The 144,179-nt window shown below is 45.7% G+C and overlaps 1 protein-coding gene across 1 annotated transcript; it reads right to left on the reverse strand.

The window, feature by feature from the left end:
- Positions 1–57,126: 57,126 nt before the first annotated feature.
- On the reverse strand, positions 57,127–121,004 carry LOC147693227 (TRPM8 channel-associated factor homolog). Its single transcript, XM_086933633.1, has 8 exons — positions 120,837–121,004; positions 98,660–99,295; positions 88,000–88,976; positions 83,107–83,201; positions 80,650–80,863; positions 78,505–78,744; positions 67,379–67,713; positions 57,127–57,525 (listed from the first exon to the last, which is right to left on the reverse strand). Exons 2-8 carry the CDS (start codon positions 99,274–99,276, stop codon positions 57,274–57,276), a joined length of 2,730 nt encoding a protein of 909 aa, XP_086789759.1. The 5' UTR covers positions 99,277–99,295; positions 120,837–121,004; the 3' UTR covers positions 57,127–57,273.
- Between the last annotated feature and the right edge of the window lie 23,175 nt (positions 121,005–144,179).

The following is a 144,179-nucleotide window of genomic DNA, read 5'->3' on the forward strand; positions in this document are numbered from 1 at the left end:
GCGACTCCCTAGCCTCTTTCTTCTACAACAAAATCGCCTACATACATAACAGCTTTGAAAACCAGTCCGGGAACCAGTCCACTCCACCCACCTCCGAACCAACACCCCCCTCTAACAACCTCTGCGCCTGGAACTCAATCACCACTGAACACACCATCCGCCTGATGAACTCCATCCACTCAGGATCGCCAACCACATTTTCAACAAAGCAGACTCCATCATGGTACCCCATCTCCGAGACGTCATCAACTGCTCCCTCAACTCCGCTACCTTCCCGGAAAGCTGGAAACATGCCGAAATCAGCGCCCTTCTGAAGAAACCCATGGCAGACCCCACTGAACTTAAGAACTACTGCCCCATATCGCTCCTCCCATTCCCTGCCAAAGTCATTGAGAAAGCCGTCAACAGTCAGCTTGCCGCCTTCCTCGAAGCCAACAAATCCCTCGACCCCTCACAGTCCAGCTTCCGAGCCAAACACAGCACCGAACCGCCCTCATCGCAACAGACGACATCCGAACTCTACTGGACAACGGAGAAACAGCTGCCCTCATCCTACTTGACCTCTCCACAGCCTTCGACACAGTCTGTCATAGCACCCTCATACAATGCCTCAGCAATGTCGGAATACAAGGTAAAGAAGAAGTTGAGTGCGCTACTGGGGTGTAGGCGCATCCCTGTGGTGGGCACACTTATGCGGGTTCTATGTGTGGGTGACACAATAGATTCCAAAAAAGTTCAATGAAAAGTTCCAATTGTGAAGTTGTAGAATTTATTTAAAGATTTTCATTTCATGGTATTTCGTTTATGTTTCAACATGGTCATCAAATGATCGATTCAATCAACATTAGGATGGCTCCAATGCATTTCGGACTAACCAAGTCCTTTCTCAAGGAGCACTACAACAGAAAATACAAAAAATGACCCAAATCAATGATGTAGCTTAACTAGCATTACAAATATACATAGGTGAATGGGTGGGTCAACCGCATGCTGCCCTCGGTGATTTATTTAAAAACATCAGGACTCCAGGGTGTGCTGAGGGTGATGAGTAGGAAGGTGTGGGAAAAAAACAGAAAAAGTAGAAAAAGAAAGGGAAAAGGAGAGCTGGCTAAGGTGGATAAAAAATGGAAGGTCGTGCTGAAGAAGATGGGAGCTGGTTGAAAGATGCGTACGGAGAAAAGCCGTGAGGTCAGAAAGGTTGGGGGGAGGGTATGCAAAGGTAACAAATGTCCTCAGAAAACGAGGCTTACGTGGTTATCTTCGCATGAGATGCGATAGCTGAAAGAGAAAAATTGACGAGAAGAGCATTAAGCCGAGGCGGGTTGAAGGAAACGGGAGTGAAGTGCAGGTTAAATCGGGAGGTAACTTACTAGAGCCGGTGTCAGCGCTTGCGTGTAGAGGAGAAGTTCAGAAAGCTGGAACTACGCGAAGCGAACGCGGAGTTCGGAAGTTCAAGGAAAGGGTGAGCGTGATAGAAAAAGGACTATGGGAGAAACGGTAGAATGGCGCGGCCATCTTAAAGGGGGGAAAAAGGAGAGATGAAACCTAAGGGGGTGTGAAGAAGGCAACTGTCAGCATACTGTAAATACAATCAGCAAAGCAAAAGTACATTGCATCAATACAGTGCCGCATGGGCATCATAAGTAGCAACTCAATTCAGTCCGGTCATTAAGACCAAACGGTTTCTGTGCTTGAAGTCTGTATATCCAGGCAGTTTCTTTTTGTAAGAGAACCTTATTGTTGTCCCTTCCTTCAGTTCTGGGGACAAGTTCTAAAACCATGTACTTTAATTGAGCCACATTGTGGTTCGTTTCATTGAAGTGCGTGGCTACGTTGGACTTGGTGTTCTTTGTGCGGATGTTTGACTTATGTTCGTTCAAACGAGTCTTTATTTTCCTGCTGGTCTTCCCCACATAAATTTTGCCACAGGGGCACTTGAGTAGGTAGATAAGGTTGGAAGAGTCACAAGTGGCGTCCACATTTAACCTGATGTTGTAACCTCTCATGGGATGATTGATATTGTTTCCTTTAATGATGTTAATGCAGTTGTTGCAATGATGACAAGGACGTGTCCCAGTGTGTTGAACGGCAATAGTGTTGGGGGTGGTTTTAGATAAGATTTCTTTGATATTCATGGGTCGAGTGTATGCGAAAATTGGAGGTTCCTTAAAAAGATTCCCAAAGTCTGGTTCAGATGCCAGAATACGCCAATGTTTCAGTATAATACTCTTGTAACTGTTACTAGCCGTGGAGTATCTAGATACGAGGACCATCCTCTGTTGGTCAGTTTTATGAGTGCTCCGAAGAGCTTCAATCCGGGGAGTAGCATTAGTCCTCTCAATGGCTTCCTTCAATATTTCATCAGGGTAACCTCTGTTCAGAAATCTTGATGCCATGGTTTGAATCTGGTTCAGTCTTGTGTCTGGATCGGATACTATCCGAGTAACTCTCAGCATCTGGCTGTAGGGTAAATGTTTTTTAAGGGAGTTCCGATGGAAGCTGCTGTAAAGTAGAGTATTATTTCGATCAGTGGGTTTTCAAAATAAGTCTGTCTGAATTCCCTGAGTGGTGATTTTGACGAGGACATCTAAAAATGCGATCTCTTGGTTGTTGATGTTCCACGTGAACTCTATGCGGTCATCCTTAGTATTGAGGTTTGTTAAAGCGAGTTCAAGGCTTTCCTGTGAGTTCTTCCAAATGAAAAACAGGTCATCTATGTAACGCACATAGAGTTTGAGGTTGTCAACCCAAGTTTTATCTCCATAGATGTGGTTAGATTCGAAGTTGCCCATATACAGATTAGCGTAGGTAGGAGCCGCGCAATTGCCCATGGCCATCCCGGACATTTGCAGGTACCATTTCTGTTCGTGTACAAAATAACTGTGATACAATGTATAAATCATGAGCTCAAGAATGAAGGCTTTCAGAGGGTCGTTAATGTCTGATTGTAGTAAGGCTTGTTCCACTGCAGCAATCCCTCCCTCGTGTGGGATGGAAGTGTACAAACTTTTAACATCTGCTGTGCACAGGATTACGTTTTCGTTCTCATTAATTTGTATGGAAGATAGTCTGTTTATGAACTCCGTAGTGTCCTTGATATAACTTTGTAGGCCTAAGACCATGGGTTGTAAATGTCGGTCTATGAATTTACCCGTTGGTTCATGTATCGAACCCCTGGTCGAGACGATTGGACGAAATGGTGGGTCCATTAAATTCTTGTGTATCTTCGGTAACATTGTGATAGTGGGGCTTCTGGGATGTTCTACTGCCAGGTATTTTCTAGTCCTATCATCGATAATGTCATCAGATACTGCTTTGTTGATGATTTTCAACAGTTCCGTTTTGAATTCACTGGTAGGATTACCTTCAAGGGGTAAGTAGACGTCGGGGTCCATGATGTGTTCAGTGATACGTTGGCCATATAATTGCGTGTTAAGAATGACAAGGGCTCCCCCTTGTCTGCTTTCAATGGATTTCTAGCGATGTTCCTTAAGGTATCCAAATCTTTGTTGGTGATGTTTCTGTGAGTTTTCTTACGATAGTTGATTTTGGTTATGTCTTGTTTTACCAAGGTCTCGAAGGCATCGATACTCTTGTGACTTGCAGGTGGCGTGAAGGTGCTGGAGGGTCATAGGCCCAAAAGTAAGTCTGGTTTGGGGTCTTTTGGAGGCTCTAGAACTATTTCAAAGAAATGTTTTAGCCGTAGTTTTCTCGTAAGTTTAAAAGTGCTAACTTCCAATTCAAGTAAGTTGGTATTGCTGGTAGGCACAAATGACACATTTTTTGAAGGATCTTAGTTTCGTAGTTAGTCAGGGTGGTGTCAGAGATATTAATTACTAACGATTCCTCTTCGTTTTCGGTTTGGTTTTCAATGGTTGTTGGGTACCTTCGGTGTCTTTTTCCTGCCCTTTTGCCCCGTCTGGGTCGTCGGTTATGTCTGGGCTTATCTCTAAAAAAGGCTCCGTGGTGGTTGGATCAATACAAGGTAAAGCATTGGACTGGATCATCTTGTTCCTCGCCGGAAGAACCCAGAGAGTCTGCCTCCCCCCTTTTAGATCAGAGGCCACCGAAGTCATCTGCGGCGTTCCACAAGGATCATCACTCAGTCCCACCCTCTTCAACATATACATGAGTCCCCTCGCATCCATTGCACGCCAACACAACCTCAACATCATCTCCTACGCAGACGACACCCAGCTGATCCTCTCTCTCACCAAAGACCCAAACACCGCCAAAACCAACTTACACGAAGGAATGAAAGAAGTAGCCGAGTGGATGAAGAACAGCCGTCTAAAACTGAACTCGGACAAAACGGAAGTCCTCATCTTAGGATCATCCCCCTCCGCCTGGGACAACTCATGGTGGCCACCGGCCCTGGGAACCGCACCCATACCTACGGACCACGCACGTAACCTGGGCTTCATCCTGGACTCCTCCCTCTCGATGACCAAACAAGTCAACGCCGTCTCATCCTCATGCTTCAACATCCTATGCATGCTCAAAAAATCTTCCGCTGGATCCCCACCGAAACAAGAAAGACGGACACTCACGCACTGGTCACAAGCCGACTGGATTACGGAAACACCCTCTACACCGGAACCACAGCAAAACTACAGAAAAAACTCCAACGCATCCAAAACGCCTCAGCTAGACTCATACTGGACATCCCCCGTCAAGCTCACATTTCCGGTCACCTGAAAGACCTCCACTGGCTCCCCATCAACAAGAGAATAACGTTCCGTCTCCTCACCCACGCACACAAAGCCCTGTACGACCTAGGACCCGAATGCCTCAATACGCGACTGTCCTTCTACACCCCCCCGCCAACTATGATCATCCAATCAAGCCCTCGCCGCAATTCCGCGCATCCATAGATCCACCATGGGGGGAAGAACCTTCTCCTACTTAGCGGCCAAAACCTGGAACTCTCTCCCCACCCACCTCCGCCTTGTACAGAACCACCTCCCCTTCAGAAAGAAACTCAAAACTTGGATATTCGATAGGTAAAATACCCCCCCTCCCCCAAGCGCCTTGAGACCCTCTGGGTGAGTAGTGCGCTATACAAATCTCTGATCTTGAACTTGAACTGGAAATAAAGTCCTTGAGGGTCTTTTCCCACCTTTCCAACTGACCCGTGGCCAGGGTTAGTCTTCATTCTGTCCTAGGTAAATATAACCTCTATGTGGGTGTTTGTCTATCTAAACCTTTTCTCTCCGTCTTAAATAAAGCATAATTGCCTATGTCATTTCCCCGTCTTTCTATATTGTTAGACTTTTCATGCAAAGTGTTTACTAGCATGTTCCACTTTTCTCCCTACCTTTAGTCAAAATACTGAACTGTTTACATATATAGTATGTTCCATCCTTACCCTCCCTATAGAAAATAAGCACATGTTGATATAGAAACTTTTCATGAGTTTCACTTTTTCTGCACCGTTAAAATACTTGAAAGCTTACTATAAATAGTAAGTTCCCTTTTTCCCCGCCTTTAGTGACGTTGTGAGAGTCTGATAGACTAAAATAGCGTGTTCCTTATTTTTCCCCTCCCTTTTATTCTTCGATTTATGGATGATTCTTACTTTGATTCATAGTTATACTATATTCCTAATCTTAGTCATTGATAGTCTGATCTGTGTAAATTTCATTCTCATGGCATATGATGACGAAGAATAATTAGATGAATGTGTTGAAAACTTCTTGCGTTTGTGGTTATTACAAAAGTATAAACATTATTCAAATGTACATGGTATTATTTTGGTGTTATCTGCCTATCCCCTGATAGCTCCTGATCCATTGTGATCTTAGGTACCTGTGACAAGGATTGGTAAGTCAGGTACACAGAAGTTATTTAGAAAGAACAAGGGTTGCTGATAGTGATGTGTAGGTTACCTGATTGATGAAATAGTACATAAAGTTATCATGGGCCCAAGTGTGCATATCTGGTAAAATAAGAGTCGGGTGACCTGCGCGCTCTATCAGTAATTTTCTGGTAAGCAGAGGGATGGTTAGGACTAGATAAGATAGGTTATTTGTTGATAACTGTATGAAATAAATTGCTGCTAAAATTTTATTGCTGCTAAAACCGATCGGAAATATTGCTTTGAAATGTTATAAAATGTTTTGAAATTAATTTTTTATGAAATGCTGCTATATTAAGTGTATGTTAACAAATTGTTAGTGATTGCTATATGTCGTCTGGAAATCCCCGGGGTAGAATAGCGGGTGGTGAGTAGAATCCACTCCGCGGAAAGGTCACTTACTGTGAGGAAAATTAGTGCATGGTTAGGTAAAACTGGAAGCGCTAATTAGGGTTTTTCTGTATGCATAGTTGAATAAATGATAGCAACGAGTTGGCTAATGAAACTTAAGTTGTGATATAACCTAGTAAGGGTCACACGAGGAAGGAGTAGTAGGTTCATCGGAGCTTGAGTTATAGCAAAGGAGTTCGCTAGTGAAACTTTAGACTTAGTATATATATCCCGAAAAGAGTGGATGAGTCAAAGAAGTAACAGGTTCTCTAATGCTTGTGTGAAGGGTAGGCAGAAGGGTCTATCCGTAGTGTATGAAAAGTAGACAGAAGAGGTTTACTTGCAGTGAATGAAATCTTTCTTTATAGACACTCGAGTACAGTGGCGAATGTTATACGTTGTAAACTAAACTGAGCACTTGCACTTTAGGAAATAAATCAAGTTTCCGTTACCTTGTGAAGGAGGGAGTCGGTCGCTGAGCTGCGCTGACGTCACTCCGAGCCGCGCTGGTATGGGTCAAAACAGCGGGTGTGTAACGAAGCTGGTATTGTAAAGGAGGGGTGAGTGCCGGAGCGTGAGACCGTGTCTCGTGAAAAAGCCGCGCACCCATTGGTCGAAAATACTTTCAATCACAGTGTTGATTGGTTGTTGAAAAGCTGAAAGACACGCTAGCATTGGAAAAGGATTGTAAACAAAAATACGTAGTTCCCACGCAAAACTAGGTTTATGAAGTATATGTGGTATCCAGAATTTTTACCTGATCTGAAAAACTTAGGGTTTAGTAAGGAGCAGATGCTAAGAGGCAGACCTTACAATATGTACGGAAGCAAGAGAAAAATGACTTTCGCAGACAAGGTCAAGAATTATTTCAAGAAAGATAAGCCCATAAAAACTAGAGAAGGTGTAATCATTCCACCACCTAATACTCCTGCATCATTTATGATGTTTGACAAAGGGTATCATACCTGTGTATGGTTGCACTGCTGTGTAATTTCATCGATTTGAAAAGCATTTTTGTCTTTGTGCCCCAGTTTCGCTTCCTGCCATTTGGTTGTTTGTTGTCTCGTGGCCCTTGTCTCCTCCCCGCTCCCGCCTCCCAGCTGACCCGCCCACCCACTGGTAGAGTAAGCTCTCTCCTCCTACTACCAATTTGTGACCTGCTGGACTCGCTCCATTGCGATCGCCCCCACACGCTCCCTGCCACAGCCCCTTCTCTGCCTGCACCCCTCCTCCAGCTAAATTGGATTGCCTGCCTCAGCAACATCGCCTGCAATCTCAGAGCGCTGCAATGCGGACATAGCGCCTGGTATCGTTATCTGCCTTCGCATTTTAGCCAAGTTGCCTGTATTAGTATTTAAATTAATTGCGCTGCACTGCTGTGTAATTTCACCGATTTGAAAAGCATTTTTGTCTTTGTGCCCCAGTTTCACTTCCTGCCATTTGGTTGTTTGTTGTCTCGTGGCCCTTGTCTCCTCCCCGCTCCCGCCTCCCAGCTGACCCGCCCACGCTCCGCCCCCCTCCACTCTACATTTAAGACAGATGGACCTACGCGCAGCGGTCGCGCCGAAGGTGCGCCAAAGGTAAGTCCGTCTACGCCCTTCCGCGCCTGGACTGCGCCCAGCGCCGGACCCCCTGGCCCCCGCAAAACCCAATCCTCCCGCATCTCTTACGACGCCTCTACCCTCACAGCCCTGAGCCCCGGTCGACGACCAACCTGCTACCAAGCCACACCTGGCCTCACCCATGGACCCTTCTCCTGCAATTCCTGCAAGTTTGCCTGCATTAGGACCCTCACCAAACCCACCAACATCAAACAGACTCCTGACACCAACCAACTGAAATGTATCCTTCTCAACACCCGCTCAGTCCAGTCACGCCACTCAACTTTGGGATTTACTCGACACTACTTCACCGGACGTCGCCTTCCTCACAGAAACCTGGATGAACGCCTCTTCAACACCCGACATCGCCATAGCCATCTCCAACGGCTACAAGATTATTCGTAAGGACCACACCAACCAAATAGGAGGAGGCATTGCCATTGTTCATAAGAACACCATTCGCATATTGACCAGTTCCGACGACAACCTCGCATCCGCCGAACACCTCCACTTCCAGATCCACATCGACCCCAAGACCACACTCAGAGGAACCCTCATCTACAGACCACCAGGTCCCCGCACACAATTCAGTGAAGACATCACAGACTTCATCAGCCCACACGCCCTCCCCTCCGAGGACTACATTCTACTTGGCGACCTCAACTTCCACCTGGAAAAGAACAACGACAACAACAGTACCACCCTATTGGACAACCTCGCAAATCTTGGACTCAAAAAACTTGTCAACACCCCCACCCACTGTGCAGGGCACACGCTCGACCCAATCTTTACATCCAGTAAATACATCTCCTTCAACCACGCCACAGCTCTCCATTGGACAGACCACAGCTGCGTGCACTTCAACTACAAAAAGACTATGTCCCACAACCACCCTCAACAAATCCCCCGCAGAAACTGGAACAAAATCACCGTTAACCAGCTTTTCACATCGCTCCAGCAATACCCTCTTACCTATTCTTCCGACCCAAACTAAGCAGCCACCAACCTTGCACAATGGATCACCCGCAGCGCTGACGAATTAGCACCACTGAAAAGCAACCCTACCAAATTAAACATCAACAAAGCCCCCTGGTTCAACGATGAACTAAACAAATCCAAGAAGACATGACGCACCCTCGAGAAAACCTGGAAAAGTAACCCATCCACTGAAAACCTAGCCACTTTCAAAAACGCCGCCCGTAAACACCATCAACTAATACGCTCCACTAAGAAAACAGCATTCAAAGATCGACTCGACAAAAACGGCCACAGCAGTAAGGAACTGTTCAACATATTAAAAGAATTCACCAACCCTTCAGCCGGCACCAATGACATCACTCCCTCCCAGTACCTCTGCGACTCCCTAGCTTCATTCTTCCACAAGAAAATCGCCGACATACACAACAGCTTCACAATACAGCCGAGTGACAAGTCCACCCCACCCACCTCAGAACCTAATCCCCCTCCTAACAACCTTTGTACCTGGAAACCAGTCACCACTGAAGACACCATCCGCCTGATGAACTCCATCCACTCAGGATCGCCAACCGACCCATGTCCCCACCACATCTTCAACAAAGCAGACTCCATCATCGCTCCCCACCGTCGCGACATCATTAATAGTTCCTTCAACTCCGCTACCTTCCCGGAAAGCTGGAAACACGCCAAACTCAGCGCCCTCTTGAAGAAACCCACAGCAGACCCCACTGAACTTAAAAACTACCGACATATCTCGCTCCTCCCATTCCCTGCCAAAGTCATCGAAAAAGCTGTCAACAGTCAACTCGCCACCTTCCTCGAATCCAACAAATCCCTCGACATATCACAATCAGGATTCCGTGCCAAACACAGCACCGAGACCGCCCTCATCGCAGCAACAGACGACATCCGCAAACTATTAGACAATGGAGAAACAGTCGCCCTCATCCTACTTGACCTCTCCGCAGCTTTCGACACAGTCTGTCATAGCACCCTTATACACCGCCTCAGAAACATCGGAATTCAAGGAAAAGCACTGGACTGGATCATCTCCTTCCTCGCCGGAAGAGCCCAGAGAATCCGCCTACCCCCTTTTAGATCAGAGGCCACGAAGTCATTTGCGGCGTACCACAAGGATCTTCACTCAGTCCCACACTCTTCAACGTATACATGAGCCCCCTCGCATCCATCGTTCGCAAACACAACCTCAACATCATCTCCTACGCAGACAACACCCAGCTGATCCTCTCCCTCACCAAAGACTCAAACACTGCCAACACCAATCTACAAGAAGGAATGAAAGAAGTGGCCGAATGGATGAGGAACAGTTGCCTTAAACTGAACTCGGACAAAACGGAAGTCCTAATATTAGGATCATTCCCCTCCGCTTGGGATGACTCATGGTGGCCACCGGCTCTGGGAAACGCCCCCAAACCTACGGACCACGCACTTAATCTGGGTTTCATCCTAGACTCCTTCCTATCGATGACCAGACAAGTCAACGCAGTCTCCTCCTCATGCTTCAACATCCTACGTATGCTCAGAAAGATCTTCTGATGGATTCCCACCGAAACAAGAAAAACAGTCACTCACGCACTGGTCACTAGCAGACTAGCTAACGGAAACACCCTTTATGCCGGAACCACCACCAAGCTACAGAAAAAGCTCCAACGTATCTAAAATGCCTCAGCCAGACTCATTCTAGACGTCCCCCGCAGAGCTCACATCTCCAATCATCTAAAAGACCTCCACTGGCTTCCCGTCAGCAAAAGAATAACGTTCCGTCTCCTCACCCACGCACACAAAGCACTATACGATCTAGGACCTGAATGCCTCAACACACCCCTCTCCTTCTTAACCCCCACCCGCAATCTTCGTTCGTCCAATCAAGCACTCGCCGCAATACCACGCATCCACATATCCTCCATGGGGGGAAGATCCTTCTCCTATCTTGCTGCCAAAACCTGGAACTCCCTCCCCACCCACCTCTGACTTACTCAAAACCACCTCTCCTTCAGAAAACAACTCAAAACCTGGCTATTTGATAAGTAACTCCCCACCTCCCTCAAGCGCCTTGAGACCCTATGGGTGTGTAGTGCGCTATATAAATGCCAAACTTGAACTTGAACTTGGAAAATTGGGTAGAGTATACCAAAGATGACGGAATTTTAGCATTTCCTCTAGATGGTAGAATTTTGTTTAATTTAAAGACTCGAATGAATGACTTGCACCCCAAACCAAGATTGACGCAATATGAGGCTTTAGAAGAATGGGAGATTGAGGCCTTGGATCGAGACAGACCCAGAATGGATAAGGGAATAAGTAAATGGTACCCGAAAATGCAGAGAGAGACCAAAGAGAAAAAGATGAAACAATGGAGACAGAATATGATGGTCGAGGGACTATTTCCAGTATTTGCAGTAGACAAACCCGTAGGAGGAAAAAGCACAGAGAAAACCCGACACCTAATGGCTGCATATACAGATATGAGAGGATGATTGATCTTGGTGTTGCAAGGCGCTTCACAGAGTGTGGGCTACTATCCTCACCTACACTAGTAGTTTATTTGGGTCGTTGGGTGCCTAGGTATGGGTTATCATCCTTACCCACTGATAATCAACAGATTAAAGTTTATATATACAGGCCTATCACACCAACATAAATTATCAAGCAAGACAATTATTCTGCATATATTGAGTTACAAAACAATACAAGTCTGTTAGAAATTGGAATTCATTTAATCTTTGAGGCTTTCCCCAAGTCCAGCCAACACGTGTTTCGTCGATTGGGCAGGAAACCACGACTTCATCAGGGCTGGGAAAAGATACAATACAAGGAATATTGTAAATATGAGCAACATTGTCCCATGCTCATCAAATGTACATTGAATTATTGTATTTACATGAGAGCGAGTAAGAAATACCATTTAGTCATGTATATCTTTAGAAGTACCAGAACATGCGTTTGGAGAGAGAAAGAAAGGTGGTTTGGAGATTATAATTGGTCTCCTCTCGAAAGGGTGAAAATCTCTCCTTTTTGAGAGATAATAGAAATACCCCACAGTTCGTGCAAAGCTATATTGTGTATACAGTGCTATACTATGATATCATGTTTGGTCTTGTGCTCACCACAATGTTCCTTAGTCCGTATTGTGCTACAATCCGTGAGTGCTGGTGCCGGGTCTAATAGAAACGTCAAATATGGTGTATGTAACTTGGTGATCTATAAGACTTATTAAGATGCTGAGTACATGTAACTCAGGCTTACCTGCTATTCGAAGCTTGTCAACATATTATACCTAGAATAGTCAAGTTATAATCGAATTTTAGATATTCTACTTTGGCGCAAATTGCATGACATTATTATCAAGTATGAGCCCACCAGCAAAGTAAACATACCTTCTGGCTGGTTATATTTCCGACCCAGCCTTAAGCGGCATGGGTAAAGATTTCTTGTTTGATCTTGGTCTTAGTCTCTCAGCGCATTCTAAAATTCAAGAAGGGAACTTATATGTAATGCACTGCTACTGGGAGAGGCATACATGTCTTAATATTGTCAAGTGTTACTATGTAACCGAGCTTACCTTCTTCATTACGAAATATCCACTTTCTTGTAGATCTGTATATATTATTTTTCAGGTCCCAAGATTAAATCTTGGGACCTGAAAAATAATATATACAGATCTACAGAAGAAACGCGCTGAGAGACTAAGACCAAGATCAAACAAGAAATCTTTACCCATGCCGCTTAAGGCTGGGTCGGAAATATAACCAGCCAGAAGGTATGTTTACTTTGCTGGTGGGCTCATACTTGATAATAATGTCATGCAATTTGCGCCAAAGTAGAATATCTAAAATTCTATTATAACTTGACTATTCTAGGTATAATATGTTGACAAGCTTCGAATAGCAGGTAAGCCTGAGTTACATGTACTCAGCATCTTAATAAGTCTTATAGATCACCAAGTTACATCCACCATATTTGACGTTTCTATTAGACCCGGCACCAGCACTCACGGATTGTAGCACAATACGGACTAAGGAACATTGTGGTGAGCACAAGACCAAACATGATATCATAGTATAGCACTGTATACACAATATAGCTTTGCACGAACTGTGGGGTATTTCTATTATCTCTCAAAAAGGAGAGATTTTCACCCTTTCGAGAGGAGACCAATTATAATCTCCAAACCTCCTTTCTTTCTCTCTCCAAACGCATGTTCTTGTACTTCTAAAGATATACATGACTAAATGGTATTTCTTACTCGCTCTCATGTAAATACAATAATTCAATGTACATTTGATGAGCATGGGACAATGTTGCTCATATTTACAATATTCCTTGTATTGTATCTTTTCCCAGCCCTGATGAAGTCGTGGGTTCCTGCCCAATCGACGAAACACGTGTTGGCTGGACTTGGGGAAAGCCTCAAAGATTAAATGAATTCCAATTTCTAACAGACTTGTATTGTTTTGTAACTCAATATATGCAGAAAAATTGTCTTGCTTGATAATTTATGTTGGTGTGATAGGCCTGTATATATAAACCTAATGGCTGCAGGTGATTCAGAAGATGAATATCTGGAGGATTTGTTAATGAAAAATCCACCACCATATGATGAGGAGTCTAGGTCCCTGAGTTCAAAAAATCAATTTTTCAGACATCCTAGGGATAGAAGGGCCAGTGCAACTGAAGCGACAGGACTAGGTTACAGACCTAGTGGTAATGAGGGATCAAGCATGTCTGATCCGACTATTCCCTGTTATAGACCGATTTGTGGTGAGGGACCAAGTAGGACAGTTCCAACTGCCCCGAGTCTTTACACTCCTTTAATTCCACACGTGATACCTGAAACCTCCATGAAAAAGATTTTACAGGAGCGAGGAAAAAGAAGCCTTAGTTAAACAGAGAATTGAACTCATTCAGAAAATATTCCAGCTAAATACAAGTCCTGAAGCTCTGACAATTCCAGTAACCATTGGCCCAGTTTTTCCCCTCTATGGGGATAGACAGGCTAGTCCAAAAACTCCAGTTATTGCTCCAGCTGTAGTACCACCCAGAAAAGAGCCTTTAATAGTTGATGACCAGGCAAGTGAATGCGAGTCTCTAATTTCCCTAATGGATTTGCCCATAAGAGAACCAGAAGGCAGTGCACAGAGAACGAGAACTCAGACTAGTGCAAGAGAAGTCCTGATAGAGTCATCTGCAGGTACTCGAAGTGCCACGGTAGGGACTCCGAAAGAATTAGATCGATGGACCCGAGAATTGGGAAAGGTAACTCCTCAGCCAAAACCATTAGATATTTACAAATTAACAATAGAACTGGAAGAACTGATAGCTGGGAATGTAGGACTGGACCGGTTAAATACACTTAGTGAGGATGAGCTACTGTTCATCTGTAAAAGTATTACCAGAAACACCAGAGTGTTCCATGAGAAATTAATGGACACAGCAGCTAATATGGGAATAGATGTTAGCAGATCCAAAGTATTGGAGAAGCCCTACAGAGCAGAATTTTCTGACAAAGATTTAGAAAACATGAACGTGTCAGGGAAAAAGGTGCAGATAAGAGACTTGCTGAGTCTGTTACAGAAATGGGGAGACTTAGAGAAATGGAAAGCCAGGTGGGCAAAGAAAAAGGAATACAGTAAGTCCAGACAAGTGACTTCTGAATATGTCCTAAAAGAAGTTGACAAGGCAGAGACTTTGTATCCTATGAGAGAAGTGCCAGGTGGGAAATATGGCCATGTTCCATGGTCCGGACAGGACATTGTGTCATTTACAAAATGATTTCCCGAAATTACGAGAGAAGCCTGTAGAGTGGTACAGACAGGTCGAGAGATTTATTAAGGTTCAAAAATGTCTCCTGAAAGATCTAGATGGGTTCTTCGACATTGTAGTTCCTGTAGATTTGTGGACAGAATGTAAAATTGCTGTTGATTGGCCAAGTGAGGAGTACTCTAGGGACCCAAGAACAGGAGCCCCCTCAGCGGAGGTAATGAGAAAGTATGACCAAGTTCTCCTGTACCTGAAAGGAAAAGTGCCTGCTAAAGAAACTGACTGGACCCGTATAGATAGAACTATCCAAAATCGTGAGGAAACTGTACATTCATATTATGAACGACTGTTACAGGTGTTCAAAACGTACAGTGGAATCGATAACATAGAGAGGAAGGACATGACCCATTTCATTTATCGATTCGTGGTAGGACTAAGACCTGAAATTTCACAGTGGATTAAAGACAATAAAACCTGTTGGCAGTCAAAACCTATGGATGAGGTCCTGAAATACGCCAAGTATTGTGAAGATGAAATGGAAAACAAACGGAAAGCATTAAAAGAAAAGGTAATGTGGGTACAAGTGAAATTAGCAGAGCAACAAGAAAAACATTTAAGTAAAATGAATAGTAATACTCAGAATCAAAGCCCTGAGGGTGGAGGGAACCCCCGAGTAAGAATGAGCCGGGAGGAAGCCCGGAAGAAATTCCCCTGTCACAGGTGCGGACAGATAGGGCACTGGAGAGATGAGTGTCCAGTGCTACAGAATGGTAATGTGCCCAATAATGATTTGAATCCACAGGTGCAGAAAGAGGGGCCACGAAAGACCCAGCAACAGGTAAAACAGAATCAGTTGCCTCGTGCACCTAGGCCAAATGATAGGAGCAAAACACAGCAGGGTGAGGAAATAGAGGTATGGGGAGGAAAGGAGGATAGAAATGCAGCAACTTCGCAATTCCTTTTGAATGACACATTCCTCTGTGATGAACCTTATTGACGGTGCCTGAGGGGGGAGGACGAGGAGTGTGTGCTTGGGGCCTCCTTGCCGGTGGACCAGTCAGGGCCATACATTGAAGGAAAGGTTGAAGGGAATGACGTCACCTTTCTATTGGACACTGGTGCTACCCGTTCTACTGTGAGAACAGCAGATGTTCCAAACCTACCCCTCTCGGGAGAAGCAATCCAAGTAGTGGGTGTTTCTAATCAACTAATTAGTACCCCAGTTACAGAGCCCATGGAGATCACAATAGGTAACTTCAGAGAAATGCACAGATTTGTCGTCTGTGATTCCAGTCCTGTGAACTTACTAGGACGTGATTTGCTGTGCAAAATGAATTGTACCATCTTTTGCACAACAAAAGGCGTTGAAATCCAAACCCCAGATGAAGACGGAATCTACAAATTAATGTTAATAAGACCTGACTCGGAGGTTAAAAGACTGACAATGCAAGACTTACCTGAAGAGCTCCAACATACAATGAAACCAGAGGTATGTGATGTCACTGGAAAATATGTAGGATTAATGGCAAATGTAGACCCAATCCAAATAGCCATAAAAGAAAATGCAGTTTACCCAAATACCAAGCAGTATAAAATGAGTGCAGAAGTGAAAGCTGGGGTTGCCATTGAAATAAAAAGACTATTGGAAGCAAACATCATACAAGAGGTGATGAGCAGTCCTTGTAGTTCGCCCATAATTGGAATTAAGAAACCGAGTGGAACGTACAGGGTAGTGCAGGACCTGCGCAAGGTCAACAAAATTGTCGTTCCTTGCTGTCCTATTGTGCCAAACCCTGCAGTGATTTTGTACCAAATCCCATGGAATGCTGGATGGTTTACCGTCATCCACTTATGTCACGCATTCTTTTCAATCCCATTGCATCCAGACAGCAAATTTCTTTTCTTATTTGAATTTGACAGTCATATCTACGTCTGGAATCGTGTTCCTCAGGGTTACACAGAGAGTCCTTCAATTTTCAATCAGATTTTGAAAAAATGCCTTGAATCATTGGTCTTACCTGGAGAATCAGTTTTGGTCCAATACATAGACAACCTTTTGGTGGCGTCTAAAAGTCGGAAAGACTGTGTTACTGATACCATTGCCTTATTGAATCATTTAGGTGAAGGAGGACTGTACCAATTCAGTGAAATATCTGGGGCAACAGATAGAAAAAGGTACCAGGAAAGTCACTTCAGAACGAATTAGGATAATTCGAAACATGCATCTGCCCAACACCCAGAAGGAAATAAGAATGTTTCTTGGAGTAGTAGGATACTGTAGGCAGTGGATTGTGGGATTTGCAGTCCTAGCGAGACCGTTAATAAAAATGACAAAGAAAGGAGCAAAAGATCCAGTTGAATGGGATGATGAACGCATGACATCTTTTGTGAAATTGCGAGACTGTCTATGCACAGCTCCCGCATTGGGAATGCCTGACTATTCAAAAGACTTTGCCCTGTTTTGTGACACACGAGACAATTGTGCACTTTCAGTCCTAACTCAAATTCATGGTCTGACTAGACGTCCGGTGGCATACTTTTCTGCTACCTTGGATCCAGTGGCTGATATAGAATGTCAGTCAATATCAAATTGGGGGGAATCGGAAACAGCTGCCAACTTATGGTGTTTGAGGATGTATCAACATGGGAGGAACTGAGAGATTTGCAAAAGGCAGCAGGACCAGAGGAAAAGGAAAGGTGGAGAAAGTTTGGTTGACGGCAAAGGAATGAGAATGGTGTCATTGTTTGTACTGATGGTATGCCTGTGTTGCCAGACAGCTTGCTTGCTCCTATGGCCCGGCTGATACATGGAGATACACACATAGGTAGAGACGCAATGGTCCGTGTTTTCAAACAGACATGGTACAATTCGAAGTTCAGGAACATTGCAGAGGCACTCTGCCAGAGGTGCTTAACTTGTCAGCAATTTAATCCTGGAAAGAAAACAGTAGTGTTGCCAAGTACAATTGGAAAAGCAGAGGGCCCTTTTGTCAGACTACAAATTGATTTTATACAGTTACCCATCTGAAAAGGAATGAAGTACGTCCTTGTCATAGTCTGCCTGTTTTCAAAATGGGTGGAAGCATACCCAGCTAAGAAAAACGATGCAATCACTGTAGCAAAATTGTTACTAAGGGAACTGATACCTAGGTTCGGTTTTCCAGTCACAATTGAATCAGACAGAGGTGGGCATTTTCAAAATGACGTAATAGGCCAGCTCTGTGAAGCATTTAAAATTACACAAAAACTGCACTGTGCATATCATCCAGAGGCTTCTGGAGTAGTAGAACAGCTGAATGGCACTATAAAGTCAAGATTGGGGAAAATGTGTGACACTACTGGAATGAATTGGATAGACGCTTTACCCCTTGTCCTTATGGGACTAAGAATTATTCCAGATCGAAAAACAGGCCTGAGTCCCCATGAGATACTGATGGGAAGAGTAATGCAGCAAGCATGGGTACCAGGACACAAACTGCTAAGTATTTCTGATGATTTGGTACTAGAGTACTGCAAGCAACTGGGTGACCAAGTGCGTTCTATCTCTCACCAGATTGGGGAAGACGCCGTCGCCAGGCCAACAACTCCAGTCCATAATCTGAACCCGGGTGATTGGGTTGTACTAAAGAAACACACCCGATCGAGTTGCCTTGCACCGAAGTGGGGAAAACCAAGACAAGTGATTCTTGTTAACACAACAGCGGTGAAGTGCGCAGGTGTGCCAAAGTGGATCCATGCCAGTCATACGAAAAGGGCGACAGAAGAAGAAGCAACTGAGGCTGAAGGTTGTGCAGCTGAAGGGTCTCCAGACGTTGGTCCTGAAATAGCTGATGATGAACAACCAAGCACCAGTCAAGACGAGTGGGTCCCAGTAATCGACCTGACACTCGATCCAATAAGAACCAGAAGATATACCTACGCAGATAGAGAGTGGGATAGTGAGGATGAGACAGGAATAGAAAGAGATAATCAGATCATTGAAATCCATGTCAAATCTAATGAGGAGGAAGGTCAGATAGGGACAGGACAGGTTATCGACACACCTCCAAGAACTCCAGAGGCTGAAAAGGGACAGTTAGAAATTAGGGCTAAAGTTCAAGCGGAAGAAAATCAAGGGTTCGAAGTGCTTGAACAGGACCAGATAGAAATAGACGAATGCGTTCAGGAAACAGAATTTGAAACGAACAAAAGTAAAAATCAGCATACACCTGAACAAGGCCAGCTTAGTAACCAGGCAGAGGAAACTGAAATAAAACCTGTAACTAGTCAGACAGGAAGGGAAGAAGACAGCGTTGAAATAAATGTGCCACAACTGAATGAAAATAAAAGACCATTAGAGGAAAGCAAAATAACAGTACCAGTTAAAAGATTTAAAAAGAAGAAAAGTGAACCAAGGTTCATAAAAAGACTGAGACTAAGACTGAAAACTGTAGAGGAAAAACTAGAAGACAAAAAACAGGCCTCCAGTGAAAAGGAGGAAGCTGGAGCCAAGCCTAAAAGAAGAAGTGTCCGAATAAAAAGACAACACGAGAAGTATCAGAATCCTGAGTGGACTTACCTAGTGTTAGAGGAATTTGAAAACCTTGAGATAAGTGACGAAAGTGACGAAGAACTAATTGCTGATCGGGTTTCCGAAGAAGAAGACCCAACCTGAAAGTTACCTTGTGTAAGCGGCTTGTGAAAAGTAACAAAGAGGGGTTGAAAGAAACTTCTTTTGAGCCAAAATGTCTGATTCCAATGTGAATGGAAGACCTAGACTCAACTGTTGTAAAACATGCTGCAAAGTATGTTTGTGGAGTGTAGCAATAGTACTGATATTATGGATAGGACTAACAATTAATATTCCTTTCATGATCAGTAAAGACACTAATCTGTACCCTACTAAACTAGTGACAAAAGACACAGAAGTTCTGCAAACAGAAGAGATACCACGAAGTGTAGAAAGACATGAGAAAACACTTAGCCTTAGACAGACTAAAATGGACTTAGATGCATCAGATGAGGGAGGACTACATTATCACAGAATCAAGAACAGAACTCATTTAAATGTATTTGCAAACCTTTTAGTACATTATGTTGAAGCCATGGAAATAGAGGACTGTTATGTATGCATGAAGCTACCTACTTCTCTAGCTGAAGGTGTGACCTATCACCATTTACCCCTAACCTATGGAATTTCCTGTAGTATATTAGCTAGTTTATTCTATAGAGGACTGTTACAGTACTATTACTCTAACTCTGACGTAATCTTTTCTGAACTTCCTATACGTGGAAATCTGAATATTGTACATACTAAGAGTGATGTGACACGTTATATGGGAGAATACTTTCTAACTATAGGTACTATAGATTTAGGTGAAGCACACAGAAATAACTTGACCTGTTCATTACACGAACAAGAAAAAATGTTTCTAAATATGGCAGAGAAAAGAAGGGAAAGTTTCCACAGAAAAGCGAACGATAAAAGACAGAAAACTCCTAAATGGGCTGAAACCATGGGAAGCACCTCAAATGGTGGAGCTAATCCTGCTTTGTTGCTGGATTTCGAAAGAAAAGGGAAACTCTGTCTTCATAGAGAAAAGACTAGTTATTATAATAACATATTCATCGGTTCCAGTGAATGTGAACACAATTACAAGGTAATTGGAGGTTGGGGTCAGAACCTGTGTTTCCCGGAATTTATTATATATGTGGAAACAAGGCTTATTTCAAATTGCCGGATCACTGGTATGGAAGCTGCTATTTTGGAATTGTCTTCCCGAAAATATACCATGTGGATGAAGTCGCTGGAAGCAATGAAAATACTAATGGATTAGTGCGTAGTAAAAGAGAAAGTGTAGGAGAAATTTTAGGTGATATATTTAGTGCATTGATACCTGGAGTGGGAGTGGTTCTGAATACACACAGAATTTGCAAATTTTCTACAGTGGTGGATCGGTTATCAACTGACACTGCTGCTGGATTCCTGCTGGTCAATACCGAAATGGTTGCGATCAGATCTATGGTTTTACAAAATCGACCTGCCCTTGACACCTTATTGGCAAAAGAGGGCGGAGTCTGTAGAATGTTGAAAGCGCAACATTGTTGCACTTTTATTCCTGACAAAAGTTTTGAAATTAAGAAATATGTGAAGAACATAACTAATTTGGAAAAAGAGCTCAAACCACTGGAGGTTGATAGTGCCTGGAAGAGACTAACTGATGTTCTCTCCTCTGTAGGTAATTGGTTTTCTAACATAGGTAAAAGTCTTGTGAGTAAAATACTGATGCCAATAGCAGGAATAAGTTTAATTGTGCTGATCATAATAATTTGCTGTAAATGTCAAAAATGCAAAAAGAAGAATGCTGTGAATAAGAGAGGAATGAAACGGAATGTTGATGAGCTTGAATTAGAAGAACTGAATAATCAAATTTATAAAAAGATGAAAAATTATCATCCTAATAAGGATGCAGAAAAAAGGCTGAACAAAAAGTTCGTAGAAATTGAATTGGGTGAAATGTGAGAAGTTGGCATCTGGTTCCATTAATAGTGATGATAGTAAATATCATCAAAGAGGGGATTGATGGAGCAAGTATTCGCACGTTACGCGACTTGCTTGTATTCATGAACCTCGAATAATGTTAACGTCATAACCAACATGTTTGTCTTATTAATATTTCACTTTTACACTATACGGGGGTGTCCCAGTGACGCTTGCCTATGTGTTTGCTAATCCTAACTATGCTTGCATATTAAATGGCCGCTGCTTTGCGGGATTCTAGTCTGCGCATGCGTCGGTCATACCCATGTGATGTGACGCACTCGCAGTTCTGGAGGGAACTTGTCGCTCATGTGCAGTACTGCTAAAGATGGCTGCTTTGTTTCTCACATGCTCTTCGCTTGCACTGCTGCTTTAGCACAGCTGTTCGTTCTGCTTAACTCCTAATGCTATAGTTATTATCAAGTAAGGGGAGTAGTATAGCCAATCATGGTATACAGTGTAATCATTTTTTCTATGTTTCTAAATTGTCTTCGCGTACTTTTCATGTAACATTCTCCGGGGGCCCGGGAGAGAGGTGCTACTCCATCTTGGAAGCCCGTGCGGTACCAATCACGTGATGGAGGAAAAGAGAGTCATACAGCAGTGGAACCTAGCCAGCTGGCTTCCGAAGCTAAGATGCTCCTGGGAATCTGACCTGCGCCTCAGCGAGAAGACGCAAACTTGTACCTGCACTTGTTACATTTGTAATATTTTACTGTGTACTCTATTGTTTTCTTAAACTCACATGCCATGGGAACTGGAATGTAAGGGGTGGGTTCAAATATTGAATATTAATCCTGAGAAAGTCTAAAATTCAGGAGATACAATGACCTAACCATCTCCCCTGTCCAATCAGAATTTAGGGAACCTTTCACTTGCAACATTTGTGGGTGGTACACTGACCCGAAAACCGTATAACTAGCCTAGGTTTAGCTAGAGAAATTGTCCAACTTGTCCGAATAGCTGACCTGTCACTGACCCAACGAACTCTATAGGTGATTGATACAGAGAGTTGCGGAGCACTCTGTCCGTAATTTCCACAAACTCAGTCGGAGTTTGGAAACCTTAAGTGCTGGCGAAGCACTTTGCTGGGAGATTCGAGAAACCCAATCGGGGTTATTGGCAGATTCCTTGCAGAGAGGGAGTGGCGCAGGCGTTGCATCCGAAGCTGCAGGTGTTGGTCGTACCCTTTGGCGAGCCCGGTCCTGATCCAAATCCTGGGGTTATCCTGTCCTGTCTGTCCATGAGCTGTACCTGCTCGCCTACTGGCATCCTAAAGTCCTTGAGGGTCCTTTCCCGCCTTTCCAACTGACCCGTTGCCAGGGTTAGTCTTCATTCAGTCCTAGGTAAATATAACCTCTATGTGGGTGTTTGTCCATCTAAACCTTTTCTCTCCGTCTTAAATAAAGCATAATTGCCTATGTCATTTCCCCGTCTTTCTATATAATTAGACTTTTCATACAAAGTGTTTACTAGCATGTTCCACTTTTCTCCCTACCTTTAGTCAAAATACTGAACTGTTTACATATATAGTATGTTCCATTCTTACCCTCCCTATAGAAAATAAGCACGTTGATATAGAAACTTTCATGAGTTTCACTTTTTCTGAACCGTTAGAATACTTGAAAGCTTACTATAAATAGTATGTTCCCTTTTTCCCCGCCTTTAGTGACGTTGTGGAAGTCTGATAGACTAAAATAGCGTGTTCCTTATTTTTCCCCTCCCTTTTATTCTTCGATTTATGGATGATTCTTACTTTGATTCATAGTTATACTATATTCCTAATCTTAGTCATTGATAGTCTGATCTGTGTAAATTTCATTCTCATGGCATATGATGACGAAGAATAATTAGATAAATGTGTTGAAAACTTCTTGCGTTTGTGGTTATTACAAAAGTATAAACATTATTCAAATGTACATGGTATTATTTTGGTGTTATCTGCCTATCCTCTGATAGCTCCTGATCCATTGTGATCTTAGGTACCTGTGAAAAGGATTGGTAAGTCAGGTACATGTTAGTTATTTAGAAAGAACAAGGGTTGCTGTTAGTGGTGTGTAGGTTACCTGATTGATGAAATAGTAAATAAAGTTATCATGGGCCCAAGTGTGCATATCTGGTAAAATAAGAGTCGGTGACCTGCGCGCTCCATCACAGTATCATCCCACTCAGAAAATTCCTCTCTGGCAGTGAACTGTGCTCCGCGTGGTGAGCCTAGTAGACCCAGTGTTGGGGCATAAGGGAGAGTTTGGCATGTGAGATAGAGGCTGTTGGAAGGTGGATACCTGACTATGGTTAGCCCAGATTTTTTGCCTTGTGTTTAGCTGGTTTTCGACTTAGTTGGCCTGGGACCCTGCTAATCAGGGCCACAGGCTATCTGCTCTCACTGTAAAATGGACTCCATGTACTTTAGGTACATACCTAATTGGATGTTGGGTCACCCTTGTGAGTCCCTGCATTGTGTACCATAGGTACCCAGGGCATAGGTGCACCCAAGGCCTACCAGGGGATGCAGCATATCTTATACCACCCCTGGCTGGCCTTCCAACCGACACAACTGGCTGATCACTCAGCTGGGGCAAGGTTGTGTAATCACCCCTTGCTTAGGTATAGTAGTCCTATACCTACCATTATATATAGACACATATGCACCTATAAGTCACTCCTATGGCAGGCCTTAACAATCCTGAAGGCAGAGTGCTTGGTTTTATGTGAGATGAGGCTCTAGTATGAGCTGAGCTGTCTGCAGCTTTCGGAACCATGTCCTTTTAGCTGTTCTATGATATAGCCATACCATATACTCTTAAATGCATTATAATCCTCGCGGTTGAATGCTAACTTTGGTTTGGGTTTATCAAAACATGTCTTGTAAGGTGTCATACGCTTTGGAATACTACCCCCTCGCCACTTCTGGCGACGGGGGTAGCAATCCACCCTTCAAGAAGGAGAAGACATGTTGTTCCTAATAATCCCGGTCAAAGTTAACCAGAGCCTCAGCATCACAAAATGGATGCTGCTGCCACAGACACCAGTCTGACCTCCTGCTGCTGGGAGTCCTTCCAGCGAGGGAGGCTTGGACAGTAGGTTTACTGTCTTGGGAGGTGCTAGCACCACGCCTGACAGGCCATAGTGTATTGGGGCAGGGAGGGCTGAATGAAATGAGACACTGCCTGGGGCACACAAGGTGTCCCATGCATAGTCCAGTTCAAACCGGTGCTGGGGCACTCCAGCACCAGCTCTGGCGCGAAACTGGACAAAGGGAAAGGGGTGTAACCACCCCCTTCCCTGGTCCCACCCATAGGAGGGACCTAGCAGGTAATCCAGCCCCTCAGATTAGTAAATAGGTAGGATCTGAGTCTAGAGACTTTAGATTTATCCTGACTGAAACTCGAAATGAAACTCTGGACCTTCGACGTTCTACCTGAAGATAGAAGACTGAAGAATCTCCCTTGTGGTCAAGGAGTGACCACCCTGTGTAAGCAGGCACCATCAAGTGATCAACATTTTGCTTTGTCAACGCTCTCGCCGGAGCCCGAGCAGAGAGCCTGACAAGACCCAGACTTCCAGACTTCCAACAGCCCGATCCATAGCCACAGGGAAGCTGAGACCCGTGCAACTTCTGAGGCACCCTTGAAGTTGTGCACTGGCTATTGAGAAGCCCCAGCCCCGAGCACCAACTGCACCGAAGATCAGCCCTCCACACTCCACGAGTTCTGCATGGGACCCTTCTGCATTTTCCTGCTTGACATGTCTGTCTGGACATTTGCCTGTTGACTAGTGGCCTCTGTGATGACGAACCTTTGAATCTACACTGCCTGCCTGGTTGCTTCAGGTGTTCCTGCTTCCCTGCAAAGGAAAAGCCCCATAGACCTTGCTGGTCTATCCCGAAGCGAATATTCTATTCCTCCGTGGGTTGCATTTGCCATGGCCTGTTGACTCCAATCCGGAAGCCCACGCCGCCATCAGCGAGATCCTTTGTGGGACAGTCCGTATCCATCTCCTGGTCATCGTCGACGCCTCCTGGTCCACGTGGCTGCAGAGTCAAGCTTCATGACATCACCTGATCGCATCCCAACATCGCCTGGTTCCTTCCTGGTTCCTTCCTGGTCACTGGCTAGTGACCCAGACTCTGTCCCCTCTGCTTTCAGGTACTCTTCATCCTCGATCCGCCCTTGGATCCAACCGTACACTTCCCTCCTGGTCGCCTGCAGCATCTTTCTTCAAGGCTCCATATGAATCAGCGACGAAACCCGACACACTTTGACACCTATGCACCCGCTTCCTGTGGGTGAGGTAACACGAGTACTTTGGTGCTCCTTTGGATATTGACTATCCTAATGTCTAAGTTTTAAGTAGCTTTCTCCTAGTTCATCCGGAAGTATCCTAAAAGAACTAGTTTCCAATTCTTTCGTTCCCATTCTAACTCTATGGTAACTCACCTGTGTGTAAAGACACTGCACACGCATCCCGTGGGCCTCCTGCTCCCTATCCTTTGGTAGTACAGCGTAGCCCCAGCGATTCTCCAGGCCCTAGGCCTATCCTTTGTTCTTGACGTGGTTCTTATACCAGTATTTTAGTATATGGTTTGAAGTGCCCCTAGGGCATTACTGTATTCTGTGCAACTTATTGTATGATAACTGAGTATCTTGTTATTTGCTTGTGCCTCTGACCTCATAAAGAGTTCAGAGGGTTAATTTAGTAATAAATACATATATATTTTATATATATAACCTGTGTGGTGTCCTTTCACTTGGTATTAAAGGGATTGCATATGGTAAAACAGCTGGCTTCACATGCCCTCTTGAGTTTAGCCTAAGACTGATTTGTCCATGCTACCACTAGGATAGCTGGTCTATAAGGTTGACTTTACAACCATCACCATAAGGGTTGTTTGGACTGGTGCAAGGTGCTCACTAGAATAGTGAACATCATATACCAGGCCAACTTCTCACAGAGGCTCCTCTGATAGCAACGATAAGCAACCAGCAGGAGTGCAGGCTTTGGCGGTGGAAGATGAGCACAGGGGTGAAACAGCTGTAATAGAAAAGAAGAATCAGAGCGGCCAGGACGCGAGCAAGTCGCTTTATCAGTATAATTGAGGCAGGCACACACATGTGTTTGACCTAGACTTGCTCAAAACCAACCGTTTTTTTATATCAATGAGACTATTATTCCACTTGTAACTTTACTGGCAATATTTGCTTTTCAACGTACCTATTGAAAATTGTTGTAATACACCAGCTACGTTAGTTGAACCGTTTTCAGTTGTGCCCGGTAGGAAATATCACCGGCATTACGATCACGCCATTTGCTGACTCACCTTTCAGCCACCTGCCTGCATTGCAACCAGGATTTTTAATATACTGACACTTGTGCCCTACCGGGTTGTGTATGAGAGTTGGAGAGTAGGGTCTGCTTCATTGGTCACCCCCACTTTTTGCTTTGTTTCTCTGGTTTTTCGACTTTAGACTGGCTGTGGCCCTATGGCTGTGGCCCTGCTAATCAGGACCACAGCCTAGCTGTTCTCTCTCTCTAAATTGATACCATGTACTTTAGGTACATACCAGATTGGGTATTGGGTCACCTTTGTGAGCCCCTGTATAGTGTACCATAGGTACCCAGGGCATAGGTGCATCCAAGGCCTACCAGGGGCTGCAGCATGTATTATGCCACCCCTGGCTGGCCCTCCAAACTGACACCACAGGTCTCTTCACACAGCCTGGGTAAGGTGGTGTAATCACCCCTTACTTAGATATAGTATACCTATATCTACCTTATATATAGACACATATGCACCTATAAGTCACTCCTATGGTAGGCCTCGACAATTCTGAAGGCAGAGTGCTTGGTTTTATGTGAGAGGGTGACCTAGTATGAGCTGAGCCCCTCTGCAGCTTTCGGAACCATCTCCTTATAGCAGTTCTATGATATAGCCATACCATATACTCTTAAGTGCATTATAATCCTCACTGTAAATGCGAACTTTGGATTGGCTTTAGCAAAACATGTCGTGTAAGGTGTCAAACACTTTGGAATACTACCCCCCCACCAGTCCTGGTGGCGGAGGTAGCATTCCACCCTTCTAGAGGGGGAAGACATGTAGTTACTGCTTTATCCGGTTAAAGTTAAACAGAGCCTCAGCATCACAAAATGGAAACTTGGATACAGAACTCTTGGACCTTCGACATTCTATTCTACTAGAAGACAGAAGACATCTACCTTGTGGTCAAGGAGTGACCACCCTGTGCAAACAGGCAACATCAGCAACTTTGCCGGTCTGCTTTGTCAACGCTTCCACCGGAACCCGAAGACTCAGCGACACAGGAACTGGACTTCCAGACTTCTCTGACTCCGCCCCACATCCACAGCAAAGCTGAGACCCGTGGCGGACACGAGAGACGTGGGACCAGACACCCTGGGCATCCTGCAATTTGCTAACTGCTCACCTCCTGAGGTACCCTTGCAATTGTGCATCGGGGTACGAGAAGCCCCAGCTCAAACACCATTTGCACTGAAGTTCAGCCCTGCACACTCCACGAGTGCCACATGGGGCCTGCTCTTGCATTTCAACTCAACACGTCTTCCCAGTTCCTTGCCCATTGGCTAGTGAGACCCCTGAAGACCTTTTCTTAAAACAAACTTCCTTTCCTGGTTGCTCCAGGCTTTCTCCAGCTTCCCTCCAAAGGAGAAGTGCCACAGACCTTGCTGGTCTGCAACAGGGCCAATCTTGACATCCTGCGTGGGTTGCGTTTTCCAAGGCTTGTTGGGTCCAATCTGGATACCAACACCGCAGTCAACTAGATCCTTTATGGGGCAGCTCTAATCCAGTGCCTGGTCATCGTCGATACCTCCTGGACCTCGTGGCTGAAGAGACAAGCTCACCTTCTTTACCTGAGATCATGGCGACAACGCCTGGTTCCTTCCTGGTACCTTCCTGGTCACTGGCCAGTGACCCAAACTCTGTCCCCTCTGCTTTCAGGTTCTTCAGATCTTCGATCCACCCTTGGATCCACCTGGACACTTTTCCCCTGGCCGCCTGCAGCACTTCTTTGCAGATCTCCATAGAAAACGACGACGAAACCCGACGCCTAAAGGCACCTATGCACCCGGCTTCCCTGGGTGAGGTAACACGAGTAATCCGGTGCTCCCGTGGGTCTTGACTCTCGAAGTGTCCTAGTCTAAAGGGGTTTTGTCGTAGTCTATCCGGAAGTGCCCTTAAACAGTAACTTTGTAACTTCTTTGTTTCCCATTATAAGCCAATGGTAACTTGCGACTGTGTTTAGACTCTGCACGCGTCTCCAGTGGGCCTCCTACTTCCTAACCTTTGGTTGTTTAGTGTAGCCCCAGTGATTCCCCAGGCCCTAGGCCTACTCTCTACTTCAGACATGGTTCTTATACCACTTTCTTAGTATATGGTTCGTGAGGCCCCTAGGGCATTACTGTATATTGTGCAACTTATCGTATGCTAATTGGGTAACCTGTGATGTACTTTGACCTCTGACCTCAGAGGGGTTGTGTTGAGAATAAATACATATATATTTGATATATACTTGTGTGGTGTCCTTTCATTTGGTATTCAAGGGATTATAATTGGTAAAACAACTGGCTTTACATGCTCTCTGAAGTCTTAGCCTGATGACTGCTGGTCATGCTACCAGTAGGATAGCGTTCTGTAAGGTTAACTTTACAACCACCATCAATAAGGGTTGATTAAACTGGTGCAAGGTGCCCACTAGAACTAGTGGACATCATATGCCAGGCTAACTTCTCACATTGGTGTGCAGCAGATGGAATAAGAGCTTGCTGTTGTTTTACCATATAATCTTGAGATATAATTTGAAAGATCACATTAAGGTACCTGTAGGTACATATAAATCAAGTTATTATAATACATAAGTTCTACTGAACTTAGCAGTTGTAGGTGTTAAGGGCCTAGCACACTCTGACTACAACTCCTAGAGAGGTTCTAGTAGGAAAACATTTAGTGTAGGTAGGTGCACAAACCACACCTCACTAGAAAATGTCCTTGGAGGCAGGTCCCAGTGGACCCCTATCAGAAAACCCTCCTAGGGTACATTATAAGTATGAAACATTTACTTTTCAGGAACTGAGAAGTCTGTGTTCAGTCAGAAGACTGAGACAAGGACAGAGTCCAACCTTTAACCTCCTGGTAGATATTTTAGTGGAGTATGATGCAGGGAGGGCATCCAACCCAGATCACCTAGGTAGTACAGAGGGGGGTCAGCCCTCAACAGAAGATCTCACTGGTGAGAACCAAGGGGAGTCTGATGATGATGAGGTTGCTAACCAGGTAGAAGTCAGGGAACTGAACCAGATTAACCTAGGACTACATGGGACTGGAGAAGGAAGGATCCAATCCAGACCCCCAAGTAGGCCTAATGGTGATTACAGATGACCCAGATCACTTTCCAGTGCATTTGACCATTCTTATTCATCAGTGGGGTCCAATGCCTCTGCTCTGAGGAGAATGCCTTCACCTCAGAGGAAGGAGCACAAAGCTAGGATGAGAGAAACCAAGCTTAGGATCAAGAGGCAAGAAGTTGTCCTTGCAAAAGAGACCCTAGCTCTTGAGAGAGAAAACAAGTTGAGTGGGTTAGAACCCACTGGTGGCAGCATAAATCCTAGAGATAGGGAAAGGTCTCATGACCATAAAAACCTGAACAAAATTGTCCCTCCCTACAAGAGTGGGGATGACATCCACAAGTGGATAACTGCTTTGGAGAGGGCCTGCAAAGTAGAGCAGGTACCCCAGAGTCAGTGGGCAGCAATTTTGTGGCTCTCCTTTACAGATAAAGGCAGAGATAAACTCCTGACAGTTAGTGAACAGGATGCTGACAACTACAATGTCCTGAAGAGTGCTCTGATAGATGGGTTTGGCTTAACCACTGAGCAGTACAGGTTGCTATTCAGAGATACCCAGAAGACAGAGACTCAGGACTGGACTGACTTTGTAGATTGTGCTACTAAGGCTCTGAAAGGATGGGTACTGGGCAGTAAGGTCAATGACTATACAGGATTGTATAATTTGATTATGAGAGAACAAATTCTTAACAACTGTCAGAACCAGTTATTGTATCAGCACCTTGTTGACTCTGATCTGACCTCCCCAAGAAATGGGAAAGAAGGCAGACAAATGGGTCAGAACCAGGGTGAGGAAGAAGGTACTGAACCTAGGTGGTGATCAGAAGAAGCAAGACCAAAAGGGTGGGGAGAAAGCAAAAGACCAGAAGTCTTCTCAAGGTCCCCAAAAAGCTTCTAATGGTGGGGGTTCCCAACCTGCAAAAAAGAAAGAAGGTCCTAAGAAACCATGTTGCAAAGTATGTAAGGTAAATACTCACTGGACCAGTGATTGCACCAAGAAGGAGGCAGCTCCAGCCACCATTGCCCCTAAGGCAACTGTTCCCCCTAGTACAGCTAATAGTGGCGGTTCTCAACAGAAGGGTGTAGTAGGGTTAACCCTGGGAACTGAGATGTATTCTGGCCTAGGCAGAATACCAACTCAAGCTGTTCTTGTCTGCGATGTGGACATGGCTATGTCCTCTACTATGAGTCCCAATAACTTGGGCAAGTACAGATAGCCTCCTTTAATTCATGACAAAATGGCTCAGGCCTACAGGGACACATTTGCTAGTGTCACAATGGTGACGCCTGGCTTTGTGGACCCTGGACAGATTATACTAGGTGAAAATTACCTAGTGACCAATGCTAGCAATGTCACTACCACTCACAGTATGGCAATTGTTAATTTCTTTTGGGGAGGGGTAACTTGTCTCAAAAAGGTTGTGGTTAGCTCATACCTCCCTGTGGAATGTGTGCAGCTTGGGCTGAAGTGGAGTATAGGACCCATGCAGAAGTGTTAGGTATATCAGCACATGTCCTTGCTGTGACCAAGTCACAGGTCAGAAATAGCAACTAAGGTTGGGCGTAAAATCCGTTTCGCGGGCGAATTTGCGGATTTTCCGAATTTCGCGATCCGCGAATCTCGCGAAATCGCGGTAAAATCCGCGAATCAGCGGGGACGAATTTTCAGCCAAGCAAGGGATTCAGCAGCAGGTGCAAAAGTTGAACCTAATTTCTTTGTAACCTTTTACAAAAGGGTTACAAACAAATTAACTTCAACTTGGACACCTGCTGCTAATGGCTTCCTGGCGCCTCGTTGCCTACTTGCAACTATTCTCTGACCCTGCTCTGACCCTTGAAGTAGGGTCAGAGAATAGTTACAAGTAGGCAACGAGGCACCTGTCCAAGGAATTAAACCTCATCAGGAAGCACTTACAGATATAAAAAACAGGAAGAAGGGAGAGGATGGCAAATACACCCATTTTGAGTTGTCAGGAGGGGTTAAACTAAAAGAGACCTTTACAGCACAATTTTCATATGCATTTTGCTAAAAATAAAAAGTTGTATGTTCTGTAGGGGCAACTGGCCCTTCAGAGATCCGGCCTTTCTTTCTCTCGTTCTCTCTCTCCCTCTCTCTTTCCCTCTCTTTATCTATCTATCTATCTATCTATCTATCTATCTATCTATCTATCTATCTATCTATCTATCTATCTATCTATCTATCTATCTATCTATCTATCTATCTATCTATCTATCTATCTATCTATCTATCTATCTATCTATCAATCTATCTATCTATCTATCTATCTCTCTCTCTCTCCCTCTCCCATAAATGACTGCATGGGTAACTTCGCTATGCAAGCGGCTCGGGAAGATGCAAAAATCCCCGCGAACAAGCAAAAAACCCAGCGAACACGCAAAAAACCCCGCGAACACGCAAAAAAACACAAATCTGCAAAGTCGCACAAATTCGCGAATTTTGCGGATCGCGAATTCGCAAATCCGCAAATTTGCGGATCGCGAATTCGCAAAATTTGCCCATGCTTAATAGCAACACTGAACAGGCACTGAATTCTGGAACAATGGACCAGTTTCCTACCAGGAGGAGAAGCAGTAGGGTTAAGGCAGTGCATTCCCCCTTGCCTCAGAACGAGGATCAGCCTTCTCAGGAAGCTGATTGTGAGACCCAGGAGGAAACTGTTGTCCTAGAAGAACTTGAGCTTGATCAGGTTGAGTTTCTTGGGACAGGGGGACCCTCCAGGGCAGATCTGAGGCAGGCGTAGTTGGGCTGCCCTTCTCTTGAACCCCTCAGGCAGCAAGCTGCTGCTGAGGCTGCTGGGAAGGCTAGTGGGACACACAAAGTCTATTGGGATTATGGGCTCCTGCATTCAGAGGCTAGAGACCCCAAGCCTGGAGCTTCCAGGAGGTTGGTCATACATTTGGCATTCAGGGGCTTCCTTTTCACACTAGCTCATGATATTCCCTTGCAGGACATCTTGGCCAGAACAATACTTGGGACAGGCTTGTCCCTCACTTTCACTGGCCTCATATGTCAGAGGATACCAAGGAGTTTTGTCGCTCCTGTGTCACCTGCCAAGCCAATGGCAAATCAGGTGGCACCACAAAGGCCCCCCTAATACCACTACCTGTGGTGGGGGTCCCTTTGAAAGAGTAGGGATTGACATTGTTGGACCAATGGATCCCCAAACAGCATCTGGGCACAGGTTTATTCTGGTGGTAGTGGATCATGCCACCAGATACCCAGAAGCTATTCCCTTAAGTACCACAACAGCACCTGTTGTGGCAAGAGCCCTCCTGGGAGTTTTCTCAAGAGTGGGCTTTCCTAAGGAGGTTGTCTCAGACAGAGGTGCAAACTTTATGTCTGGATATTTGACTGCTATATGGAAGGAGTGTGGAGTGAACTACAAGTTCACCACACCCTATCATCCACAATGCAATGATCTAGTTGAGAGATTCAACAAGACCTTAAAGGGCATGATTAAGGGTCTCCCTGAAAAGCTTAGGTGGAGATGAGACATCCTGCTGCCCTGCCTTTTGTGTGCTTACAGAGAGGTACCACAGAAGGGGATTGACTACAGCCCTTTTCCTTTTGAACTTCTGTTTGGGCATCCTGTAATAGGACCCCTTTGTCTGATGAAGGAGGGATGGGAGTTACCTCTCAAACCTCCCAACAAGACATTGTGGACTATGTACTTGGTCTCCGCCCCAGGATGGCTGAGTACATGAAAAAGGTGTCCAAAAACCTTGAGGCTAGTCAGGAATTGCAAAAGGCCTGGCATGACCAAAAGTCTGTGCTGACTGTTTACCAGCCAGGACAGAAAGTGTGGGTGTTGGAGCCAGTGGCCCCAGCAGCTCTCCATGTCAAGTGGAGTGGACCCCACACTATTGTTTAGCAGAAGGGAGAAGTCACCTATTTGGTTGTTCTTGGAACTCCCAGGAGCCCCCACAGGGTGCTTCATGTCAACAGATTGAAACCATATGTTGACAGGGCAGACATGGGCTTGCTCATGGCTACATATGAGGGACAGGAGGAAGAGAGTGACCCTCTCCCAGACCTGCTTTCTCAGAACCCTGATGATGGTTCAGTTGATGGTGTAGCCTTGGCAGGCAGCCTCACTGACCAACAGCAGCAGGACTGCAGATAATTTCTACAGTCCTACAGACATATATTTTCTCTGACTCCAAGTCAGACTACCTGGTGCACTCATGACGTGGACACTGGGGACAGTCTGCCTGTTAAAAGTAAGATTTACAGGCAACCTGATCATGTCAGGGACTGTATTAGGACAGAGGTCCAAAAGATGTTGAAGGTGGGAGTCATTGAGCCCTCAGAGAGCCCTTGAGCCAGTCCAGTAGTCCTGGTGCCTAAACCTCACACCCAAGATGGTAAGAGAGAGATGAGGTTTTGTGTGGATTATAGAGGCCTCAATGCTGTCACTAGGACAGATGCCCATCCAATACCCAGGGTAGATGAGCTCATTGACACATTGGCATCTACCAAGTTTTTGAGTACATTTGACTTGACAGCTGGCTACTGGCGGATCAGACTAGCTGATGATGCAAAATCCAAGACAGCATTTTCAACCCCATGAGGACATTTTCTCAGGTCAAACAAGGAAACTGGTTCAACATAGATTGTCTAAACAAGAAAAGAGAAGTAAGGAGAGAAGAGCGTAGTTTACGCAATAAATTCGACCAGGCCACGTTCCAGGATACTAAGAAGTAGTTGCCGGGGCGGTCTATGAGCAATGACCGGAGGACAGAGCGGGGCCCCCTTCCCTGAGTAATTACCAGGTAGAGGTGAGGGTGACACCCAACATATGTGGGTGACCGACAATTGGTTCCACTACAGCCAAGTTGGATAATGTCGGTAGAGTATATGAACTGTGTATTGTATATTTAGCACTTTTTGGTTTTTTACATTCAGCATCAGCGATATATATTTTCTAGCTAATTGGTCCTGATGAATGCCCCGATACTTGTAGATCCTAGTGAGGGCAGAAACATGTCGACCTTCTCCACCGTCTAATTTTTTTATTCAATAGTTAGTGGTCTGCTTTTTAACCATGACAGGAGCACTCTGAGAATAAAGTTGTTATGGAGTTCCCTTAGTCATTTTTAAACACACCTTTTTTCGTATTGTTTAGCGCTGCACTTGCTATTCTTGGTTTTTGAGCCCTCTTCACTTGGCTAGAGTCTATGCCTATGGGTTTCATGGTATGCGCAGTCAGGCCAGCCATCCTCTGATTGATAAGCAGCTGAGGGTTTTCCAGTCATTTTCCTATACTGTGTACCCCCATCAAGAGGAGGCCAGACCCAAATGATGACAACTCACGTATTGTGAATGATGGGTTCTGGGCAATACAGCTTTCTCCTCTTTCCCCGAGGTGGTTGATACCCTAACTCGTTGACATACATTCTGCTTACTTGGCTTCTTATGCTCACTCTTTTAACCGATCCCCAGACCTAAGGTGTTACGTGGTATAATGACTTTACAACCACCATCAATAAGGGTTGATTAGACTGATGCAAGGTGCCCACTAGAACTGGTGGACATCATATGCCAGGCTAACTTCTCACAGGTTGGAATTAACACCTGTCCAGGGGTAATAACTACTCTTAGCTCTGATATATTCATTCAGCCCTGAAGAGTCGGGGGACTACTTTTTCCCTGACGAAACACGTGTTGGCACGCTGCGTTGTACAACATAAATTAAAAACCAAGAGATCAACAAAGAATATTGTTCCATTTCCTTTTGAATTACACTTGTATAGCTTGTTTTAATATTGTATGTGTGCCCAGGATACGGGTATATTGACATGTTGTAGGGTCTCCCTACACAGATTAAGGGGTCATAAGGGTCTCCCCTTCCCAGGTAGCGCCATGCTTAACATTTTCATGCATAGTCACCGACGTGAATAAGCTGAGCTCCATAACTTCATATATACGAAAACACTGCACCTGTAGCATAGGCTAGAAAGGCTCCAGGCTGTTGGCAGCATGGATATGTCTGACAGCTGCGAAGCGGAAAGCCACAGTGCCGCCCACTGGAGCTGTGCCACCAGAAAGTATTGCTCAAATTTGGGAACTGTCTGGCCACCACAATTTACAGACAAATTGATCTTTATTTACTCCACACAACATCTGGAGTTGTTCATCATCACTCTCAAAAGAGTGAAAAAAGGAAGCACATATATGCAAGGGCAAGTTCACAAACAATTCAGGAGATGAGGGAGCAGAACCATTTTAAGTAATGCCTCATGACCAGTTACGGACAACGGAAGTGTCCTTAAAAAAGCTATATGGCCCCTCAATGATGTGACAGCTCGTGCCAGAATCCCATCGAAGTGTTCCAGCGGAGGATTGATAGACCTGTATTTCCAAATATCAAAATGTAGTGAGCCACCATGCAAGTGTAGTCATGTCAATCGAAAGGTATGGGTTGGGCACAATTGAGATAAATGGGAATGAACAAGACCTGGTCCAAATAACTCACAGGCCAGCGAGAGTGGAAAATGAACAAAGAGTGCACACAAGCTCAGCTGGGATAAAGGAGATGTCTCTTAAATATAGAAGCAGGTTGTCTGCTTATACAATGCCGTCTCCCAATGGTATGCCCCATTCGCTGTCCGCGCGTGAAGGTGAGCCGCCAGAGGCTCCACTGCTAAGGAGAAGAGCAATGAAGAGAGGGGACATCCCTGCCTTGTACCACTTTCTATATGGATAGCTTCAGATAAAAGGGGGCCCGTCTTTACCCTGGCTAGTGGTAATGTATATAACAGCCTGACATACCTAAAAAATGAAGCTTCAAAAACCATAATCAGGTAGAACTGCAAGCAGGAAGGGCCATTCCAGCAAGTCGAAGACACGGTCCAAGTCCAGTACTAAACAGCCCACCTGTGGTGAAGCAGCTGGGGCGTATTTCAGTATGCGAAAAATGCACCGCAGATAGAGGGAGGTGGTGTGGGTTGGGGAAACCCATTTTGATCTGGGTGAACTAATGCTAGGGTCAATAGGGATAGCCTATCTGTCAATACTTTTGTTAAGATTTTGTAGTCTGTATTAAGTAGGGCCAATGGCCCGTAGGCGGTAGGGCTTCCGGGTCTCTGTCCGGTTTTGGCAGTGAAATTAGAAGTGCTTTGTAGGGAGGTTGGGTGATAAGCAGTCCTCAATGCCTCCTCCTATAGAGACTGGAAATGGGGCTCCAATATTTGGGCATAAGCCTTATAGAATTCAGCTTGTTGCTAATGCCAGTATTGCTTCTCGTATTTCAGATGGTGTAATGGGTTCATCTAGCTCCAGCTCCTGGTCTGGTGTGATCTGGGGAAGAGGCACAGAAGTGAAAAAGGAAGAGATTTATTCTGGTGACACCGTAATGAGTGAGTGAATAAAGGCAAATATAGTTGCAAATCATCTCATCATGAAACTCTCTCTGTGAGTAGAGAAGAGGACCGTCAGTGGAGCGTATTACCCTGATTTGGACAATAGGTCTATCTTGATGGATCAAGCAGGCTAGGAGAGAGCCAGCTATTTCTGCTGAGGAATGTCTTAGTGCTGAGTGGGCTGCATAATTGTGGCATCTCAATTGTTCCAGGAGAGTTGCACATTCTCCTTGTGCTTCTGCTAAGCATGGCCTGTCAGAGTGGTCACCCACTGCCTTATTTTCCAAGTGCAACAGCTTCTACTCAATATGTAATGTCAGTGTCTAGATTTTTGTGGATGTTCCACTGTAGACCCAGACACACCCCACGTAATGTAACTTTGAGTGCGTCCCATTCTATTGAAGGCACCTCCAGAGTGGCATCATTGGAGTCAAAATATTTATCTGTGGCCATGCCTATTGAGGAGCGGAAAGGAGGGCCCTCCAGGGCTGCGTTTTGCAATTGCAAAGTAGGAATCGGTGGAGTGCCTGTCGCCCATGCACGCTGTAAATATTAGGATGAGTGCGCCTCAAGTAAATCATTTATGTGACGTATGGTGTGAGTTCGGACGTACCCGCCAATCTGTCCATCATACCACAAAGGGAATGTAATGCAGAGTAGAAGGAATATACCTTTGTTGTAACATCAGTGGGTGAAATATCCATAAGACCCCAATTTTGTAGCCAGCTGGCGAGTATTCTCGCAGGTGATGAAGCAGTAATGCGGGGTAGTGGAGGTAACAATCTTTTTAGCTCGAGCACCCTATTAAAACCCCCTTCCAGCAACCAAGGTATCTGGTTCCATTTTGAAAGAACCCCAGAAAGAGCATGTAAATATGTTTTTTTTATCAGTACTGGAGGTGTATCAATAAATACATGTCCGCCATCCAGTCTACCTGATGCGAGAGTGTACCTACCCTCAGGATCTGTTACCATTTCCTCTGTTAAAAACGGTACTCCCGGTCTGACCTAAACCTAAACCTAAATCCCAGAGCTACCCGTACAGAGGCGAGTTTAGGACCTATCCAGCCCCTAGACTATCTTCAGCTGCTGCAGTACAGGGGGAATCGACTGCGCAGAGGCTCGGTAATTCACCCCCGCTCACCTGTTTTAAGGTGCTTTATGGATGAAACGGAGCGCCGCCAGAGTCCTCCGGGCATTTCCCGGGCCCCTGCCTCCAAGCGGCTCAGAATCCTGCATCTCCAGCCATGCCACCGCCCAGCTCCACGCCACAAAACTACACAGGATGACAGAGTTCCCCAGCAGCCGGGCGTTGATCAGCGGGAGCCCACAAAGCAGCAACACACCGCACTGTCAGCTGGCATCAATGCTTCACTCCGCATAGTGCCAATATCGGCCCACTCACCAGCCCGCTCACAGCAACATGCATGTCGCAGAAATAAGCAGACGAGACAACTTTTTGTTGGAGAAAAGTAGCTGCAGGTTTATTAGCATATACACAAGCCAACAAGGTGGCTTATCTTACAGACGACCGAGAGGCAACCCGCCCCTCGCGGCCTACCACCTGAAGGGCCAATTTTCAATGTGGCCTTAGCCAATCGTTGCTTAGTGGCTGTGGTGAGGAGATAGCCCCTCCCATTTCCGGTGAACCATTAGTCCACCCTCTTGCTCACGCCCCCCCGTACGAGGGGCGGAGCGTTCAAGCGACCCCCGGTTGTACAGGTTTCCAATCGCCCCGTAGGATAGCGGGGCGCCGACGCACGCCCAGGGTCCACCGCACAGACTTCCTGGGGATATTAGGCCTCAGCATCCTTTGTGCTCCTGAAGAGGGTACTCCCGGGTACCTTTCCGCCTCTGGATCACCCTGCAACTCCGCCTGCAACACAAATGAGAAAACATTAGAAGACATTTCCCCCCCACCCTGAAGAAGCCGGGTATGCGGTAGGGACGGAAACGGCGTCAGGGTGAGGGGACGGCGGACAAAGAGGCCGCTAGGTGGGCTGGGGAGGAATACATACTCTCCCCCGCCCACACCAGGCCGGAAGTGACGCGCGGGACCCTCCGGGATCTCGTAGCGCTGGGCTGCCCCGTGTGCCATCTTGTGGCACTATGGGGGCCGCCCTCTTACTAGTGTCCCCTGCGGGGACGTGTTGGTCGGCCTGCATAGTGCCAATATCAGCCCACTCACCAGCCCGCTCACAGCAACATGCATGTTGCAGAAATAAGCAGACGAGACAACTTTTTGTTGGAGAAAAGTAGCTGCAGGTTTATTAGCATATACACATGCCAACAAGGTGGGTTATCTTACAGACGATCCAAAGGCAAGCCGCCCCTCGCGGCCTACCACCTGATGGGCCAATTTGCAACGTGGCCTTAGCCAATCGTTGCTTAGCGGTTGTAGTGAGGAGATAGCCCCTCCAATTTCCGGTGAACCATTAGTCCACCCTCTTGCTCACGCCCCCCCTACGAGGGGCGGAGCGTTCAAGCAACCCCTGGTTGTACAGGTTTCCAACCACCCGTAGGATAGCGGGGCGCCATCGCACCCCCAGGGTCCACAGCACAAACTTTCTGGGGATATTAGGCCTCAGCATCCTTTGTGCTCCTGAAGAGGGTACTCCCGGGTACCTTTCCACCTCTGGATCGCCCTGTAACTCTGCAACAGCCCTGGGTGTGGCGACCGTCGCAGCCAGGGCCCCCCACCAAGGCCGGCATTCCTCCTACTAGTTCTAGCGAGTTATATCTGGTACATAAATCACATTCCACATTGCACACATGCCTATCCTATTGGGAAACAGCTGGTGTGTAGATTGCAGAGTCTGGTTTGAGCATGGGTCTTTGTGGGGTCTGCATTTGGCTGTCCTCCCTGCCAGGCCTTTCCAGGCACCTGCCAGGCTTCATCCCCCCGGCTGCCCCTGCCTCCATCCCTCCCTTGTGCTGAGGGGTAAATGGGAAAGGGGGGCGTGCTATCCACGTGACCCTCTGGAACAGGAGGGGGGCCTGGGCATTTATCTTCTGAGTCTTTGCTTGAATCCTTGAAGCTAAAGTGGGCGTACCTGTGTGGTAGGGAGGGGGGTACATGCACCCCAGAACTTGTGCGGGTGCCCTTCTCCGTGGGCACAGACGCCAGTCAGGATACACGTCTGCCTGTGTGCATGTGTTATGTACTGTGTGTGTACGAATGTCAATGAAAGGTGTGTCTGAATATGAATGAAAGGTTTGTGTGTGTTACGAAGGAGATAGTTTATTTTCCACTTCATTATTCACGCTTTCGATATTAACATCGTTACTGGATAGGTTGCACAGGGACCGGGGTCATGACTAGGGGGAAAGGGACGTTTATGGCACTTGTCCTCCTATAAGGGAAGCTGCGGGGAGCCCGCACCCGTCTCGCCCCGCCCCTCTTCCCCCCCACCTCTGTCAAGCTCTCGGTGAGTCCGGGTGAGGGGCGGGAGCTGCACTCACGCCCCTCTGATTCACACACCCACTTGCACTGATTCACTGCCAACTTCATCAAATCACGCCAGTGGACCTTGAGGGTGCACATGCCCCCACACGTCCGCACCATCCGCCTGTGCGTGCACTACTCCCAGGCCCCCGCACCAGGGTTGGATTGGACTCAGACAGCCAAATAAATAAGCATTTGCAATGCAGTAGGTCTCACATTTACGCGAGTTTAAGCTATTGGCATTGTGAATAACAATGCCCAGGGCTTTAAGTGGGCTGGGTCTCACCGGATCTGAGCACCGGCAGTTTTTTATAGGAGGCTTCGAAATGGGTCTTTCTCGGACTCTGTTTTGTGCCCTGGCACAGGCGGACTGCAGTGACAGCAGCAGGCATCGATGTGCGCTGCTCAGACTGCACACTTCTCACTAGTGTGCGCTGCTCACACTGCTCACTTCTCACCAGTAGAGAAGTTACGTCATGACGTCATGCCAGGTGAGCCTGTAGAGGAAGGTAAATCCTTTAAAGAGAGTCATTTTCTCTCTGGATTTCCCTTCCCTTTTTGAAACTCGGGAGGAGCAACATCCTTATGGGGTCACTAGGGCTTTATGTTATGTTACGTTATGTTAAAATTGCTTGTAAAGCGCAACGTTCACCGGGTTGGTTTCTTGGCGCTGAGAGACATGGAAGATCTGAGCTAATCCTGTAGATTGTTAAAATTTAGTTGTAAGCCTTGGAGAAGAACCAAGTTTTCAGTTGTTTCCTGAACTGGGTATAATCATCAGTAATACGTATTGACGGGGGAATGGAGTTCCAAAATTGAGGAGCCAACGTTGAAAACCTAATTCCCCCATGTTTAACACGCTTAAACCTGGGGGTGATCAAAAGATTGTGACTGGAAGATCGGAGAGTGCGGGAGGAGATGTATTTCTGAATTCTTTCGGAAATGAATTTTGGGTCTTTGTTGGACAGTGCGTTGTATACTATGCATCCAAGTTTGAAGGTGCTACGTTGGACCACCGGGAGCCAATGTAGTTGTTTCAGTAGAGGCTTCACGTGCTGACGAGCAGGTAGTTGGAAGATTAACTTAGTGGCCTGGTTCTGGATCAGTTACAAGCGTTGTGCTTGATAGGCGGGAATGCCAACATAAAGGGAGTTGGCATAATCTAAAAGCGAGATGATGAGCGCCAAAACGACCAGGGTAAGTGCTTCAGTTGATAGGAATCTTCAGATTTTTTGAATTTACATAGAAGAAAGAAGCTGACGGAGACCACGGAGTTAATCTGGGTTTTTATTGATAGGTCACTACTTATCATGATCCCTAGGCTTTTTACTGAAGACGCCGGGAGGGGGGGGGGGGGGGCGATGAGGGCCAAAAATTTGAATTCCATGGGTTTGAAGATCCTCCCGTCAGAACCAACTCAGTTTTATCGAGGTTTAACTTTAGTTGATTGGCATTCATCCAATTGCTGATGAAAGTCATGACCGATTGGAGGTTTAACTCATACGTTCTGGTAGAATGAATATTAAATATTAGTTGCAGATCATCTGCATAATTAAACGTCAAGACTTCCATTTCTTTCAGGGCGAGAATCAGGGGCTGCATGTATAAGTTGAATGGAAGGGGGGATAAAGAGGACCCCTGTGGGACTCCGCATTGTAATTTCCCTTTTTTTGAGCAGAAATTTCCTAGGCGGACCGATTGGAATCTATCCTTGAGAAAGGACTGTATCCATCCTAAAGTTGAGGCCTGGATGCCAGCGCTTCGGACACGGTCGATGAAAATATTGTGATCGACCGTGTCAAAAGCAGCAGACAGATCCAGGAGAATCAAAGCCTGGGGGGAGTCATGGTCGGCTCCCTTTCTCAATTCATCCATGACTGTTAGAATGACAGCCTCTGTTGAGTGAGCTGGCCTAAAGCCCGCCTGGTGTGGATCAAGGAAAGAAGACTCCTCTACAAAGGAGCTGAAGCAGCAAGCCCCATGCGCCTCCAAGATCGTGCTCAGGTATGGCAGAAGGGATATGGGACGATAGTTACTCAATGCCTGAGGATCGGCTCAAGGTTTCTTCAAGATGGCTAGGATTTCCGCACTTTTAAAAGAGTCAGGAACAGTTCCACTTCTGAGAGATGTGTTGAGGAGAGCTATGGGAGGGTCAGGGCAGACCCGAAAGGCTTCGCGTAGGATGTGGGGCGGGCAACAATCCAGAGGGGAGCCAGGTTTAATTTTTGTGATTAAGGTTGAAAAGGAATCCTTAGTAATAAGCGGCTTTTGATCCAATGATGCCGGGTTTTGACAGGATAGTATGGGCGTGTTGAGACTACAGTAGCCTGGGATACTAGCTTTGACAGTGGCGATCTTGTCAAAGAAGTGATTGTTGAGAGAGTCACATGAGGGTTGCGAATGGACTGGTTTTAAAGAGGCTTTAAGTGGAAGCCTTTTCTATATTATATAAAAGCCATTGTTTCTGCTTATTTATCTAATACAACTAACAACCATTGACAAAGCCAATAGTCCTGACCTGCTGCAGGTATGATGTTGCTTGTATCATATATGTAGATGCAAAGTCAGAAACAGCAAAATACAAGTTGGGCTGTACACTATGCTAAGCACAGATTTTTTAGCTTAAGTGATTTTAAGCCACGCTCTTAATAACATTGGCCACGCCACTTTGAGAGACCCGATCATTTTTTCATCCCACTTAAAGCCCTGACAATGCCTTTTATTTATGTTTTAAAAACTGAAGCAAAAATAAAAGGCATTGTCATTTACAATGTCAATAGCTCAAACCCAAGTAGATGTGTGACCTATTGCATTGCAAATGCTTGTTTTTTTTCTTGAAAGTGAAAGCGTTTCTCTTCCTGCAGGCACGGCATACGCTTTACAGGCTGTCACGTACACAATAAACATGAGCGCAACTTCCAGCCTCCGCTGGATTACAAGTCTCATTAGACATGCGCTCACTGGTGCATATACATTGTCCACTCTTGTAAGGTGGAAACAGATCATGCACAGGGTAAAGTGCTAAGTCGCCACCGCTCTATAAACAACACGCTATCTAAATTAATAAACACATACCTGCCAATTTGAAGAACAATCTCACACTCATGTAAATGCAATGCAATGGGTTTTGCATTGACAAAACTTTTCACTATTTGCATTTTAAATTTCAAGGCCTTTTATTTATGTTTTACAAACGAAAAAATATATAAAAAACTAACAGGTAGATGCATCAACGTTGTCATTTGCGATTCCTTATTTGCGAAAAATAAGGAATCGCAAATAAGGAATCGCAAATGGCAATGCATCATTTATTTCGCAATTTTATTGAGATTCGGTAAAAATCGCAATTTTTACCGAATCGCAATAAAATTGCGAGTTTCAAATAGCGAATTCGCAATTCCCATTCATTCCTATGGGCTGAAATGCCCATAGGAATGAATGGGAATTGCAAATTCGCAATTTGAAAATCGGAATTCAACAAAGCATTTCAAGGGTGGAGAGGGGGGTCCAAAGGACCCCCCCCTGCACCCATGAAATGCACTTTTACATGTAAGTTACAGACACACATGTCCTTAGGACATGTGTGTATGTAACTTAACAGTTTAAAAAATGCATTTTTGTGCTTTTTTAAACAATTTAGCAAATTACCACGAGGTTCAAACTCATGGTAATTTGCACTTGCAATTGTAAAATTCGCTAATTTTTTAACAATGATGCATTCCATTTAAGGAATCGCACAATTGCGATTCCTTAAATGCAATCGCATTTAAGAGATTCGCAAAATTTGCGAATTTGAACAAAAAATAATGATGCATATCAAAAAGCATTTTTGGAGTCGCAAACGGCCGATTTTAAGGAATCGCACCGTTTGCGACTCCAAAAATGCTTGATCCATCTGGGCAAATGTCTTTTATAATGTTAATAGCTCAAAATAATGTCATTGCGAGACCTATTGCATTGTAAATGCTCGTTGTTTATGGTATGCAGTTTACTACGTCGTCCCATCTCTCATAGGTGGAGTTATATTGCAGGAAGAAAGAAAGCGGCTCTACCAGTGGTGCTAAAGTTGTGCACCCAACCAGTTGCTGGTGAAGCAAATCACGTTCCTGTGGCACACGAGCTTCAGAGCATTGGCTGGCATTTACGACACAGCGGATGTTGTGTCTCTTGAGTGACCGTCTCAGTCTATCAAAAGCCTTCCCATTTGGCTATCTCTTATCAACAGGAGTGTGAATTGCCTTCACAATGGGGTGATGTTAAGTTGACAAATCTTTATTTTTATGGATGCCTGACAGAAGTTTTATTCAGTGGCGTAACAAAACATGAGGGGGCCCCCCTGCAAACTACATGGAGGGGGCCCCCCTTCCCATTCTCCGTGCCAGTCTAGAGCTCTCAGGCCAGCGACCCGCCATACGGCAGGGGATGCGGGGCGATTGTTATGCCACTGTCACCAATACAGCCGTTATAAGTAACACTTACCTTGCATCCTTCTCCTCTCTGCCTTGCACCCTTCTCCCCCGCCGCCTTGCACCCTTCTCTACCCTGCATCCTTCTCCCCTCTGCCTTGCACCCTTTTCCCCTCTGCCTTGCACCCATCTCCCCTTTGCCTTGCACCCTTCTCCTCTCTGCCTTGCACCCTTCTCACCTCTGCCTTGCACCCTTCTCACCTCTGCCTTGCACCCTTCTCACCTCTGCCTTGCACCCTTCTCACCTCTGCCTTGCACCCTTCTCCCCTCCGCCTTGCACCCTTCTCTACCTTGCACCCTTCTCCTCTCTTCCTTGCACCCTTCTCCCCTCTGCCTTTCACCCTTCTCCCATCTGCCATGCACCCTTCTCCCCCTCCGCCTTGCACCCTTCTCTACCTTGCACCCTTCTCCTCTCTGCCTTGCACCCTTCTCCCCTCTGCCTTGCACCCTTCTCCCCTCTGCCTTGCACCCTTCTCCCCTCTGCCTTGCACCCTTCTCCCCTCTGCCTTGCACCCTTCTCCCCTCTGCCTTGCACCCTTCTCCCCTCTGCCTTGCACCCTTCTCCCCTCTACCTTGCACCCTTCTCCCCCTCCGCCTTGCACCCTTCTCTACCTTCCACCCTTCTCCTCTCTTCCTTGCACCCTTCTCCTCTTTGCCTTGCACCCTTCTCCCATCTGCCATGCACCCTTCTCCCCCTCCGCCTTGCACCCTTCTCTACCTTGCACCCTTCTCCTCTCTTCCTTGCACCCTTCTCCTCTTTGCCTTGCACCCTTCTCCCCTCTGCCTTGCACCCTTCTCCCCTCTGCCTTGCACCCTTCTCCCCTCTGCCTTGCACCCTTCTCCCCCTCTGCCTTGCACCCTTCTCGGCCCCCCATTTCCCTCTCCCTGCGGATGCCCATGGTGTGTTCTAACAAGTGTGCTTACCTGAGGGCACCATTTTGCTGCCTTGTCCCTTCTCATGTGAGCTTTGCCCTGGAGAATACTCTGTATGGGGGCACCCACTCCCACCCTTGTCAGGGTCCCGAGCACTGCTCTGTGCTGTCTCTTGCTCTTGCTCTCTGAGGCCCCCACCCCATCCTTGTCCCTGTCTCTTCTCTTCTCTTGTGGGGTGGGCCCCCCACCCCATCCTTGTCCCTGTCTCTTCTTGTCCCTGTCTCTTCTCTTCTCTCGTGGGGTGGAGCCCCCACCCCATCCTTGTCCCTGTCTCTTCTCTTCTCTTGTGGGGTGGGCCCCCCACCCCATCCTTGTCCCTGTCTCTTCTGTTCTCTTGTGGGTGGGCCCCCCACCCCATCCTTGTCCCTGTCTCTTCTCGGATGGGGGCCTGTCCCTGTCTCATCTCTTCTCTTCTCTTGTGGGGTGGGGCCCCCACCCCATCCTTGTCCCTGTCTCTTCTCTTCTCTTGTGGGGTGGGCCCCCCACCCCATCCTTGCCTGTCTCTTCTCGGATGGGGGCCTGTCCCTTTCTCTTCTCTTCTCTTCTCTTGTGGGGTGGGCCCCCCACCCCATCCTTGTCCCTGTCTCTTCTCGGATGGGGGCCTGTCCCTGTCTCATCTCTTCTCTTCTCTTGTGGGGTGGGGCCCCCACCCCATCCTTGTCCCTGTCTCTTCTCTTCTCTTGTGGGGTGGGCCCCCCACCCCATCCTTGTCTGTTTCTTCTCGGATGGGGGCCTGTCCCTTTCTCTTCTCTTCTCTTCTCTTCTCTTGTGGGGTGGGCCCCCCACCCCATCCTTGTCCCTGTCTCTTCTCGGATGGGGGCCTGTCCCTGTCTCTTCTCTTCTCTTGTGGGGTGGGCCCCCACCCCATCCTTGTCCCTGTCTCTTCTCTTCTCTTGTGGGGTGAAGCCCCCACCCCATCCTTGTCCCTGTCTCTTCTCTGGGCTGGGGGAGGAGAGGAGAGAGTGGGGGCTGCCTCAGAGGAGCAGTGGAGACTGCTGTCTCTGGGGCCCCCATCCTCTTTCCGGGTCTGCCTCTGGCTCTGACTGAAGAGAAACAATGTATATTGATACTTTGTTTCTCTTCAGTCAGAGGGAGGGGGCGAGGGGCTCCGAGCAGGCTGCACCTGCTTCAGACGCAGAGGGAGAGAAGCTTGCTTCAGCGCAGACCGAAGACCTCTCTCACAGCTCTCAGAAGAGCTGAGGGGGCTGGGGCCCCTTGGGGGCCCCTTCATTAACTGTAGAGAGTGAGGCCCCCCGCACTGCGGGGTCTGCGGGGGCGTTTGTTACGCCCCTGGTTTTATTTTGGAAACTTCAACAATTGAGCTCTACGATTTGCTCCAAGCGGGCTGTGTCCGGATCCTGACTATGTTTGGCTGGGCACAGCATTATATATGCTTACAATTCCACTTAGTGGCAGCCAATGTACCACAGTTCTGTTTTGGGAAGTTTTGATGTGTTTTGCCTACAGTTGAGCTATGCAGCCTGTCTATATGGTGATCACACATGCAGTTTGCGATGAGACGTAAATCAGCAGTGACTCCGTTCTCTTATTGTTATTTTTTTCTTTCCTTCACTTAAATTGTATATCTTGGTTTCAACGTTATGTTATATTTCCAGGTTGCTCACTACGCTCAATGTTGCTTAATAATAATAATAGTAATAAAAGGGATTTATAAAGCGCATGGTTACGCCATCTCGGCGTGTCCCCGCACTGGGGTGAGAGAGAGTGGCAACGGCCCGGTTCCAAGGTGCCCACCTTGCTTAACCTGAGAACAAATAGGTTTTAAGCACCTTCCTAAACCTAGCTTCAGCAGTCTCCATCCGGAGATTTAAAGGGGGTTTGTTCCAATTCAGAGCTGCCAAGAACCGGAAGGATCTACCTCCCATTCTGGCCTTCTTCGCCTTTGGCACTATCAGCAGGCCAGTCCCACTAGATCTCAGAGACCTTCCAGGCACATCGCTGGTGACAAGATCCTTCAAATAGGAAGGACCAGAGTCCTGGGTGATGCGATGGCATGTGCATAATGCTTTAAACATTGCTCTTTTCCTAACTGGTAGCCAATGCAAGGTATCCAAGGCTCTTTTAGAGGCAGCCCTCCTAGGCTGCGCAAGTACCAGCCGCGCAGAGGCGTTCTGCACAATCTGCAGTCTTCCAAGGCATTTGGCAGTGGTGCCCAGCTAGAGAATGCTGCCAAAGTCTAGGCGAGACGTAATGAGGGCATGCACCAGCGTCTTCCTAGCCTCTATAGGAAGGAGATCCATTGTTTTCCGTACATTTTTGAGGACTCCAAAACATTTCCCCACTACACGTCTGGTGGGGACTACGTAAGAGAGAGTGGGGTCCAACCAGACTCTAAGATTTTTCGCCAGGGTGCATCATATAGGGGTAGGGCCCAGAACCGGAGGCCACCACGCCGATGTCCATCCTGACGAATCACCCCCTACCACAAGCACCTCAGTCTTGTTGCCATTTAGTTTCAGGCAGTTCTTAGCCATCCAGGAGGCAAGCTCCTGCATGCATGCCTTGAAATTAGAGCTTGCAACGTCCGGTGCCCGAGATAGGGAGATCACCAACTGGGTATCGTCAGCATATGAGACGACCCCAATACCAAAACCTTGCGCAATCAACGCCAAAGGAGTAACCGACAGGTTAAACAGGGTAGGACTCAGGGCAGAGGCCTGAGGCACACCCTGTTCCAGTTTGATATCCTTGGAATAATGCGCTCCCTGTCTAACCTGAAAGCTCCACTCTACCAGGAATGATTTCAGCCATTTCAAAGCCGGGCCAGAGACACAGCCCCTATTCAGACACTGCAGCAAGGTGTAATGGGCAACAGTGTCTTAGGCAGCGCTCAGGTCCAGCATAACCCATATTATGACCAGCGTCTGCCCCCTGTCTGATGGCTTCCGTGGCGAGGAGTAATGCGGACTCCGTAGAATGAAAAGCCCGGAAGCCCGATTGAGACGGGTGCAGAAGGCTAGATTCTTCAGCATGAGTCATAAGCTGTCGGTTTACCATCTTCTCTGCTACCTTAGCCAGGTATGGCAGAAGCGAGATAGGTCGCAGATTTTCCAATATGTCTGGGCTAATGTTCGGCTTCTTCTGGAGAGGGAGACCAATGGCTCTTTTCCATCTGCCTGGCACCATGTGGGAACTAAACGAGACCTCCAAAACATGCCTAATATAGGGCTCCAGAATCTCCATACTCTCGCCCAACAGCTTGGGTGAGGCGGGGTCTCTGGGTGAACCAGACTTAATGCTGAGACAGATTTTACTGAGAAGCTCGGGGGAGGGAATAGTGAAATTGTTCTGTCTCTGACCCGCCTCAGCTTTTCCAGCCTTTTCCTCGAACTCCATACCCCTCCTTCCGATCCCTGGGAAGGAGGAGTAGATTTTCTCCACTTTCTCCGAGAAATAGTTCGCAATCCGGTTGCATGACTCAGCCGAGCCAGCTATTGATGCGGTGGTACCTGCGAGGGAAGAGATCTCCTTATAAATTTTAAAGAGTTCTTTGGTAGAATTTTCCGCAGTCCCAATTCTAGCCTGATAGTAAGTGGCTTTAGCCCGCCTAATAAGACCATAATATTTTTTCCGTTCCTCAATAAATTTCACTTTATCGTGGCACAAAAATCCCTTTCTCCACTGCCTCACCAGGCATTTACATTCAGTTTTTGCAAGATGCAGAGCTGTGGTGAACCAAGGTGCTGATTTATGTGCCCTGCCCATCGGTTTAATAGAGAGCAGCGGGGCCACCGTATTAAGAGCATTGTCTATGCATCGCTCCAGGTTCAAGCAGGCAGTTTTGCTATCTTTGCCACCTGGGGGCCCGCCCATGGTCAGTGCTCTATTAAAATCATCCAGCACAAAAATTTTCCATTTCCTGCGTGGGTGATTACCTGTGGCTTTTTCCAAACCTCCGATCTCTGGCCCCCTCACCACAAAGGCAATCAGAAAATGATCCGACCAAGGAACTGGGAGGGGGGTGGTTACTCCTACATCCTCCCAGCTGGCGAACACAGGATCAAGAAGGTGTCCGTGCTGATGTGTAGGGGCACAGGATTTCAGGCTCATATGGAGCGACAAAAGGTCCTGGCGTAGGTTAGAGGCCTCCTTATTCAATGGATCATCCAAATGGAGATTCAAATCACCCAGTACCAAAAGCTTATCATATCTTAAGGCCAGGTGGGCGATGCCCTCAACCAGACTAGGGAGAAAACGTGTTGGAGGGCCAGGAGGTCTATTGACCAAACGTCCTTTCACCATAAGGTTGGGGCTAATTTTAAGCATAAAGGAACCCGCCTCACTCTCACAGATCGTTAATGGTTCGAGAAAGCACTCATGGGAGGGTTTAAAGATGACCGCTATGCCTCCTCCTCTGCCTGTCGCCCTATCTATTCTGGCTATTGTGTATCCTGGGGGAAGTGCCTCTAGGATATCTGGCTCAGAATCATTGTCTAGCCAGGTCTCCGTGAGGAACAGGAACTCAGGCTTTCTCTCAGAGAGCAGGTCATAGATTTCCATTTTATGTTTACTTAAAGATCTACAGTTCAATAGCCCACAGCAGAGTTCAGCACTCCCTGACTGCCTTATGTGCTCAATGTTCCACCTGAACAAGCAGTGGCAGCAGGCATCATCATGAGTGACCGTCATGCTGTGCCTACAACCACTAGCTATAAGGGGGCACAATGCCTGCAACTCTGCTGAGTTATATTGAATTCTTACCGATGGCCCCGGTCCCGGTACGGCCGCGCATGGGCACAGACGGGCTTGCCTTTGGCGGCGCGCCCGCTGCGTGCATCTGCTGTGCGGCTGCTTTTGCATGTGACCTTTATCCCTGCTCTCCTCCAACTGCTAGACCGCTAACCGGCCCAGTGGAAGTGTCTTGGCTCTCCTTCCTCGCCCTCCGCGCAACGGTGCTAATCGCAGCGTCGGACCGGGGCGGCAAGGATGGAAGACTGAGCACAAGTACGGAGTAAACACTGGAGCCCCCAACCTCAGGACAAACAGGAGAAGCAGTGAATTTTGGCCCCCAAGTAGGTTTCCTTATTTAAAAAAAAAAACAGATACGTTTCCCTTTGCTTACAAAAACAGTTTCAATTAAAATTCAGATTCATCCGAAACATGCGAAGCGCCAGCAGTTCACGGGCTCTGCCACCGCCCACTCACCAGGCTTAGGTCACGTACTACTCTTAGTGCGAGCCGTAGGCTTATCATGCTATTTTTTTTAAAATCCATAATTATGTTTGGGTTTGTTTTCTTTACCAGTGCATTGTATGGCAGCATGTGTATTGCTATGATAGCTGTGTCAGTTTGTGTATGCTGTAGTAGTTCATTTATGGTCTTGGAGTCGTTCCTTACAGAATGTGGGTGTCTTTTGCGTTGGTGTTCCTACTGGAGTTTTCCACTTCTTGGCAGTTTTACTGCTACATTTTAAAATTTTACACTATGGTTGACTTTTGACATTTTACTATACATTTTAGGCTACATTGTTACTTTTAAAGGTACATATCCCTTACAGGTGGGATTGCGTTTTGGGTGGGATTTGCCTATTTTCATAGTGTAGTTTGTGTACCCTTATTTGAGGGATGACTAAGTGGGTGGTTTTGCCCATTTGTATGTTAGTCGTTTCACGCCCTTCCCTGAGGGGTGGGAATGGGTTCTAGTCCCATTTCTACAGGTCACATTTCGTATACTTTCATGAGGGATGACTGGACGGTGTGTAAGTCACCCTGTGCTACAGGTTTTGTTTGCTGCCCTTACTTGAGGAGCGATTGTATGGGTTTTAGTCACAATATCCATTCTTGTCCTTACTCTTAGGATGTTGTATTGGGTGTGAGTGTCACCTGTTTCTACAGGGTATTCCACTCGCCCTTGTTTTGGGGATGTTTGGTCACGTGTACTTCACCTACTTCTTCGATGTTATCACATGTCTGTATGATTCGTGCCTACGGCTTGTTCATGTCGAGCTGTGTTGTGCCACCTCTCATTCTTGTCTGGCTAGTTAGAGTGGTAGGAGGTGATACTAGGTGCGATTCTATTGTTATTCTTTTTGTTCATCGAGAACTTTTAGTGTTGTTTTGCTGTTTACTATCTAACAACAAGGGTTTTAAAGAAAATGTTTTTTCTTCTGATACATTTTTAATGAATTTTATAGAAGCGGAGGATGTGTGATATATTCTCCTGTATATTTATCTATGTATCGTATTCATGTTATCTTGTATATTAATGTAATGCATCTACTTCAATTTCTTTTGTATATTTTTCTTCTTTATATTTTTCTTCTTGCATTTGTTTGCCTCAGAATAATTTCTCTTTTTATGGTTCTTCTTGACTATTCCTTATTCCATTTTGAAGTTTTATTTTTGTGTAATATAAGAGGGGAGGATATCTAGTATCCTGTATATGTATTTATCCTTTTGCTTCCTCCCTAGCTGCTCAGCCAGTGTGAATGTGCTGCGTGGTACCTTGGTGTGGTGTTGCTGAATGGAATGTTTGGGTGCCTGTGAGGTGAGGTGTGGGAGTTGAAGTATGGGTTGAGCAGCAGGCAGGCTGCTCCTGGAGAGGCTGCTCCACGTGAACTTAATAACCTACAATTAAGACTTAGTAAATCTACTTGAAACACATCTCAGCTCTTGTCTCCTCATTGCTACACAGCTGTAGCACAGCCACCCCAATTACTCGAACAGGCTTCCGCTGCCAAGATAGCAGACATCCGCACTTGGGACGTGGAGTGAGGGTGAGCAGTTCGAGTCTGAAGTGACTACACCTGGACCCAGGTCGCCCTGTGTGGTGGGACGCCCATTGAGAGCTGCTTGCTTGCTGGGAGTATGCCCCGCCCCCTGTCGGAGTGACCTTGATTGTGGCTCCTGTCATTGGAAAACTTCTGGTAGGCTAAGGTGCAAGCCGTGCCCCATTGCCTTTGTCCGAGAGAACTATGCCGGTGGAGAGAGCTTGGAGAAACGCTGCTTGCGGGCCACTGGAGGTCCCTCCCGGCTGTTGGTGGTCACGCTGGGGTGGGACTCCTTCATGTTTCAAAAACTAGTGAACAGATTTAGAACATACCACAAAAAGCACAATCTGCGGACCAAGATCTAACTTTCATCCAAATTTAGTGTAATCATGTTTAGCAGATCTTGCTGTAGCCTTGTCTAAGATGTTGATTTGAAAATTCATGGGGATTTGCAGTTTGGGAAAACCCCTTTTCTCGACTACCACTTGCTGCATCACCATGAAACATTCTAAGCACAAACTAGTCCAAAAGTAGCACCTTTTTGGAATGTTTTGTGGAGATTCGTCAAACGGTGGCAAAGTTAATAGCACTTCTAAAAATGCTACTCCTATAGAACCGTACAAAAGGGGGTGGTGATGGACGGGGCATCTGAATCAATCAAATACTCACACCCAGTCAAAAAATCTGGGTTTAATCCATCACCATTCTTTAACCCACTCTGCCACCCCAGTTCAGACATGGCTATATGCAAATCAGTCTGACCCTGTGCGTCATGGGAACAGTCCAGCCCGAACTGCCAAGCCATGTCTTCCCTGGACCGGAAACAAGCTTCTGAGGACCGGTTTCTGGCATTCCAGCCGTCTTCTGCCCGGCTTGCTTGAATCCAGTGGCAAAGTGAGCAAGGGACTCACGTCTGACCATACCCTGCCACACTTATGGCGGCCATAAAGCGGTAAAAAAGGGGGTGGTGATGGACGGGCTGAAGACGGCTGGAATGCCAGAAAACGGTCCTCGGAAGCTTGTTTCCGGTCCAGGGAAGACATGGCTTGGCAGTTCGGGCTGGACTGTTCCCATGAGGCACAGGGTCAGACTGATTTGCATATAGCCATGTCTGAACTGGGGTGGCAGAGTGGGCTAAAGAATGGTGATGGATTAAACCCAGATCTTTTGACTGGGTGTGAGTGTTTGATTGATTCAGATGCTCCGTCCATCACCACCCCCTTTTGTACCTCTTTTGGCCGCCATAAGTGTGGCAGGGTATGCTCAGAGGTGAGTCCCTTGCTCACTTTGCCACTGGATTCAAGCAAGCCGGGCTGTAGACGGTTGGAATGCCAGAAACCGGTCCTCGGAAGCTTGTTTCCGGTCCAGGGAAGACATGGCTTGGCAGTTCGGGCTGGACTGTTCCCATGAGGCACAGGGTCAGACTGATTTGCAAATAGCCATGTCTGAACTGGGGTGGCAGAGTGGGCTAAAGAACGGTGATGGATTAAACCCAGATCTTTTGACTGGGTGTGAGTGTTTGATTGATTCAGATGCTCCGTCCATCACCACCCCCCTTTTGTACCACTCCTATCGAACAGCTGACCTAACTATAACTACCCAGTGGCAGCCACCACTGGGTAATATGTATATATCTCAAGCCTCCCACTCCACAATGATATGAGTCATCAAGAACGAGACAACACGAGTACCCGGACACAACTGCTTTATTCCAAAGATCAAAACTCAAATGAACAAATTCAGGTGCATAGTCAAGGCCAATATATATTTAAGTGCATATCAATCCTGAATAACAACATAAAATGTCAAACGCTGTATTTAGTGTGACTCATTATTGTTTTGGTTGTGCACAAATAATTGTGTATACATCATTTTACTGCATGCTAGTTATGAGGTGCACACAAATGTTAGAAATGTTGTTCATCGTTTTGAGCAGTTGATGTCAGCAGTTGTATGGGAGACGTGCCTGAGACATATATCTAAGCACCGAAGCTCATGAAATGGAGACTGCGACAGGTGAACATGGTTTGTTGCATTGTCTTAGATCTGTGTGTAGAAAAGAAGTGTTCATAGCCTCATGTTTAATAATTCCAGAACTAGGGGATTTCATTGAATATGATGGAGCATAAATGAGATTAGAGTGATATTTCACGCCGCGTGCTAGACCTGCCCTGGAGTGATATGGGGCTCAATTAAGTAAATGTATTGGGAGAGATTTAAACTCCCACCCTTTTTCCTTTATTTCTATTAACAAAAATTCCCAGTATTACACCTTGAAAGCTGTGATAAAGGCAGGTTTCAAGGTGTACGAGTGGAAATGTCCGCCTTGCTGAGTACCTCAGAGCAGAGAATTCAGCACATGGGAAATGGAGCCTCCTCTTCAACTGCGCATTCCTTTTCTACGTGGAGAAAACATTTTTCATTGTGGAGACATCTCTTTTTCATCACCCCATGATCAAATCTGGGACTGATCCATTCCCCTCCAGTCCTAAAAGGAGAGTTACTCAAGCCACCGTTTGAGTAAATGGCCTAGCATGATCAGGGTGGGAAGAGTTAGGAGAGGAGACTGTGAGTACCCACAAAGCTACATGAAGCAAAACCTCCGCGTCAAAGCACGTCTTGAAATGCTACTTTGCGCCCTTTGGGTGGGATTCATTTCTGTGGAGATCTTTGACCCTCCAATGAAATGTGCACAAGTAAATGCATTTACACCTGTCGGGAATCCTGTTTGCGGATACCTTGTAGGCCTAAATGGGGTAAATTTGACAATAAATTACATTGACAATTGAATTTACCTTTGTGTTGTAAATAAGGCCCTTACATTGTCTACCAGGGTGTTAAAAGAAGGAGAATCCTTTGAAGAATTTGTAACATGATTATGATGATGAAGTTTCCAATGATGCGTCACTCTGGCCATGGGACAGATGAAATGAGCATATCATAGTGAATGCTGAGAGTAGGATACTTCAAGAAGGATTATGGGTCAATGGAGACCTTACCAGGAACCACAACCACAACCAGAGCCACTGGTCAGTCAGATATGCAGGGCGATAGAAGAAACTACAAAACGTTAGTAGGCTAAAGTGTCATGTGTTCGGGAGGCACCCACTAAGATGGGGAAAGTTTCATATACATGTGTGGTACCCGCGGGCGATCATATAAGATATACCTGACCATGAGAAGAAAAGGGACCGGCAATGTGTGAGTTACAGGTTTGATTAAGGGTTTGAGAAGGATCTTCCACTCACTACAGCATCCGGCTCTCCACCAATAGCCCCAGCAAGAGAAAAGTATGATAAGTAATTGTGTACATTGATTGATGCGACTGATTGAGAAGAATCAGATATTAATGCAGAGGTTTTAAAATTCAATCTTTAGCCATTGCAGGTTTTTGCAGGGTGAACTTATTATTAACAGACAGGAATAACGATACAAAGTTGTTTTTGAGGGTTCAAGGCGGCAATACATTGGGATCGAAGGACCACTGGAAGTTGACATTGAGTTGGTTTTGCCCCCTGATCTTTAGAGCAAGTACAAGTTTTGAGGAATCAAAAAGTAATGACTGGGTGGAGGGACTACTTCCCAGGCATTCCCCAATAAACTACGGGAAGTGAAGATTTCTTTGCATCGTTTAAAGCTGAAATTGGCAGCAGTGAATGCCAACCAGTAAAGTTGGAGAAGTAGAGTCCTTCGATTGGGTGAACCGCGTTGTTTCAGCTAAAAGAACAGATCATAGTTTGAGGCAAATGCCATAATTTCAACTGTCCCATCAGTTCCACTGGGCCCTGTAAGGACAGTTATAGGCACCAGTGGAATTATTGAGCCAGCAGGCACACTGCTGATGAGGGGTATCACACCTGTAATACACCTGCTCAAAGCAGGTGAGGACTCCTGTGTAATACCAGAAAAAACTGTGGGACTCAGCACCGTAAATTTGATTCCTACATGTTTTTGCACAAAACATGCTAATCCCTAGTATTCCCCACCCTCCGAAATTCCCTGGAGCCCTGATGATAATAATTCTGAAGAGAGAACTTCCAGGGATTCCACCAGGCCTGTGTGATGGTACGAGGGCTGCACATGCAAACATAGTTACATGCTCATAGGGACTCTGCAGCTTGTTTGACCCCCCTCTTTATGGATCCGGTGAGACAGTTTTTGTTTCATGTGTTCATCTGTAATCACAATAGAGCTGTTAAGGATGTTGTGAGGGGGTTGATGGTACCACGGGTGAAGATTCTACCTCACAACACCTACACGTTGAACTCACATAAGCAGAGAGTGGCCTTTTCACTCCAGGTCACTATAGACAGTGGGGCAGATTTACAAGCCCCTTGCGCCACTTTTGCGTCACTTTGAACATTGGAAAAGTGGCGCAAGGGGCTTGTAAATCTGCCCCACAGTTCCCAGACCTGGACGCTCATTCGTGTGATCACCTTAATAAATCTGGTGTTGTGGACTTGTTTTGCTTTCTTTAACGCCTTAACGGCGGCCGCGATTTTGGGGAAGTGCGGCACTTCCGCAAAACGGGAGGGGCCGCGTCGGCCATTGGCCGACGGCAGCTCTAGGGAGGTAGTACTGCCGTTGGCCAATGGCCGACGGCAGCACGGAACGGGTTAAGCTAATTAGAGAAACACCCCTGACATCAGTGATATGAAGATAAAAAGCTCAGGGCTTTAGGCTGGAATGAGGTGGACACCCCACATACACACACAAGAAGAATATATGCAATCACGTGTATTAGAAGCAGCTATTACAGAAGCAGCTGGATAACCATGTTCATCTCTCGAAGTCGTGTGTTTCTGTAATTATTGACATGCAACAAATTTCTTCATCGGGTTCTCCTTCCACTCCGGCAGTGAAGACAGCTTTGCAGAGACGCTGTCTTTGATCGGCCAGCCCCACATCTTGAAAAATGGGGCCAGATTCTTCTTAACCTGATTGGAGAACTTTTCTGCCCACAGGTTCATCTTGGAGGGGTTTTCATTTTTGATGTTAGTCAATTTCTGGTACTCGGAGAAGAGCTGGATGAAGGGGGCCCAACCAAAGCATTCCTGCAGCTGGGAGAAAAGAGACAGTATCTTTTAAAAACACAGAATTATTAATTATTTATATTGCACATTTACTTAACCCCTTGTGTGCTGTTGACAAGCTCAGCTCGTCATGAGGGACGGTTGAGCTGCCCTCATGACGAGCTGAGCTTGTCACAGCCGTTGGAACGTTCGCACGCGGGGATAATTTCTCCGCTGTGCTAAACGCTCTAAAACGGGTGTGGTGTGACGAGCTCAGCTCGTCACGAGGGCAGCTCCGCTGTGCCTCATGACGAGCCAAGCTCATCAACAGCACAGCGGCAACGCACGCGGCCCCCCCACACAGCGGGGGGACAACACCCGGCAGCCAAGGGGTTAAAACCATTTTCAATACATCTTACATACAATTTAAAAGGAAATTGAACAATTATAAAATAAAAATATTTGTGTGCAACACTATCAAAACATTATGTATAATTTGTTTTATATATAATGATTTTAAAACACACAAACTCAGACCAATAACTATAGGAAGCAGAGAGTGGAGATCAAAGAGTCCTCTGATCGCGACTCAACAGTGTGGTAAACATTCCGGGTACTACAAATAATACAAGTTTGTGAGAGGGCCCGGGGCAGGTGTGGGAGGAGCCAGGTTAGCCCTGGGCGAGAGTGTCTGGGTCATGTTGGCCTGTGATGATCACGTGGTGTCCTGAGGCCCCATTCCACCACTTGGGTCTAATCAGCAGGTGAATTTCAATTATATATCTGAATAGTTTACCTTATATTAGGCATAGACAGCACGTGCCCTCTGGCGACAGACAGTTGAACTCACCATGAACATAATATTCTGCATGCAATGAGTAAGTATGTGAGATAAGGGGGTCTATCAGCATCCAGCTGCCTGGAGCTATGTATGTATGTACATACGCTCCGTTGTCTACCTTTGGGGTGTGTGCATGGACATCAGTGTGTGTGACATCATCCTGAACTTGGGAGGCCTACAGCGGTTCCCATATATCCCTAGAGGTCAGGGGTTGCAGCATTATATACATTTCTACATTGTTATGACATGGTATCCAACTGTCCCTACATCTCAAAACCACTGGAGTTTCAAGGGACCCATTGCATTCAGGCTCAGACTACCAGGCCTCGACGCTCCCCAAGCCCCATCATTGCCTGCATCCCACGCCCAGGCATGTCAGACCCATCATGCAAGCCACATGGAAACCCAAGGATGCCTGCTGTATATGGGATGCAGTATCTCTTTTTTTGTAAATTATTCATCAGCTTTCAGCATCAAGGCTAGGGTGTTTCTTGCACTCCAACCTCAGCCCATGGCAATGCAACCTCCAATATGGCCTTTGATGTAAATTACTTTACTATGGATGACAAAACTTAAGACTTCTCTGATCCTTGAATCCTTCTTCGACAGGATGGAGGACGCTAGCATGGATACCCATATCACCCAGGACGTGTCTGATCCTCCCCTAAATACTGGGGTGATGCTGCCCTTGCAGTCACCTCACCACCATTCACAATGTTAGAAGTCTTTGCATAGTCTGTGCAGGGAATGGGACTATGAGGTCTCCCAATAGGTGGGGGACTCTCTTCATGAAGATAGAGACAGGTCTCAGTCACCCCTCAACCCAGGAGGAACAGATGCAGCTTCCAAAGAAAGAGCAAAGAGAAGTCCTTAAGTGGGGCTGAAGCACCTGAGGGTTGATGGTACAATAATAACACAGATTTCAGTTTGTTATCAGTCAAATTCAGGTAGTTTAAGTACAATTTCAGGAGTTTGTCATTCAAAGTCAAACAAAGAATTTAGATTGTGAAGTTGAGCATCGGATCGTTGAGGAAACTTTACGGAGGGGTTAATGTAGCTAGGTGGGGATGTCATGGTGGGACTCCGCAGCTATTTTCCAGAGGGATAGAGATGGCAGGTTGAAGAGAAATTCTATTAGTTGTCCCTTGAAGCTCTTGAAGGGGTTAGTGTTGATATGTATTGGGAGAGAATTCCAGATTTTAGGGGCGTTGCCTTTGAAAGAGCGAGAAAAGGCTTATCCTCTTTTCGGGAGGATAAGAAGGAGTGAGTTGGAGTTTCAAAGGCTTCTCAATTGTCCTGCTTTAGTGAGTCTGGCTGCAAAGTAATCTGGTTTTCCAGTGTGAAGAGCTTTACAGATGAGATGGGTAGTTTTGAAAATAGCAGTGCACTTCGATTTGTAGCCACTTTAAGTTTTGCAGCCTGGGGGGTGTGATTTTGTTTCTTAGCTCCTGTAACCGTTCTTGCTGCTGCATTTAGGGTGGCTCTCATGTGCACAACTTAAGGGTTTGTGGTTTCTTCCCTTTCCCCATTTCTCGTTCCTTTTCCTGCCTTTTCCTTTCAAGCATCTGTTGCCCTCGATTACACTATGTAACATGACTTTGCAAAGCACATTTGGAAGACTACGGAGACCCCCTGCCACTCGAGCACAGATAGTTCTCCCTCATTGTACCTCCTCCTCTTCCTTCCCGTCACCCTGGTCTACAAGGATTTGCTACCTGTGTTGTACACAGTTTATAGTTCTCCTCTACATCTGTCAAAGCTACTGTTGATCTTGTCTTCGAATGCTAATGGTCTGTCGCACTATGTGAAACAAAAAAGTAATTACACTATTGTCCGAGGTCTATAAGGTCAAACGTGACGTGCCCCAGGGCTCATCCCTGGGCTCCACTCTCTTTAATGTGTATGTGAGTCCATTAGCTGATATTATCTGTTCATCTGGCTTTACTATGGTGCCATACATGGACCAACACACAGATTGTCTACACTGGTTAAGGGTTATTCATAACTCGGGAAGTATGGTGCTTCCGCTTTGACAGCGAGTGTCCTCAATCGGAGAACTGACACTGCAGAGGGGATCCTCAGCACCAATTGTGCACACGGTTGGTGAATAAGTTCAGGGGTCTACGTTGATCCTTTTGACTTACTAAACGGAAAATATCTCTGCGCACCCCCTCATAGTGTTAATACTTTTCATGTGGACTACATTGCCGTCACGAATAATTGATCTCCGTTCTTTGCTTATAGATTTAAAACACCTTTTTGTTGATTTGACCCCACTGGTACTTTATAGACACTTTCTATTCAGATGGGGCGTTTTTGAAGCCTCAGCTAGCCGGGTTGGAATTATCACCGCAGAGCAATTTTATTTATTTTTCACTTAGTATTCAGCCCTGAGGAAGTCGCAGGATTATTTCCGATAAGCGACGAAACACGTGTCAGCTGTTTTTTTGTTTGCTCTTGAGAAATAAATCTTGGACACTATCACAAACTTTTCTTTAGTGGAAATTGACATTACTTTTCAGTGGACTTTTACATTACCTTACATTAGTTTATAGCTTGATTTAGACGTGTGCCCAGGTCTTTGCATTTCAACACCCAGATTGTCATTTCATTGGCATTGAATATCGGTCAAGTTGTGGTGAGTCTGTCTCCCTGCCAGGAATGAGTGAATAAGTGGATGGCCACCAGCTGCCTGAAACTGCACAACGATTAGACGAAGGTCATGGAGGTGGGGAACAACTCAAGCCTTTGGGACTGTCTCCTATGGCCTTCATGTCTGGGTGACTGCCCTTCCCCTAAATCAGAAGTAAGGAGTTTGAGAGTTTTCCTGGATGAAGATCTCATCATGGCCTCCCAGGTGAAGAAAGTGACAGGAACTGGCTTCTGTTTTCTAAGAGCCCCTAGGAAGACATTCAAATGGCTCCCTGTGGAATCCCAGAGAATTCTGGTGCAAGGCCTTATATGTTCACGTTTAGATTATGGCAACTCGCTCTAGCTAGGCAGCCCTGCCTATGTCCCCGGGAGACTGCAGGTTATTCAAAATGATGCAGCCCGAGTCCAAAATCACAGTTTGCACATCTGGCTCTGGCTAGCCATCACTGGCTGCCGGTGAGAAAAGAAATTGACTTTAAAGCTCCCTTGATTGTACACATGTTAAAACACCCTCAGAGACTACACATCCATAGTCATCAGCGTCTTGAGACCTTCACAGGTGAGTAGCTCGCTTTATAAACCCCCTGATAGATTGATTGATTGATTGTCCCGCATAACAAAGCACAGACGCCCAGGTCAAACAACTGCTTCTTTATTGGTCACTCCAAGAACTAAAAAGGCAAGAAGTGAAGGGCGGTCATTTGCCACCCTGGTGTCCAAGCTTTTGCGCTCTCTCCCCATTCACCTAAGAGCCAGTAACCTTCCCAGCTTCAGAAAGCAACTAAAGACTCACCTGTTCATATAATCAGTGCATTCTTTTTCTCTTGATCCCTATCATTGCTGGGAAGCCCGTGTCTGGGTATCCATGCTCTCTACAAGAAACTGTAACTATTTCCATACAAAACATGCCGGTATTGCTCTGCTTCAAGAAACACTCCTTTCCCTGAGGAGTCTCTTAAATTCAAACAGAACTGAGTAGGCACAGTGGTGGACAGAAGAGGTGGGTGCCAGTCAGTGTAGACTTGACCCCATCACAAAGCTCCTCCAAGAAATGAGGAATAGCCATCTTTATAGGAGGTAACCTCCTCTGCAAAGTGCTGAAGACCTGGTTAGACTATGAAGGTAAATGGGTTTTTGCCAATCTGCTGTTAGAGGGCAAATTGGGGATTGTGAGCTCCATATATGCCACTAACATAGGCAGGACTCACTTCTTAGCCTACCTTTCCTGAGTCCTAGCATATTTTAGATGTACGCCCTAATTCTTTGTGGGGAGAGGATTGGAAATCACCCCCTGACCCTGTCTTAGATCACACTGCTCATTGTGCCTGTCAAATCGCAGAGAGAGAGAGCCCTCACTAATGATATTTTGGCGGGCCAAGCCTTTGTGGATGTTTGGCACTCGCTTCACCCTGAGACTAGGGACTGCACTTTTTTCTCTTGCCTGCACGGGTCCCAGTCTAACATCCATGACTTCCTACTTCAGGGGCCGGGGCTCCTTGACATTGTCGGGTATGATATTTTGGAAGCCAGTGTCTCAGGTTGGAACCTTCACCAGAAGTTCATTGGCAGATGAAAACATCTGCACACAGAGATCTTGGACAAAAAGACCAGCTCCGACTCCACATCAGCTCCCTATGTTGGGATAAGTATCTCTTTGTTCTATACTCCCTTTTGATGGTATCTGAATATCTGAATGCATAATGGAAACCTAGATCCCCCCACCATTATACTGCTGTTCTCATATGTTATGTGGGGGAGTGTTAGTGGACTGGTTAAATAATGGTCTCTTGATTCTCATTGTCCTGCAATGACAGGGGGACTTGCTGAAGATCTTTGTTTTACCTGCTCACTCAGTTTGAGAGTAATTTATTTTACTTGTATTCTTTCTAGGTGCCCGGCCTGCTCAGCGTTGCCTCATTCTTAAAATGCATAAACAATTGAAGAAAACCAGAAACTAAGATTAATTCAAAACAATTAGAACTAACTTATAAATGTTACCCAGCACCCAAACCAAAGGTGTTTGCACAAAATATTGGAGAAAAGAAATTGTGTGGACAAAATAATGTGTCAAGAATCTCAAGGACAGAAATATCATGAAGGTCAACTACTATGGGTAATCAAACTTTAACTATATTTAACTACACTTACATGTACCTTGACGATATATAAATATTCAAGCTGCATAGATGTGGGGTTGAGTTGGAAATCTACACTCACCTCATCGCACTTACCATCTCAATATTTTGGTCCTCGATATTTTTTGAAACAATAATCGCTCTACACAATATTTGTTTCCTCAATATTCTATCAGACAACCAAACCAAGGTATCATATTTACTGCAACAAAAAATCCTTGTTTTTTCAGCAACTAAACAACAAGATCAGTAAGTAACAGACTTGAATATGAGCAGAAGAGAAATAATTCTCAAAAAGTGTATATTTCAAATTGAATGTTAGTATCAACCACATTGTGTGGAGGTGCCCATGGTCCAGCACACAGTGAAAGGTGAGAGATAACAATACTTACAACACAAAGAAAATCACACGGGGCAGTAACTATCTACACGCGTACAGAGAAAAATGTCTGTAGAACCACCACCCATTTATTTATTTATTTATTTATTGTGACTTATATAGCGCCCTATAACCCAGGGGTCTCTAAGCGCTTTGTTAGGATCAGCTAGACAATAAAAGATGCATCAGAATTACATTTAAAGGCCACCCCACGCTTGCTGGAAAAGCACAGTTTTTAGTTGTTTGCGGAAAGGCATTAGTTTCTTTTCATTGCGGAGTTTCAGCGGTAATTTATTCCACATAGCTGGCAAAGTATGTGAAAAAGCGCGTCCACCCACAGTAGTCAGTCTACAGCGTGGCTGAACCAGATAAATAGAGTCAGCAGATCTAAGCGCCCTCCCTGGTTTGTAAAGGGACAGACGAGATTTCAGATAAGTGGGTGCTCTGCCATGAAGCGCCTTGTGTACAATGCAGAGCCCCTTGAACATTAATCTCTGCCTCACTGGCAACCAATGGAGTTCCCGCAGGAGGGGGGATGCCTGGGTACTCCTTGGTTTCTTGAAGATGAGCCTAGCAGCATCATTCATTACCGTCTGCATTCTATTTAAGAGACCCTGTGGGAGTCCTATATACAATGAATTGCCATAATCCAGCCTGGCCAAAATCATTGCAGAAACCGCGCTCCTTAAGGTGGAAAACGAGAGTAACGGGGAGACTTTCCTAAGTTGGCGAAGGAGGCCGACGCAACAGCCCACCACAGCTGAAACTTGCTTTTTCATGGACAACTTACTGTCCACCTGGATGCCCAGACTCTTGACCACCTCCGCCGGTTCTGGCGGCGTGCCCAACTCCCCAGGCCAGAAACGATCACACCAAGGGTTGCCTGCGATGGTAATCGGCAACACCTCGGTTTTGTCCGGGTTGATTTTTAGGGAGTTGCCGGACATCCAGTTAGCTGTGCTTCTCAGAATGTTTTGCAGTCTGGTAAAGGCATTCTGGCTATCCTCCAGCTGGATAATAATCTGGGTGTCGTCTGCGTAGTTATATACCTGACAGTCCATTTGATTAAGCATCCGAATCAAAGGCTGCAGGTATATATTGAATAATAGGGGTGACAGAGCCGACCCTTGTGGGACCCCGCAAGTGATCGAGGTTGCGGTAGAAAGCATGTCACCCAATTGCACTTTCTGCGTCCTCCCTTGAAGAAAGGATGTGAACCATGCCAGTGCTATGCCCTGAATGCCGATATCCCTCATCCGCGACAGTAGTTGTTCATGACACACGGTGTCAAATGCCGCGGAGAGGTCCAACAGCACCAGGGCCCCCGGGATTTTCTTGTCTGCTCTGTTCCTAAGTTCATCCACGATTGACAACATCACCAGCTCCGTGCTGTGGTTCGTGCGGAACCCTGCTTGGTTCGGTTCTAGCAGCATGTTACTTTCCAGATGTTCAGAGAGGGTGATAAGGACATGCTGCTCCAGAACCTTCGCCAGGAATGGTAGCTGGGAAATTGGTCTGAAGTTCTTCAGACATTTTGCGTCTGCCCCTGGTTTTTTTAACAAGGGAATCAGACGAGCTTCCTTGAAGGCCGATGGCACTTGGCCCGTTTGTAGAGAAAGGTTCAGGAGACTCAGCACGTCCTCCTCAATGCCCGGGAGTGCAAGTTTAAACACTTCAGGTGGGCATGGGTCCGACCTAGAACCGGACTTAACCCGTCCCGTGAGGGAGACTAAACTAGAAAGCGGGATTGTAATTGGCAGTATGGCTGGGACATCCACCGGTGGACAGTCAATTTGCGAGGTTGCCGCAATCTCAGTGACCAAGTCAATGACTTTGTTGGTGAAAAAGTCCTGGAACTTCTGACAATCCTCAAAATTTACCAGCCAAACAGTACTTTCTGAACTGATGACTGAAGCTCAGTATTTAAAGGAGAAAGAAGAAGTGAGGCTGAAAAGGACAGCACTGACCGCACCCAGTCTGGCAAGAACTGGATCTTGACCCATGGAGGACCTATCAGAATTAGACAGGAGTGATTGGGCATTGCTGTTTAATAATGACTCTAATTATTTGTTTTGATGGTTGCTATTTGTTGACTTGTTTCTTATGGGATGCCAGCTGATCCTGAGCAGTTCTTGCTGTTTGCGCGAACCCTTCTTCTTGAATGAGTCAATGTCCAGAATTTGGTGGATTTAAAGTATGTTCCATAGGATTGGGGTCAGTGCGTTCCAAAGCAGGGCTCCCACCGCGTGGATGAACCGTCCACAGTGGCTTGTCAATTAAATCTGGCCATAAAAAATGGAGTTCCATTTCTGTATCTTACGTTGGGCTTTAATATCTAATTCAGGAGAAATGGCTGATGATCTTTTGGACCATGTCTTGTACAGGCTTTAAAAATGGCAAAGAGTATTTAGAATGTGGTCCTCTGTGCCAGCAGAAGCCAATGCAGTTCAAACATGGGATGATTTCCTGATGATAAAACAATCTCTTTGGTTTTCAACATCTTTCTTCAGAGCTTTGGGTCACACAACATTTAATAATTCCTTGATGGCCATCAAGTCTCTGATAAAATCAATACAGTGAAAAAAAGGCAGCAACAGAAGTCTCATGAGATGAAAGCTAGTGTTTTTGGTTACTGCTGTGGTTTTATTGCTTTGGCAGTGACTAGTGTGACCCATAATTCCTACATCCAGTTGAAGGTAAGTAAGAAATGAAACAGATCTCCAAGTCAGGAAGATGCCCATGTCCCATCCTCAAGCAGAGATATGTCTCCTTCATACATAAATAAATGTGTTTCAGTCAAGTTGTAGTGTTTTCACACTCCCCATTAATACATGGATTTGAGTATTATCAATGACGCTGCAGGTAATATTGCAAAGTCAATGGGTCCAGCAGTCATATGCTTCTTCTTTACATTAGTGGAGACGTGAGGAACCAGTGGATCCCCACGTGTTGACTTTTATGGTTGATGATGAGAAGACTGAATTTGACCAGAAAGAATGACCCAATTGGAGGATTCTTCAAGAGGGTGAGAGCCTGGCCCAGTTCATATCTTTCATTGACCTGCATCTAGAGAGGATAGTAGATCTTTATTCATATCATCAATTATGGTTTATACACTTCTTTTTGGTCTCAACCCAGATTTTCCGCCCTGGAGATTTGAGTTAGAAACCAGGATTCCTTGTGGTTGGGTTGCAACCTCTCCTTCCTGATCTCGCTGCTGAAGGGGAAGTTAAAGATGGCTCTACACATTCCTGGAGTCTGCCAGTTGCCTAGTGGCTTCCTCAGCTTTTTTTAATGTGCCTTAGAGCATGGGTACCACAGGTACCATGTATTGGTGTAGTGAATCATGTATGATACTTTCTATCTCCGGCTGGGTTTACATAAGGTTTCCTTCATTGTGGTGTCCCTGAAGGTTTGTTGATTGTTTTACTCATTTGTGAGGCACTTAAAATTGCAAAAGAACAGGAAAGAGGCAGGATTCTTGAAGACTCTATCCAAGTATATGATGATAACTCCACATCTTCTGAAATCTTTGCCATGTCTCCAGGGTCCTGTTCTCACAGAAGGACATCAGGTGTTCACACCATTGATCTGAGACAACTCAGGTACATTTGGCCATATCTGGCTTCATGACTTCTGAGGAATTCCCTAGTTGTGTTTGATGCCTCATGCATGCCATTTGTTGGAGGGAGTGTAGTGATAAGGACTGAGGGTCCTATGTGTGCTGAGCAGCATTTGTGATGAAGAGAGCTGTGTGCGAGGTGTCTGGAGTAGAATGTCATGGATACTGAAGTTTAGTAAGAGGGTTATTCTGAGATTACTCCATTAATGCTCTACCCCTACAGACAGTCTGCAGAAACCACATGATTTCACCCATTTCCCCTCACGGCTCACCTGCAGATACGGCTCCAGAGCCATCCAGACATGCCAGTCCTCCAGCTTGGCCCCTTTCTTGATGTAGTCCTTGATGCGCTCCTCTCTGGTTTCTGGGCGAAGGGCCCCATGCGCTTTGCTCCTCTTGACTCCCAGCACCTTCTCGCTCACATAGACTGACCAAAGGTTGCAGGTGGCTTCTGTGGTGTGAGGACTCATGTTCCAATTCCAGCCTTGCTGATTGTGCCCCAACTCGTGAAGCGGACCCCAGTTCGATGCAGTAATTAACTCTACGCTAAGGAGGCCTTTGGCTGATTCTGTGTGGGCCATGATGGGATAGCCAGCGTGCATCCAGCCTGAAAGGAGAAGACAAAAGATGACAACTTCTGCATCCCACAGAAGAACCATCAAACACAGCACATGCACAACAGCTTTGTACACTCAGACAATAGTCTGGGTTGCTGTGTCTCTCTCTGAGAGTCTGTGTAGGGGCCAGATCATTTGCTGTCAGAAGTCACAGTGTTGAAGGTTCACAAGATACCTGTCTGCTTCATCAGGACCTTAACAATAAAGTGCTACTGCTGATAAATATGTGTTAAGTGATCAAAATCATATCACCCACAATCTGGGGAATGAACTCCCATCGTCAGCCTAGAGGAAGGCGAGGAGTACCGACGGACAGAGCGGTGCTCCATTTGTACCTGAGCTGTAGCCGGGTGAGGTGGAGAGTTCATTCCCCAGATTGTGGGTGATATGATTTTGATCACTTAACACATATTTATCAGCAGTAGCACTTTATTGTTAAGGTCCTGATGAAGCAGACAGGTATCTTGTGAACCTTCAACACTGCAGAAACATGTCGACCTAGATAAGACCCAAGTAGTTATTTGTTAACACTACTTTGCACTGTTTTTTAACCTTGGGTGTGGGTAGGATCCTATTAAAGAACTTTTATTTCCACTCCCACAACCCAATATTAACTCACTTAATCACATGCTACATATAGCACTTTTTGCACTGCTAACTCTTTTTGCCCCCGGATACCAACATATAGTTTTCATTTATACACCACCAACTCCTTCAAATACGATTAGGACACAATCTACCTAATCCGTAGTGGATTTGATTCCACTTCCTTCGGGTGAAGGATCCCAAATGATGTAGGGCGGTAGAGGATGGGTATCTGATGGGAACATATTTTTCACCATGAATACCTCGGATTCAGGGATTGTATCCTATCAATAGCACGGAGTTGTCTAGATAGCTTCATTATGTTTCTTCTGACCCGTTGTTATATATGGTTTTTTCATAGTTTACAAGGATCATAACAATGCAAGGTCAATAAACATTTCCCTTACACGCCTCCCCTTTGTATTAATACTGTAGTGGAACACCCACCACGAGGCTGCACGCATTAAAACCAACCAAGTAATCCTTTCAGCTCTCTTTATTAATCATTGTAAAGTTACAGGGATTCTATGGCTGCAGATAAATGACAAGGACAAAACTATTAACAACTAGTGGAAGGATCTGGATGTAGGTACAGGAGGTGGACATCTCTCCTGAGCAGCTGGCATGGAAAAGGCAGACCTGTGTCTTGAATATAGCAGATAAACCTAGCCTTAGTAACTCAAGGTTCCCCTGAATGAAGGACTGACACAAGGCGCGGTTTATTACTCTGCCCACTTGCCACATCATGATCTTTACTAAAAAGAGACTGCAGAGAGTACTTGGTATGGGTATGTCCTGTGTAACATGCCTTGAGACCCTTACGGGTGAGTAGTCACGCTTGACAAACTCATGATTGATTGATTTATTGAACATGTCTCCAAATACAGTTCTATGGGTGCCACAGGCCAGCCAGGGTACCCCACCTGGTATTGTAGCAGTACTGGAAGTGGCTAGTATCATATCTGTCAAAACACAAAGGGAGATTTATGGACCACAGAGAATTTTCTCCCAAGTTTATGATAGCAATGAATGAAACACGAGATATACTTGGGTGTGCATTTCACTTATATTCATAATGAAATGTATTGGGTATGGAAATTGTTTCAATCATGACTGTAGTTGTAATCACCACTGAAGTTCGGTACCTGGTTGCACAGCGCAATAGTTTTGCCATCTTTCTTTGAATGGTAAGCTATCTGTTTTCTTCCCCAAAGGTTATTTAACATTTGATCCCTCTTTGCTTCTACAGTGGACCACTTTTGATTTTGTATTTATTCATGAATACATTTTGAACAGAAGCATATCTTTATTGGTCCTGGTGAATGCCGATACACCTCTTTTGAGGGTGAAACTGCAGAAACATGTTGACCGCTTGTTTCTGTGACACATATAGGAAGAGTTAATAGATTCCTGAAGTGTCCATTGTTTTTAATCCTGACCCGGTGTGCACTAATAAATTTCTTTGTGCATCGGTAATCAGTTTTAACATTCACTTCACACTTTTACTTCCTGCATGCTCTGCATCCCTCATCTTCACTGAGCTTACCATAGGGTGCCTGCCTTATCTCTGCAAAGACACGCAGTGCTCCTCTTTCTTGCTGAAGGAGTTGCAGTCTTCGCTGTGATCAGCTGTCACTGCTTGAGAAGCTTCCCTATGATGAAGCATCCACCTTCTGTGAGTGAGGGAAATTCATCCTTTAAAGAGAATATTCCCTTTCAGTTAGGTTATCTTGCATTACTTCCTTGAAAAACCAATATGTTTATCGGGTTCATATCTGTACCAGAATGAAGAAAAATATGAACCAAATGGTAAACTCTTCATTATGAGACGAACAACTCAAAGTACGGTTGGTAGGTCTGAGCAGGCCCGGACTGGCCGTAGCGGGCACTGGGCAATCCCCCGGTACGCCGCAAGGGTGGAGGCCTGTTTTGGGCCCCTGGGGGCCATTTTTGGTACATAGCTGCAAAATCAGCCCTGTAACAACATCAACTGAAAACCGGCCCCAGCAAAGAGCTCAGCAGTACCCCCAACGCCCCGTGGGGGGGGGGGGGAGGGGGAGACTGCCGAGCACTTTGCCAGGGCCGGTTTTGGTTCTCAGTCCGGCCCTGGGTCTGAGGCCCACTCAGACCTTTTATACAGTGGCAAGTGCAGTCTGGATGAGCAGGAACTCCCAGGCCTCCTGGTCTTGACTTTGGCAATGCTACTTGAAGAAGGTGCTCTGGAATGTTCCTGTCCAGACAATGAATATGAGTCTTCAGGGGCCTTCCGACCTCTCATTCAGCTCCCATCAAAACACAGGATGCAGGGCACGGGGTTCAGATAGTTTATGACATAAGAAATTGCATTCAATAAATTCAATAAGTAGTCGAGTTACAGCTTTTAGGAGTTGTAGAAGACCACTTGCCTCCACCGCCCAGCAGTAGGCCGCCATTTGTAATGAATGACCCAAGCCTGCCTAGTGGGTAACATTTTGATAAAAGTGTTTACAATGGTACAGAACCAGTGCTCTCCTCTAGATGGAATGTTGGGCTGGCCACCATGTATTTGCAGTCTACTTGGCATTTTCTTTCCATTTCAAAAACATCCGCCAATGACAAAAACAATGACTTTGAGATGTGTGATGGTTTCTTCCTGTGTGTGAGGGTCAATGTTGTTTTTTTATGCATGAGTTTGCTATGCCTCGCATTGATGACCTATGTGGGGAAATTCCACACTAGGAGGCCTACCTTACATGAGGGGGGCTCCTGATGCATCAGAGGCAACAGTCCTGTGGTGGAAAATCTTAAGCGCATGATTAACAACAGGTCAAGAGAACTCTCAACTCTTAATGCTGCAGGGCAACCTTGAGTTAGGGGTTAGATGGCCCTTGCAATGTAAGACGGAGCTCTTACTCTGCTACCGGTAAATGACCAACTTATTTGTTGGAAAGTATGGCCAATGCAGTTGGCAATCAGACAGTCCATTCCACCATCTAACAGTGTCATAAGACCTCAAAATAAACTTATAGAGCCTACAAAGTAACATAGGTGTCTATGGTGCCGGTACACCTACAGGTATTTGTGGGCTTTACAAGTTGTTAAAATTAAAAATATGGCCACTGACATTCTGTGGGGAAAGGCCAGCTGTCTTTGGCAAACATAATTAAATCAGGGTATATTGTGTGCTGAGTTAACTAATGCCAGCAGTTTTCTTTTCAGATCTTGCCTGTAGCTTTTATCTTTCAGTTGCAGAAGACTTTATGTTAGACCTGTTGCCTCAGGGTTGTCTTCACCCCAAATTGTTGCCTCCCTCTTCCATTTTTTCTGACTTTGCTTTTGCTGACCGTGGGACTCTGAGCACTTTACAACTTTTAACTTTTCAACTGTGATCTGTTGATGATATGTTTTGAGAGACATTGTGAAGAGAGTTAGGGGCATATTATCAAGGGCTAGCAATATTTTTATCTCCGCGTTTGCATCCGTTTTCGGACGAAATGCGACAATAATAATATCACTTTATTTACAAGAGCACGCTAACGCGTGTTCAATGGGATTAACGCTAGCTTCAACATCGCATCGCCTTGCATCGCTGATGAGATGCAAGGGAGGCGTGTCCCGTGAAACAACATTGGATATTATCGCTAACCCATCTTCTCCCTATTTACAAGTATATCGCTAACATGCATAGCGATATTAAAATCAGCGCTAAGCGGGTTTTTCGCTGGTTTGTAACGTCTGCTATTTTTCTTACTAATTTTTGGATTCAATCCTGTATATTCATTATTTCATAAACCATTAGTTGTATCAAAAACCGTGCTATACAATTATCAGTGGTTGTCCTGAAATAAACTTTCACAAAAACATACAATGGACTTACATAAACTAAAGTGAGTTAAAATGAAACAATAACATGTAATACAATTTACACAAAACCATACATGTAGACAATAAAAAGTCCGTCCAAACAATCACAGTGCATTGGTTACAACCCTATTTGAATTTTCTGATTGTGGTTGGAACTTAGTAAGGACTGATAAATGACACTACGTCGACGTTTCGACCCTATATTTCGGTGCTTGTTTTTCGCAACCAGCTCGGGTCTTCTTCAGGACTTAAAAGTACTGTTTGACAACCTGTATAGAGGAGGTGCCTACGTCTGTTGCTAAGACGATGGTAGGAGGATCTGTCAGCCGACAATATTCACTCCTCAGAGATCATACTCTTCGAAAAATTCTTATACAATTAATGCATTCGATTAATCCACCAGCCGGCGGAGAATCTAGAAGTCACTTGTTCAAGCGCTGCAATGCGATCACTATTGTGAGGTTCGAGGAACGTGTCGTTCCCTAGTACAGTCCACTACATGTGCCCCCTAGACAAGACAGAGGTCCTCATCCTCGGCCCCATCCCCTCAGCCTGGGATGACTCCTGGTGGCCAACAGCACTAGGAATGGCCCCAGAACCAACTGACCACGCACGCAACCTGGGGGTCATCCTCGACTCCACCCTCTCTCTGACCAAGCAGGTCAGTACCATCTCTGCCTCCTGCTTCAACACCCTCCGAATGCTCTGCAGGATCTTCAAATGGATCCCCCCGACACAAGGAAAACCGTCACCCAGGCCCTGGTCATCAGCAGATTGGACTATGGGAACGCCCTCTACGCAGGAACAACAACCAAGCTCCTGAGACGCTGCAACGCATCCAGAATAACTCAGCACGACTGATCCTCGATGCTCCCCAACGAAGCCACATCACACCCCACCTGAGAGGCCTGCATTGGCTCACCGTCAACAACAGGATCACCTTCAAACTCCTCATTCACACCCTACACAACACCGGACCATCATACCTCAAGAACCATCTCAGCTTCCACACACCCACCCGCAGCCTCCGCTCTGCCAACCTCGCCCTCGCCACTGCTCCACGCGTCTGGAAAACGGTGCTTCTCCTACCTCGCCGCCACGACCTGGAACACTCTCCCTACCAACCTACTTCAGACCCAGGACCTTCTGGCCTTCAGAAGATTTCTCAAGACCCGGCTTTTCGATCAGTAGCTACCCCCTCCCCCCCAGTGCCTTGAGAGACCCTCACAGGTATGTAGCGCGATTTACAAATGTTAATGATTGTAGTTTTTAACAGCCACTGCGACCTGGCAATATAACCCTCTTGCCAGGACTAAACCTTCTCTTTTTATAAATATAACTTAACCTTAAAGCATGCCCTGTTTAATCTTAGGGCAGGGAGCCATATATTCAAAAGAAAGGACGTGTACCATTCCGTTTTTCTATGCCCTGGTAGTGAGAAACTCCCAATTTTGTTTTTCACTACTTTAAGGTCCATCTCTCCTATAGGATAACATTGGGATTACCTTATTTAATCTTTTAAGTATAATTCACAATTGGGAAGGCATAGACGTTTCAAGCTTAGTGTCACTGAACTCACAATTTAAAATCACTACATATGGTGAAGTTGAATTTTAAATGCCAGTCTAGCAATTGCCACTTTTAGAAAGTTAAAGGATCAAGACTGATTTACATGTGGCTGGGTTTAAACTGGAAGGGTATGGGGAGCAAAGAAACAATGGATTTAGGCCCAGATCTCTGTACTGGGGTGTGAATGTTTGACATTGTCCAACATTCTGTCCATCAATTGTTCTTTTGGCACTTTTAGAATATTGGTATATGCCCCCCTGTAGTGTGTCTAGAGCACACCCATGAAAGCCATTTTGGTTGCGAAATTTGGTTTGACCCCTGAAAAAGTACTAACAAAGCTTCAAAGATAGCTAGAAGCTCTCTAGTGCATCCTGGATAGAGTTTGTGGATTACTCCAGCAATAGAACTGAATGGTTGGGTGCAAGGAAGCAAAGTTAATGATGGCAATGGGCTTTACAATCTGATAATGGGAGAGCACATGCTCAGTATTTGCTTCCCGGCACTTAGTTCAAAGCAGGCTGATTGACCCCAGGAAGCTTGCTGAGGAGACAGAACTCTGGGCTAGCAGCAGAGTGTCAAAAAGATATCTAGGTGAACTCTCACAAGAGTGATCAGGGATCCCACCAGAAGAAAGAGGGGTGAGAAAAACATAAAAACACAAAGTTCTCTAAAGGCCTCCAAAATAATTCCCAAGGAAGTGGTGGTAACCAGTCCCAGTCTGAGCCTAAGAAGAATGGGTTATTTGATATGCAGACATACAGGTTTGTGCCCCAATTCACAGAGTGCTACACATATGAGGAATCCAAGGGCAGCTTCAAATGTCCAAAGAGTGCATGGCCCCAAGCTGATGGGCAGACACCTGGGTTGGTGAGTGTAGCACTTGGTGAAGAGTTCCAGTTAGCTTTGGGGAACAGGCAGAGATGATCCTTGTTTCCTTGGGGCATAATGAGATGGTGCCAAAAACCCATATGCTTGCCAATACAAAGTACCGGCAGTGGGTCACCATGAGTGGGCAATGGGGAGAGAGCTCGAGGGACACAGGAGCCAGGAGACTACTGGACATTGTTAGCTTGTATCCACAGAGCAGGTCCTTCCAAACACATTCCACCAAGTCATAGTCGCCGACAATCGTGAAATTCAATTACCATTGACTCTGGTTTCCTTCGAGTGGTGGGATCTCAAGTTCTCTAAAACTAGCTGTGAGCTCAACCATGCTGTAGATTGTCTGTTGGGCTGCAACAGGGAGCACACTTTCTGCAGGGAGGGAGAGTTTTGGTCACACTTGGAGATGTTGGGATTGCCTGAAAGGGTCTGTATGACCATAAGGTGCAAAGCTGCCAAAGTCAGAGGTGTCTGGAGCCTGGAACAATGACCCAGACAGCTACCAAGAAGGAGACCATACAAATGTAGATGTTGCTGAAAATGTAACTCGTATAGAGGACGAGCCATTAGCATAAAGTGGACACACTAAAACAAAGTGGACCAATCCAGATCAGAACAAATGTATGAGCACTACAGCATCCACCCCCTGCATTCTAAAGAATTCATTGGCGATGCTATTGAGCTGTTTCAAATGAAACAAGCAAAAGGAGCTCCCTTGAGTGTAGCCCCCCAACTGTTTTCTACTGGAGCAGGAGGCTGCTATGATGACCTTCCGGTACAAAGACTAGCAGCTGAATACTGCTCAACACAATTATGTTCAGATGATCCAAGATTTTGTCAGTGCATTCCATACATATTCTACCTTCTGTTTGAGAGTTACTTGTCTGGACTTTCATATGCTGTGAATCATATACGGAAGCCAGGTGTTAATCTTCAAAATCTCTCTGCGTGGGAATTTACTGATAAAGTTCAAGAAAAAGATGAAAAGTTAGAATACAACTTAATTAATTTATTTTGATGGCATGCCAACGTGACACCAACGAGTATTGGTATCGTCATCTCGGAGAAGTCAAATGCAAAGATGAATATGCATGGGATGAGCTGCTTGAATTTTTACGAGAGGCAAACTAATGTTTGCAGATAGTTTAACCACAGATTCCAAGCCTTGCTGTCTTTTATATGCAACAAAATAAATCCTCCTCTTGGCGAAATAACTGATTTCTTTGACATAAAGAGTACCCAGCAAGAGATGCTCCTCAGATTCACATGATGTTATGGATAAAAGATGCTCCAAAATTTGGAAGGCAGTATTTCACTGTGTGCGGTCTTTCATAGAACAGTATGTGACATGTGCCATCCTAATTTATACTACTGACAAATGCTTGAGAGAACAAGTTTTACTTTTCCAAACATATAGATGTGGAAAGTACATTAGATGAAATTACAGAAGCAAAGGAAGATTTTACACAGGATGTCATTCTGTATTTTCAGGACCGGTTACTTCAAAAGGAAGAATCAACAGCTTAATGTCTGCAGTAAGACATACAGTTACACGGAAATCACAGAAAAATCCATACAACCTAAGAACCAAGAACCAAGGCTTCCAAGTTCATTAATGATTGTAATGTTCCAATTCACAAATATGAAATGCAAATATGGACATTCAATTTGTTGCAGACAACTCCATTGCTGTGGCTCATTATGTGACTTCCTACATTACAACACTCAAATGAAAAAGATGTGGCTGGATATTTTTACAAAAAAGTTGTACAGCTTTAGTTTAAAAATGCTATCCCATAAGGCGGTGGGTTCTTATGATTGTTGTGACAGGTTGAGTTCAGCCAGTTACTTCTCGAATTTGAGGGGATTTGGTTCGGTAAGTCTAGGTCTAGCAAGCATGTAAAATAGAGTGTTAAAGTCTTTTGCAGAAATTCAGTATCGACTGTACAGAGTTCGACAAAGAAAGTACTGACATTGTAAAATCCAACATGTTGGATACATACTACCTAAGAAGAGGTGTACATCTAGAACATATGTGCTTATTTGAAGTTCTTCTGGATATGATGGTTGTTTAGTGAGACATGCTAAAGGAAACTTAATAAACAGCAGAAAACTTAGTTGCCAAACATCAGATGAAAGAGAATTTTTCTATTTGGCACTTCTTCAACTGTTCAAGCCTTGGCGTGCTGAATTTGAATTACTTGGAGGCTATTACGGCTATGAAGATGCATTTAATGTTGTGAAATATAGTATTGAGTGTTTAGCCTTCCAAAATTATATGCAAATGTTAACTGATGAGAGTCAGCAAGAAGCAACATTTGCAGCAGAGGTAGCTAAGGACAGTTCACAAAACATTCAAAGTTCTGAACTACTCAGTCAAGATCCTCTTGGACCACCTATTATTAAAAATGAAGCTGCAATAGCTGTGAATGAGGTGGAAAGTGCAATGGAACAGGTTAGACAAGAAAGTACACATCTGGAGCAGTTACTTGCACAATTGAATAACAAACAGAAGGACATTTATATGGAAGTAAAAGAGAAAATAGAACATGGAATTCTCTATGAGAAGAAAGAATGCAACTGTTCATCTTTTAAACCAATTTTTATCATATAACAGTAGTACCGGAGTGGTAGCGGAGTTGTGCTCCAAATAGTCAAAGTTTGCCACCTTGATAAGCAGTCTGAGACCTTTCTTCGTGATGCCTGGATGAGATCTTTACAAGGAATATCCCATCTCCAATACAGGACCATACAGCACATTTGCATTCTGCCATATAAAGCCCCGATGAAGTTCTAAAAGCTTGTGTTTTGGAGGAACGAAACATGTTGGCTCTTTTGATGAGCATGTATTGATGTCAAAATAAAGGAAGAAAATTCCAGAAATCACAACTGACTAAATGTGCTTTGTTCGGTGCACCTCCTTGTGTTAAATTTGCTTTACAAATCTGTAAACAGTGGCACCAAAGTGTGACAGGTAGTGGAGTACTGTGCATGACCATTGTTAATAAGACAGCAGGGATAGAGTGAGGTGCTATCAACTAGGTCCGTCACCTTGAATCGTCTTTGGCTTATGATCTTGTGGAGGTGGACTGACACTTCAGTTCAATTTAGACAGGCACCCAAATGTGATTATTGTTTTAATGCTGTCTTCCTAATAACTGATTCAAAAGTTGATTTTAAATTAGAATGTTCTGTGACTGTAAATGGTAAGTAAAATGTGGACAATAAAAGAGCCTGAAAATAGTCCTCAAGACTTTTCAGACTTGAGGAGTCAAGGCAAATGCTGGTTGGCCACGGCTCTGCCAGTGGTGAAGGTAAAAATATTGCACCATTTGAAATCCGTTTTGCCACCGTCTCATAACACATGGCTCGCTGACATACCCAACATGGCCTCTTATGAATGGCTTATGTATAAGCTTAATGATCAATTGCAGAAGTTTGAGGAGTTCTGGGGCCCCTTCCTCTGTGGTTAGCTGTGGGCATCACCATTACTTAGTTGGGTTTCGCACCTGTTCCTTGGCTGCACTATGTTGGGACGAGGTTTGAAGTGGGACGGTCTGGGGTTCCGACATCACAATTTAGCAGTCCCCTTCCCTCTTTGATTCACCAATTTATGGTTGTAGTATAGGTTGTGAGTAATGTTTTAAGTTCACACTGTCTTTTTAGATAATTTCAACTTGTGATGTCTTGGACCTGTGTGATCTATCATATCTGTATCACTGGTGTCTGATATTTGTATCTGAAAATCGTGTGAGCGTGAAGAATTGAGATAAAAAATAGTCAGTATGAACTCTAAACTGGCCCTGGTGTGTGGCATGCCCTTGTCCTACCACTACTGCCACTTTTGTGCGAACTGAAGGTGGTGGTGTGCAGGAGCAAAAATGGCAAGGTGTAGTACTAACCTGCAGATATTTGAACATCTGTCACAATTCTCTCTGGTCTTTTGAAGGGCATAGGGAGGGCAGCCAGCTCTGCAACCGCTGCCATCATGCGGTCCCACAAGGACATCAGGGCGTTGGGCTTCTCCACCACTTGAGCGAACTCCGTAGGGACGGTGAGGATGATATTGTCAGTCGCAAACTCTGCCCAAGGGCCAGGGTAGTGCCGGATGGTATCCACCCAGGCAGAGTCAGTGGTTTCTCCTGTAGTAGAATCAAAGATAAAGTTAATGTACTTATTATACAATCAGAACACCAGAACAAGCCACCGTGAGGCATAAATATGAGTTACTCTCTATACACCCTATTAACTAAACCTCTGAGCATAGGCAAAAACACTGTGTCATAGTGGATGTCCCACACCTGCCTCTGAATGCTGGACTGGCTTGTGTACATTTCATTCAGCCACAGGAGGTTATTCAAAAGGAAAAGCAGTAATGGTCATTTTTTCAGAACAAAATCTCCTTATTTTCAATTGTCTCTGCATCAATTTTAAATTATTGAGACGTAAGGTACTTACTTAGAGTTTTGTCGATGAGATACTCCAACAAAACATGATGGATATACTGTATGCCATATTACAAGTGGCATAGGCTACAATACACTTTGCAGACGGGACACCAGCCACATTTGTGCAGAGTATCACATCTGGTAAACTCTAAGGCAGAAAGTTCTCATGGTAAAAAGAAACTTCTCCTTCAGAAACAAGATCAGTGAAGCAAATAGCCCCAGCCTCCTTTTCCAAACCATTAGGTTCTGTTCTAACCTTATCAAACAACATAAGATTCCACGCTTGAAAGTCCAGGTAGCAACAATCGCAGAATTCTTCACAATAGAAATAAAGACAATGCACAAATATTTTAATCACAGTCTTTGTCGACCCCGTATTTTGGAAATATGAGCCGCCCATTTTGAAAATATCAGTGACCTAATGGTCATCTTTTTTAACCTCCATAGGATTACTATTACCACAAACCCATCAAGGTATAGAGAAGACGGTTTGCTAGAATGCTTAATCAAAACCTGAGCTGGGCATTTTCTACCACACTCCTCAAAGTTGTACCACCTCATCAGTGAAAGGGATCTTACTGGATGAACAGTCATGCTGCTACTCAAGATGCCAAACTTAGATGCACAAAACCTATGATATTTCAGACTATTAAAGATTCTGCTGTTTTTTGGCAACATTATTTAGAAAATGGTAACCTCCAAACTCACTATGCATAGAACCAGGAACAAACTCCAAAATAAACTCCATTACGGATTCCGGATGAAACATACAGAAATGATCCACCCTCCATACCATAAAGAATATCCTTAAACTCCTGGATGATAGGTAAACCCTGCCTAATTGCACTTTGAGACCTATGGGCGGCATTGAAGACTGTAAACACTGTAACCTTACTGAACATTCTCTAGCCCAGACTGGGACTAGGAGGATCAGTCCTCGATTAGTTCCAGATATTGAAGTCTGTTTGAACACAACTCATTATTCTCAACCTCTGTGATTTGTCAACTTACTTCTTAAACTCTTGTGTACCACCAGGACCACTCTTATAACTCAACCAATTTAAATTTTACTTGGAAACCTTTTCAGAAAAGACTCAAGATTAAAATAATACATTCCACTAATATCATGACATGAATTAGCAGTACCTCTGAAAGATTGAACTCTGCAATGACTGAGTTCAATGTTCTTCTTTCCTAAAATCTCCACACACCTGTACAAGAATATATTAGCCTGCTTCTGAATCACATTGAATCTGGTACCAGTAGCCAGAACTCTAGTGTTTTCTATTGATGGCTCCATATATTCCATTGTTCATATTAATAATCTAAAACAACCACCCACATCCCAACTACATATCCTAGGGAAACCATCCATCCTCCATAGGACTTCAGACCTTTGGTGTGGGCTCTAAAGCTCGCATATAGACAGTAGTAATGGCATTTCGGAAAGTCACTCTTAACCCACAATCGCACCCTCAAAGCCAACCAACACGCAACAGTCCCTCCTTGTACTAAACATTAAGTGATCAGCCCACATAATGCTAATGCTCTAATAGCTGCTCAATGTAACAGTGTCTCAGCTCTATGCACAATACACACCATGCTTGTAGAAGGGTGCTCGCACTGCCTGTTTCACGGTGACTGACAAAAGACCAAGTTGGCATCCGGCTGGCACCAGGATATAGATGAGGCCGCCCCACAGGTTGGAGATGGTCATCTTCTCGCTCTTAACCTCGAAGACCTTGGTGACTACGGGCGGGCGAAAGAGTTCCTCTTTACCAGAGAGGTTATCCGATTGGCATCCAATCTGCACCTGTGGGGTAAGGTACATGCAGTCAGCAGGTGAAAAGGAGGCATGACTATACTTTTCATCAATCATCAGGAGTGAGGACCATTGGACCACATTATTTCTTCAAGGACGACTCTATGAAGAAGTTCTGTCATTGTGTGGGAAACACATGTGGTTACAATTGACATCAATCAATGCTGGTGGGGACCAATGGATCACAGACATCACAGGCAGAATGGAAAGGATGCACACATTAGGTGAGGAGAAACAGTCAGTGTGTGAATGGGTCAAGCTCCTATTTCACATGAACAGTTATGAGTATGGGCCATGAGACCGCACACAGATTATGATATCTCCACTGGGCTCTATGCATTCTTGTGAATCCAAGACTCTGCTCTCAGAGGAGTATCCTCCCAGCAGTTTGGGGGCTGCTCACTGGTTTATCCCACCTAGGATTGCAGTAATAAATTTCAAGGGTGAAAATAAAAATACACAAGAATAACATGAACTTAATATTGAAGGACAAAATATCGAAAGGTAAGTACATATAGAGGAAGTTTACATGTATTATTCCTAACTCCACATCTCTGTACCATGAATATATATATATATATATATATATATATATATATATATATATATATATATATATATATATATATATATATATATATATATAAAAAATATATATATATATATGGATTTAGGTATAAAAAATCTATATCAATATTTGCATGCTTCTATCTTCTAGCTCTGATATTCAGGGGGCGCAGCCTAAACTAGCAGGAATATACTATGGGGCATATTTGCAAGGAAGTCGCGGAGAGAGGCATTAACCTTCTTGGCAAAATGCCGTGCTCCGCCTCTTCTGAAATGCAGATCTACACTGTATTTACAACAAAAGGGTGCAGCCCTGACTTTCCCCCTGCGCTGGCACTAATTTAACTGCCTGGCACCAATGCACCATAGTGCAAGGGTGCCTGTGGTGCAGGGAAGGTGTCCCTTCCTGCACATAAACAATCTCAAATGGTGATTTGTAACTTCTTTGTGTGCTGCTTTGTTCATCACACATAGAAGTTGCAACTCGTCATTTTTAAAATGATCGTTCATGTGCAGGAAGGAGCACCTTCCTGCACATAAATAATCATGAATGCCCAATGCAGCACACATAGAAACAGCAAAAATGAGGAGAAATAAAGCCTTTATCCTTGTTTCGCCATGTTAAGACCATGATTTTTTGGTCTTAATTTTGGTGCTGCCACTATGTACGCCACCCCTGTATATAGGGGTCAACGTCAAAATCAAAGGGTGTTGCGGGGGAACGCCCACCACAACAGCCATTGCCCAAGCCTTTCCCACCAAGTTTAGCATGCATTTTGGGTATGGTATTTACATGCTCATGCCTGTATATTATTTTTACTCTAAGTTTTAGTTTCATGATTTACTTATAATATTTAGGAGCATATTCACAAAGAAGTGATGGAGTGCAGCGTTAGACTTCTTGGCATAACAATGCACTCCGCCATTTCTTGAACGCAGGGCTGCATACAACAATATGGTTCTGTCCTGCGTTTCCTCCTGTGCTGGTGCTAATTTCAGCTGCCATGGAAGGTGTCCATTCCTTCTCATAAACAATCTTAAATTGCGATTTGTAACTTCTATGTGTTCTGTTTTGTGCAGCACACATAGATGTTGCAAATCGCCATTTTCAAAATTATTCTTTATGTGCAGGAGAGGACACCTTCCCGCACATAAATAATCATGCATGGTGTTCTTGCTGTTTCTATGTGTGCTGCCCAATGCAGCACACATAGAAACAGCAAAAACGAGGAGACATAAAGCATTTCTCTTCATTTTGGCAGATTAAGACCAAGTTTACCCTGGTCTTAATTTTGGCGCTGCGCAATATTTATGCCACCCTTTTAAAAAGGGGCCAGCGTCAAAATCAATGGGTGTTCTGGTGGAACGCCCACTGCAACACCCATTGCTCAACCCTTTAAATGCTGTGTAGCATGAAATGGTGCCTTATTTACAAGTGTCAGATAGATACTTAAAATAAAATAAGATAAGTGGCTTAACGCTGCCTTGAGAATAAGGCGCAGCCCCTATCGCCACCACAACGTCAAGAAAAGTGACGCTGTGGTGGTGATAAGGGCTTCTAAATATGCCACCTCAGTTGTCTGCAAGGAGTGGGCTATGTTCTTCACAGATCTCACGGCTGAGATGACATCGAATGGCAGCTCTTCCCATGACAAGCAGTGCCTTACCTTCAGCTTTGCTCCGATGGCTGACGTTGGGAGTTCAATGCATGCTTTCTGCTTTGGATAGAGATAAAGGCCGGTGCTTCTCCAAGCCGCGGGTCCTGCAAGAGGTCACACATGGTTAAAAGGAAAATCTGGAGGAAATGGCTAAAGCACCCCAAGAGCTGAGCGCTAAATCGACTGAAGATTGTGTTGAAGAAACTCACATAGTTGAGTCTAAAAAGTACTTACTGCAAAAGTTAATAATCTATGAGTCACATATTTGACCTATAAGGGGTTCCTCCTGCACCTGGCGCAATGTTCCTTAATCCAGGGCAGGATGTACATATATACGGTATTAAAGATGTTTCTCATATCAATCACATTGACCCAGTGGTTCACCAACAACAGATACTCCACTACCATATACTCACCTGGGCCCATATACTCACAGTAGTTAAACCACTGGGGGGTGGTGAAGTTTAATAAAATTCCACAAACTGTTTAGGATTAGTCTATTCAATAAATTTGTTCATTTTTCAAACTAACCCTTCACAGATCAACAAGTTCTTTCCTCTGGTCGATGGACCATTAGTTGAACTAGTTGATGGTGATAATTACCATAAACTAACTTTTTTATACTTTAAGTAAATCACCACAGACTCGAGAAAGTTTTAAATCTTCATCTAAAATTCTAGATGCATGTGAACAATCTCAATATAGTGCAGTCACCATCATTCATAGGAGAGAAAATTCAATTAATAAACGCAATACATTTATCTCTGACTCACGCAATAATTGATGCCGGGAAGAGAGAGGACAGAGAGAAAAGATCAAGAAAAATAGCAAATAACAGACATTTATAATTGCCAAAGATTTATTTAAAGTGTTTTATTTAGCGCTGGCGAGACCCGAAGGTATCAGAGCATTTAACATAAGGTTCCATATAGTTGCAAACATACATCAGTTACAAGCTACCAAAAATACCAGTAAAAACTTTTAAGGAGCATGGAAGAAAAGGAAAATGGACTGAGGAAGGGAAAGGGAGTAGGGGAAAAAGGTAGGGTATCGATACGATGGAGAGACGAAGGGAATGTCTACCCAAGGTCCGGCTGGGTAGGTGATGTCTGGGAGGGAATCCGCAGCCCATCTCCTCTTCAGGTATCAGGTAGCTCCAACGGGCATTGGTCAAATAGCTAGGTCTCAACAGAAAAACATAAGGGGGTAGGGTGAATGGGAAGGAGGGGGATACGACAGAGAGACAAAGCAAAGTCTGCCCAAAGTCCGGCTGGGTAGGTGACGGCCGAGGGGGAATCCACAGCCCATCTCCTCTTCAGCTAACAGGTAGCTATACCTGGCTTTGGTCAAATAGCAGGGTCTCCACAGTCGAGGGAAATTTAAAAAAGTACATGTCCTGGAGGGAGAAAGAGGATCACGGACAGGTGAAGGATGTGATTAAGTTCAGGTCGATGACCAGTTCGATTGTCCAGGAGTGATCAAGCATCGTGGACCTAATTGAAGAACTAAAACCTCATCTTTAGAAACAATCTCACAAGCAATGCCATTCCCACCCATGGGCAGGCAGTCTGCTCACTACATCTTTTAGCATCTGGGAGTTACCTTGGGGTCATTGCCGTTGCAGGTAGCATATCACGGAGGCGCCTTTTTAGTTTTTTTTTATGATTATCTAGATGCAATGGTAGAGAGAATGCATCACCATATTACTTTCCCCAGCACAGGAGCTGCAGGCAGCAAAATTGAATTTTTACTGCATTTCCCAGTTTTCCAATGTAATTGTTGCTTTGATGGCATCCATTTTCCCTGGTCCTCCCTCATACAATGAGTATATATTTACAAATAGAAAAAAGCACCCATTCACTTAAAATACAGGTGGTTTGTGATGCTAGGCACATCATCACCAACCTTGTAGCCAAGTACCCTGGCAGTACACATGACTCTCTCATGTTCAGGCATAGCGGCATTCACTCCCATTGTCTCAGAGAAGAGTTTAACACCTTGCGTGCTGGTGACGGAACCACTCCGTCACCAGCCACGGACGCGTTGTGCTGGTGAGGGAGTGGTTCCGTCATGGCCCGGCCGCCGCGCCTGCGCTGCACTGATTTCACGCCTGCGCGGCACGTTCTATTGAGCGGGCGGGGCCGTGACAGAACCACTCCGTCACAAGCACAGCGCGCCCGAGGCTCATGACGGAGTGGTTCCGTCACGAGCATGGCGGCGGCGCGCGGACCCCCTAACGCCGCGGCGGAATTACCGCCACAGCCAAGGGGTTAAAGATGGCTATCTACTTGGTAAATATGGCCAATCTATATGACATGAATGTCAAAAATGTTAAAAATTGTATGTATAGTAACCACATTCCCACGTGTTTTGTAGACGACAGTGCATATGCCATGAGGTCACGGAAATTAACACCATATCTACATCCAGCGACTCGGAGGGGGGGGTGCTACAATGCAGTACAAACACGGACCCGCTCTGTAATTGAAAGGATATTTGGCCAACTGAAAAGAAGTTGTTGTTGTCTTCACAAAGTGAGGGGGTCCTACAATATTCCCAAAGACAAGTTGCCAGATAATTGCTATAAGTGTAACTCTACATTATGTTGCAAAGTCTTGAGGACTGCCAGAGATAGGTTTGGACTCTGATTCCGATGAAGCTGACCCACAAAACCCAACAGCACAGGCAGCACAAGAAGATACATTGGCAGCAAAAGGACGAGCCAGACACACGGCCATCACAAACAATCACTTTTAAGGTATGTGAGTGATGCTGTGTGTTACATTTTGCATAAGGCTAAACAAGAAATGCAGTGTCAAAGTAAGTAACCCTCATTCCTCTGGTTGTAAAGGGAGCTGTTACATACTTTGCATTCCTCAGAATGTTCAAATGCAAGTACAGCATCAGTACACATTACTGAAAAAGCAAAACAAACAAAATACAATATGTTGTACACATTTAAGAGATATTACTGTTTGACCGACCGGGCACTGAACTTTGCTGCACATGTGTAGTGGAGCCTTCTGTATCAACAACACCACCTCGTGATCTACTGTGACGCGCATCCTTTGCGCCATTCACAGAGACACTATACTCGATAAGTCCTCATTTTCCGCATGCCCAGCTGCTCCGCTTTGTGCTATTTGAGGGGTCTGTACGCTTTCCACTGCATGCAACTGCATGGATACCTACAGATGCTGACCTAGCCTAACCAAAGTGTCCATCTCTGAATCCCGGCTGCTCTTCTTCTGGCACTTAAGACACATAGATCTCAAAACCAGCTGACGCAGTCAAAATCCTTAACATTGTTATTACTTGAGAAGACCATCCTGTAATTCACCTGAGCTAGGCACCTGCATGTCCGCTTAGGGGGAAAGGTGTCATGTGATCGATACTCAAATTGTATGTAGATGTGCATACATATCGCAAAGCCTGCCACCATTGCTGATGCCCGGGGTATCGACTTGCTGATGATCTCAGTCATTTACAGACTATTCGTTTTTTGTAAACAGTTGTGACTATCAATTGGTGACTGTGTTGTGGCTCGCCGGGCATGTTTATGCTCATCATCAGGATGTGAGCTGCATTGCCGTTGTGGTCCCAGTTTTTACCAGAAATGTAAATGTCCCAGAGCTGAAAACAATACTGCCTAACATGCTACCCAGACAGTTTCATCTCTGGCATCATCTGTGCCAATTCTAGACTGGTCCCTGCAGCTGAGATCAGGGCCTCCCATCATGTGCTGGGATCTCCTGTGCAATATCCCCAGTGTAAACAAAGCCAAGTTTAGCTTTCACTATTGTGACTACATTTTAGGCCTAGGAGAATTGTTAATTACATAGGAGTAATTAGAGTAATTTCAGTAATTACACATTACAGTTGTGATGCAAAGTTAACAACAGTTCGCGATAATGACAGTGTCAGTAATTAAGAGTAATGTGGGTCAAAAATCCTACTGCAGGCGCAAAGGAATCACAACAAATGCGTAAGTACGCATTACTCTTGTGATGCAAAGTTAACAAAATTACGTAAATATGCCGAGTTTAGTATTTAAGAGTAATTTGGGTTAAAAATCCTACTGCAGGAGCAAAGGAATCACAACAAATGCGTAAGTACGCATTACTCTTGTGATGCAAAGTTAACAAAATTACGTAACTATGCCGAGTTTAGTATTTAAGAGTAATTTGGGTTAAAAATCCTACTGCAGGAGCAATGGAAAGACAACAAATGCGTAATTACGCATTGCTCTTGTGATGCGAAGTTAACGAAATTATGTGACTATGCCGGGTTTAGTAATTAGGAGTAATTTGGGTCAAAAATCCTACTGCAGGAGCAATGGAAAGACAACAAATGCGTAATTACGCATTACTCTTGTGATGCGAAGTTAACGAAACTATGTGACTATGCCAGCTTCAGCAATTAAGAGTCATTTGCGGGAGCAAAGGAAAAGCCAACCATGGGAGAACGAGAAGCTGCTGGCTGCTACTCTTCGTGTCCTGTAGCATTTAGTTCTATTTTCTTAGCACAAAATACATTTTGTGCTACATGCTGGATTATGCTTCTCACACAATTTTGCAAAATTACGAGTAACTATGCAGTAATTATAAGTAATTACGCTAAAGAGAATTACGCCTGTTACGCCACCCCTACTGCATTTCCGAGATGTAGTAATCGTTGTCCAGTTGGTGGCCAGAAACATGAGAACCTCAAAAGAGCCAGAGCATCCTGGGCCTCAATGGAAACTGTATTTGCATGAAAAATATATATTTGCATAAAATCATAAAACCTTTATTTCCAGTGGCTGGGTGTGATTGCCTATTTTCCTATGAACTTTCAGACAAAACCAACCACCTAAAAAGTGAACAATGTCTATACAAACAAAATATCTGGATTTAGCCCTACCTTTATTGTTGGCATCTATGGACACGGTCAAATCAGATGCGTTGGACAAATCCGGCTGTTGGAAGAGCTCAGGCAGGTCAGGGTAATTCTCATAGAGAGATGTCGCCAACTCGATCAGTATGTACTTGTTGGATTTGTTTTGAATCTTATTTCTTTTGCTCACTTCTGGAATCCCAGTGCGGCACAGCAGATCCTTCAACATTTGGTGAATTGAGTGGACCGCTGCAGAGCCTTCTGCGGAGAGCTTCATCATTTCAGCACAGTCCTGCCCCATTTTTGTGATCCGAGATGCAGGAGATGGCTCTGTATCCCACTTTCCGCTGCTCTCTTGCAGCAACTTGGAAAGAGCTCTGCGGAAGTGGTAGACCTTCGGTGCATCTTCAGGATCCATAGCGTTGTAGGTTTTAGCCGCGAGGGTTTGGCCCAGGATGGAGATTCCAAATGTATTCAGTATTTTATTGCCGGGATATTCTGCTATAGCGTGTTCATATGGATGCTGGTAGGCCCACCACCAGGCCTGGCTTGCAATGAGTAAGCCCCCTCCTTCAGCCACAAACTCTTGGATTTTCTGTGCCTCGCTATCACTGTACGACGTGCAGCAGTAGACGCTGAGATTTGGGGTTAGGACCGAATATTCACTTGCCACATTGTTTGCATTGAGAAGCTTCTGGAGCCCCTTCAGACCGCTCACCATGCCAATCTTCCCTTTTCTCCCTGCATCCAGCCAAGAGATTGCGTTGAGGAGGAAGGGCTTCAGAGGAGCTGTGTTTATATGGTTCTCATGGCCTGCCACGACAACCCTTCCTTTCCCATAGCGTGCCGCAGCTAGAATTGACCGATGAGAATCATCAAGTCCAACGGGGAAGGCCAGTTGCCCATGGACCAGGAGATGGGAGGCTGTCCCTCCATTATTAATGTTCAGGTCTGAGACACCAGTTAGAAGATGCCTCATATCCTTGATGATGTCAATCCCATGTCTGAAAAACAAGAACACAATCATGTCAGCATGTGCACTGTGGAAAACACAACACAATCATGACAGCCTTTGCATTGTGGCAAACAGTAATACAACCATCTCAGTATGTACACTTTGGTAAAAAAAGAACACATTCATTCCAGAGTGTGCCCTGTGGGAAACAAAAACACAGCCATCTCAGGATATGCACTGTGGGAAACAGCAACACAATCCTCTTATCATGTGCACTGTGGGAAACAGCAATGCAACTATCTCAGTATGTGCCCTGTGGAAATTAACAACACAACCATGTCAGCATGTGCACTGTGGAATTTAACAACACAATCATCTCAGCATGTGCAGTGTGGGAAACCCAAAATAGCGATTCCAGAGTGTACACTGTGGGAAACAACAACGCAATCCTTCCAGAGTGTACACTGTGGGAAACAACAACACAATCATCTCAGCATGTGCAGTGTGGGAAACCCAAAACAGCCATTCCAGAGTGTACACTGTGGGAAACAACAACGCAATCCTTCCAGAGTGTACACTGTGGGAAACAACAACACAATCATCTCAGCATGTGCAGTGTGGGAAACCCAAAACAGCCATTCCAGAGTGTACACTGTGGGAAACAACAACACAATCCTTCCAGAGTGTACACTGTGGGAAACAACAACACAATCCTTCCAGAGTGTACACTGTGGGAAACAACAACGCAATCCTTCCAGAGTGTACACTGTGGGAAACAACAACACAGTACCTCCAGAGTGTACACTATGGGAAACAACAACACAATCCTTCCAGAGTGTACACTGTGGGAAACAACAACACAATCATATCAGCATGTGCAGTGTGGGAAACCCAAAACAGCGATTCCAGAGTGTACACTGTGGGAAACAACAACACAATCCTTCCAGAGTGTACACTGTGGGAAACAACAACGCAATCCTTCCAGAGTGTACACTGTGGGAAACAACAACACAATCATATCAGCATGTGCAGTGTGGGAAACCCAAAACAGCGATTCCAGAGTGTACACTGTGGGAAACAACAACACAATCCTTCCAGTGTGTACACTGTGGGAAACAACAACACAATCCTTCCAGAGTGTACACTATGGGAAACAACAACACAATCCTTCCAGAGTGTACACTGTGGGAAACAACAACACAATCCTTCCAGAGTGTACACTGTGGGAAACAACAACACAATCAGTCTTGTCCTTTTCTGAAATGTGCAATGATTATGACACGCTATGCACATTTTGCCCCTTGGTTGGAACTACGTTGCTATATACTCACCTTTGTGAGACCTTTCCGGTGATATACTTCTGTGTCGTCCAACACCAAAATTTTAAGTGTATTTGTCGATCTGAAACTTTGGTTTTGTTTCCCTTTTGAGCTCTTTATCTTTTTCATAACAGGTTCCTTGTTAGACGCACCTAGATATTACCTTTGTTCACTGTGTCGCACGAACGGCCCTTTTGTCTTCTTTTAGGATTCAACGTCTTCAAGGACACATCATACGTTCTGTATATTTCACTTTTGATGCCCACTACCTCATTGTCTATTGGAGTATTACAATTGTTTTGTTTATGCCTTAGGATTTTGTCTTCTCTTAGGAACACTAGAGAATTTTGATTTTGTTATCTCCGTCCGGACATTTATGTGACCTATTACAATGTACCACTGATGGACTTGGCCTTTCCCCTGAAATTTTTCGCTTTTTGCCCCCCTAATTTGGGATGTCTCCCCCATGGGAATAAACCTGTATAGGCCATGTGTGGTGTGAGACACCTTGTTAATATGGAATATCATGTAATGGTGTGAGCACTTGTAAAATTCCCCCATTGTGTAAAATGTACCCTGGTGAAATGCTGTGTTTTTAAAATGGATGCCCAGGCTATGTGTGTGCCACCTGACTGCAGGAGGTTAGCAGTCTAGTCGTTAGGTACCCAGTCACCCCTAGATTTTGGAGGGAAGCCTGGCACCCAGGGTGCTCAACCCCTCCCCTTGAGCCAGTTTAGGCCAGCTTTGCCAACATTCTAGAAGGTTCTGGCACCGCCTGGGAGGAGGGTATAAGTAAGGGGGATGTGCTACCAGAGAGTCAGACAGAGCTGGGACAGGAATGTGAGGGGACCTGCTGCGAGGTGCTACCGCCACATGGGCCTGTGAGCTGGGCCCTGCACCCCTAACCCCCCCCTGTACTGTCCCCCGGGCCACTGACGAAGGAGGGCCCCAACACAGGACCCTGACACCGTGGGGACTGTGAATTACGCCAGCGCTGTGTAGCAGGAGACCCAGGAGGTGAGGAGTGGGCCCGTCAGGAACTGAGGTGGGACTGTCTACCCCCCTCTGGAGGAGCTGTGGCCCCCTTGGAAGCACTGGGCCGTGAGGAGCCACCTGGGGAGGATTGGGCCCCTGAGGGACTGTGGCGTGCTAAAGCACTGTGCCCTGTGACTGGTGTGGCCCCCGGAGTGCTGTTGGCCCTGAGAGCTGTGTGGGCCGAGGGAGGAGGGGTGCGCTGTGAATAGCGCAGTTTGCTGAGTAGAATAGCGCCGTGTGGCCTGAAGGGACTGTGAGGGGGATAGAGCTGGAGGAGCCTACCCTCGTTTTGGCGCGCTTGCGGAAATATAAATAATTATTAGAAGGGAGCCTACCCCTGATTGCGGCCGTCCTCACCGCCGCAGCCCGGCGCCGCCTTGTAGGGACCCCCACTGTTGTGGTTAATGTTGCAGCGGCCCCCGGTGCCAGGAGAGGGCCGCCGAAGTGAAGAGAGGCCGCGTTAGGCCCTGAGGCCGCCGTCACCCGCGTCATGTGACCGGGGCGCCCGGCCGCGTCATTGGCCGCGCCCCCGCCCAGCCGCGCACGGATTGGCTGCCCAGCCGGGCAGCAGGAAGAGGCCTGTAAAGCCGCGGAAGCTGCTGCAAAGCCCCGGGTTCCCGTGAGGCCGAGGGAACCTGGGCGAAGCCGACGGCGGTGTTGCGGGGCTACCGTGGTGAAGAGGGAGCCCCGACTGGCCACGAGAAGCGTCGCCACCGTGAAGAGAGAGAGCGGAGTGCGGGAGCCTACCCCGCCTCCGCCTGTGACGGAGTGCCCCGAGGAGAGCCCGAGCAGGTCGACGGAAGCCCCGGGACCCCGGAAGGAAGGATGGGCCCGGGTGAAGAGGGAGCCCGGCTGTCGGGAGGAGGGGGGCTGCGAGGCGCAGGATCGCTGTCTGCCCTGCCTTTGCCTCAGAAGCCCTGGTGGAGCGCTGCTGCTGGCGGGGCTCTCCTGATCTGAAGAGAGCCCTGAGCGCCCAAGCCTGACTGTGTTCCTGCGAGTCCGGAGCAGCCACTCTAGAGGCCCCGGGTCCCCTAGAGAGGGGAGGAGCCCGGGTGAAGCAGGAAGAGTGCCGGTGCTCGAGGAGACCTCCTCTGGACTGCCGGTGAATGGGGCCTTAATTAGACTATGACGGGTGTGGAAAGGGCAACAAGGCACAGGGTCGGTGCTCGCCCCCACCCCTCTTCTGTTGGAAATTGGGACTTGGCCCTGTAGGCCCTGGAGGTACGCAGGAGACCTCCTAGACTGGGCAACATCCCCACAGTGAGAAGTGGAGGCCAAGTTTCTTGCCATAAGTAGAATTAATCCCTGGTTAGGGAAGGAAAAGGCTCTGGAAGATCATTATGACAGAGAGTTACCTGAGCCCTAAAGAACTGGCTATCCTGGCCTAATGACCGAGTGATCCCTGGTTAAGGAAGTGCTGATTAACGGCCTACAGTAAAGTGTGCTACTGCTTGTTGCCTGTCTGCACATCCAATTTCACACTGTAGCCCCTTGTCCGTGTGACGGATCTTCCAAACAGAGCACCGTGCACTTTTTATTGATTTGCCCTTATTATCTACTACTCCGGATTATATACTTCAAACCACTTTTTAAAAAATATAAGGTATCCTCCGTGGAAACAGCTATGAGCCTTTTATTCGCACTTGCCAAACCTGATGTGTGCTTTTTTACGGCTGTATATATTTTAAAATCTATATCTTTTAGGAAAAGTATGTCCTTTTAACAGTATGTTGTAAAATTGTAAATGTAAACTGTAAATGTTGTGATATACAGCTGCACTTTTATGATTATTTTATAATGATCGAATAAAGTTTTTGAAATCGAAATCGAAATCGAAGTGTGCTACTGGGGTCAGTGCTGATCGCCTGACGTCCCATGTCATTTCCTTGTGCTCCCTGTTGATTGCGGTCTATGATAACGCAAGTTACTCTGTGTGTTCACAAAACGGCCTGTCTAGGTCCCGGGGAGGGTTTGCCCTATGCTGAGGTTCGTAGGCCTAAGGTTCTATGCCCCATGGGTTATTGTTCCCCCTAAGGGGACCCTGGAAGAGTTAATGCCTCACAAGCTACGCCTGATGTTTTATGCCCGCAGGTTTAGAGTGGGGTAAACCGGGATGTGCTCTTGTACTACAGGTGACCTGCTCCTATGCTGGCCTGACGTGTCATTCCAGGCCCCTTGTTACATCCCATGTTAATGTGCAAGCCTGCTGCTTTATCCCAGGTGCTCCTGTCTGGTTCATATGTTGTTGATGTCAATGCACTGCCTGATGTTTGTGTTGCAGGTTGGGGGCTAAGGAGTCGTGTTCCCCAGGTCTTTTCCCGAAGGCTACAGCACTGGGGTTCTGCAAGCCCTGTAGATCTTGCGAAGGCGGCCTAATGGTCCTATGGTTATACCCTCCTGCTATTAGATGCTGGGATGCCAAGATGTCTTTCCTTACAGGGGTTATGTATGATGTTGTATTCTGTAATTACAGCCTACTACCAAGGATTAAGGTGTGAGCTGGCCCTGCCTGATGCGTAGTTCCCACAGGTGGATGGTGGAAGAAACCTTGTTGTGATTTGTTACAGGTGCTCCTGTCTGTTAATATGTGCTGTGATACCATGAAGTTTTCCCTTACAGGGGTCGTGTTGGAGTTATACTGCATGGGGTGTCCTGATGCTAATGTTGTACTTTGCAGTGACAGTCTACTGCTAAGGATGAGAGCCTGAGTTGGCCCCACCATATTGACCCCAGGTTTAATGTTAATTTAATCACATTCTTTTCCTTTCAGCCATGGACTTACGGACTCAGCCCTTACTTCCCATGTAAATAATCCCCCCTGATACACTTGGCTCTGGTGCCAGTTGGCGCCGTGTTGTGATTAAGCATGAGCGAATTTTGCGGATCTCGCGTTCGCGAATTTTGCGGATTTGCGGATTCGCAATCCGCAAAATCCGCGAATTCTCGCGAATTTGCGGATTTTTTTTTTTTTGTGTTTGCGCGGGTTTCTGCGAGTTCGCGAGGGTTTTGTACAATGTCGCAAATTGCGAACTTACCTGTCGGGTCGCAAGTTTCGCGAACTTGTTGTTTCTACTTGTCCAGCCTGTTTGGGACACTCTTCTTTCATCACTGCCACTCTCTGTCACCACTGCCACTCTCTGACTACTCATACCACCCTCTGGCCCACCCATGCCACCCTCTGTTTCATCACAGCACCCTCTGGTTGTCCAGTCAGTGTACATTATTGTGGCAACAAGCACACCTTCCCTGCCTCAAGTGACCTGAATTAATTTGGGGCTGATTAATGTGTCACAGAATATTTTTTTAGCTGGCACCTGCTTCCTTAGTGCTTCCTGATTAGTGATCTTTTGAACTTGCTAAGTGCTTTCATTGTTGCAAAATTAGTTACAACACCTGCCCTGCCCCAACTGACAATAATGAATTAGGGGCTGAATAATGGATTTGAACCTCCAGCCTGGCTCCTGCTTGTCTCCCTTAGCTGTAATTCAGGACCTTTGTGGCATATATGTAACTATTCTGAGGTTCAGAGCAGGGTCACATAATAGTTGCAATCTGCAACTGAACTCTGGAGGGGCCCCTCAGGAAGCACTACAGAAAATGGCTACTAATGATGAGCCTGAACTTTTGAACCTGGTAAGTAGTTACTTTCAGTTTTGCTAAGAGCGTATTTCTGCAATTTTGCACTTATTCGCACTTATTCGCGGGGCGCGAACTCACGCGAACAGTGCGAGCAGTGCGAGCCAAATCCGCTGCTCGCGGATTTGCGGATTTTGCGGGAGATTCGCGAATCTCGCGGATTGCGGATTTCCCGAAAATCCGCAAAATCCGCGAGCGGAACGGATTTTCCGCCCACGCTTAGTTGTGATACCAATGTTTATGCATTTTTGCCTTGCAGGTTGGAGATATACTAAACTACTTACTAATTTTCCAACTCAAACTGGTGTCCTGCCTCTTTTGTGGTGTGCCTGGTGTGTCGTCTGTGGGTACTGCGTGAGTGCTTCACATGTCCTCCGAAGTTTGGCCTGCCCGCTTGGTTCCGTGCTACCCCCCTGGAGATTTGGTTACCCCATTTCTTACAACCACCACATGTGATTTCGGTTAATTGCCTTTCTCTACATGGTCACATCAATATTGTTTTCATACACCATAGGGTTTCCACACACTAAGGGTGTCTTTTCCACGTTTTACTCACCTTTTGTATTCCGGCTTAGGTCGTTCAGTCGCCTATTATTGTTGTTTTTCCTTTATTCACTTTTGTATATTTTTTCATTTTTTAATCTTTGTTCATTATTGCTATGAATACGTATGGTAATCCCCATTACTCTTAGTCCTACTCGTCCTCGACCCAGTCATCACTCATGAGGTATTCCACAGACAGGAAACAAAACAGGAAACGCTTTTTAGGCTCCACCCCCCCTCCTGCCAGGTGCTATATCAGACCCAACCACCAGAAGCACATCCTGACACACCAAGCAACAAAGGCCTGGACAGGGAGGGAGGGTGGGAAGTATGACTGGGTCGAGGACGAGTAGGACTAAGAGTAATGGGGATTACCGTATGTAATCATAGCATTACCTCTACGTCCCTCGTCCTCGACCCAGTCATCACTCATGAGATATCTGTGTGAGTTATGGGGGATCAAGGAGCAAAGTGCCACCACTATCCAGATCTGAGAGGAGGGTGGTATGAACATCCATTCTGGTTAAAATTTCTGGAGTGCAGCACCTCTGAAACTCAAGCTTAGGAATATTGTTCACTGATTTAGTTAACCCTGGGTTAGGGCCTAGAGGTAACAAAATGGGGTTGTTAGGATTATTGAACTCAATAGCAAAGGAAGAACTTTGTTTTGCTATTTTTGATATCCATAACCTGCTTCTCTGGATTACTGTTCATATTCTGGGTGGTTATCATGAAAATGTAAATGTTCAGTATTTATAAAGCACGAACAATTACCCAAAGGTGTCAAGGTGCTGGGGGCCGTCAGGAAGACTAAGCGAGCTATTGCCCAGAGTCACATGTGAACCGTATGCCCCTGGGTTCTGGAGTTAGTCTCCCTGGCCGCTGCGCCACAACTCTTCCCATCATGCACATTGTGTACACTAGATTAGGATTTTAAAATAAACAAAAATACATATCCTGTTTCTTACTGCAATCTGAGGGTGTTATTCAACAACAAAAGAGTCTTTAGATTTCTACTGTTGTCCCTGAACTCATCCTATAGGACCGATGGTTACCAGGAAAGACGTCCTACGCAATAGTGTTGAGTGCTTTGCGTATGGTTGTAGTCCAACTGTATTCCTAATTCAGGGTGGCACATCAACTGAGCCCCTAATGTCGGGGGTTAGAAATCCAACCCCTTCAGCTCTAGGGGGACCCTAGAGAACCATTTTTTGTGTCCAACGTGGGCCTCAAATGTTTTAGATCTTTGGATAGTATTTGATGACACACTCAAACGATTATCACAATTAATCAGAGATGTCTATTATAATACCGGTGCAGTCCTTCTGATTAAAGAGGTGACCCCTATTGACTGCAGACTTGTCAAGCTTGGGTCATAAATGGTGGTGCCCCATTATGTGATTTCTAGGTTTTTTACCTAAAGTTTGTTGAATACATTTTCTAAAAATGGCCCAACCTGTTGCAATCAGTGTAAATTACAGGACATCAATCACACAACATCTCCTTAACAGAGGCATTCCTAACATATGGAATCCATTAATATTTGCTGTACATGCAGATGCCTATGACTTTGTAATATTTTACTGATGGTTGGAGTGGCTGCTGTACATCCCACCACTGGCAACGTTCATACACAAAGGCCTGCCCCGGTGCCACAACATTATCGGAATGTTCGTGACTTGGAAGTCCCACTGACTTACCTGGAACACAGACCTGTTTTGGCTGTCATTTCAATCAATCAGAATTTGTATAGCAAAGCACTGTCGCCTATAGGAGTATGTGGGTGCTGCGAATGCATTGTCAGGATAAAGGTCAGAAACTAGCAGAAAGAGGCAGAATAAAGATCAGAAATGAGCAGAAAGAGGCAGAATAAGGATCAGAAAGAAGAAGAATGAGGCAAAATAAGGATCAGAAATGAGCAGAAAGAGGCAGAATAAGGATCAGAAAGAAGAAGAATGAGGCAAAATAAGGATCAGAAATGAGGAGAAAGAGGCAGAATAAGGATCAGAAAGAAGAAGAATGAGGCAAAATAAGGATCAGAAATGAGCAGAAAGAGGCAGAATAAGGATCAGAAAGAAGAAGAATGAGGCAAAATAAGGATCAGAAATGAGCAGAAAGAGGCAGAATAAAGATCGGACACGAGCGGAAAGAGGCAAAATAAAGATCAGAAACGAGCAGAAAGAGGCAAAACAAAGGTCAGAAACGAGGAGAAAGAGGCAGAATAAAGATTAGAAATGAGCAGAAAGAGGCAAAATAAAGGTAAGAGACGAGAAGAAAGAGGCAAAATAATTGGCAGAATGAGCAGCAAGAGGCAGAATAGAGGGCAGGAGCTAGCAGAGAAGAGGCAGAAAAAAGGAGCAGAAAATGAGCAGAAGAGGCACAAATCCAAAGGCAGCAGAGGGTAGAGGATGACGGACATTCTGGACAGGAGAACCATTGCAGGGGGAGCTGGCATGAGGACCTGCTCATGCCAACCTCATTTATTGTATGTACCACAGAATGCTAGAATGGGTCCCGTAAGTAATGACAGGGCCACCAGGCCCATCCTGGCTGGGTCACAGAAGATGACTTTTCGAACCCCAAAACAACATCTCAGTCCATCAACCACCACTAATTGACGGATGTATGATGTTACAACGCGTTCAAAATGATCGCGGTACATCACAACGCATCTTTTACAACGCAAATCGTTACCACGACTTGCGCTGTAGGTTGCTGGACTTAGGAATAGTAAGATTCACTATTCCAACTCCAGCCTACGTACAGTAGGGAAGGTGTTGGAATAGTAAATCTACTATTCCTTAGTCTAGAGCTCCCTCCAGCGCAAGTCGTGGTAACGACTTGCGTTGTAAAAGACGCGTCGTAATGACACCTCGGTGTTTTGACGGCGTTGTTAAGGATGTTTACCCTAATGGACCCAACAGCGCTGCCACCTCTTCACCTCTATCACTTGCAACTCTCAGCCTCAGCTCATATATTATGGAAATCATTATAACCATGCACAGGTCGAGTGTGCCAAGATTTCTCCATCTACACAGTGTGTAAATGTTTAATTTCTTTGGATTTAAGTTGATCATCTTTATTCCATTTGCAACTTTGTCTACATATTACAAAGAAAAGAGAAATTGCATAATTGATTCAGTAGTTTCCTCCTTTGTCAATCAGCACATTTTAATGATAAGGAATAGTTTTTACTCACCCAACAAGCAATGGAGAAACTGGGATTTCTTTGGAGATAGGGAAAACTCTGCCCTCAACGCAGTTGGATGTGAAATAGATGCAGGACACATTGATCACTTCATTTCCAGGAAATTCAAAGCAGACATTTTCTGTGCCGTGCTCGTAGGCCCAATGCCAGGCTTGACCTGCGATGAGGAGACCGCCTCCGTTCTTCACGAATGCAATAAGCTCTTTCTTCTGAGTGGCATTATAAGCGTCCATGCAATACACGCCAAAGGATTCCAGAAACCCACCACTGGACTGCACCTTGATGCAACCATTAGACAAGGTCTTCACCAGGGAGCAAAAGGTAGACTGGACACCAACCAGAGCACCTGCTGAGGGTTTCAGCCAGTTGACAGCATTGAGAAGGAGCTTTGAGAACTTTGGGCTATTGAGGTAGGACTCATGAGAGATTGCCACGATCCGACCCTTCCCGTAGTGACTAGCTGCAATCACAACTTGGCCAGAGGTACTCACAAGCACAGGGAAGGCTTTATCCCCAATCAGGAGCAGTTCACAAGGAACGGAACTTCCTGTAAGGTCCAAACTGTTAATGCCTTGAGTCAAGGCTTTGTAAGATTCCATGAGGCTCATCTCAACGTGGTTCTTGGTCCTGAAAATATTTAAATCAAAAACAGAATTAACAATAATCATCCTTACATCACCAGAAATGTACTGGTCTGTGACTGAATACACTATCAGCCATATTTACTAACCTTTCACAACTTAAACTCTGCATTGAGTTAAAGGGAGTGAACAGAAATGCATCAAATTTACTAGGATATAGCACTCTTCAGTTCTCTCATAACGCTGGCACACTTCAGACAGTGGCTCTACCACAGCGAGCACGATTTATGCCACGTCCTGTTGGAAAATTGACGGTGCCACCAGTCTACCCATGAGAGACACGAAGGGATCTTGTATACGGTTCCCTTTTGCCAGACCCCTGCACCGCGATTTCATTAACTGCGGCTGTTTGGGAATGGTTTTCCCCTTCAATGACGTATGCAATGGAATAATTATTCGCTTTACCTGAATGACCAATTTGGTTGGCACTCATCTGACTTAATTTTTGATACCCCCCCCCCCCCCCCCCCGTCCTGAGGAAGACCCGCCGCTGAGGACTCCAATTACCCTTAAGCACCAGGGTCAAAACGTCAACGCCCCCAAATAGGCCTACACCTTACATCTGCCCCCCACACAAGATGCACAGATGATGTATACACTGTGATTAACAACAGTTGGAACATTTTAAAAAGCTATTGTGTATATGTGGGTAGGCCTGTGTTTCCAGGGAGACCGCCATAGAATTCATGTTTGGCTCCCCTTTTGTGTAAAACAAACGAAAAGGACTTTATATGCTGCTACTACTGTTTCCCTTTCTGGTTCATCCTTTCACCTGAGCACTACCTTTTTCACACTTTTTCTTTCTTTTGTGATAACCATGTGACCATATGATTGCATATTAGCAATAATCATAATGTATATCTACAATAATACTGAATGGTTGAATAATTCAAACTGGTTTATCAACCTCTCTTGTTCTTTGAAGTAATTATTTTCTATGTGCCTTTGATTCCATGTGCCGAAGACAAAAAGTTGTCTGAATCTTTAGTTACATTAGTCTAGGACCACTCTTTCCTGTACCCTTGCCACTGATGAGCACAGGCGCAGCCTGTAGACTGTTAGCATTGCTCTGCCCGCCTGAGGGAGGCTCTGCTTTTATCAATGCACATCGAGTGTAATGCTGCAGTTTCTCTCTTTACCCCACTTATGTTTCACTTACACAGCTGGGGCCATATTACAATATGGGTGCATTTTCCTTGTACCACATTATAGTGAATGCGCTGCCCCAGGGCATCTGCGAACTCGTGCAGCCCTAGGGGGCAGCACATTCAGGTGAAAAACACAGTCGCTCCGTGTTTATTACAGTGCAGGCGGCAAACCGCCAGCACTTTAAAGGAAGATTAGAGATCTCCTTGCAGGCGGGTACAGGCAGTGACTGCATACACCTGCATGGGGAAGTCTGGGGGCTCCATGGGACCCCTTTTCCCTCCTACAGAGGGCTGCTATTAGGGGGCACACTGACAGTGTGCCACTGTTTAAGGTGGAGTTTAAACAGAACAAGGGTAGCAGTTTTATCAAGTAACAAAGGGTCCTTGATTAAGCACAATAAATACAAGTTAAAGATAAACTATAGACAAGAATCTGTACTATAATAAATAAGGTGCCCAGCCGGACACTAATTTAATTGATTGAGGGAATAACACTTATAAGACACAAATTATACAGTGGGATACAGTCCTGTATCCTATACATACAACATTTAATAAAGGAGACAGATTTTAAACCATAAAGACAAGGAATCAACAGGCAATTATGTATAGAGCCGCTAGTTAAAAGATAACAATTGGTCTAGCTAAGCACATGTAGATAACACAATTTTTGTCACATTGGGAACTGATGTGCCTCTACACTGACAGTCGACGCGTTTCGATCCTATACCCTATGAAGGATCATCATCAGGACTACAGATAACATTGCCTTAATCATAAGCCTAATGGGCCAATTGAAGCAAGGGGACAAGGTTGGACCGTGTAATAATTCAGCAATTGTTGGTCCACTTAGATTCTCGTACTGGCTGCTTCTGTTAGTAATTGAGTCCGCACTATAGGGGGACCATGCGAGGCGTCTGGATTGCGCTTGAAGAAAGACGTTTATTCTTTAGTTACAAATCATTTCTGAATGATTTATCAGGGCAAGCGCAGTGAGGGTTCTTTAGTTCGAGCAGTACGTATCTCAGTATGGAGATTCCAACAAAAAGTAACTAGAACCTTCAATCAGGTTCACGATATGGTGTGGGAATTACCCGTGATAGCCGAAGTTATAGCATCCTCGGTGACTGCTGGGCTCGATCGCTCCTGTCAGTGCCACTATAATTTGTGTCTTATAAGTGTTATTCCCTCAATCAATTAAATTAGTATCCGGCTGGGCACCTTATTTATTATAGTACAGATTCTTGTCTATAATTTATCTTTAACTTGTATTTATTGTGCATAATCAAGGACCCTATGTTACTTGATAAAACGGTTTAAGGTGGTGCACTGTCTGTGCGCCTCCTGACAGCTTCTTTGCCTCTGCGCTCGTGTCTGTAACACGGCACGAGTGGAGAGGCAAACGGATTCCCTCGTTTGCATGGCACCACGCCCCCATGCAAATGAGGGAACGCCCTCTGATGGAAGCGCTGGCGCTTTATGTGCACCAGTGCTATCGGTAGTACAGAAGGGTACACACAAGCATCTGCGGCCCCTTCTGTAATACCAAAGTGTCCCTGGGGGCTGCAAAGTGGGCGCAAATGCCAGTTGCCCCCCGCCACTCCCCCCCCGGGCACTCTGGCAATACGGCCCCTAGTGTTTTGCCATACACTTTATTTGCTAAATTATCACTTTATCACTTATGATAGCTGACATATAATCCTGGTTTTTACACGTGGAGAAGCGTGGCTCAGTGGTTAGAGGCAGCAGAAGCTGAGATCGACCGTGGACCAGGGTTCGATTCCCCGCCTCGGCGGGTCTTGGGCTCAAAATTCCAGGGACTCGATAATTCTCGCTCTGGTGCCTTCTCAACTCACGGGTTCACACTCTGCGACTCTGGGCAATAGCTTGCTTAATCTCCACTACGGCCCCTCGCGGTGGGATGCCTGGCTTTCACCTTGCGGATACCCTGCCAGGGTTATCTCACAGGGGAATACCAGGACGGGTTCCCTAAGCAAGCGCTTAGATACCGTGTCGGTGATTTGCGCTATATAAATACATTTACATATAATAATATTTTACTATGAACATACCATTCATATTTTACAATGACATATCATTAATATTGCACTATGAACATGTGATTAATATTTAACTATGACATATTATTAATATTTTACTGTGCACATACCATTAATATTGAACTATGCCATATCCCTTTATTATGAACATACCATTAATACTGAACTGAGCCATATCATCAATACTTTATTATGAACATACCATTAATATTTAACTACAATATACCATCAATATTTAACTATAACATATCATTAACATTTTACTAGAAGCATGCCATTAATATTGAACTGTGAAATATCATCAATACTTTATTATGAACATACCAGTAATATTTAACTACAATATATCATCAATATTTAGCTATGAAATATCATGAATATTTTACTAGAAACATGCCATTAATATTGAACTTTGACATATCACCAGTATGGGCCACTGAGATAGATAGGCACACGCGTCTGGAAGGGAAGGGGAGACCGCTAATTGTAGTTCAAGTTCAAGTTCAAGAATTTGTATAGCGCACTGCTCACCCAGAGGGTCTCAAGGCGCTTGGGGAGGGGGTTCATTATTTATCGAATAGCCAGGTTTTGAGTTCCTTTCTGAAGGAGATGTGGTTCTGTGTAAGGCGGAGGTGAGTGGGGAGTGAGTTCCAGGTCTTGGCCGCCAAGTAGGAGAAGGATCTACCTCCCATGGTGGATCTTTGGATACGCGGAACTGCGGCAAGGCCTTGATTGGAGGATCTTAGTTGGCGGTTGGGTGTGTAGAAGGATAGTCGAGTGTTGAGGCATTCGGGCCCTAGTTTGTAGAGGGCCTTGTGTGCGTGGGTGAGGAGACGGAATGTTATTCTCTTGTTGACGGGAAGCCAGTGGAGGTCTTTCAGGTGGCCGGTAATGTGATCTTGGCGAGGGATGTCCAAAATGAGTCTCGCTGATGCGTTTTGGATGCGTTGGCGTTTTTTCTGTAGTTTGGCTGTAATTCCGGCGTAGAGGGTGTTACCGTAGTCTAGTCGACTCGTAACCAGTGCGTGGGTGACAGTCTTTCTTTTCTCGGCCGGGATCCAATGGAAGATTTTTTTGAGCATACGAAGTACGTTGAAGCAGAAGGATGAGACGGCGTTGACTTGTTTGGACATCGAGAGTGAGGAGTCTAGGATGAAGCCGAGGTTACGTGCGTGGTCTGTGGGTATGGGTGCTGAGCCCAGATCCGAAGGCCACCATGAGTCGTCCCAGGCAGAGGGGGATGATCCAAAGATGAGCACTTCCGTTTTATCTGAGTTAAGTTTTAGGCGGCTGTTTTTCATCCATACGGCTACTTCTTTCATGCCTTCGTGAAGATTGGTTTTGGCGGTGTTGGGGTCTTTGGTGAGGGAAAGGATCAGCTGGGTGTCGTCAGCGTAGGAGATGATGTTGAGGTTGTGTTGACGCACGATGGAAGCGAGTGGACTCATGTAAACGTTGAAGAGGGTGGGACTGAGTGATGATCCTTGTGGTACACCGCAGATGACTTTGGTGGCCTCTGATTTGAATGGGGGAAGTCGGACTCTCTGAGTTCTCCCAGCTAGGAACGAGATGATCCAGTCCAAGGCTTTTCCTTTTATGCCGATGTTGCTGAGGCGTTGTATGAGGGTGCTGTGACAGACAGTGTCGAAGGTGGCGGAGAGGTCGAGTAGAATGAGGGCCACTGTTTCTCCGTTGTCCAGTAGTGTTCGGATGTCGTATGTTGCTGCGATGAGGGCGGTTTCGGTGCTGTGTTTGGCTCGAAAGCCGGACTGTGAGGGATCGAGGGAGTTGTTGGATTCGAGGAAGGCAGCGAGTTGGCTATTGACGGCTTTCTCAATGACTTTGGCCGGGAATGGGAGGAGGGATATGGGGCGGTAATTTTTAAGTTCAGAGGGGTCTGCTGTGGGTTTCTTTAGGAGGGCGCTGACTTCGGCATGTTTCCAGCTTTCTGGGAAGGTAGCAGAGTTGAAGGAGCAGTTGATGACATCACGGAGATGGGGTGCGATGATGGAGTCTGCTTTGTTGAGGATGTGGTGGGGACATGGGTCAGTTGGCGAGCCAGAGTGGATGGAATTCATTAGGCGGATGGTGTCTTCAGTGGTGATTGGGTTCCAGGCGCTGAGGTTATTAGAGGGCGGTTTAGGTTCTGAGGGGGGTGGATAGGATTGTTTGTTGGAACTGTTTTCGAAGCTGTTATGTATGTCGGCAATTTTGTTGTAGAAGAAAGAGGATAACGAATCACAGAGGTCTTGGGAGGGAGTGATGTCGTTTGAGGCTGCGGTGGGGTTGGTGAATTCTTTGACGATGTTGAATAGTTCCTTGCTGTTATGGGCGTTGTTGTCGAGTCGATTCTTGAATGCTGTTTTCTTGTACAGAAACTTACACTGTTTTGTTTGTGTTTCAGAGGCAAAGGAAATATCTCATGTGGCACCAATGAAAATTGTGGGACAATAATGAAAGGGGGCACCTCCGCACGGATATCTACTGGCATAGCTGCGAGTTTGTCTACTCTCAACTTGTCACCAGATGGACGGGCCTCTGCACCTTCATAACCATACACACCCCTACTGTGGTCATCCCTGGAGAAGGTCTTTCCTGGTTGTTCCAATATCCACTATAGAAGTAAGTAATATAAATATTCTTGGTTAGTAGGATGGGTTGCCCAATCCATCAGACATTGAGTAATGGGGCCATACAAGTTTAGAAAAATATAGCATTTATGGACTATGGTCCCCTCAAGTAGCAAATAATGGCCTTCTAGGTCTGCAACAGTCAATTCATGCCTAAAATATGGATGTATGACATTACAACGCATGCTTTTACCATGCATTCCTTTACAACGCTGTTTTTACAGCGCATGCCTTTACAACGCATAGTGCTTTGGGGCGCTGGATAGTGAATAGTTTAATTTACTATTCCAACTCCAGTCCCCGTGGATAGTAGGGAAGGTGTTGGATAGTAAATTAAACCTATTCCCTATCCTAGAGCGCCCCCCAGCGCAATGCGTTGTAATGGTTTGCGTTGTAAAAGTTGCGTCGTAAAGGCACTGCGTGGTAAAAGTTGCATTGTAAAGGATGTTTCCCCTAAAATATATCAAATCCCAGATCAGCATAAAGAAACCTTTGCAAAATGGCCTGTAAGAAGCAAAGCATCTGTGGCGGCTACACGATTTGGCGATGTGTGTTTCAGCGCGCTGAGGAAAATGCTTCTCTTGAAGTGAGATATCTATTGCGAGCCGTTTGATATAGCAAGAATCTGCCTGGTTTTATGTGGTAAGTTGAGGCCTCTTACATTCAGATAGTCAATATTCCAAGTCATGAGCTTTACAGGATGATGAGCCAGCATGTTTGGAACAGTTAAATATAAACACTAACGTAGTCTTATCATAGGTACCCACAGGAGAATTAAGCTCAAAGGTGTGTTCAGTACCATAATCTGCGGGATAGCATACGTTTTCTTAAAGGTCAAATTAATGGATCTGATAAACAAAAGGAATACCCTCCTGCAATCCATTTCCCACACTGTAGACTCCAATTAGCAGTACAAAAAGCCCACTCATTCTTAAAATTAAAACCAAAGAACAATACAAAGCAAACAACAGAAAGTAGACCCTTGATGCAAGCTTCTCTTGGGGATCCCAGAGGCAAACCATACAGTGTATTCATCAGTCCATAGTGTGCTCAAAACCATCCCCTTCATCAAGGTGTTCCTAGGGCAATATATAATAGGGGTAGATGTGGTAGCCCCAGGCAAATATACACCACAATAGAGAAGTGGTATATGGTACTTGCACCCGTGGGTCTTCTGCACCTGGAAAAAGCATAGGCTATCAACATTCAATTGTGTACTCTCTCATTGTGCCATGTAAGTGGCAGTCATAACCTGTTCATCATGGGTGTTGTAAATCTGATGTTGATTCCTTGGCCTGTTTATTAACCATTCTCCTCCAGGCTGTTAAGCGTTTCATCATATGCAGGCCTCAACAGGAGAAGGCTCTGATTTAATTTTTTCAGGTGCAACAGTGTTGTTTTAGGGTCAGTGAAAAACATTGTTTTCCCTTTGTGGATTATACAGAGTTTGGCAGAGAACAACATTGCATATTCTAGACCCAAATCTTGGATGTCCTTTTTAGCTATAAGAAAGATCTGTCATGCTTCTTGAACAGCTATTGTGAAATCTAGAAAGATAGATAGATTTATTAGATATATTTGTATTTGAGATCTTTAAGTTTGTGGGCCAATTGAAGACCAGCATCACAGTCTGTATAGTTTAGAACAAAGCTGTGATACGTCAGGGTGGTGCTCTTGGAGGAAGGCAGAAACTCAAAGATCGCTAGGCCCAGTCACCTAGAAACATAGATGACAGTTTTTCTGTGTCAGACAAATATGTGAGTATCTTTTCTACGAACAGTTCCATCCATCTGACTTTCAAAGATTCATGGACCCCAAGAATGTGTAATTTGTTGCAGTACTAACACACCTTGAGGTCTTCTCTTTTGCCATGAGTTGCATCAAGTAGTTTTTCAAGGCATTGCAGCATTTCTGTGTGTGCAATAGAGATATCCTTCAATTCAGATATGCAGCATTCCACACTATCCATGTTTTCAGAAATCTTGTCCATGCTAAGTAGTGCATCTCGTTCCCTACTCCAAGACAGGAGTTGATCCATGCTGTAAGAACTGGGACCACCAGTTCTCCGGGGGTAGCTTGGCTCGAGCAGGAAGGCAACCAGCGGCTTATGTGTAAAGTAGCTACACAACACACTCATCCACTGAGACATTAAGTGGGCGCAATAATGGAGACCATACCGGTGCTTTTGATTGAAAATCAATATCTTTTATATAAGATTAAGTTCAGGATAATCAATTCATCAACATTTCCTATGGTATCTTCGTTAAAGCATTTTCGTCATAGGAGTAACTTTAGCAATTCATTAAAATAACATAGCCTGTCGCAATAACCTTTCCAGCATCGGTATAAGATTCAAATTAATACAAGCCACCAAACATTTAATTTCATCAATCCCTTTGGCAAGAGATAAATACTCAACATTTCATTCAGCTCTAAACAGCAAGTATTCACATTTCATTCTGTAAGAATAAACGGTTCAATATAGGTAGTTCTTTCCATTAGGGCTGGTCCATTGCTGGACAAATCGGCAGGTAATCAGGCATGAACAGTTAACGCAGCATGAGACTGTTTTAAGGCATGCACAGTTAATTGGCCCGAGGAGTTAATCAAGCCCCAGCTGGTCACTGGGCAAAAAGCAGTTAATTCCTTTTAAGCCTGTTCCCCCCAGGCAGGCACAGTCATTTAGCCCAAGTACCCTCGATGCTTAACCTAGGCCACACGGTCTCTCAGGGCTCAAGGGGGCCAACGGGGCCCAGTCACCGGTTTCCCCAGGGGAGGGGCGACCTCGGCGCCCAAACCTGCCTTCCGCCCTCCTCCCCGGGGGTTACCTGTTGTCGTCGGCCCTCCGGGGCCCTTGCGTTTGTTCGGGAGCAGGGGGGAGGGGCTCTGACCCTCCCGTGGGCCTCACTTGGCCAGCCGCGGTGACGGGGGCAGTTGCAGCGCTCTGTCGCCCCAGAGGGACAGGTGCAGCATGTGGGGCAGAACGGAGGGGGCTCTTGCGCTCCACAACCCCCTCCGCGATGGGTCCGAGCTTCCCCCGGGTGCCGGCCTCGATGTGAGGGGCTCGATCTGGGCGGCCAATGGTTGCACAGCACTGGCGGGGGCGTGGCCGATGACGCGGCCACGCTCCCCGTCACGTGAGGAGGAACAGCTTGCCTTCAGGCCTAGCGCAGCCTGGTACACTCGGTGCGGCGGCCCTCTCCTGGCATACGGGGGCCGCCGAGGGGGGTTCAATGACACGCTGGACACAGCGCGAAGGGCAGGCAGCAGCGCTGACAGGCCGGAAGCGCCTCGGGGGTGTTACGTGTGCGGCGCTGAAGCCGCGGTCGCCAAGAAGTCTCTTCAGGCGCCTCAGGGCGTGCGGACAGCTCCGGGCCACGGCGGTGAGTCACCCTGCCCACACTCGGTCTTCCAAACGCTGCGGGGGCCGGATGAGTAGCACTTCCCACCGCCTGTTCGTGAGGCAGTCTAGCGCTTGGGGCACATTGCAGCGCTCACGTGGGGTATGACATGGGGGTCACACCTGGCCATTTCTGACAGGAAAGGCAGTCTCTATCACAGCGCTGTGCAGGGGACAAGTTACAGCGCTTTTCAAGTTATGCAGCAAGTAATGCAGGCAGGAGGAAAAGCAGAGCAAGTCAGTCAGGGGGAGGCAGGCAGGACCAGATAGGCCCAGATGAAGGCAGGGAGTGCGCAGGGGCAGCACAGTCCAGTACCTGGTCGATCCCCCAGTACTCTCTGGTTGAAGGGCAAGTAGTCTTCTCGGCGCTTGGATGGTTCTGCGCCCTTATGTGATGGTTTCTTGAAGAGGGGGGGGGCTTGAGTTGGAGGCTGGACAAAGTTCCTCAGGTCCCTGAAGATGGACGCTGGGGTTCCCTACCACTGGGCCAGATCAGGGGGCTTGTCTAGGATACCTCACTCAGCTTAAGAGGCAGTACCTAAATCCTGTCACTCCCAGTGGCATAAGTTCTTGACTAGGCCCTCCCGCCTAATACTCCTGCCTGGGTTCCCCAGGTCAGTGATGCCCCAACTGACTAAAAAAAGTTCCCTCCCTTGCTTTGGTATGCCCAGGTCAGGTGACCACTCTCTAAGGCGGCAAAAATAAGCTCCGCCTTTCTTCTGGAAGGTTCCAGGAGCTTCCCCACTCTACCTATGGACAGGGGATGGCAGGCTGGCATTGCAACAATGTATGGGGATCCAGCCAGCTCCTGGCAACTAGGGTGCTACATTAAAAGACCACGCTGCAGTAGCAGGGGCCAGTGGCAGCCATGTTTGGAGTAGAGAGCACCTGCGTCCTAACATGGATTAGCCATAAAAAGGTGCCCGGAGACCTAAGGGCCAACAAAAAGAAGGTGGGACAAATGAGGCAAGGGCGGAAAAAAAAACAGGGAAAGACCACCCTAGGGCTGACAGGTCTAACACATGCCATTGTGGTCTATAGCGGTAAGTCAGTCTGTATTCATGACAAAGGGTCATGGACGAGGACTGCTCGAGGACGGTAACGAGGTACCGACGGACAGAGCGGGGTCTCCATCGCCGAGCAGTTGCCGGTTGAGGTGAGGCACACTCCCACAGAAAGCTGGGAAAGAGGGAAACGGTCTTACCTACACTTACATAAGAATCATGTCGGGTAGGGTGGTAATACACCACTGACTTTTTTCTTATCTTGTACAAATCACTGTGTATATTTTCACATTCTGATTGCTTCCTTGCAGTAGCATTTTTTCAACTATTTTTAGGTCCTGAAGAAAGCCGGGCATAGTCGCCTTACGGCTGAAACATGTCGACCTCACTACTCGCCAGGAGATAGTAGATTTGTTTTACACTATCAGGCGATCTTTTTATCCTATGACATGCGGACAATACCTAATAAACTTTATTTTTTCTCCCCATAGCCATTTTTAACTTCACTTATATTTCACGAGCACTGCACTCCATCAATCATATCCTGCCTGCCATAACTGCTTTGGCTCAGAATAGTGAGAGCATTTGGCCGAGCGCAGACCTACATTAGCCGCAAAAGCGGCACAAGACTGTGCCTGACCTTTTTCTCTCTTGGTCTTCCAGATCACGATGCTCCGCCAAGTGGGTGGGCTGATGGAGACCTTTCTCTAGCCTAGCAGACTGACTTACTCTTGTTTTTTGGTTACAAGTGATACATTGGGTTTTTGAGTAAAAGTTGGTCTATAAACCACCCCACAGACCCTCCACCACACTTTATTATCTCGGTCTTTAGCAGTAACCTGGAGTAGCATGCATGGCCTTCCAGGAGGAGGGTTTTCAAAATGCCTTCCAGGACAGTAAGAGGGGTGAGTACCCTGTATGTGGCTGGGCCACCACCTGAGCCTAGCACGAGTCTCCATGGGCATAGCAGAGAGAGAATTGAGACTGCACATTGCCTTTTTGGAGCATTCTCTGTATTATATCTTGTAGAGTTTCACCTGGCCTCTACTGTACCTGATGTGATGGACTATGCACTCTGAGGCCAGCCATAGCCAAGGAGATAAATACAGGGTTTCGAAAAGATCTGAAGACATGGCTTTTCGCCCAGTAAATTCTTTGTTGCCTCGCGGAGAGCACTGTGTTATGTACTTCTTTTCGACTTTTCTCTTTGCCAAAGTGCTGGGACACTCTTTTGAGTAGCCGTGCGCTATAGAAGAGCTTTCATAACATAACATAACATAACATAACATAACATAACATAACATAACATAACATAACATAACATAACATAACATAACATAACAGGGTTGTGGACTTCTTGTGCTACACTCATGCTAGGCATCCTGTGTGTGCAATATTGGAGCTGGTGGGTTCTGCATTTTGGGTCCCAACCTTGAAATGCTCACATTGGCGATGAGGGCAAGTGGTGTCCCGTGCACTCCAACATGCAACTTCCTGACGAGGAGGCCGGCCTGCTGCAGAGGAGGTGGGAGCAGCTCCCTCTACCCATTGCACGCCTTTGGCCTGTGATCTGCTACCGCCTGCTGACTCCCCTGCATGCCCTGAAGTCGGTGGAATTATGAAATGCTGCTATCGCCTGCTAGCACTCAGGGACGCAGGAGGCAGCAGACAGTGCACAGACCTCACCTTTGGCATGTGGTAGCTTCCTTTTTTTGCCAGAGGCAGTTTCTTGTCTCACTGCAACTGGCCTGCAGAAAAGAGGGGGCAGCCCAATATCTCCCATGCGGGCCTTCCATCAGCCCCCCGGTGTGCACTGGTGATATGTGGGAGCCGTCCTGGATATGCCGCCATTCTGCATACCCATCCTGGGGAGAGAGGATAAAACACTTTGCCCAGTAGGGTTGGCTTCTGGATCCCCATCAGTGACACGCCCACAATGGTGGATCACCCTCTTCCATCTCCTTTTCTCTTGCCTGCCAGGCCCACTCCACCTTCCAACATCCATACATCTGTGTCAGCCCTCTACTCGTTCAGGGAGTTGGTGTACCCTGCAACAGCAGACCTGCATTGGTGAGATGTCAGTGGGACGGCTCAAAAATTACTTTCATACCACTGGAGAGACAAATGGCATTGTCAAGAGGTCCCTGTTGCTTCATTTTGATGGGGAGGAAGTATACACAATGTTCGTAAACCTTCCAGTAATTGTGAAGATGATGACAATGATGCTGATATGGCAGGGCTCAATGCCCTTTTTGATCTACAGGTAAACCACAAATTTGAGAGGTTCAAGCATCCCATGCCCACCAAGGTGATGACAAGATGATCACTGGATTCCATGTATGGCGTAGGTTCCTGGCCAGGCCCTGTGTCAATGATGATCAGAGGAAGGAGGTGAAGGTCCAACTGATTCAAGGGTGCTGCTCGTAGGTGTTGAGTGCGTGATCCTACAACAGCCAGGTATCAAGCTAGAGGACGTTCTCATTCTGGTGAGATCACGTGAACTCTCTAACAGACATGCTGACCAAATGGACAAAGCCCTAGGAAAGGGGCTAGCACCCACAGCCCCAACCAATGGGCATTAAAGTTAAAGCTGTTGCCACAGTATATAGACATCCACCTCTAATTCATCCAACATGCCACAGGGACACCCTTAAGGTCAATGCAAAAACTGTGGTCCATGCTCCCGATTGCTGCCCAGCAAAAGGGAAAACGTGCTCTGAATGTGAGTAGAACAATCACTTTACCAGAGGGTGCCAGAATGCTGAAAAAGAGAGGAAAACCTGCACCCCGCGCCAACATAAAGCAAGCATACCCTGGGTGTGGATCACTCTGGCAACATAACATCCAGGCCTTTAACAGCCAGGGAGAGGGGGAGCAGTGAGTCTTCAAGATTTTGTCCACCGGCCTGAACGGCTGAAGAAACTGGCCCCCTCCCATGTGCACCATCATGGTGGAGGAAAAGGACAGTCTGGCCATAATTGACACAAGAGCTTCAGTCAACTTTAGGGACATACAACAATACCGAGTGATCCAGCCAGGCATCCCTTGCAGTGCACAGCTATGATAATCTGTGAGCATGGAGGACAGAAGTCCAGTCCATGGCCAGGTTACTGGAAGTGATTACCAAGAACAAGGACACTCTAAGACCAGTCCCTTTCCACATCATGGAGGAGCGCAGGGCAACCTCTGTGGATGTCAAATGGTAGAAGACTCGGTCTTCTTTGCAGGCAAATACATGAATTCCAAGTGGAAGAGATCCTGAAATAGCTTCCATAACTGTTCCATGGGCTAGGATGTCTCAAGAGATCACCTGTCAAGCTGCACATGGGCCACACTGTGCAACCACCTTCACTCAGGCCTTTCCACCTCCACCAGTTAGTGGACAAGGAACTGCAAAAGCTGGAGGAGCAAGGAGTCATTGGGAAAGTGTTGGGGCCACCACTTGGGTATATCTGCTTGTGGTTGTGCCAAAGCTAAAGCAACTCAGTTCCATTGACTATGCGTATCAATGAAGCTCCCACGCAAGGCTATCTGAAAGGAATGACCCTTGACCCAACCATATGATGACCTAATATCCAATTTAAATGGCTCTCAGTAGGTTTGCAAATCTGGATTTGAATGCTAGGTTCCTCTAGATAGAATTTGACAATGACTGCCAATTCATTACAGTGTTCTCCACTCATTTGTACAAATGCCAAAATTGTGGGTTCTCCTCGGCACCTGAGACACGATATGGACTGCAGGGTGTCATAAACATAAACAATCCCATTCCTGTGCTCTACGACCCTGGAAGAACACTATCATATATGCGTGCCACCCACATAAGGCTGGCCTAGTATGGTCTTACGTTGCATCGGCGGAAGTGTTCACTCTTGAACCAAAGATTGACAAAATCAAGGATGCTTAAATACCTTAAAGCTCGAAGGAATTACGAAGTGTTGCACTTGGTGCTTTTCCCCCAAAATCGTTCGCTTTCATCCCCCAATATTTATGTATGTCTCCCCCATGGTAATGTATAGGCCATGTGAGGTATGAGATGCCCTGTGTAATGTCAAATGTTAAATGCAATGCAATGGTGTGCAGTTATCAATCCCCCATCAAGAAAATGTACGCTGGTGAACTGCTATTTTTAAAATGGGTGCCATGGTTATGTGTTGTGCCATCTGTGAACTGCTATTTTTAAAATGGGTGCCATGGTTATGTGTTGTGCCATCTGTGAACTGCTATTTTTAAAATGGGTGCCATGGTTATGTGTTGTGCCATCTGTGAACTGCTATTTTTAAAATGGGTGCCATGGTTATGTGTTGTGCCATCTGTGAACTGCTATTTTTAAAATGGGTGCTATGGTTATGTGTTGTGCCATCTGACTGCAGTGGGTTAGCAGTCTAGTTGTCTGGTACCCAGCAATCTCAGTATTTGGAGGGAAAGCCTGGCACCCAGGGTGCTCTACTCCTCCCCCTGAGCCAGTTCGCCAGAGAATTTGAGAAGCTTCTGGCACTGTCTGGGAGGTGAGGTGAGGGGGAAATAAATAAGCGGGATGTGCCACCATGTGCTGAGACAGAGCAGGGACAGGAACGTGAGGGGACCTGCTGCCAGCGGATACCGCCACTTTGTGCCTTTATGGCCAACATCATCTGGAGGTGGGATAGTAAGGTGAAAGATGCCTTTGAGGGCATCAAAAACTCCATACTGAGGGTTTGCCACCATGGCATACTTTAACCCCCGCCAGAAGATCGAGCTGCTTGTTGATGCAAAACCAGTGGGACTCAGAGAAGTGCTAATGCAGGAAGGGGCATATTTACAAGAAATGACACATCGATGCGCCAAGGCAGCAATGCATCAAAATGTCTTGTGCATGCGTGAAAAATCCTTATGACACCATGGATGTGCTGTAGATAATATACAAGGCTCCATGACGCAAGGTCCCAAGCATTCATCAGAAATTCTGACGTATCCGTGGGAATGATGCCACAAACCATCGGGCCCAAAAAAGGTGCAGTCATGTAGTTGGTCATAAAATTGGCTCCATTACAGCAGTGCATTAAAAAAAAAGAGGTGATGCATTGGTTTGATTGAGCAAAGTAGCCTACTAGACGGGGACTAATGTAATGGAGTGTCAAGTGGTGAAAAACTCTTCTTGCAGTCTATTAAATTGGTTCTGGATGTCACATTTACAAGTGGGCATAATGTACTTATGTGTACCACTATGCCTACATACGTGTGACATAAGTTGTTAGTGGTGTGTAATGGGTGATTTTCTATGTTACCTACCTTATGTGTGTACTTACCTATTGAGAGGATGAGACTTATTGCAGATTTAACTGTTTCAAGTCACTTCAGCTGGTCAAATGTATCTGAAACAGCCAATACAGCATTCCTATGCCTGGGTTTTAGAGGCATGGGTATTTTGACTCTTCTGAAGCTCAGCAACACACCTCCTGAAGACGTGTCACTTTGGGAAAAAACATAAATACCAGTGCATCAGGTTTATGGGGGATTTTAAGTGGGAACGCCTACTTTCCTAATATTAAAACTAACGCAACACAGCCAATTCCGAGGAAGGTAAAAACTGACACAGGCCGGTGAAAAGTGATATCTGCTTAGATGCGTCATCTTGTAAATATGGAGCAAAGAAAGCGCTGCTGTTGCATTTAAAAGAAATTATGCACTGGTGGCGTAGGTTCCTTGTAAACAAGTCCTTATGCGTCTCATGGCATGTGGTTTTCAATCGCTTACAAGTAGTCACTGATCACAAGCCAATTACTCCCCTCACACCCTTCGCTGCTGTGGATTGAGAGGTGTGCAGTGCAGCTCCAGCAGACAACCGTCACGGTCATTTACTGCTATGGGGTGGGGAACCTGGACAACTATCTGCTAAGAGATGCTCACCTGAGGAATAGTGATGGGGAAGGGCTGAGGCGTTAATCCACAACTTTTCTCAGGAAGCATGCCCAAAAGCAATGACCCTCAAAGAAACCGCACAGCAATGCGGGAGGATGCCTGCCTGCAGACGGCACTACACGCTCTGCAGCACCACCAGAGGAAGCACTTCCTGGACAACACCAATCCCTGGAGCACAACAGAGAGGTTAATCATATCACAACTGTGGAGAGTTGGGGATGAGCTCCACTGCACCGGGGACAACCTCATGCTCCGTAGTCAGCAGGTAGTAGTGCCACTGATGGTGTGGAGTAGCACCATCGAGTCGGGCCATCAGGGACACCAGGGAGTGGCCAAGAAGAAGGAAAGACTCAGAGAAAAGGTCTGGTTCCCAGGGATGGACACGGACATCGACAACAAACCCGAGCTTTCTAATGTCAAATTACATATATATGAATTGAAATATTTATGTGTACCAGCATCTTCAATTTTTTAATCTGTTACATTTGAACAGCTGAATAGGAAGATTTTATTAATGATTTTAACTCACTATGTAAACATATATCCTGTATATTTATTGCAAGGTTTTTAAGTAACCAAGCAATTGTTTAAACTAAACTCAAACTCAAACCCATGTCAAATTACAGGGAGTGGGAAACAGTGCTTGCATTCTTATCAAACACCCCTGTCTAAGCCCACGGACCAACTGCAGTGCTGTCTTTGGGAGCTTCCATGATGGGCAGGTGACACTGGTGCTAGTGGACGGCTACTTCTATCTGGTGTGGGAAGATTCCAGCCTTGGCAGTTGGTCTGGTCAGCTGTGAGGTTATACTGCTCTGCTGTCTTCTTCTATCTACCGTAATAAATATATCTTAATAACCTGAAGACGTGTCCTGCTGCCTACCTAATTTATTTACAACAGTACACATAGTGTTGTGGTGTGGGGCGTGTGGCGATAGGCTCTTGGAAAGTTACAGACCCCACTCAGGTTGTCACTTTGGTCTACACTGATCTGTAGGGTCTTGTTTAATGTCCTCATGAACCTTTCTATTTCACCATTTGACTGTGGACATTAGAGTGTGATCTTGTGGTGGATTTCCAGGGCCTCCAGGTACTCCTTGAACTCAAAGCCCTGAAAGGGCAGGACTTTGTCAGATTTTGTCTTCACAGGGAGGTTAAAGAGTAGCAAAGACCTTATCGAAGATGGACTTCACGTTGTGGAATGACGTTGAGGGTGTCATCTCCACAACCAGTTAATATACAGTAGAACATGGTTTTAAAATAACACTTTGGCTGTCAATTTGAGAAGAAACCTTCGCATGCAGCAATGGTGGTAGCAAAATTGTATCGTGAATCGTTAGGTACACCACCAGCACTTAAGTATGATTTCAATCGATAGGTGTCCATACTACATTCTTATTGTTTCAGAGCGGGGCTCCCTTCCCAGGTTAAGGTGGGTTAGCTTGTCCTACAATTTTGGATGAATAGACAACATAGGAGTACCTTGTTGGACTCCACAGTGATGTAGGACTAATTAGTCATTATAAGTCTTTATCATGTTGGGATTTACACACCTTTTTGATTTGTTGCTATTTTTCTATGTCTCATTCTTACACACAACGTTCTAGTAATACCGAATCAAACTCAGGATTACTGGTTGTGTATCAATGTTTGTCTTATCTTTTCTTCACTATTTTTCAGCAGCAGCGTTGTTTGCCCTTTGGTCCTGATGAAAGCGTATATACTTTTATAGATTTCAAAGGATAGAAAATGTTGACCTCTCTATACACCTCAGCAGTTTAATTTGATACAGCTTTGCACCGCTTTTTTTATCATGCAAGTTCGGAAGAACTAATAAAGAATCTTTTCATCCTCACCAGGCAGTTTTAACTCACTTTCACTTACTTATTGCGCTGCAACCTCTCATCACCTTACTGCTCACATATGGCATTTTAGCATCGGTAACAAACTTTGACAATTTACAAAAACATCCCAGACCTCCTACCTCACAGTGAGGGAGTTGTAACCCTCAGTTGGACTAGGTTTTCCCACTGGGAGGAGAAGCCCATATGATGAAGCATGCCAAATATGGTGGGTGAGGGCATTAGTCCTGAAAGGGATTGCTCCCCTCTTGGGGTTTGTTAGGGAGACGTACATTCACCTCTATCTTCCTTTCTCTCTTTTTTTTCCTATATTGATTTCAGGCTGCCTTAGACCCAAGAAGAATTTTGTGTTATGATTTTAATTTTAGTGGAATCACTTCCCGCAGGTCTCTAAACTCTATCCCTTGGATCCTCCTTCCGAGTTCTTTGTGTTATGAGGGTATTAAGGTTGTCAGGCTTCTTTGAGATAAAATAAAGGATTTATAAAGCAAAAACAACTTTTACAATTAAACACAGTTTAGAATTGTCACAGGTAGTAATGAAGGACACAACATTAGCACCTTGACAATTGCAACTTGATTTTAATGTACTCCACATCTTAAAAGTCAACTTCATTACAGTCAGTAAATTGAACTATGTGATTGGAGGGTTAATATTAAATGGAGGCAGTGGTACACCACACCGTATTCATATCTAATGAGGTCCCTAGAGGTTGACTTCAGGCAGAAAGCAAGGTGTTGCAATGCTATGTTAGGGGTCTGGTAAACTTTGCTAGACTACATGTTGTGTGAGGAAACAGTGCTGACACACATTACCCCCATCCAAGAGCTCATTAGAACTCCTTGTGAGCCCACTGTGCACCAACGCACTGCAAGACACGGCAAGGAGGGGCTCGATGATAAAGCATGCCACATGATGTGGACTTGATGATGAAGCATGCCACGTGATGTTGACACGATGATGAAGCATGCCACATGATGTACACTCAATGATGAAGCATGCCATGTGACGTGGGCTCGAGGATGAAGCATGCTGCATGCCCTGGGTTTGATGAAAAAACATGCCACAAGACTTGGATTCGATGATGAAGCATGCCACATGATGTGGACTCGAAGATGAAGCAAGCCACATGATGTGGACTCGAAGATGAAGCAAGCCACATGATGTGGACTCGAAGATGAAGCAAGCCACATGATGTGGACTCGAAGATAAAGCAAGCCACATGATGTGGACTCGAAGATGAAGCAAGCCACATGATGTGGACTTGATGATCAAGCGTGTCACATGATGTGGACGCGATGATCAAGCGTGCCACATGATGTGGACTTGATGATCAAGCGTGCCACATGATGTGGACTTGATGATGAAGCACGCCACATGATGTGCACTCAATGATGAAGCATGCCACGTGACGTGGACTCGATGATGAAACATGCCGCATGCCCTGGATTTGATGATGAAAAATGCCACAAGACTTGGATTCGATGATGAAGCATGCCACATGATGTGGACTCGAAGATGAAGCAAGCCACATGATGTGGACTTGATGATCAAGCGTGCCACATGATGTCGACTCGATGATCAAGCGTGCTACATGATGTGGACTCGATGATCAAGCGTGCCACATGATGTGGACTCGATGATGTAGCATGCCACATGACTTGGACTCAATAATGAAGCATGCCACATGATGTGGCACAGACAATTCAATATCTATCCTGTTAGGTTAGGTTATGGACTCATCAAGCTCATCACATTTTCATAGCAGTAAGTGCTTGTATGTGCTGCGTCATCTATACAAACTGTACTCAACTCATGCTTACACATAATTCCACACCTTTACACATTACATTTTGCACCCCAATAGTCCCCTTAGTCAATCAGCAACTAACACCCATCTCATCCATGCACACCGGAGCCTGAGACAAATCCAAGCAATGTATAAATGATACACATATATTAATTTAATTTGAAGCCTTCTGGAAAGCTCTTTGAGCCTAAGATGTGGTAAGAATGTGCTATGTAATTATCAGTATTCAGTGGAGGTTGCCCCATTTGAGTATACCAATAGTGATGGATGGAATGCTTGAATTAATCATAGCCACTGCCAATTTCTGTGCTGCATCTGAATTCATTGCTATTTTGTACACCGCGCCACCTCAATTCGAACACAGCCGTATGCAACTCCTTCTTGACTCTGCTCCAACAGGAATACTTCATCCCTAATCAAGATGCACCTGACTGATGAGCCCCAAACAGGGAGAAATGGGCCAAGGGGTGCTTGTGTTCCGGTTTAGGGAGGACCTGGCCTCGTATTTCAATATATGCGAATGAGTTACCACATCCTTCACGTTGTTGGTATGCAGGGGTTTGCGACCATTGATAATCACCATACAAAATCACAAATTGGAAGGGATGCAGAGAGAGTTACTGTAAGAGAGACAGAGTATCAGAGAAAGCGAGTATGCAGGTACCTGAGAGTTGCGCTCATTCAAGCATAGAAGTTACCCAAGACTAAGCAATGGAACTGGGACACCATAGGGGTCTTTTCCTGATCATGGGACCCCACAAAGAACCTTCGTATTTGGTAAGGGGAAGGTAAGATAAAATCCTCTGAGGCTCATTGGTCACTGAAGAGGGTTGAGAGCACCAGAAGAACACATGGGCTGAGGGGAGTGGAGAGCAGAGGGTATTAAGAGGCTGATGAAGTAGGAGAAATAATTGAGGGAAGTCTGATACATGAAGAGGATGGGTAAACTCAGAAATTCAAAGGGTTAAGAGTCGTGGAGCGAGTACGAGGGACGTGGTTGTGGACAACATGCAGAGAGGGGTCTAAAGAACAGGGCGTTGAGGGGCACAGGTCACATAACAAGGAAATATATTGTTAAGTGTGAGGAAGCAGAGGAGTATGAAATGTTAGGGATATGGGAGTGAGGATGAAAGTGTCACTGAACCCAGGACCACAGTTTGCAAGCCTCAGAAGTTGGGTACTTTTTAGCAAATGTATGTGGAAAATATGCTTTAAAATGCAAAGTTTGATCCCATATTTTCAAAATGTTTTCCTGGGGTGGACCCTCTCACCCCACACCCCTCCTGTAGACAGTCTCTAGGACCCACTTTGTTCACTCCCTCATTGACATTTGTGGGACAGTGCAAAGCTCCTCGCTTTCAAAGTTCACCAGGAGCCACTGTCAATTCAGCACAACATAACCCACCTCAAAATCATAAACTAACAAATGTCATGATCTTTACATTAACAGTGATCATTTATTAGTATGAGAATAGATGAGAACAGTAATAATGCCAATCGTCATTAATAAAATGCAAACAGCGTAATACTATTAGTACTAATACTTACAATGACACCAATACAAATAATGAAAAAGTAAAGTGACAATCTGTAGGAAACGCGTTAGAATAAGGCGGGTCATGGTAGAAATAAGATTATGTGAGCATAATTAGCGCCTAGTCCCAGTGGACACCCTTCTAGACTTCCCTCACTTTGGGTCACTTCAAACTCACCTGCTGGGGTGTGGAGAGTAAAGTGCCGGATGTGCAGTGGTCTGCAGTGTGGAGATAAGACTCAGGCTTCTTGTGAGCAGAGTGTGAACTGCTGTGTGGGGTGGAGGTCTGTGAGGGAAGACCTGTGGTGTGCAGTGGTGGTCAGTATGGAGCTGCTAGGTGTGCAGTGGTGGTTAGTGTGGAGTTGTGACATTTATAGTCGGAGTAAAGGATGTTGAGCAGCTGCTTAGGCTCAGAGAACATCACGTTGTCACCCCCCTCCCACAGCCCTCCCCATGGCATCTATTTGCAGCAATAAAAGGACAGGCCATGTTTGTTTTAGCATCTGAGTTCCAAACTGAAGCTGGCAGTGAGTGACATGCATCTTCGTGGCAGCAAGCAGCTGCCAACAGCTTGGAGAGCCAGAGGGAGTCCATAGCAGTTTTTTTTTCTAGAAACCCTAATACCAAGAAGTTGTAAAACCACTGGCGTCCCTCGTGGGCATCACCTGTTCACGCAGGGCACGTCATAGGGCTGTTGCTGGGCTCCACCACCTCATACCAATGTCAAGTCTGACAATGGACTAAGGAAGAGGGGTGTAAACACATTGCTTTCCTTTCTAAGTGTCTCTTCTGATGTGTCTTTTTTGCATGCTGGTTTCTTTATCCAAGGAGTGTGTAGTGAGGAGGTCCACGCAGGAAGGTTGTAAATAAAGATGATTTATTTAAGCAAGTAACAAGTAGTATAGTTCTAGACCACAGGGTGTTAATATTCACCCAGTGGCATTGAGGTGCTAATGTTCAAATCTGAGAGGCTTTCTTTGACCTCTCACCCACATGGTCTGTTTATCCCTTGGTTGTCTACATCAGCTGTAATTGGTTTGTCCACCATCAGCATTAATATTTGGCTCCACACCCCAGCAAGCAAAGTGCTGTAGGTGAAATGCTAGAATTGGCTGAAGGTGTTATACATGATATGGAATCACACCTCATTTTTAAGATGGTTCAAAGGGCCCAGTTCAGAGTTTGGTGGACAGAGTACTCTATCACAAGCGCAACAAAGTACCCTGCCCACCTGCTTCATTTAGAAATGGGGGAACCCTAACGTTTCAATGTACGGAGCATCAGTTGGCTGTTGTAGGGATTGTTGGAAGAAGTACAGTACATCACCGCTATATTTAGGGTTGATAGTGTAACTTCTTTTTCTGTCATCATAGAAGAAAATCAAATAGCAGAAGAGTATATTAATGCCTCCCACCCACTGAAAGAGAACCCCAGGGTGTGGAAGTCATTAGTTTTTTGTTTTTCCCGCTTTGGAAGTTTGTTTCTGAAAAACAAAAAATTAAATACAAAAATCAAATAAGTTTGATGAACGGCTGTCCACCAAACTTTTTGTACATTAAAAGGAACTACCATTGTTGTTCCCTTCAATGTCCTGAGATGACCACAGTGCTGGGGTTAATCTGTACATTTGATGGACAGTAATCTGTCAGAGTGGTGATGACAATGTCCTCAACCACCTTGATGGACTCATTGCTGACCGCCAAACTCAATGTGAGGCCTGAAGCTGTCTAATCCATTATTTCTTTCTACAAACTTGATTTACAGGTAAAACCAAAAGTGATTTCCGATCACATACTTGTGAGGGTTCAGTTTTTCATTCACATCATCCATTTAAACAGGCAGTGGCAATGAAAATTGTTTTGTATTTTGTGGAGTGGAAATCTTGACACTAAGCTTCAAAATGTAGCAACGGTACAACATGGACAGCAGGAGAGCGGACTTTCCTCACAGAACTGGTACAAAATGACAGTAGCAAAGCATGCTTACCTCTTTTATAAAACACAGCAAGGGCATTCATCCATTCCCTGCAGAATATAATCAGTGGGTCAGAGTAGTGCAGGCTTCCCCTGCTCACGGCACATGAGCAGTCAAGGCATGAGTGACTTGTAGGTTACCGACAGATCCCTTTAATGAGGGCTTAACTCAATGAGAAGAATGTATAGGTGGATGAGCGAGTACATATAGTAATTTTAAAATCATTGTCACTTTGGTGATATTTCATGTCAGCAACGTGCAGTCCTGAGCCACAGTCCTCCGCTGTGCTGTGCTCTGCTGCAGATCCCCTCATCTACACCCCAGGAAGGGTATGAGACCGCTCCCCGCATTGTGACTTCTCGCTGGTACGCATTACTACACTTGTCCCCATTTTGTTGTATTTCGTTTCTTTAGCATTTTCCCCACTTTTTTTTTTGTTTATTACATTATGCCCATTTTGTTGTATTTCGTTTTCCTGTACTTTGTGCCTATCTGTTTTTTTTTCATTTTCCTGCCATTTCTGCCACCGCCTCTGCCCCCGTGACCCCTCCCCCTGACCGCCCCCGCTCCCGCCTCCCAGCTGCACGTCCCTCTCCCTCTCCTACTTAATGGCTGCCACTGCGCGGTCGCACCGAAGGAGCACCTAAGGCAAGACTGTCTGCACCCGTCCGTGACCCGACCACGGCCAGCGCCACGAACCCTTGATCTACAAACCTCCACCGCTACAACTGCGCCGCTCTCTGTGCATTCAACCAAGGAAGAAACGACTGCCAAAGATCTACACCGAACACCACCCCTGGCCAGTTCTCCTGCCGACACTGCAGACAATCCTTCACCATCGACAGCACCCCCACGACGGCCGAACCCTCGCTACACATGCACACTACTGAAACCCTGACATGCATCCTCCTCAACGAGCGCTCCCTACACAGACACGCCGTAGAGATCTGGGGCCTGCTCGACACACTCTCGCTCTACATCGCTTACTTCGCAGATACCTGGACCAACTCCACCACCTCCCCCCGACATCGCCACCACCATCCCCGACGGATACAAGATCCAGAGAATGCACTCCAATCCAATGCAAAAATATTTATGTGCTGGAAAGGTGTGCTTTTCTCACAGAAAAAAAAATGCTTTGTACTGCTTTGCGTCAAGGGTTGTTACTGGGGTGTATCAGCAAAAACACCTAAAGGTTTTTTTTGTGTTGAAATATTTTATAACATTTTACAATAAAATACATGGTAACAGCAAAGATAAGGAAACATCATGAAATCGTTAATAAGTATTCGAGAAATAGTTTAAGAATGAAAAATAACATTAGTATATAGTATTTGTTGATAAATTGAAACATATGAACAGAGAATATATAAATAAGTACATTGTTAAAAGATAATTAAATAAATAAATAGACAAATTTGGGAAAATGACAAACAAGAAATAGATATAGCATATAGCATTAATTGATGGATCATAAATAGATCAAATATGAATATAAGACCATGGCTATACATGATATCATCATAAAATATTAGAGAAATAAATTATCATAGAAAAATATGCACCTTGAAAAGTTGATAACATAATAAATTTGCAAAAGGCTATTGGAATAATGTAAGGGGCAAAAAGAAAAAGATAAAGTTTTGACACAAATCCAGATCTACAACTATTTCCTAAACAAATAAATAAGGAACAATGGGGCATATTATCAAGAATGGGTGATTATTATCGCCAACCTAGGTGAACGCAATTATACATATCGCTGTCTATCGCAGGAAACTAACTCCGTGTTAATGGTGTATTCTCAACACGCTGGCAACAGCCGATAGTTTCCTGATAACGTGTCAAATGCCTGTGTTGAAATTTCCAGGATGCCGATAAAAAAGGAAATCTGAACGTGAAAAAAGTTACGATGGGCCCAACAGTGATAAAAACAACAGGGATAAGCAGGGTCAGGCTTGATATTCCCACGTCAGGCGGGAAAAATCACCATAAAAGCTCCGAAAAAAAACAACAACACAAAAACTACTGAGAAGCACCATGGAGGAAGCTGGAGCAACTACAGAGGCCAACCCGAACCCCACAGACCCCCCAGAGGACCAGCCTATGACTTCGGGAAAGGAGAAGGGCAAGGAGAAGAACAAGAGGAACCTGCAATTCAGTCCTCATAAAAACAAGATCCTGATTACGGAGGTTATAGAACACCACCAACAACTGTTCATCACCTCCATTGTGCCATTGGCAACTAAAAATGCAATATGACAGTCCATCTTGGCCTAGGTGAATGCAGTCGGTGTGAAGAGACGGGAAGTGAACGACTGCAAGAAGTGCTGGAATGATGTGAAGCACAAAACCAAGCTGAAACTCACAAACAACTGAATAGCCGTAAATCAGACGGGCGGTGGGTGTCCAGCACCACAGCAGGAGCTGGATGAGATGGTGTCCACAGTCATCAGTGGGGAGCCGGTGGCAGGATTTGGGGGACCAGACACTGCTCAACATGACCTGACCCAACAGCAACCGGGTGAGTAATGACTAGGGACTGGAGGGACAGGGGAGATGGGTTCAATGGGACATGTGCACAGTTAAGTATAGCACAGTGCACACCCACAATGACTCTGGATCATGTCTCTGATCTCCTTGGCATACTGCAGCACACATAGAAACAGCAAGTAGGCCCTCTTCTAGAGGGGGCCCTCCCCACACATCACTAATCTCACAACAAACCCATGCACATGTGCTGGGTCCATGAGCCACACTGACAATGCATGTGACACTGCATGATGATTAGCATGGCAGCAGTCCAACTATCATGACATGGTGCAAGCCACAACACTGAAGTGGCTGAGTGTGCACCACATCCGTAAAGGATCCGCGTTCCCAAACAACCCCTGACGTCAACAAGACATCTGCGGACAAACCATGCCCAAGTACCAACTCCCTCCAAGAGCCCACTTTACCCTAGTCTGCAACATCTCAGCACTGTATGAGCACAGATATGAAAGGCATACCACCTGAAAGGGATAAGGGCCAGCAAAATCAGAGCTGCAGGTGCGACTCTCCCACAATGCAGCACACACACAAAAGAATCAGAGCACATCAACATTGCGAACAAAGTGGTACAAACTGCAACACTTTCACACCAGAACAGAGGACACAACTGCTGCCGCTTGTGTGTAGAAACTGGCCAATCACATTTAGCATAGCCAGAAACTGTGAGATGATAATGTACAAGTACAACCTCACATCCCTGATGGTGTAGACATGTCCACAGTCGTGCATCAAAAAGGGATCTCCTCCCAAACAGTCACAATGTATATTGTCATGCAGTCTGTTTGTAAACTTGTCTAAAGCGTGAACATACATGGAACACTCTGTTAAACTGCATCTCCCCTTTACATTGCAGAGGGAGAATCAACACCTCCTGCAGAGCCGACCGTACATCTCTTCACTGATGATGAAGAGGACCGCCACACCTTCGACACCGACGCCCTACAACAGCTCATGGACACCCTCAGCACCCCACCCCAGGAGCAGGGGAGCCCAGCTGCCATGAGGAGACCCCACCCCCTGCACGGACAACACAGCAGGAAGCACCCACCACCACCGCTGTCTCCCAGGACCCCCATGACCAACATATGGCATTCCAACGCCGTGTGTTAGATGGCCAGAAGAAGATGGCTGATCAGGTGCGGGTGGGGTTTGACCTCATGGCAGCCAAACAAGATGCCATACGTGGGTGTCTAAGTCCCATCAGGGACCACTTACAGTCCCTAACGGACACCCACAGTCCGCTCCATGCTCGCCAACAAGCCATGGCTGACATCGCTGGAGTCATGACTCTGAGACAAGAACAACTGTCTATGCAGAAAGGCTCAAGTGATGTCACCTGGGAGTTGGGACACATGCAGAGGATCATGGAGAACATGGAACAGATGCAGGCGGAAAATATGGCTGCCACGGCTGCACACCAGCGAGATGTAGCTGGGATCTTCCATGCCCTGCAGATCCTCATTAGGCCTGGGCGGTGAACTTCGCTCCGTTCGCGGAGTTTGCGATGTTTTCTGAACCCTGCACTCACGGAGTGCAGGAAACTCCGCTTTCCGATGAGCCGCGGAGTTGTTTCCCCACTCGCGATCGCGAATGGTAAGTTCACAAACTGTAAGAATTTCTACCCGAGCAGCAGGAATACCAGGAAAAACTGCAGTTCGCTCTGCACTCTGCCATTCGCGGAACTTCACTGAGTTTTTTTTTAACTTCGCGTAGTTCCGCATAGCAAAACTCCTTGAATTATGCCCAGGCCTGATCCTCATCATCACTGCCACAAGGCCTGGTGCAGATGAATGTTGCTACTACTACTCCATCCACATCTCTGCCCCCTGATGTGGCAGTGCCACACAGTGCGGCTGACATTCCACCTCCGGCCCCTGATGTGTCAGTGACACACAGTGCTGAAGACAAAACACCACCACCCACATGTGAAGCACATCACACAGCAGAGGAGGATGATGTGGATAATTCTGTCTTTCTGGTAAGAAGGAAGCGGTAGCATTGATCCGCACCGTATGGGCTGTTTCAGCTTCGTTCTGCCCTTGGTTCTGCCCTCCTCATCATGCCCTGGAAAAACACCTTCCATTGTCCACTCTGCGACACTCACCTTGGCCCTCGACATGGACTACCATATTCGGTTTGATTACCAATGACACAGCAATCAGACTGCGGACTGAACTCTTCCTCTTCCAATGAGCTTGTCAATCCCTAAAGGACTCTGGCTGGCCCTCCACGGGACAAGAATGTAAAGTCGGGCTTGCATAGCCATGTACTGGTCCAGCTTCAACACTCCACTGAATGTGAATAAAACATTCTTATTCACAAAGATGTATCATGTCTATGATCTAGCAAGTATGCGATTCAGGTTAGGCCTTTGGCTTATGCTGCGGCAATGAAGATACACACACAGCAGTTGGCATGTATGAGCCAAGACCCTGAGCGGTCTTGCGGTCCTTTATTTATCCGTTCGGGCAAGCCAGCCATCTGGGTGCATGCTACATTACAATATTGTCGATTAAGGTCCGAGTGGCGTCGACACTACAAAATATATCTGGATTCACAGACTTCCTGACCTTACTTACGATATTGATTAGACAACCGTCAGTGTTTTTCCTTGGCATTTCCCGACCCATAACTCACGTCATTATCCAAACCACGCCCCCGCCCCCTCCGTCAGTCGCCTAGACCCCACCCAGTCTCCACCCACACGCGGAAGTAAAACACCATTCCTCACGAGCGCCAACGTTCACCAGACCTCAGGATTCAGTCCTGTCCCGGCACGAAGATCTTTAAGGTAAACACATTCGGAGCCCGCTGCCCCAGGCCCCGATAATTCCACCATTACTTCCATAACATGCTTAGCGGTCCATCTTTCAAATTGATCACCCCGTTCCTGTCTCCCTCTCTACAGGACTCGTGCTGGCCTCCGGCGGACTGCAGACGGCCGCCCAGCACTTCCTTGCCTGTTGGCATTACTGGATCCCTTGAACCCTCGTTAAACTCTTATTTATCATCTCTTTGAGTACCTTACCAGTAATACTTAACCATTGCCCTCGTTTTTAATTACAGTGCCCCCATGCAGGCTTGAAATTCAATTTCTGACGATCGCCTCTGATCGCCCCAAATCAATTTCCTTTCCAGGTAAACACTCCCTAATTTCACCCACCCTCCACCCCAGACTACCGTTACCCCTTCCCTGATACATTCTCTTTCCCTTGCAGCACGCCCCAAGTCAGACAACCAAGTCCTGATTACGATCCTTACTAACGTGGATCGAAACGCCGTCGACTTTACAGCTCATTAATAGGCGTACTTCTCTAATGTGGCTCAAATAATGGAAATAAATCTTTAATCTGTGATATCACTCTGTCACATGATCCGAGCCACCCACTGTAGATTACTTGCACCTTGTTCACAGTGCGCCGTCCATGCTGTTCACTCTCTCACTTGCGTCGCCACCTCCACTACAGTCACTTTTGTAGAGAACCAAGTTTTATATGGTTGTCACCAAATTCTGTTCATGCAGTGCTGCTTATAACTGTATATTACTGACCATGAATTTGCATCATAAAATAAGATGATTGACTATCTTGTCTTAATTCAAAGAGTTTTCTCCTTTTTCCTTGCGAGCAATGCGATGTGCATGCATATTTAATATACTGTATATTCTAACCTATTTGGACATTGTTTTTTGATGACACTACAACAGAGACACACACCATAGTTACTTTTGTCACCAGTACTAAACCACACCCAGAGCCCAGAATTGAACCCAAGCCAGAGTCCACAACTGAACCACGCCCAGGACTGGTGTACACCGGCCCAGCCCACTACACTTATGCTTACAGGGGAGGGTGACATAGCTACATGTCCAAGGTCTTCTCCACTGCCTGAGGTATCATGGCTGCGTCCACTGTTCCCAACACTACAAACACCAGAAGTATATGTCCACATGGACATGCCTTTGCTCCATATACTCAAGACTGTCCAGCATATTACCTCCACACTTATCATTGTGTCATTCTTAATCATGGGTCCATTGCCTCCTTTGCACATTCTTGGTTCCCACCTCTCCCCACATTCTGCAATTGTGTGGCTGAGGGGCTATGCCTTGGTGGATGGTTTGTCTGTCCCTTGTTACCACAGTTACTTGTGTTGTTTTGTCTTGTAGGTTGGCATGTTGATTGGCATGTTGTATGTGATTTTGTTACATGTGCATTCCCACAGTTGTGAGTTGTATGACTGTGGAGCTGAGGTGTGTGGTGTGGTACGTTGGTACTTACCAATGAGCAGTGCATTTCCATAGGTGCCATCCTGAAAGCTCTGGCTGATGATGGACTGTCCGAAGATGTAGGAATCATGCACACTGTTTGGGAAGTTGGCGACAACATTGGTGAACAGTCCCCGGTGGTCCACTATTGCCTGCACATTGATGGAATACGTGTGCTTTCTGTTGCAGTAATTGTGTACAGTATCGGCAGGTGGCACAAGTAGGACATGTGTGTAGTAATTGCCTCCAACACGTACGGGAAACCAGCTATGGCGTAGAAGCCTTGCTTGGTCTCTAGCTGTTCCTGCACAGTGTGGGGGAATTGAAGGTGCTGGGGTATCAAGCTGATGATGGAATCCAGGGCAGGTTTGAGGAACTTGGATAGAGTTGGCTGTGTGACTCTTCCGACTCTGGCTGTTTTTTTTTGGAAGGTACCAGAGGCCAATTAGTGCAGCACAGCCAGCAGCTTTGTCTGCTGGGGGTCAGGATGCGGAGGTTGGTTGTTCATTTGAGCCTGTACTGGGCAATGATATCCTCTGGTGTTAAGTCTCTGAGGCTGGTGTGTTTTCGGAAGGTCCACTGTCTTGTTCTGTGCTGCCACGGTGACAGTACAGGTGGGGTCCTGGGGGTGTGAGTGGTCCTGGGAGTGAAGGCAGTGGGTGTTGTGGCCCTCTTAGGTTTCCAAACTGCATGATTAGTAGCTCCATGTCATCTGTTGGTCTTCAGATGTGGCTCTGAGCTGGGCTCCCTTTATACTGCAGGTTTTCATCCTACTTAAGACCAGAAAAAAGCAGGTCTTAAGTCTGCTGTTAACGTGCCTTATCGCCTGTTTTTGGACCACATCGCCGATCTGGCTGGTTATTGAGACTATCTCGAAGTGGTGTTATCATGAGTTTTTGGAAGGGAACACTTACTCTGCATATGATTAGTGTTATATGTCGCTGTCAACCTTGGCGATGTTTTTAGCGGCAGCTATCACAGGTAAACTGAATCTACCTATCGCCACTTTCGTGGTAAATCTATCGCCACTTTCGTGGTGGAAAAGTGCTGTTAAATCGGTGATGATTCCTTGAGAATATGTCGGATCCAGAACGCCTCAGCCAGACTCATCCTCGACATCCCACGTAACAGCCACATCTCCGGACATCTGAGAGACCTGCACTGGCTCCCCGTCAACAAAAGAATCACCTTCCGTCTCCTCACCCACGCACACAAAGCCCTACACGACCAAGGCCCGAGCTACCTCAACAACCGAATCAACTTCTACGCTCCCAAGCGCCACCTCAGATCAACCAGCCGCGCCCTCGCCGCCGTCCCCCGCATCCGAAGAGCGACAACAGGAGGAAGGTCCTTCTCCTACCTGGCCGCCAAAACCTGGAACTCCCACCCGACCGACCTGCGCCTGACCCAAGACCACCTCTCCTTCAGGAAGAAGCTCAAGACCTGGCTGTTCGAGCAGTAACAGCACCCCCCTCCCCCTCCTAGCGCCTTGAGACCCAACGGGTGAGTAGCGCGCTTTATAAATGTCTTGATTGATTGATTGATTGATTGGTTTTGCTGGAGTAAGCACCTGAGGCCCACTTCTAAAGAGTCCATAGCTGGGGTGGCACCACTTGGCAGGGCAGATTCACAGATGGCAGAGTCCAGGTGCAGAAGCAGGTTGGTTGGAAGTCTTTCATATCCCTGAGACTACACATCAAGAGTTCAGCCAGCTGGCCTTGGAGTCACTCTGAGTTCAAGTGATGCAGGTCCAGTCCTTCCACCCAGGCTGGGGAGCAGCAGGCAGCAGGCCAGCACAGCAAGGCAGGAGTCCAGCAAAGCAGGAGTCCAGCAGAGTTGCAGTCCTTCAGCAGAATAGCAGTCCTTCTTCCTGGCAGAGTCCTCACAGGTCCAGAAGTGTACTCGGAGGTCCTGTACTTATACCCAGTTGGACCCTAGAAGTGGGGGAGATTCAAAAGACAAGTCTATGAAGTGCATTGAGGTCCTCCCTACCTGTCTTAGCCTCAGACCTACTGCAGGAGGGTGTGCAGTCCATGTGTGGGGACAGGACACAGCCTAATCAGGTGTAAGTGAGCAGCAACTCCATCTCACCCTCCCAGGATGGCCCATCAAGTCACACCTAATCTCCCATTTCTGTAGCTGTCTAGGGCAAATACACAAATACCAGCTGGCCCCCAAGATAGATTGGTCATAGACAGGCAGCAGGCACCAAATGGCGAAAGTAAGAAAATACTAACTTTCAAATAGTGGCATTTTCCAAATTTAAATTTAAAATCCAACTTGATTATAAGTAGGGTTTTAAATTAGGTTTCCAGAGACACCAGGCTTTTTTTTTTGGGGGGGGGGGGGTTCTAATCTTGATTGGAAATTACACTTAGAATGTGTAATAAAGTAATCCTATGGGAGAGATAGGCCTTGCAGTATTGAAAAACTACTTTGCGAGAGAAGGTTTGGGCCTGGCAAAAGATTTATTTTCCCTGGCCAACATGGTATTCCGAACTGCACACACAGGCTCTGCAGTGACAGGCATGGTTAAAGGACAACTTTAGTAGGTGGCACAATACGTTCGGCAGGCCCACTAGTAGCATTTGCTAGAGACTTATAAGTCTATTGGCAGTCAACCAATATTACCCTGTTTGAGGGAGAGAACACAAGCAGTTCAGCAGTGGTGAAGTGCACAGAGTCCAAAAGCCAGCAAAAATGAGGTCGGAAAAGTGGAGGAGGTAGTCACAGCGTTGGGGGACATCCCACCCTAAGGCTGTCAGGTCCAACAATTTGCGTAGGCATAGGGATGTGACCTGTAAGGGTATGTATGCTTTGTGTACAAATCCATTGCTAGGCAGCACTCACTTCCCTCTGCACCATGAAGCAGCGTCCGGTGTCACACACAGCAGTCTTTTTACAGCACCAGCACAGAGGATAAGAGTAGGCCTCTCTTAGGAGATATGACTGATGTATTTATCCCCTTGCACAAAGTAGTGTTGAAATGTTTTTTGCTGCACCGCGTTGTATGAAAAATGTGTGTATCTGGTTTCAGGACTTCACCATCACTGTGTGATAAAAATTATGTGGTCAAAGTGAGGCAGCAAGACATGAGGGTAGTGAGTTGGGACTACCACCTTACATCTTGTCCCTTCTCATAAACCTTCATGCCCACACCTTTGCACAGGTCCGCTGGGGTAAAAAGGGAGAGCTCACTGAAAAGATACCAGTGTCTAGGGGCGTAAGACAGGGTTGCGTCTTGGCACCCACCCTATTCTCGTTATACCTGAATGGGGTGGTAAAACATCTTCAACAAGAACTAGCCGACGTCCCCTGCCTTGGAGGTGTCCGCATCCCAACCCTGCTTTTTGCGGACGACACGCTCCTGATTTCGAAGACCCCACAAGGCCTACAGAAACTTTTAACACGATTCCAGGAGTTCTGTGATGCAAAAGGGCTAATAATCAATGTGGACAAAACGAAATACTTAGTTGTTAACCCACCTAAAAAATTGGGCCGTCCACCTACACTCAACTCTATTCCTCTAGAGAAAGTAGCCGAATTCGACTACCTTGGTATCCGGATTACGGACAGGTTGACTTGGGCAAACCACATTGAAAAAATGGTCCTTAACCACGGGAGAGTAGGAGGAGCACTTATGAGGGAATACAGGGCCTCAACTAGGAGATCACTCACTCCAGTACTCGAAATCTACAAGGCCAAAGTAGCGACATCAGCCTTGTATGGGGCAGAACTGTGGGGCCACTGCCGACTGGATGCCCTAGTCACAGCAGAGAGCAAGCTTTTAAAATCCTTCATCTCTGTTCCAATGAGCACACCGTCAGTACCAGTGTGGATGGACACGGGATGTAAAAACATCAAAGATCATGCCCAGCTTCGCCCGCTCCTGTTGTGGACACGGATCTGGAGGAGCGAAGAATTAAAATCCTATGCTGATGCCCTGGGAGATATAATGAGCCAGGGGGGTTGGGCCAAGATAAGATGGTTAAAGGATACCAAAAAGCTTTTGGAGGATATTGGACTAGGATATTGTTGGTCATCCCGTTCAGCCCCCCCAAAAGAAGTTGTCAAGGCGCTTTATTGGAAATGGACTGCGGAGCGTCTAATCACTAGCTCCAACCATTGCAGGTCCACTGCCGCCTTTTTACAAATTAAAGACATTGTGGCCATTGAACCCTACCTGGACTTGATCACTCTCCCCTTTGACCGAGCTCTTTATTTTAAATTCAGAGTTGGTTCCCTCCCGCTAGGTGCTCTAGTATCGAAATGGTCTATAGGGGACCGTACTTCTTCCAACTGTGCATGTTGCCCGAGTAAGGTTGAGACCGTTGTGCATGTTTTATTTGAATGCCCGGATTATGCAAGGCCTAGGAGCTTTTGGCTGAAACCACTCTGCCGTAATATGGGCACACGCAGTCATTTAGTAGCCTTGCGTATCCTAAGCACGGACACTCCCCCCCCATTGTGTGTGGAGTAGCAACATTTTTAAAGCAGTTTTGGCTTATTCGATGTAAGAGATTGTCAGTAGTTCTCTTTTTAGCTAATTTATCAACGGACTTTTATATCCTTTTATCTTTTTAATATTCCATACTGACTTCTTGCACTAATGGTTCTTTTTATTGTACATTATATTGATTGTATTATAAATGTGCTTATAAGATATCTCTGTATATCGAATAAAAGCTTATGATGATGACATGAGGGTAGATATTGCCCTCCATGTCTTCTAATAAGAAAATGGTATGTGTGTGGCTTCAAGACTTTGAACGCATTCTGTTACAGGAAGACATGATGACAATGAATGTGTGAGAAGACATGGCTGTTAGTGTGTGGCATGAGACAGGACATTAGCATGTGTCAAGGAGGAATGACTGACAGTGTGAGTATGCAACATATGGTAGTCAGTGAGTGGCAAAAAGACAGGGACCACCCAGCAATTGTCATAAGGGCGTTCAAGAAGGGAAAATCCATCATTGTGCAGTAAAATGACATACCTATTCACATGTGGCAACATGGCCTGTGCATCAGTATGACAGTATGGCATGGTCATCATCGCAGCAACATGACATGCACAACAGTGTGCCCACAAGACAAGAAGATCAGTGTGCCAACATGACCTGCACAACAGTGTGCCCACAAGACAAGAAGATCAGTGTGCCAACATGACCTGCACAACAGTGTGCCCACAAGACAAGAAGATCAGTGTGGCAACAGGACGTGCACATCAGTGTGCCCACAAGACATGCACATCAGTGTGCCAACAGGACGTGCACAACAGTGTGCCCACAAGACATGAACATCAGTGTGCCAACAGGACATGCATCAGTTGAATCGAGTCTTTCATCAAGAGCAGAGCATAGGGTGTGCACCACTGGGACCTTACCAGAGATACATATTGTAATGTAGTGTACTGCTGTCGATCTTTTGCACTTTCGTGTATCTTATTGAGGACTCACATCTTTCATGTTGGTGGAGTTAGCAGCTACTCTGTTTGGATAAGGGTGTTACTGAAGTGGCATCTGTGGGTGGTGTGTTTTTATTGTCTTTCCTGGAGCCTTCAGGGGCTTTTGGGTTGGGGGAGACATGATGTGTGTGTTCCCAGAGTAATGAGATGGCTGATCTAAAAGTGAAGGAGTTTACCACTGGTGTCCTGGACCCACCAGGCGACTGGACCCCAAATGGATTCACCAACTACACTCTGTTGGATATTGACTCATGATGGTAAAGACAGAGCAGTCCAAGTCTTGATCGATAGGTTGGTGAAGGTTAGACTCTCACACACACACAGAAAGAAAACAGTGCCTCCAAATTAACAAATTTCCAATCTCTGTTTACATTTCATGAATAGGAAAGTAGTTTACTGCATATACACCTAATATTACACATTATATGAGGATGTGAAAAGCCACTTTACACTCTGTAGCTCCTTACCAGTCATTGATCTAAATCTAAATGTCATTATAGTGCCTAGGCAGTAAGTGCTAGAAGTTCCATTAACAATGGTGTATATGGTGTATATGGAAAATGCAAGTCCATGGAGATGTTTTTTGATCCTTTCCTGACCTTGCAAACCCAGAACCAGACTGATTTTGCAAGTGTGGAAGCTTAAAGATCGTGGAACATTTACTTCAGTGGGAACAGTGCACACAGCGATCTCGCGACTTGGTCCGCAACAGACAAAACATGATGCAATGTGTAAGCACAAGACGGGTTCAGTGATGTACCATGTGTGTCACGGGCCCTAGAACGGGGAGGAAATAAACACCGGGCTGCGGTACAAACTCTAAAATACAGCAATAATCAGGGTTCTGTGGGCCCCTCAAGCCTCTGGACCCCAGCATCACTGCACCCGCCGCACCAATGCAAGCTCAATGTGGCCATCAGCCAGGCGCGGGACAGGTTGATGGATCGAAATGTACGCCTCTGTTTACTCTGCTGAGATTGGTAACTTCTCCCTGGGGCTCCTGGGTGATATGAGTTTAATGACCTCCTCAAATGCCTTGGTGACTAGGACTACTACAGGACAGGACAGAGGACATCACAGACACTCATCTTTCTTGAGCGAGGTCTCTACTTAGCCTCAACTTGGTGATAGAGGACAGTCCCTGGCAGAGCTCAGTCTGTCAGCCACACTGATGTGCAGCTCCATCTTGGATTAAAGAGAAACCCTACAGCAAGTAACTTGTCAAGGGACAAGTACTTTTACTCCAGTATCTTTGTGGTAGAATAAATGATTAGGAATCAATCAATCAGGGGGCTTATAAAGCACATTACTCACCTGTGCGGGTCTCACCGTGCTAGGGGCAGCTCCGGATCAGTGGAAGAGCCAGGTTCGGGGAGCGTCAGATGTAAATGTAAATGTAAATGTACATGGATTTGTATAGCCCAAATCACCACTGCTTTCTAAGCGCTTGCTTAGGGAACCCGTCCTGGTATTCCCCTGTGAGATACCCCGGCAGGGTATCCGCAAGGTGAAAGCCAGGCATCCCGCCGCGAGGGGCCGTTGTGGAGATTAAGCAATCTATTGCCCAGAGTCCCAGAGTGTGAACCCATGAATCGAGTAGGCACCGGAGCGAGAATTGTCGAGTCCATGGACATTTTAGGACTCAAGACCCCGCCGAGCCGGGAATTGAACCCTGGTCCCGGGCTGACCTCTGCTTCCAGGTCTGCCTCCTCTAACCAGTGAGCCACACTTCTCCACAAGAAGCTCGGGGAGCTTGAGGAAATATAAATTTTATGGTCAAATAATGTTCCCTAGCGTGTACCCCACCGTTTCCGTGTACCAGCCTGAAGTACATGTAACTTCCCTCCTGTGCCAGCTATGAAGACGCAAATACATTTGCATCCACCGTTAACATGTCCTCTTTCAGATCCACCATGAATGGATCGATAATTCAGTTCCTAAGTATGCCTTGCCAACGTCTTTTTGTGGTGTACTTTACACGTTTTCCAGCTCTGGCAAAGTAGGCCCCGAATTCTGCCATCGAGCCTTTTCTGTTTTCTGACTCCGAGAGCCCAGGCAGTCTGTGTATCTGTGAACTCTGCCTTACTTCCTGTGCGGCCCATGGCGTTTAGCTCGGCCTGCTGCCTGCCAAGACTGTATTCGACCTTCGAAGTTATCTGTTCCGCTCCTCGAAAATGCATTCCTGCCTACCAGTTTAAGTAAACATTCTCCCAGCTGCAGGGCGAAGGGCCCGGCCTCGCTGTCTCTATGCAAGTAATTCATAGTCTCTGTTTCCATGGAAGGCCCATGCCCCCCGCATCTCATGCAGACACTCAGGCGCTTATACACGCACACACAGTCAGTATAGAGTAACTTATGCCCCAGAGACCTTTTCCTCTAGATAGTATGGTTCCCAAACATCAGATATCAGATATGATAGAAGCACGAGTTGATCTGACATGCCAGACTTCTGTCTCTTTCCGCCAGTGTAAATGTCAAATCCCCTGCACCCGTCTGTTTTCACGTCAATCATACGTCACGCAGCTGCGCGGGCATCCATGCCTCCGATTTCTGCTGACATTACAAAATTCTGCTTTGTTGCCACCTACTTGTGACGTTTTCTAGCACACACCTCTGTATTCACGCCCAGTTCACGCCTCCACTTACGTATTGCAACACGTGGACACTGTTATCATGCTGTTATCTCGCTTCTCTCAGCTGTTACGCCTCTTGCATTAGAGCCTATAATGTATGAAAAGTATATAAGCTATGTATTGTCAATAAATTATTGCTCTATCCCTTCTTGAACCCCTGTGGTTGCAAGAACCTGATATCCCGTTCTGGAACGATTCCTTTAAGGAATAAAACCCCTAAGAACTCTAATCACCTCGGACTCTGTTTCTTTCTTTCCGATTGAGTTATTTTTGATTAAGTACTTACTTGTATAGAAATTATGATGGTAAATTAATTATTTACGACAATTTGGCGCCCAAATAGGGACCCCTCCCCCACCCCACACGCCGGTTGGTGCGTTGCAAGCTCTGTCCCCTGCCATCAGCTAGAAGGAACCTACGCGTACTGGCAGGATTTCCTGTATCTCCCTCTGGCCCACGGAGGTGACGAAGACTGCGATTAGCACCCAGACGAGGCGGTGAGGAGTGCGGAGGATCCCGACCAGAGCCTAGCCGAAAGAAGCAAGGTCCGAGGTGTCAAGAGGCCCACCAGTTTTCCGAAGTATCCACGTGTCGAGCCGAGTCCAGTCCGAGTCCAGTCCGGTCGAGTTTTCTGAGGCCTTCCGTTTTTCCGTGCTTCCCGGTGAGTACCATTGCTGGGTCGTATCAAGACGTGTTTGGGTACAAAAATGCGGTCTGCACTGTTTTAGACAGTGTATCTGTACTGTTTAGCAGTATATCCGTTATTTTCAAGTTTCTGCACTGTTTTTAGGCAGTGTATCTGTACTGTTCGGCAGTACATCAGTTATCTAGGGTAGAGATATATGTCTTAAATGTTTTTTATGTGATTAATGTCGTGGTATGAGTGTGACTGTTTTTATGTGCATTATTGTGTTTTGGTGTAACTAGCTGTATTCCGAATTAAATAGCAAGGATTGAGCATTCAGTATTAAGTAAACAAGATGCCGTTTTTCAACAAGTTAAAACAGATAGGAACTAGGAAAGGGATACTAGAAGAAGAAATTCCGATCCCCCCTAGGGACACTCCTGGAAATTTTATGTATCATAAACATGGCATAGACGCCATATTGTACCTAGATTTATGGGCCGATTATACTAAGAATCTAGACGAGAGACATAGATGGCCCGTTACCGGAACAGGGGATGCCGAGTGCATCATGAAGGTAGAAGAGGCATTATGGAAAAAGAAAGCCAGACAATCTCAGAAAGACGCCATAGAATTTTGGCGTAAGGAATCACATAAGCGTGCTGAAAAAGCACTCCGTAAAGAAGACAGACTTAAAGAATCAGCTAAGGCCCAAGAAAACAAATTAGTTAGTGAAGGAATCCGAGTAAAAACAGAACAAGTAGACCGTGCACGAAATAATCTCGTAAATGGTATGTATCTAGTGACCGAGGGTTCGCCTGAGGCCACTTCAGGAATACCGAAAAATTTGCCGCCACCACTGGTTCCAATTAAAGTAAATCATAGGACTACTAAAGACATATTTCTGAATTCTTATCTAGAGGATGTAGCACCCGCCTACACCAATCCACGTGCCCGCGTCCCGCCTACTGACGGTGACAGAGGTGGCAACCCGCTCCCAGACCAGAACCCACCGTTACTACAGTCTGGTTATCCCGTCCGACAGCCTGTTATTCCCCCACCTCCACCACTTCCTGCACCTAAGATTGATATACCGAAACCGCTTCAACCTGATCCTACTAAAAGACAAGTTCAAGTTCACATACAGACTCCACAGAGAGATAATGTTCAAGTTCCCGCTTCAGGAGGTGCAACCGGGGGTTACCAGACCCCGCCACCAGCACACAGATTACCGTTTAGGGATAGGCAGAACTCTTTCACGTTCCAATCACCCCGTCTCGACATGCTCAAAGAACCGCTCCCAGTTTGTAGATACGATCCAGTACCCGGTAAAGATGATAGAATGTTGATAGCATCAATACGATTGCGGCAAGCTACAGATTACCTAATATTGTTTCCAGGAATGAATGAGCATCTAGATAGAATATATCATTTTGTCCAGACAGGGGAAAATCCTGACAGTATTAAGGAGGCCATGGCACATCAGAAAGTTGACACTCAAGCACATATATTACGTTTTTTCATAAATTGTCTAATAAGAGAACGAGACAGGCCTGAGACAGACCAGGATGAAATGGAAGCACTAAATAAGTGGGGTAAAAATATATCCGAAGGAAAACACGACAAAGGTGGTTGCATAGCCAGTATGTATAAGATAATAAGAAAAAAAGTAATAGAAATACATGAAAGAGAAAAAGAGAAAGCCACCTCCGAGGAGGAGGAAGAACTTGAAGAACCAGAAAAGACTACAGATACAATAGCGTATGTAGGTAAGGGAACTTATCTTAGGAAAGGTATCCGTCCAGAAAGCAAGAGAGTTTTTCTCTCTGGCATATCAAAACCGAATTCTCCGGAACACCAGTTCCAAGAGACTGATAAAATGCTTCGAGAACGAATGGGGTACCACGTACTCAATTCTATGGATGAACAAGAACTAGCCCGGTCAGCAGTATTGTGGGCTGACAATCCGAATATATATAATGATGACACAGTAGCACAGACATTTCTGAACCTGTCTCCAGACGAACAGAAATTAGCAGGTGTATACATGATTCAACACCTCCTCACGTTATACAGGAACCAACATTCTGATCCAGGTCCCTTACACGATACATTAGAAGCACTCCTCATGGATAGATGGAGAGGTCTGAGTACCAAGTTAATACAGATAATTCTAGAACAACGACACCGATATAACACCTTCGTAGGTTCACAATATGTTTCCGCTCCACACCCAGAAAGAAAAATGTATCATATGGAACGTTTACATGGTGTTGAAAGTCATAACCCTTTACGAGAAGTACATCCAGTTCTGGGTACCGATAATAATCTGAAACGTGTGTATGTACATACACCTCTGACCAAGTTAGAATTACTGGAAATGAAAAAGCTAGTACCCTGCCATGATAAAGACCCTGCAGGTTTTCACAGAGAACTTAAAGATATGTTACTGATGGGGGATTACACATATGAAGATATTATGAAAATGTTAAAGGTACTGCTGCCCACGGGCATCTACGAGAAACTCAAGGAAAAAGAATGGGAGGTGGGAGACAAAAAGATTGTATGGGCAGAAATAGAAGACGAGGAAGAAAAGCGTACCCCAGGGCTAGGCCTTGGGGAGAAAACTAAAGCATTACCAGGTTTAATAGTACAAGTTCTGCCAAGATTACTGACAACTAGAAAGGAAGACTGGGATGCAATATCAGCCTGTAAACAGAAACCAGACGAAGATACTAGTGACTTCTATTCAAGATTCGAGAAATGTTTCCTTATTAACAGCGGTCTTAAATCAAGTAGCGAGTCATACCCGCACCTTTTTGTATCAAAATTAGTAGAAAATTCCCTGATAGCAGTTAAAAACCGTGTATACAAGGTCGAGAGTACCTGGCAAGAAAATACGCCATCACAAATGTTACAAATGTTACAGTATCACCAGAACAGAATTAGAGAAGAACAGGATAGTGAACAGAAACGTATGAAAGACACGAAAATGAAAATGTTAGTGGCCCAGTCGGTTCCAGCCGACAGCCACAGGAAAGGCACGACACAGACAGGAAATTCAGCAGCTCCCGTTAAAGGGACATGCAACTATTGTAAGAAGCCAGGTCACTATGTACATGAATGTCCCGTCCTGCAACATAATATAGCAACAGGTAAAACTAAGGAAAGACCGCATCCACCTAGACAAGATCAGGTTCAGCAACAGACTTCACAGAATTCACAGCCCACGCATGCTTCATCACATACAGCACAAACCGTAGCGGTACCCCAGCCACAGCCCATTGCCGCGACTCAACAAGTTTCACAACAAATGTATCAGTATGCCCAATCTGCTTACCCCGATTATCCCTGATATACATGAAAAAGCCTAGAGAGGGAAGTTGGCTTGCCTCTTATTGAGATTCCCGTAGACCAAGAGGGTCCTTATGTACACAGTCAAGTATTGGGAAAGGACAGAAAATTTTTAATTGACACCGGGGCAAGCCGCACAACAATCAGCCATGACGAAGTTCCAGGGGCACCCCTCTCAGGCTCACAGAATGTTTCCCTTGGTTTTTCAGGACAGCCTATTGTGAATGAAGTATCAGAACCAGTTCCCCTGGCTGTAGGTCCATTATCACGTGTTACAGACCTATTACTTACGAAATCATGCCCAGAAAATCTGCTAGGAATAAAGACATTGAAGGCTTTAGGAGCTGTGATATGTTGCTCTCCGGAAGGAGTTAGACTTTTCTTGCGTGACTTTAAGGGTCACTAGGTACTTCGAGAGTTTGATGACAGATTGAGAAATGTACCAAATCACCTGTGGGCACGAGGCCCAACCGATGTAGGCTGCATGCACATTACACCATACCGTGTTACACTGAAAACAGGTGTTGTTTTACCGAGAATCAGACAATACAAGTTACCACCCGATGCTGTAGTGGCTTTACTGAAAATCATTGAAGAACTCATAGCCCAAGGAGTGGTCGTAGAGACCGACTCCAATATCTGCAATTCCCCTATCATTCTGATTCTTAAACGTACTGATCCCAATGCACCGCCAGTATATCGGTTGGTGATTGATTTGCGGGAACTGAATAAATGCATTGTTCCACAGTACCCTGTGGTTCCCGACATCTCTTCCCTATTGACTGCTATTGATTCAGAAGCGACGTTCTTTACTGTAATTGACCTCAAGAACGCCTTCTTCAGTGTACCTATTGACCCAGAGAGCCAATACCTCTTCGGATTCAGTTTAAATGGACGAAGTTTCAAATTTTCACGCGCACCTCAAGGATTCACAGAAAGCCCCAGCATCTATAGTCAAGCACTGAAAAGGGAACTAGATTGTATTCAAATGCCAGTTAATACCGCCTTACTGCAATACGTCGATGATCTGCTGATCACCGCACGAAGTGAGCCCGAATGTGAGTATGCATCACTGAAGGTTTTGCATTTTCTGGCCGACAAGGGACACAAGGTGTCTCCTTCGAGGCTACAATTCTGTGTTCAGCAAGTTGTGTACTTGGGTCACTTGCTGTCCAAAGTGGGGAGACAGCTCACTCCTGATCGCATTCAGTTAATTTTAAATATGCCACAACCCCAGACACAAAAGGAAGTGCGGGCCTTTATAGGCCTCACCTCGTACTGCAGACAATGGATTCCTCAGTATGCATTTCTAGCTAAGCCACTCATTCAGTTAACAACACAAGAGGCAGCGACTTCGACTGTCCTTCCCTGGACTGAGGAACATACACAAGCCTTTGAAGAATTAAAGAAAGCTTTATGTCAAGCACCAGTTTTAGCGACACCATGTTACAGCAAACCTTTTACACTTTTTGTTACAGAACGTGATGGTACAGCGTTGTCTGTCCTCACTCAAGTCAAAACAGATAGATTCCCTTGCGTTGTATACACAAATAGCTAAAAGTTAGCTATAACACAGAACAAGTTTATATCACACACATTAAGAATATAGGCAAAATTAAATTTAAAAGTATTTAACAGTTTATTATAGTAAAAAAATTAGCATACGGTACACTTGTAAATAATATCCAAAAACAGATTAAAAACAAATTTGAAATTTTGTGACCTGCACAAAAAATACAAGACAGACAGAACTAAATTGTAAAACCTTGGACTTGAGAGATTACAGAGCGTATATTCACAATAGACTTTTCAAGCAACCCTGGTGTTATAACCTTACAATCTTATATACATCTGGGAGAGGTGCGTGAATTATACATGGAATTGCGTCGACGCGTTTCGGTGGTTGAACATGTGAATAAGTGCCACCTTTATCAAGACTGTTGTTTTCGTTGTCTGTCTCACAGATGGATCTTCATGGATCTCCTAAGATAGATATACATGAGATTAGATATCTAATTTTCCAAACTGGGTAACTCTGTCTGGTAGAGAATAAATGCTTATGCTATTATCTAAGCAAACCATGTTATATGGAGAGTATCTATATACATGCCTACTGTCTCAACACATGGAGGATCTCTCTACATCCATATTCTCAAGCTGCTCTGTTTGCAACTTCATACTAAACAATCTAATCTGTCTAGAATTGATAGCCTACTAGATATATTTCTAGGCGGAACCAGTACTATCTTGAAATTAGACCCTCCTTGGTTGAAGTGGAGTGGCCAGAACTATGCTGGTTGTTTGGATAACATGTTGAGCCATGTTGGTTCTGACTAGGGTATTTGCTCAAGGATATGGACTGCTTTTTAAGATAAAAAGGGCTGTTTGAAAAGCTAGCATGTGTAAGCATTGGAATACGCCATGTCTACATATCTATTCTTTGAGCTTGTTCTCTAAGGCATACCTGTGGGTTTCCTGTACGTGAATTGTTCTGCAAATTATAGAGGCTGCGGTTCTCGAAATTAAAAGATAAAACCATCTATAAAAGGAAGCATATATTTCACTTAGTTAAGGTTGGGTTAACGTATATTCTAATTTTTATAATTTTCCAAAAATCTTGCTATGAGCATACCTGTGGTTTATTAATA

This window comes from Lissotriton vulgaris, chromosome 8 (assembly GCF_964263255.1).
Source record: "Lissotriton vulgaris chromosome 8, aLisVul1.2, whole genome shotgun sequence".
In the NCBI taxonomy this organism is placed as follows: Eukaryota; Metazoa; Chordata; class Amphibia; order Caudata; family Salamandridae; genus Lissotriton; species Lissotriton vulgaris.

Excerpts from the sequence above, each read along its gene's own strand:
- LOC147693227 (XM_086933633.1), bottom strand. The coding sequence starts at position 99,276 with ATGAGCCTCATGGAATCTTACAAAGCCTTGACTCAAGGCATTAACAGT. Across the intron at positions 88,977-98,659 it reads GTTTCTCCATTGCTTGTTGG|ACATGGGATTGACATCATCA; the intron begins GTGAGTAAAAAC and ends CTTGTTTTTCAG. Across the intron at positions 78,745-80,649 it reads AGCACCCTTCTACAAGCATG|GAGAAACCACTGACTCTGCC; the intron begins GTGTGTATTGTG and ends ATTCTACTACAG.